At 42.6% G+C, this 144,179-nt stretch overlaps 2 protein-coding genes across 3 annotated transcripts in view; one reads left to right on the top strand and one right to left on the bottom strand.

The window, feature by feature from the left end:
* Positions 1 to 2,978, top strand: part of LOC140736308 (short transient receptor potential channel 4-associated protein-like) — a 155,689-nt gene extending 152,711 nt beyond the window's left edge. For both annotated transcript variants that reach the window (XM_073062299.1, XM_073062300.1), the window contains 2 exons: positions 899 to 1,105; positions 1,428 to 2,978. In XM_073062299.1, the coding sequence (XP_072918400.1) occupies positions 899 to 1,105; positions 1,428 to 1,565 (345 nt within the window). In that variant the 3' untranslated portion in view covers positions 1,566 to 2,978. The remainder of the gene's footprint in view (positions 1 to 898; positions 1,106 to 1,427) is intronic.
* Positions 2,979 to 28,951: 25,973 nt separating this feature from the next.
* On the bottom strand, positions 28,952 to 138,064 carry LOC140736306 (myosin-7-like). The gene is made up of 42 exons (XM_073062297.1): positions 137,908 to 138,064; positions 136,921 to 137,024; positions 134,478 to 134,621; positions 133,311 to 133,467; positions 130,463 to 130,490; positions 128,083 to 128,179; positions 127,761 to 127,784; positions 126,141 to 126,233; positions 125,973 to 126,036; positions 123,715 to 123,813; positions 120,259 to 120,362; positions 112,566 to 112,704; positions 107,794 to 107,912; positions 106,114 to 106,263; positions 104,994 to 105,164; positions 99,466 to 99,645; positions 97,982 to 98,114; positions 95,161 to 95,240; positions 89,804 to 89,891; positions 86,894 to 87,011; positions 85,115 to 85,238; positions 83,667 to 83,803; positions 82,185 to 82,440; positions 79,207 to 79,449; positions 77,906 to 78,082; positions 74,857 to 75,002; positions 74,537 to 74,627; positions 72,753 to 73,142; positions 70,762 to 70,888; positions 69,253 to 69,371; positions 59,762 to 59,958; positions 57,094 to 57,443; positions 52,945 to 53,069; positions 51,985 to 52,100; positions 47,145 to 47,337; positions 46,784 to 46,987; positions 45,110 to 45,235; positions 42,618 to 42,788; positions 35,329 to 35,433; positions 31,223 to 31,318; positions 31,012 to 31,140; positions 28,952 to 29,072 (listed from the first exon to the last, which is right to left on the bottom strand). Exons 1-42 carry the CDS (start codon positions 137,996 to 137,998, stop codon positions 29,061 to 29,063), a joined length of 5,817 nt encoding a protein of 1,938 aa, XP_072918398.1. The 5' UTR covers positions 137,999 to 138,064; the 3' UTR covers positions 28,952 to 29,060.
* Positions 138,065 to 144,179: the final 6,115 nt, after the last annotated feature.

Raw genomic sequence — 144,179 nt, 5'->3', positions numbered from 1 at the left:
TTATTAAGGATCTCCAGCACACAGTGTATGCCCTTTTCTCACTGTTACCGTCAGGTAGGTACAGAAGCCTTAAAGGCACACAGTCAGCGATTCAGGAACAGCTTCTTCCCCTCTGCCATCCGATTCCTAAATGTTCATTGAACCCATTAACACTATCTCACTTTTTTAATATATTTTCTGGTTTTTGCACAATTTTTAATCTATTCAGAATGCTTATAGAGCCATAGAACATTACAGCACAAAAACAGGCCTTTTGGCCCTTCTTAGTTGTGCCGAACCATTTTTCTGCCTAGTCCCACTGACCTGCACCTGGACCTTATCCCTCCTTACAGTGCTTTTTGAGCACACTGTTTAAAAACCGTTCACTCTAAGCACAGTGTAGTAATCTGATGGCTACACAAGTGCACTTGACTGATCTGATGCTGGTTGGTAATAGTCTCCTGCATAGCGTTCCAAAAAAACAAAGGGAATCCTGGTTATTTTCTCAATTTTTGTTCTTTAGAAGTTGGTCCAAGTAAGCTGCTGTCCCGATTAATGGATGGCCCAGTTAACCAGAATTTGCTGTATTTCTTACCCCAAATTGACTTCCCAAAATGCAAAACCTTGCACCTGTGACTAAATTCCATTTGCCAACACTATGCACAGTTTTCCAATTTATCCTTGTCCAGCTGTAGTCATAAACAGCTTTCCTCGCTATCCACAGCACCAATTTTTATGTCATTCACACATCTACTGATCATACCTCCTATATCCAATTAATCATACCTTCATTCAGGTTTAGTAGTTTATTGTTCAACATTAATAAATGTTTTTTAAGCTTCACCATTATTTGCCTCTTGGTTACTCCTAAGATGTGATCTAGGGGAAGCATCTTACTGGTAATGTTTCTTTTACTCAGGAAAATGTCAGCTGTCTAAACACCAGCCTGGTGATCCTGATGCTAGCAAGGCGCAAGGGCAAACTGCCATTTTACCTGAACGCCCTGCGAGAAAAAGAGCTTTCTGAGAAATATCCAGGATTCCTTCTCAACAATTTCCATAGCCTGCTCCGCTTTTGGCAAGAACATTACCTCAACAAAGATAAGGACAGTACCTGTCTGGAAAATGTAAGTCTGGCCTCAGCTGAGGCACGCAACTCCTTATCAATCACCTTAAGTAAAATTATTGCTGAAGTATTTACTCATACATTGTTTATTTTTTTGGAATTTGAAGCTGTGATAGTCTTCAAAGAGCTAACATGCTCTCTCTGTTGTTCAGTTGATTGAGGTGCTGGATGATCTCCTGAACCCTGGACAATACCCAGAAGTAGAAAGCTGCTCTTTGGACTAAGAGAATAAAATAGGGAGGGCTTTTAATGTTCAGTTTCTGTTAATGTGTCTTAATGATTTATTATTTTTGATAGAATTTTGATCTTTGTTTTCCCCACAGAGTTCCTGCATTAATTTCAGTTACTGGAAAGAGACAGTATCACTACTGCTTTGCCCAGATCAGACAGCCCCTTGTGCAATCATTAGCTACATCGATGAAGCGTACATGAGCATCGATAAAGACTTCAGTGAAGACTAATGTTCACCCTTTAGACCAACTGGACTATTGCTTTGTACAACTGCAGATCCGGCTCAAAACCATGGAATTCAGGTCGTGGTGACTGGTGTCTGTCCACAGCCAGACTGGGAGTTGAGCAAGAGCTGATTGGTGATTAGTGCAAATGCTTTTATTTTAACCATGGACAAATGCCTTTTGTCTTTGATTACTATCCTCCGGCTTCTGAACCCATATATTACTGGCCGGGGGTTTGTGGGAGGGTGAGAAATGGATACAAGTCAAAGTTGCCTGCAGACGGTACTGCCTGGGGTCAACATATAAAGGAGGAAGCATTTTTATCATCATTTTTTAAACGTCACATGTTGATTTGGTATTTTTAAACCCCTATGTGTTTGTCACTTGGCATCTTCCTGGTTGTGTTATGATGCAGGTGGCCAACAGAACAATGTTCAGTGTGAGAGTTCATTCACAGTAATATTTTAACTAATTTGTTAAAAGTGAGTGGCTGTTAGTAGAATTTGAATGATTTGTTTCTCCTCAAGTGTTTGAATCTGCTTGAATCTTACATGTGCAGCTTATTGAATCCTCATAGTTTATAATATATATACAGTGTACTCATTCCACCTGCATTTTGGCATAGTCTATTGAATGCCCTTGTAAAGGAGCTAGTTTAATTTCCTAAAAGCCACATGCACAAAACCTTTATAATTTTAATATCATCTTTTTTTTTGTCTCTTAAAAAGGTGGTGATTCCTTACTGGCTTCAGTTGCAGGGGTGCTGGTCACCCTTCAGTACGTTGCCTGTACTTGAAATTTCAAAATGAATTTCAGCAGTTAATTGAATTTTTCAGAAGTGGACCTGAAAGTCCAACCAAATTCTGTTATTGAATTTATAGCTAGAAGCACTGAGTACTGTTCAGGACTCTAGCCCCTTCTCTTCCTACCCAGAGTGCTAAGGCAACTCTGGCTGTAATCAGCTGACTGGTATTAATGCAGCTGGGTATTCCCAGTGTGTGGTTCAGCAAATCACAGGTAAACTTCCTGAATAACAGGATGGTCGTCCATTGGGTTTTAATGGAATGCTGATTGTGCAAACATGCTATGTAAACCCACTAGATCATTGAGCTGTCTGTATGTTTAAAATAATGATTAATGGGCCTGAGTTACTGCAGTTTATAAACCGGAGAAATTACTGGGTTGAAAAGTTGACCTGTGACATTGAACAAAAAAATTCATTGTCACAATGATTTCAGTCAAGTGTATAAAGGTGCAAATTGTTTATTCTTTATTCATGCACTTTGGAAGAATAGATCTTTTTCCAAATGTCTTGGGTCCGAGGGATCTTTACAAAAAGTAAATTCTGGTGATTGCAGATCTGTCAATGGTGATAGAGCTGTTTGAGTTGATAAATAAAGAGGACGCACAATGCTTGTGTACTGGCTTGTCTGATTATCGCTTTTGCATTGATATCAATGCACCCAGTAAATCTGATTTAAAGGCTTTTAGTTGCTCTAGGTAGTCTCATCTTTTTCCTAGGCTAAGCTTTTCTGAAATGTTCTGCCAGTTAAGAAGCCGACATGTCCATTCTGGTGAGCCTCGTGCCTCGTTGTGTACACTCAGACCCCGCCTAACACCACCCCACATAGAGCTGATTCATTACAACAAGGTATTTCAATTCTTTATTGAAATATTTTTAAATGACAAAAATTCAATCTAAACAACACATCTGAAGAGCAGCCACCATTACAGTAAACATTCAATCAGCTTATGAGAGTGCCAGAGTGAATCGGAAGAAGAAATAATCGGGCAGATTATTATTTAGATGGGGAGAAAGTTCAAAAATCAGAATTGCAAAGAGACTTGGGGATCCTCGTGTGGGATACCCTAAAGGTTAGCCACCAGGTTGGATCGGCAGTTAGAAAAGCGAATGCTATGTTGGCATTCATTTCAAGAGGAATAGTTTATAAGAGTAAGGTGGTGTTAATGAGGCTCTATGGGGCACTGGTGAGACCCCATTTGGAATACTGTGTGCAGTTTTAGGCCCCCTATCTTAGAAAGGATGTGCTGATGTTGGAGAGAAGTACAGAGAAGATTCACAAGGATGATTCGTGGAATGCAGGGACTACCATATGAGGAGCGTTTATCGGCTCTTGGATTGTATTCATTAGAGTATAGAAGAATGAGAGGGGTTCTCATAGAAACATTTCGAATGTTGAAAGGGTTGGATAGAGTAGATGTGGAAAGGCTGTTTCTCTTGGTGGGTGAGTCCAGGACAAGAGGTCACTGTCTTAGAATTAGAGGGTACCCATTTAAAACAGAAATGAGGAGAAAGTTTTTTAGCCAGAGGGTCATGGATTTATGGAATTCGTTGCCACATACAGCTGTGGAGGCCCAATCATTGAAGGTTTTTAAGGAGGAGATTGACAGGTGTATGTGTATCTGAGGAAACTTTTGTTATCCTCTTTAATGTTATTGGCTAGCTTACTTTAGTATTCCATCTTTACACTTTGCATGACTTCTTTAGTTGCCTTCTGTTGGTTTTTAAAAGCTTCCCAATCTTCTAACTTCCCACTAATCTTTGCTCTACTACATGCCCTCTCCTTGTCATGTATGTTGGCTTTGACTTCTCTTTTAAGCCATGGTTGTGTCATCTTTCCTTTGGAATACTTCTTCCTGTTTGGGATGTATATATCCTGAGCCTTTGGAATTGCTTCCAGAAAATCCAGTCATTTTTGCTCTGCTGTCATTCCTGCCAGTGTTCTTTACCAATCAATTCTGGCCAACTCCTCTCATGTGCCTCTCTAATTCCCTTTACTCCACTTTAATATAATACATCTGACCTTAGCTTCTCTTTCTCAAATTTCAGGGTGAAATCACTACTCCAAAGGGTTCTTTCACCTTAAGCTGTCTTAATCAATTCTGGTTCATTGCACAACACGCAATCCAGAATAGCTGATCCTCTAGTGGGCTCAACCATGAGCTGCTCTAAAAAGCCATTTCATAGGCACTCTAGAGTTTCCACCTCCCGTAATCCAGCACCAACCTGATTTTCCCAATCCACCAGCTTATTGAAATCCCACATGACTATTGTAACATTGCCCTTGTGGCATGCATTTTCTAGTTTCCATTGTAATTTGTATGCCATATCATTACCACTGTTTCAGGGTCTGTATACAACTCCCATCAGCATCTTTTTAACCTTGCAGTTCCTTAGCTCTACCCACAAAGATTCAACATGTTCCGATCCTATTTCTAGGATAGAAATCTTTCTAATGATTTAATGTCAGTTTTTATCAATAGGGTAGTGCCATCTCCTGTGTATTCCTGCCTTCCTTTCGATACAATGTGTATTCTATGTGCTCCCAGCTATAATCTTTCAGACACAATTCAGAGATGCCTACAACATCATACCTGTCAATCTGCAACTGTGCTGCAAGTTGATCTACCTCATTCTGTATACTGCGCACATCCAGATACAACACCTTTAGTCCTGTACTCACCCTTTTCAATTTTGTCGCACCATGCTCAACCTTTTCATCCCTGACTTTGCGGTCTTACAGACATCTCCCTCCACAACCTCTTCACTAACTGTTCTGGCATTCTGGTTCCCATCCCCCTGCACCTCCAGTTTAAACCCAGCCATGCAGCATTAACAAACCTTCCAGCTAGGATATTAGTCTCTCTCCTACTCAGATGCAAACATTCCCTTCTGTACAGGTCCCACCTTTCCTGGAAGAGAAACTAATGATCTAAAAATCTTATATGCCCTCCCTCCTACACCAACTCCTTAGCCATGTATTAAACTGTGTAATCTTCCTAGTTCTAGCCTTACTAGCACATGACATGGGTAGCAATCCTGACATCACAACCCTGGAGATCCTGCCCTTTAACTTACCACCTAAGTCCCTGAACTCCCTATGCAGAACCTCATCACTCATCCTACCCTCGTCATTGGTGTGGTAAACTATGTATACCTGTCTGGACACGCCCCTCTGCTGACTGCTCCTGTGGCTCCTCCCACAGACCCCTGTATGAAGGCGATTGGGGCACTGCTTCTCCCTCAGTCTCCGAGATGTCATGCTCCCTTTTTGCTGTTAATAAAATTGATGCACCATCAATTACTCTCGGAGACTGAAAGTGAACGATAGGCGTTTATTAACAGCAAAAGGTTCCTTAACCCCTTTCCCCTTCTTGCCTGTCACCCAGTTTCCTGTGTCCTGTACCTTGGATGTAACTACTTCTCGAAATGTCCCCTCATCACTCCTTCAGCCTCCCAAGTGATCTGGAGTTCATCCAGTTCCAGTTTCAACTCCTTAATGCAGTTTGTTAGAAGCTGCAACTGGCTTTCTGAGGCTTTGGGTATCTTGAGATCTTGATAGTTTGGAGGGACTCGGTTGAACCCGCTCCTCCACCTTTGAGAGTGTCATTTTAACTTGGGGTTCTTCATAATTATGTTGATTAAAGGCATCTGTGTTCAATTTTATACCATTGACAGTCACACAGTCCAGGTAAGAGGGCAGCTGGATCTGTAAGATTTCCTGGGTGGTTTAAGGTTCCTCAGAGTACAGCAGGAAAGACTTCTGTACACAATCCAGGACCAGGTTGTTAGTTGCTTTTAACAGAATGTCTTGAACACAGTGGCGATAGGCTGGTACCAGGTTGGGAAAGATTGATGCGTGTGCAGTTAATAGACAGGCTGCAGTACTGTAGGGTGTTGGCAATGACCAACTCGGCTTCACTGAGATTACAATCCCTTAACTAGAAAGTCCTGGTTTCACAATCAATTTATTATTAACTGCAAAACAAATAACATTACTGCATGGGAGTCAACTTATCTTTGAGCTGCTTTAAGCAGTTACGTAACGTAACGTCTGCTGCCCTGTAAACACTTACCATTACTTTAGGTTCACAATATGAAAGTTCTGTTTGAATTTATTTCTTCATCAATCATAAGGAGGTCAATATCTTCCCACTTGAATTCACTAATGAAGGATTATTCTCTATCACATTGAGTCCCTATAATAAATGGTGTAGTGAATAAACAAGAATTTTTGGTGAGGTAATGTCACATCAGTTTTCTATTTTGTTTCAAACTGATTGTGAAAAGGAACCAGGTCTTGGCTTTTCTGCACTTAGCATTGGAGAGAGTTTGATTACAGCCAATTAAATGTTACAGGCTGGTGAAATTCACTTGAACAATATTCTCTGCAGTGGCAGCACTGAGGTGGTACTTGCTGGTACTATAGCACCAGCAGAAATTACAATAGCACCACCACAGCACCGCCAAGAAATTAACTGAAATTTGACATACAAGTTGCAGCTGCTTTCTCTGTATAGTTTTGAATATAGCTTGTTTCTCCAGTTGATCTGGTGAAACAGCGCCCCCAATTACCATAGCACCCACGCAGCAATAAAGTTATAAACTCTGTGCTAGTCTAAGGTCAGATCCACTCTACACTTCTGCTTATTCTTTCGTTGTCAATGTCTCGCCATTGCTGTCCTCACTCAGATCAGTTAAGCTGATCTAAGATCACTTAAGGTGGTGATGTCACTCACTCTCACTCACGTGAGAGATTGATAGTATACATACATTGTGCAGGATCCAGGCACAGATCCATGGTCTCGTGAGACTAACAGATGCCACACACACACATTGTGCTTTTACAAGCTAGCATGGGCCTGGCACGTGCATTATTTTGGCCGGTGTGAAAAATGGATCGAATTTTAGTGAGAAAACAAGCTCATCCAGAGGAATCAGTGATGTCTCAGCCTGAGCCTGTCTTAATTGAAAGTGACATGCAGAAAGAAGTAAGTGAGGATGAGGACGACAGCAGTTCATCGAAGGAGGGCGAAGTAGAGGAACAAGAAATGAAGCGGGATTTGGAAGAGCATGTAGATGAAGCTGCTCTTAGTGCTAGTGGGAATACTGTTAGCGATGTTACAGCAGCCTGAGGACGGACCCAGTCGACCAGCATTGAAAAAGTACCCTTCGCAACAGTTTGGCAATCAGCAAAGGAGTTTTATTCGTGGCTGGTTTGACCTGTACTCCTGGCTGGAATATCCAATCACGAAAGCCACTATGTTCTGCTTCGCATGCAGACATATCCTGTGTGGAGGACACGGGTTCCATTCTGAGTCTACCTTCACTGTCACCGGTTACCACAACTGGCGGAAAGCTACAACAGCTTTCAATACCCACCATGTAAGTACAGCTCATAAGTTTGCTATGGAGGCATGGGCCGAATTCAGACTGAGAAAACAAGATGGTTCAAGATTGGGAAATACGCTTGATAAAGGACATGCAAAGATTGTCCAAGAAAATCATTACTATATGATTTTTTTTTAAATTTGGGCCTAGACTAATGCTGTTTATATTCTTATTTTATGGTGGACACCCCATAGTCCTTATGTTTCCAAAAATATTACATTTACTGCTATTAAGCCTACTGGTTTTGCTTAGACTTCCAAGCAGTGATTCTGTTGATTTTTGTTTTAAATTCTTCAATTATGTGAAGAACAAAAGGATGACAGGAGTTGAAGGTAGGACCGATTAGAGATAAAAGTGGGAAGATGTGCCTGGAGGCTGTGGAAGTGAGCGAGGTCCTCAATGAATACTTCTCTTTGGTATTCACCAATGAGAGGGAACGATGACAGTGAGGACAATATGAGTGAGGTTGAAGTTCTGGAGCATGTTGATATTAAGGGAGAGGAGGTGTTGGACTTGTGAAAATACATTAGGATGGATGTCCCCGGGGCCTGATGGAATATTCCCCAGGCTGCTCCATGAGGCGAGGGAAGAGATTGCTGAGCCTCTGGGTAGGATCTTTATGTCCTCGTTGTCCACAGGAATGGTACCGGAGGATTGGACGGAGGCGAATGTTGTCCCCTTGTTCAAAAAAGGTAGTAGGAATAGTCCGGGTAATTATAGACCAGTGAGCCTTACGTCTGTGGTGGGAAAGCTGTTGGAAAAGATTCTTAGAGGTAGGATCTATGGGCATTTAGAGAATCATGGTCTGATCAGGGACAGTCAGCATGGCTTTGTGAAGGGCAGATCGTGTCTAACAAGCCTGATAGAGTTCTTTGAGGAGGTGACCAGGCATATAGATGAAGGTAATGCAGTGGATGTGATCTACATGGATTTTAGTAAGACATTTGACAAGGTTCCACACGGTAGGCTTATTCAGAAAGTCAGAAGGCATGGGATCCAGGGAAGTTTGGCCAGGTGGATTCAGAATTGGCTTGCCTGCAGAAGGCAGAGGGTCATGGTGGAGGGAGTACATTCAGATTGGAGGGTTGTGACTAGTGGTGTCCCACAAGGATCTGTTCTGGGACCTCTACTTTTTGTGATTTTTATTAATGACCTGGATGTGGGGGTAGAAGGGTGGGTTGGCAAGTTTGCAGACGACACAAAGGTTGATGGTGTTGTGGATAGTGTAGAGGATTGTTGAAGATTGCAGAGAGACATTGATAGGATGCAGAAGTGGGCTGAGAAGTGGCAGATGGAGTTCAACCTGGAGAAGTGTGAAGTGGTACACTTTGGAAGGACAAACTCCAAGGCAGAGTACAAAGTAAATGGCAGGATACTTGGTAGTGTGGAGGAGTAGAGGGATCTGGGGGTACATGTCCACAGATCCCTGAAAGTTGCCTCACAGGTAGATAGGGTAGTTAAGAAAGCTTATAGAAACATAGAAAATAGGTGCAGGAGTAGGCCTTTCGGCCCTTCGGGCCTGCACCACCATTCAGTATGATCATGGCTGATCATCCAACTCAGAACCCTGTACCTGCTTTCTCTCCATACCCCCTGATCCCTTTAGCCACAAGAGCCATATCTAACTCCCTCTTAAATATAGCCAATGAACTGGCCTCAACTGTTTCCTGTGACAGAGAATTCCACAGATTCACCACTCTGTGTGAAGAAGTTTTTCCTCATCTCGGTCCTAAAAGGCTTCCCCTTTATCCTTAAACTGTGACCTCTCGTTCTGGACTCCCCCAACATCGGAAACAACCTTCCTGCATCTAGCCTGTTCAATCCCTTTAGAATTTTATACGTTTCAATAAGATCCCCCCCTCAATCTTCTAAATTCCAGCGAGTATAAGCCTAGTCGATCCAGTCTTTCTTCATATGAAAGCCTTGCCATCCCAGGAATCAATTTGCTGAACCTTCTTTGTACTCCCTCGATGGCAAGAATGTCTTTCCTCCGATTAGGGGACCAAAACTACACACAGTACTCCAGCTGTGGTCTCACCAAGGCCTTGTACAACTGCAGTAGAACCTCCCTACTCCTGTAATCGAATCCTCTTGCTATGAATGCCAACATACCATTTGCCTTTTTCACTGCATGCCCACTTTCAATGACTGGTGTACAATGACACCCACGTTTTGTTGCACCTCCCCTTTTCCTAATCGGCCACCATTCAGATAATAATCTGTTTTCCTGTTCTTGCAACCAAAGTGGATAACCTCACATTTATCCACATTAAATTGCATCTGCCATGAATTTGCCCACTCATCTAACCTGTCCAAGTCACCCTGCATCCTCTTAGCATCCTCCTCACAGCTAACACCGCCTCCCAGCTTCGTGTCATCTGCAAAGTTGGAGATGCTGCATTTAATTCCCTTGTCTAAATCATTAATATATATTGTAAACAACTGAGGTCCCAGCACTGAGCCTTGCGGTACCCCACTAGTCTCCACCTGCCAATCTGAAAAGGTCCCGTTTATTCCCACTCTTTGCTTCCTATCTGCCAACCAATTCTCTATCCACATCAATACCATACCCCCAATACCATGTGGTGTTTGCTTTCATAAGTCGAGGGATAGAGTTTAAGAGACGCGATGTAATGATGCAGCTCTATAAAACTCTGGTTGGGCCACACTTGAAGTACTGTGTCCGGTTCTGGTCGCCTCACTATAGGAAGGATGTGGAAGCATTAGAAAGGGTACAGAGGAGATTTACCAGGATGCTGCCTGGTTTAGAGAGTATGGATTATGATCAGAGATTAAGGGAGCTAGGGCTTTACTCTTTGGAGAGGAGAATGAGAGGAGACATGATAGAGGTGTACAAGATATTAAGAGGAATAGATAGTGGACAGCCAACACCTCTTCCCCAGGGCACCACTGCTCAGTACAAGAGGAAACGGCTTTAAGGTAAGGGGAGGGAAATTCAAGGGGGATATTAGAGGAAGGTTTTTCACTCAGAGAGTGGTTGGTGCGTGGAATGCACTGCCTGTGTCAGTGGTGGAGGCAGATACACTAGTGATGTTTAAGAGACTACTAGACAGGTATATAGAGGAATTTAAGGTGGGAGGCTTATATGGGAGGCAGGGTTTGAGGGTCGGCACAACATTGTGGGCCGAAGGGCTTGTAATGTGCTGTACTGTTCTATGTTCTAAATTTAGTAGCTGAATTAATTGAGGTATTGCATGGTCAGCACGATTTGTCCAACTCCTGGTAAAGCCTTGCATCTGTTGTTTGCCTTATTTGACTTTAATAATAGTGTATCTTTTGGCATTGTCTGTCTATGTAATACAAATAGTGGACATTGTGGGATAGTGTGTTTTTCAGTTGAAAAGCACGCATTTGACGCTGATTCCAGGATTCGTACGTGATCCATGTTGTGCGCTGTGGGTCGGATGCTCTGTCGGTTTGTTTCTTTATGCTCTGTGTAGCCCAGGTTGTCTCCGATGCTGTTGACACTGTCACAGTTCACTTCTATATTAGATCTATCAATTGCTGTTGCTTGTGAATCAACAGAGGCATTTATAGTAGGCACATAATGCTTGAAACTGACTTTTGAACTCCACGCGTCTGGCCTTGCGAATACATATTACCATACAGTACATCCCTCAGCACCATCACTGAATAATTCAGCCCCACTGTAGCACCAGCAAGGAAAAGTCTGGCGCCGCCAGTGATTCTCTGCCTTTCAGGGGCAGTCATTTAGATGGTAATGTGAATGAGTTGAGCAGAGCTGGTGAAACTGTTGCTTCACAGTGCCAATGAGTGTTTAAATCCTGAACTCCAGTGCTGTCTGTGTGGATGGAGTTTGTATCTTCTCCCTGTGACCTCCCACAACCCAAAATGTGTGGGTTGGTAGGTTCATTGGAGCTATAATTGCTCCTTGCTATCCAGGTGAATGGTGGAATGTGTAGGGAGTTGATGGAAATGTGGGTGGAATAATAATGGGATTAGTATAGAATTTGTGTGATCAGTGCTGTCCCAGTGGCTACAAGAGTGTTTCCAGAAATGAAAGAATGATTCTTAATTTTGTCTTGAATGTTGTAAGATTTTGCCTTTTTATTTAAAGTTTTTCCATCACTGGGTAAAATTTCTGCCCTTTCAGTTTCCTGCAAAACACATTCCAATTGCCTTATGATCACCTATTAGAGGACCTGAACTAAACCAAGTGAAATACAAATATGTTTACAATGAGTTGAGTTGCATTCAGTAGATCCCCTTATTGCAGGATACTGTGGAAATCTTTGGGCTTGGTTTGAATATAATTTAGATCTCTAAAATATGGTTCAATAAAAATACAGTAAAAGATTGATACCTAAGGATGTACTTATTCCCTGAATGTGAAGTTGGATGGTCAGAAGCCAATTATTTTCTGATTTATTGTTATGAAGCTAGTTTCACTTGTGCATTAATATATTGAATGACACACGTTTGCTTTGTTCTATTTCAATGGTTTAGTGAAGTGCATTTAGAAACATAAAACATAGAAAACCTACAGCACAATACAGGCCCTTTGGCCCACAAAGCTGTGCCAAACATATCCTTACCTGAGAAATTTCCTAGGGTTACAAATAGACCTCTATTTTTCTGAGCTCTATATACCTGTCCAGGAGTCTCTTAAAAGTTCTGTTGTATCTGCCTTCACCACTATCAACGGCAGCCTGTTCCACTGTTACAAACCCTGTAACTGGGTCACTTACCAGCAAAAAGGGAGAGGTCCATTGCAGTCTGATGATACTATTTTTAACAGTATTTATTGGTGAAAATACACAAAAATAATATCAATGCAAATATACAGATAATATATGTCATCAATACTAAATCTAAAAGTGCGGGTATTATAATAATCAATAAGAAATAAGCTCTATCGTTGTCTAGGGGATAATGTATTGTCCGATGGAAATATAAAAGTCACTCAGTTCATGCAGGCTGCAGCCTTTGTTGGAGAGAGAGAGATTTTTACAAACTTGCCGGCTTTCCTTTTTTATGATTTCGATCTGTCAGAAGTCCCGTTGGTGTGGCTGTTCACTTGTGGCCTCTCCTTTAGCTAAGCCGTTCTTCCGTGATGAGCCCACTACCCTGGCAAGGGAGGACGCACACAGGCCCTCACCGGCGTTCGCTATAAAACGCTGTCACTGGCTTTCCAGCGTTTCTCCTGGTGCGTCTAAAGGGGTTGTTCCCCAGACCCTCTTTTATCCTTACTCACGGGGTCTCAGATGTCAATCAGGTTGGGATGATGCAATCCCTCAACCAGCCCACTCTGGTCGTCCCCTGAGGGCTTCAATGAATAGTACAGTACTCAATACACAATTCCGTCTCCAAGAGACAATAGCCGTTATCAGGGGTTTTTGTTTCGTTGAGGCCAGGACACATTCCAGACCTTGAGGATTCTGCGTGTCTCTCTCTCTCATTTCCTGGGTCCCAGACCCGAATTAATAGCGATTTTGCGATTCTCAAAAAGGAGGGGGCGACTTTGTACCCTTCGGCCCCTCAGAGTTGTGGCACATTCGTAACACCCCCTTCCTTCAAAGATTTTTACCATTGGTAAAAATGAATTAATACAGAGTCTTACAGGATTTTTCAGAATCTAACACAATACAAAAGAGTTTTTTCACTACAGAGTAATACAGTTATACATTCAATTCAGCATCTAAACAGTTAACGATTACATTGTCACTTCCTTTAATATCTTAACATCTTGTACCTTAATAAAATTCTTGTAGCATCAGACTCCAATTTAATAACTACCTATTTTTATTCCTTTTCTTCAGCAAACAAAAACTAAAGAGTTGTGATCTTAGCTTACGTGTATACTACAAAAGTTCATGCAAATACTACTCTTTATGTTACTTTCAAACTTAACAGTCAATCTTCCATGGGGGTTGTCTTTATTATTCACATGCTTTGTCGAAATCCCTTAAAACCGGATCCTGTTATTTAAAATGGCATCCCGTCAACCCTCGCCCCTTTTCCAGTTAACTCTCACGTGGTTAACTTGTATACTAGTGTGGAATAAGCTTTTGCATGCTCCTTTCATAGGAGTTATTTTATCAACAATGTGTTCCAAACTTAGACCATTTTCTGAATTTCCACACAATTCTTTAATTTTAAGCAAGTTGCTAGTTTTCTCTTCAGGACCCTTCATGCTATTAGTTTTCAGTTTAAACTCTTGGTCCAAACAGCATTTCAAATTCTGCCTCTTCACAGCACTCTCTTGAATAACAATAGCGTGTGGGGCACCTTTACATTCTAAATCAAACTGTAATTGATTCGCAGGTACCGTGTTACCAAGCCACTGTCTCTGCAGCCTGGTTGCTGCTTCTGACATCAATCCAGACTTTAAATTTTCTTCATTCAATTTAGGAACTACACTTTTCCCTTTTCCTTCAATAATAATATTCACTTCACCACCTTTTATCTCCTCACTAACTTTTAACAGACCTTCTAACACAAACAACTGGCAATTCTCACTTCCCACTATTACCAAGGTTAACTCTTTCTTCACTGAACCAAGTCCATCTGACCCACAAGGACTGCATTCCTTTTCAACTAAATCAGATACCTCAGACTTTTCCTGAGTTTCATTACTAGGTTCAGTACCACGTGCATCCACATCTTGAACACACTCAAACGGGACATCTGCCTCTTCCAGGCTTTCAATACCCGTACCCTTTTCAAATTCTAAATTCCCCTGATCCTCCCAGTTACTCTCTGGGCAACTCCCTTCCGGAGTAAACTCAACCCCACGGGCTGAGACCACCTCATCTGCCAACCCAGCAGACTTCTTCAAGGTAATGGCATCCTTTTCATCTAGGACTGCCCTCATTTCATTATCTGGAACACCTTTAGAATTTTCAACTTCTTCAAACAGTTCTGCCAAACCAGACAGATCATCCATGTCCAACCCTGGACCTTTTAACAGCCTTATCTGTTTCTCGTCTTTACTTCGTGCCTCTATAAATTTCCTCCTGGCTAAGGGCAGGTCTACCTCCTCTCCCTTACTCTCTTTCACTTTCCTATTCTCCGTTTTTCCACCCTCTAACTCCTCTTGGTACAGGGTCGGTAAAAACGTCTCAGCCAAATCGATACTGGCCGGATTTAAACTGGTCTCGTCCTCAGCTGCCTTTCTCGACATGCTGCGAGTGATCGCGCATGCGGGATAGATCTTGGAATCTAGGGGCGGGACCTCAACACTTACAGGCTGGCTCATCAGCTCCATGGCCGACCAAACGTCACCCCCAGCTAAATTGTTACCCAGAAGGATGTCTACGTCAGTTCTCTGGAATTCTGATCGCACCCCTATTTCAACTGGTCCAGATACCAGCTCACAATTTATAATGATCCTATGCAAAGGCACCGCTTCTGTCCCTTTTCCTATGCCTCTCAAAGCCACCTCTCCAGTCTTGCGACCAAAATCCAGTACCTTACTGCTAATCAATGACAGCTTCACTCCCGTGTCTCTCCAGATCCGCATTGGAACTGGTGTGTCTCCCTCTCTCACAGACACAGTTCCTTCTGAAATACATTTCTCAGACCCTTCTCGTACTCTGTCTACCTGGGGCTCTCTCGTTGATTTACTGATCACCACGGCACATCCTATAGGGACTGCTGCTTTCCATTTTCCTGTCTCCTTCCTCGGAGCAAGGCACTTAGATACAATATGACCCAACTTTCCACAATTAAAACAGGTCAAGCCAGGACCTCTCCTGCCGTCTTGCCTTTCCTCCTTAATTTTACCACTAGCTCCCGGCTGAATCTCTGCCTCAGCCGGCAGGCTTTCTCTACTGTTCCCACAGTCTCTCTGGTAACTTTTATTCAAGGAAAACTTTGTCTTGTGGGTTAGGGCATATTCATCTGCGAACCTAGCAAATTCGGAGATGGACTTATTTGGCCTCTCATTCAAATACATCCGGATATCATCCGAAACACAACCTTTAAATTCCTCAATCAGAATTAACTCCCTGAGACGCCAAAAATCTTCTTCCACTATTTCTGCTGCACACCAACGATCCAAGAGCACACCCTTCTCATAGGCAAACTCGGTATATGTCTGATTCCACCCTTTCTTTAAATTTCGGAACTTTTGTCTATAGGCCTCAGGTACCAATTCGTAGGTCCGAAGAATGGCCTCCTTTACTTTCTCATAATTCTCCGACTCTTCCTCCTCCATGGACAACGCCGCATATGCCCGTTGTGCCTTCCCTTTTAACACACTTTGTAACAACGCCACCCATTGCTCTTTGAGCCACTTCTGACTCACTGCCATCTTTTCAAAATGCAAGAAATAACTATCAACATCCGTCTCCTCGAACGGAGGTACTAACCTAAACTCTCGACTAACATTAAACCGCTCCTCTCGGTCTGACCCTTGAGCTCTTCGCTCTTGCCTTAACTTCTCCATGTCCAAGTCATGTTGCCTCTGTTTCTCTTTCTCCTCATACTCTCTCTCCTTCTCGGCTGTCTCCCTCTCCTTCTCGGCTCTTTCTTTTTCCTTTTCGGCCCTTTCCTTCTCTTTTTCAGCTGCTTCCAGCTGTTTTAACTGAATTTCATGCTCCCTTTGTTTCTCAGCTCTTTCCTGCTCTTTTTCCTTTTCGGCTGCTTCCAGCTGTTTCAACTTAATTTCATGTTCCAACCTTAATTTCTCCAACTCTAACTGAGCCGTCCCACTAGCTGGTACCCTTTCAGGGATATTTTCCAATACCTCAGCTGGAAACACATTCTTCACAATATAATACTGAGTTATGGCCCTCCTCACCTCCCGCTTTTTCATCGACAACCTCACCTCTGTGAGGTTTAGTCCTTTCGCAATATTTATCAAGTCCGACTTAGTGGCAGCCTCTAGCGCCTCCAGAGTCGGGTTTTCTATAAATTCATCCACGTCCATCTTTGCTGGTTTCCCATCTAGTTACCCGCGCAACCAGATCCAAGTTTGGACTTAAAAACCCGATTCACTGGCCCTCCAATTTGGTATCAAATCCCGGACGAGTCCCCACTTTGTTACGAACCCTGTAATTGGGTCATTTACCAGCAAAAAGGGAGAGGTCCGTTGTAGTCTGATGATACTATTTTTAACAGTATTGGTGAAAATACACAAAAATAATATCAATGCAAATATACAGATAATATACATCGTCAATACTAAATCTAAAAGTGCGGGTATAATAATAATCAATAAGAAATAAGCTCTATCTTTGTCTAGGGGATAATGTATTGTCTGATGGAACTATAAAAGTCACTCAGTTCATGCAGGCTGCAGCCTTTGTTGGAGAGAGAGAGAGATTTTTAGAAACTTGCCGGCTTTCCTTTTTATGATTTCGATCCGTCGGAGTCTCGTTGGTGTGGCCGTTCACTTGTGGCCTCTCCTTTAGCTAAGCCGTTCTTCCGTGATGAGCCCGCTACCCTGGCAAGGGAGGACGCACACGGGCCCTCACCGGCGTTAGCTATAAAACGCTGTCACTGGCTTTCCAGCGTTTCTCCTGGTGCGTCTAAAGGGGTTGTTCCCCAGACCCTCTTTTATCCTTACTCACGGGGTCTCAGATGTCAATCAGGTTAGGATGATGCAATCCCTCAACCAGCCCACTCTGGTCGTCCCCTGAGGGCTTCAATGAATAGTACAGTACTCAATACACAATTCTGTCTCTAAAAGATAATAGCCATTATCAGGGGTTTTTGTTTCACTGAGGCCAGGCCACATTCCAAACCTTGAGGATTCTGAGTGTCTCTCTCTCATTTCCTGGGTCCCAGACCCGAATTAATAGCGATCTTGCGATTCTCAAAAAGGAGGGGGCGACTTTGTACCCTTCGGCCCCTCAGAGTTGTGGCACATTCGTAACACCACACACTCAACACTGCATAAAAAAAACTTAACCCTGATATTTCTGTGAAGCTTATTTTAAGAACAAGTCTTGCAAAGTTTGTTAGATGAAACCAGCCACTTGAAGTTCCTCATGAAAATTACACTCCTATAATCTATCATGCTCTCTTCAGAGAACCCTTGACCTGATTCTTCACCCAGAATATTTTTACTGTTCTGTGCTATTTTCTCCCATAAAGTACTTCTCCCCAGTTTACAAATTTTGTTTTTAATATTGTTCATTTAATCTATTCAGAAATGGCAATAAATATGCTACTGATTACCGCATACTGGTGTTGTATTTGGATATACAGTGGATTCTGATTCATTGGGACACATCCAGATCAGTACATTTTGGCCCAATTAAGCAGCTGCCCCAATTAGCCGAAGTTTCATGAAAGTAGTTAAAAAGGTATATATAAAAGACAAACTACCATTTAACTGAGTAAGAACTTGTGTATTTAAATGAAATTAACTGTACCAATACTACAGGTGGCTGTCTGTCATATCCGACAATGACAGAAAACCTGTGTGGGAGAGATTTTAAAGTGATGAACCAGTTGCACTTTTGACTTTGGAAGTCTGGGTCCAGTGCTACAAATAGTCGTCACAACTGGGACCTTCTTTGGTTGCAGTGGATGACCATGACTTCAATGCCTGGTCATGCTCTTCGCTCTTCACGGAGCCTTGCAGAGCTGCCTTTCTGGCCACTGGGCCTCAACGTAGATCTCATGTGTCCAGTCTTTGCATGCTAGGACAGGTATGAGACCTGCTGGGTGCCTTCACCTGCTCAAACAGTGTACCAGGGTGTGGCTGCAGACAACTACTTGGAGCTACAAGTGAGAGCTGAGTGCCTGGTGGGGACCAAAGGTGACATTTAAGATAATTGTTGATACCTTCAAATTCTTCGTAGTTCCTAACTTGATGAAGTAGTGAAATTGTTTCATTTTCATACATGGCAGTTTCTGGCATCTTCAAATCTGAATGCTTGAAACCAAACTGAGCAAAACAGTTCTAAATAGTCCTGATGCTAATTTCTCACCAACTAACAATGACAAAAAACACTTTTCTGAACACAAATACAGGCAACTAACGCTATTTAAATACTGTTTACTCTAAGCTTTTTCTCCTTGGAGCAACGGAGGATGAGAGGTGACCTGATAGAGGGGTACAAGATGATGAGAGGCATTGATCATGTTGATAGTCAGAGGCTTTTTCCCAGGGCTGAAATGGTTGCCAAAAGAGGACACAGGTTTCAGGTGCTGGGGAGTAGGTACAGGGGAGATGTCAGGGGTAAGTTTTTTACTCAGAGAGTGGTGAGTGCATGGAATGGGTTGCCGGCAATGGTGGTGGAGGTGGATACAATAGGGTTTTTTAAGAGACTTTTGGATAGGTACGTGGAGCTTAGAAAAATAGAGGGCAATGGGGAAGTCTAGTAATTTCTAAGGTAGGGACATGTTCGGCACAACTTTGTGGGCCGAAGGGCCTGTATTGTGCTGTAGGTTTTCTATGTTTCTAACCGTGGTGTACAAAGAATGTTGTAAATCTAGTCAAGAAGAAAAGAAGAGCTTATGAAAGGTTCAAAACACTAGATAATGATAGAGATCCAGAAGATCATAAGGTTAGCACGAAGGAGCTTAAGAATGAAATTAGGAGAGCCAGAAGGGGCCATGAGAAGGCCTTGGTGAGCAGGATTAAGGAAAACCCCAAGTCATTCTACAAGTATGTGAAGAGCAAGAGGATAAGACATAAGAGAATAGGACCGATCAAGTGTGACAGTGAAAAAGTGTGTATGGAACCGGAGGAGATAGCAGAACTACTTAATGAATACTTTGCTTCAGTATTCACTACAGAAAAGGATCTTGGTGATTGTAGGGATGACTTACAGTGGACTGAAAAGCTTGAGCATGTAGATATTAAGGAAGAGGATGTAATGGAGCTTTTGGAAAGCATCAAGTTGGATAAGTCTCCGGGACCAGATGAGATGTATCCCAGGCTAGTGTGGGAGTCAAGGGTGGAGATTGTAGAGCCTCGGGAAATGATCTTTGCATCATCAATGGGGACGGGAGCAGTTCCAGAGGATTGGAGGGTTGCAGATGTTGTTCCCTTATTCAAGAAAGGGAGGAGAGATAGCCCAGGAAATTAAAGATCAGTGAGTCTGACTTCAGTGGTTGGTATGTTGATGGAGAAGATCCTGAGAGGCAGGATTTATGAACATTTGGAGAAGCATAATATGATTAGGAATAGTCAGCATGGCTTTGTCAAAGGCAGGTTATGCCTTATGAACCTGCTTGAATTTTTTGAGGATGTGACTAAACTCATTGATGAAGGTAGAGCAGCCGATGTAGTGTATATGGATTTCAGCAAGGCATTTAATAAGGTACCCCATGCAAGGCTTATTGAGAAAGTAAGGAGGCATGGGATCCAAGGGGACATTGCTTTGTGGATCCAGAATTGGCTTGCTCACAGAAGGGAGAGTGCTTGTAGGTGGGTCATATTCTACGTGGAGGTCAGTGACCAGTGGAGTGCCTCAGGGGTTTGTTCTGGGAACTCTTCTCTTCGTGATATTTATAAATGACCTGGATGAGCCAGTGGAGGATTTGTTAGTAAATTTGCTGATGACACAAAGGTTAGGTGTGTTGTGGATAGCATGGAGGGCTGTCAGACGTTACAGCAGGACATTGATAGGATGCAAAACTGGGCTGAGAAGTTCAACCCAGATAAGTGTGAGGTGTTCAGTTTGGTAGGTCAAATATGGCAAAATATAGTATTAATGGTCAGACTCTTGGCAGTGTGGAGGATCAGAGGGATCTTGTGGTCCAAGTCCATAGGACACACAAAGCTGCTACACAGGTTGACTCTGTGGTTAAGAAGGCATATGGTGCAATGGCCTTCGTCAACCATGGGATCGAGTTTAAGAGCCGAGAGGCAATGTTACAGCTTTATAGGACCCTGGTTGTACTCCACTTGGAGTACTGTGCTCCGTTCTGGTGACCCCACTGCAGGAAGGATGTGGGATCTATAGAAAGGGTGCAGAGGAAAGTTACAAGGATGTTGCCTTAATTGGGGAGCATGCCTTATGAGAGAATAGGTTGAGTGAACTCGGCCTTTTCTCCTTGGAGCGGCAAAGGATGAGAGGTGACCCGATAAAGGTGTATAAGATGATGAGAGTATTGTCCGTGTGGATAATCAGAGGCCGAAATGGCTAACATGTTTGGACACAGTTTTAAGGTACTGGGAAGTAGGTACAGAGGAGATGTCAGGGGTAAGTTTATTTTACGCAGAGAGTGGTGAGTGCATGGAATGGGCTGCCTCCGACGGTGGTGGAGGTGGATATGATAGGGTCTTTTAAGAGGCTTCTCGATAGGTACATGGAGCTTAGGAAAATAGAGGGCTATGAGTTACCCTAGGTGATTTCTAAAGTAGGTACATGTTTGGCACAGCATTGTGGGCTGAAGGACCTGTATTGTGCTGTAGGTTTTCTGTGTTTCTATATTCTAGTCCTCTCGAAATGAATGTTAAGATTGCATTTGCCTTCCTCACCACAGACTCAACCTGCAAATTAACCTTCATGGAATCCTGTACAATGACCTAAACCCCTTTGCACAACAGATTTTTAAACTTTCTCTCCATTTAAAAAAAAATAGTCTACACTTATTTCCTCTACCAAAGTGCATGACCATACACTTCCTGTCACTGTATTCCACCTGTCATTTCTTTGCCCATTCTATTCTATCCTCCTGTAGTCTCTCTACTTCCTCAAAGCTACCGGCCCCTCCACCTATCTTCATATCGTCTGCAAACTTTGCAACAAAGTCATCAATTCAGTCATCCAAATCATTGACAGAAAACGTAAAAAGAATCTGTCCTAACACAGACCCCTGTGGAAATGTGCTAATCACCAGCAGCCAACCACAAAAGGCTTCCTTTATTTCCACTCTTTGCCTCCAGCCTATCAGCCACTAGTTATCCATGTTCGTCTCATTCCTGTAATACCATGGGCTGCCTTGTGTGTGGCATTTTGTCAAAAGCCTTCTGAAAACCGAGTACAGTACACTATATCAACCAATTCCACTTCATCTATCCTGCTTGTTACTTCTTCGAAGAATTCCAATAGATTTGTCAGGCAAGGTTTTCCTTTGAGGAAACCATGCTGAATATGTCCTATTTTATAATGTGCCTCCAAGTACTCTGAGACCTCATCCTTACCAATTGACTCCAACATCTTCCCAACCACTGAGGTCAGGCTAACTGGCCTATAGTTTCCTTTCTTCTGTTTCTCTCCCTTCTTGAAGAGTAGCGTGATATTTGTAATTTTCCAGTCCTCTGCAACCATTCCAGAATCTAGTGGTCCTTGAAAGGTCATTACTAATGCCTCCACAATCTCTTCAGCCACCTCTTTCAAAACCCTAGGGAGTAGATCATCTGGTACAGGTGACTTATCTACCTTCAGACCTTTCAGTTTCCCAAGAACTTTGTCCCTAGTAGTAGCAACTCCACACCCTTCCAACCCCTGCCACTCTCGAACTTCCACCATACTGCCAGTGTTGTCTATTGTGAAGACTGATGTAAACCTATCGAATGTTGAAAGGACTAGATAGGGTGGATGTGAAGAGGATGTTTTCTCTGGTGGGGGTATGCAGAACTAGAAGGCACAGTCTCAAAATTGAGGGGTGACCTTTTAGAACACAGTTAAGGAGGATTTTTTTTAGCCAAAGGGTAGTGAATCTGTGGAATGCTCTGCCACAGACTGCAGTGGAGGCCAAGTCCATGGGTATATTTAAGGCAGAAGTTGATAGTTTCCTGATCAGTCAGGGCATCAAAGGTCATGGCGAGAAGGCAGGTGTATGGAGTTGAGTGGGATCTGAGATCAGTCATTATGGAATGACAGAGCAGACTCGATGAGCTGAATGGCCTAATTCAGCTCCTTTGTCTTATGGTCTAAAATACTTGTTCAGTTTGTCTGCCATTTCCTTGCACTCTATTATTACAGCTCCAGCATCTACTCAAAACTCTCTTTTACACTTTATGTATCTGAAGAAACTTCTGGTATCCTCTTTAATATTATTGGATAGCTTAGCTTATTGGGGCACGACTGTGCAAGCGTGTGGATGTCAGCCAGGTAGAACAGTGAGAAGAGTTTAAAAGGAGACAGCTTTATAGAGCGGGCATTGTAGTAGAGTGAGGCAGAGTAGGAAGGCTTCGGCGATAAAGGGTCGAGGTGAAGTGCATTACTTGTGTAGAATACAGACAGAAAGTATGTGTGTGAGGCTGGTGTTCTGTGCTCAGTGTCAGATGTGGGAAGTCCTGGAGACTCCTGGCCAGCCACATCTGTGCCAGGTGCGTCGAGCAGCAACTACTTAGGGACCGCGTTAGGGAATGGGAGATGCAGCTCGATGACTTTCGTCTGGTCAGGAAATTATAGACCAATGAGTCTTACTTCAGTGGTTGGTAAGTTGATGGAGAAGATCCTGAGAGGCAGGATTTATGAACATTTGGAGAGGCATAATATGATTAGGAATAGTCAGCATGGCTTTATCAAAGACAGGTCGAGCCTTATGAGCCTGATCAAATTTTTTGTGGATGTGACTAAACATATTGATGAAGGTAGAGCAGTAGATGTAGTGTATATGGATTTCAGCAAGGCATTTGATAAGGTACCCCATCCAAGACATTGAGAAAGTAAGGAGGCATGGGATCCAAGAGGACATTGCTTTGTGGATCCAGAAATGACTTGCCACAGAAGGCAAAGAGTGGTTGTAGATGGGTCATCTTCTGCATGGAGGTCGGTCACCAGTGGTGTGCCTCAGGGATCTGTTCTGGGACCCATACTCTTCGTGATTTTTATAAATGACTTGGATGAGGAAGTGGAGGGATGGGTTAGTAAATTTGCTGATGACACAAAGGTTGGGGGTGTTGTGGATAGTGTGGAGGGCTGTCAGAGGTTACAGTGGGATGGACATTGATAGGATGCAAAACTGGGCTGAGAAGTGGCAGATGGAGTTCAAGTCAAGTCAAGTCACTTTTATTGTCATTTTGACCATAACTGCTGGTACAGTACATAGTAAAAATGAAACAATGTTTTTCAGGACCATGGTGTTTACATGACACAGTACAAAGTGTTTTTACACTGAGTGGTGACTATGTGGAATGGGCTGCCGGTGACAGTAGTGGAGGCTGATACGATAGGGTTTTTTAAGAGATTCCTGGATAGGTACATGGAGCTTAGAAAAATAAAGGGCTGTGGGTAACCCTGGGTAATTTCTAAGGTAAGGACATGTTCGGCACAGTTTTGTGTGCCGAAGGGCCCGTATTGTGCTTTAGGTTTTCTGTTTCTACCTTCATATCCATCTTTTCCTTCTTTATGACTCTTTTAGTTGCCTTCTGTTGGTTTTTAAAAGCTTCCCAATCCTCTAACTTCCCACTAATTTTTGCACTATTATTTAACCTCTCTTTGGCTTTTATGTTGGCTTTGACTTCTTGTCAGCCACAGTTGTGACATCTTGCCTTTAGAATACTTCGTCCTCTTTATGGTGTACATGTCCTGTGCCTTCAGAATTGGTCCCAGAAATTTCAGCCATTGCCACTCTGCTGTCATCCCTGCCTGTATTCTTATCCAGTCAGTGTTGGCCAACCCCTCTCTCATGTTTCTGTAATTCTGTTTACTCTGCTGTAACACTAATGCTTCTGACTTTAGCTTCTTCTCAAATTGCAGGGTGAATTCTATCATATTGTGATCGCTGGGCCTTAAGGGTTCCTTTACCTTAAGCTCTAAAGAGTTCCAGTTCATTGCACAATACCCAATCCAGAATAGCTGATCCCTGAAGGGCTCAAACACAAGCTCCTCTAAAAAGCCATTGTATCGGTATTCTAGAAGTTCATCCTCATGGGATCCAGCACCAAAATGATTTTCCCAATCTACCTGCATACTGAAATCCCCCATGACTACTGTAGCATTGCCCTTTTGACATGCATTTTCTATCTCCCTTTGTAACATGCAGACTAATCTTTACTGCTGTTTGGGGGGGGGGGTCTCTAAATAATTCCCACCAGGGTCATTTTCCCTATGCAGTTCCTTAACTCTACCCACAATGATTCTACACTTACTGACCCTGTGTCAATGATTTCTAATGATTTGATTTCATTTTTTATGAACACAGCCATGCCACCCCTCTGCCCACCTGCCTATCCTTTCAATACAATGTGTATCCTTGGACATTAAGCTCCCAGCTATAATCTTCTATCAGCCATGATTTAGTAATGCCTACAACATCATACATGCCAATCTGTAACTGTTCATCAACCTTATTGAATTGAATTGATTTTATTTCTTATATCCTTCACGTACATGGGGTAAAAATCTTTACATTATGTGCAATGTACAATTTATAGTCATTTGTAATAAATATGTAAAGTAAGATATACAACAGAACAATCAATATACCTTAGAAAGACAATTGTGTCAGCGTGAATTAATCAGTCCGATGGCCTGGTGGAAGAAGCTGTCCTGGAGCCTGTTGGTCCTGGCTTTTATGCTGCGGTTCCATTTCCCAGATGGTAGAAGCTGGAACAGTTTGTGATTGGGGTGACTTGGGTCCCCAATGATCCTTCGTGCCCTTTTAACACATCTGTCTTTGTAAATGTCCTGAATAGTGGGAAGTTCAACATCCATAGATGTGCTGGGCTGTCTGGACCACTCTGCAGAGTCCTGAAAAGTACAGTTCCCATACCAGGCAGTGATGCAACCAGTCAGGATGCTCTCAATTGTGCCCCTGTAGAAAGTTCTTAGGATTTGGGGGCCCACACCAAACTTACTCAACCTTCTGAGGTGTAAGAGGCGTTGTTGTGCCTTTTTCACCACACAGTCAGTATGTACAGACCAAGTGAGGTCCTCAGTGATGTGGATGCTGAGGAACTTAAAGCTGTTCATCCTCTCAACCCCAGATCCATTGATGTCAATAGGGGTTAGCCTGTCTCTATTCCTCCTGTAGTCCACAACCAGCTGCTTTGTTTTGGCGACATTGAGGGAGAGGTTGTTTTCTTGACACCACTGTATCAGGGTGATGACTTCTTCTCTGTAGGTTGCCTTGTTATTATTTGAGATAAGGCCAATCAATGCAGTATCATCTGCAAATTTAATTAGCAGATTGGAGCTGTGGATAGCAACAGAATCAGTGGTGTAGAGAGAATGAAGGAGGAGGCGTAGGACACAGCCCAGAGGGGCTCCTGTGTTGAGGATCAGAGGGTCAGAGGTGAGGGAGCCCACTCTTACCACCTGTCGGCGATCTGACAAGAAGTCCAGGATCCAGCTGCACAAGGCAGGGTGAAGCCCGAGGTTTCTGAGCTTCTTGTCGATCCTGGAGGGAATTATGGTGTTGAATGGATAGGTATATGGATAGGAAAGGAATGGAGGGTTATGGGCTGAGTGCGGGTCAGTGGGACTAGGTGAGAGTAAGCGTTCGGCACGGACTAGAAGGGCCGAGATGGCCTGTTTCCGTGCTGTAATTGTTATATGGTTATATGAATGCTGAACTGTAGTGCAAGAACAGCATTCTCACATAAGCATCCCCCCTGTTCAGGTGTGTAGAGCCGTGGCTATTGCATCAGCTATTGATTGGTTGTGTTGGTAGGTGAATTGTAGGGGATCCTTATTCTGTATACTGTGCGCATTCAAATATAACATCTTCAGTCCTCTATTCACCCTTTTTGACTTTGTCTGCCTTTTACATTACAACTCATGCTGTTGACTGCAATTTTGCCCTATCATCAGCCCCTTCTTGTTAGCAGTCTCACGGCACAATGCCTCTGTTTGAAACCCAAACGCCACTCTGGTTCCCATCTCCCTGCCAAATTAGTATAAATCCTCCCAAACAGCCCTTATCCCTCTGCATCTATGTTTTTAGTACCAATGTGCACTACTCTAGCAATTCCCTCACCCCTCTCCTTTCAAAATGTTCCATTCTTAATCTGAGTCATCCCTAAGCCTTCCACCTGTAAGCCAAGTCCAGGCTGGGATTTTATTTTGACAGAAGTGCCTCTTCGTTTCTCTCAAAGAATCCCCCTGCATTACTACTCCCCTCCGCCCCACCCTTGCCACCTTCAGTTGTGTTGTTTGGATACTGATTAGACATGCGAGCTAATGATAAACTACCTTGATGTTGCTTAAAATGTCCATTCCACTGGTCAATGTGAAGGGGCTTTGAAACTTGCTGAGTACATGTTTCTGTGACCTCTGCCATAATCCATCTGTACCGTGGCTTCAGAGGATCAGTTTCAGACACTTGGCAAGCCCAGATGTATTTGCTTTGTAGACAGTGAAAGGGGATGCGATGAACGCTCTTGCCAGTGAGTCACTGACTGATGGGATCTGTGCATTTTATGTATGATAGACAATAGGTGCAGGAGTAGGCCATTCGGCCCTTCTAGCCAGCACCGCCATTCACTGTGATCATGGCTGATCATACACAATCAGTACCTCGTTCCTGCCCTCTCCCCATATCCCTTGACCCCGCTATCTATAAGAGCTCTATCTAACTCTCTCTTGAATGCATCCAGAGACTTGGCCTCCACTGCCTTCTGGGGCAGAGCATTCCACATATCCACCACTCTCTGAGTGAAAAAGTTTTTCCGCATCTCAGTTCTAAATGGCCTACCCCTTATTCTTAAACTGTGGGTCTGTGAGGGGTGAGTTTCAGGGGCTGCTTTAGATTTAGTCCTTTTCCCCAGTCCCAAGTCCTGCACACTGAAAGGGCATCGCCCCTCTCCCAGTCGGTGGGAATGATTCTAGATCTCAATCCCTTCAGCCCAGATCAGTGTGGCTTCACTCTGGGACCTCTTAAGAAAGGCAAGACAAGGATTATGCAGCCTCAGTTCATGCTGTGCATAGAATTGTATAGCATTGAGATAGCCCAACTGACCACCTTTCTGTAATAATTTCCTCACCCAGCACACAGTCCTTTAGTTCTAAACGATTCAAGTGCTCATCTAGAAATTAAATACTGTCAGTAAGCTAGCTTCAACCACTCTCTCTAGCAGTACATTCCAAATACTTCACTCTCTCTCAGTGAAAGTCCATCTCATATCCCCTTTAAATGTCTTCCCATTATCCTAATTTATGTCCTCTCGTTTTATCTATGTCTATGGGAAAAATTTCTTCCAGTCTACCCACCTGTACCCCTCATCACTTTATATCTCTCAATCATGTTCTTTCTTAAAAACCTCCACTCCAGGAGATTGAGAGAACACATTTAAACTCTTAAAAGCTTCTGCTTATTACTGATGTCAAGGCAAATCTGCTCTGAACCCTGTCCATCACGATCACATCCTTCCTATTATTTTAGTGACCAGAAATGCATACAGTATTCCAGCTGATATCTGACTGATGTTTTCTAAAGCAGGAACAAGACCTCAACTCTGTGGTCGTTGTCCTGATTAAGGAAGGTCTGGATCCCATTTACCTTCCTAAACAAGTTTTCCATCTGTGCTACCTCCTTCCAGGATCTATGGACCTGTTTTCCAATGTCCCCTTGCTCCTCCATACTCCCCAAATCATTTCTGGTCTATGTGCAAGTCTCTAGTGCTCCCAAAATGCAACATCTCATGTTGATCTGAATTAAATTCCATCTGTTGCTTTTCAGCCCATCTCAGCAACACATAAATCTCTCTCAGCACCCTCAGACTACTTTCCACTATCTACAACTCTACCAACCAGTGAATTTACTGATCACCCACATACGGTATATTGTAAACAGCAGGAGATGAAGAGCATCTGTGAGAAGAAACAAATTGTTGATGTTTCTGATCCAGAAATGTCAACCACTCCTTTCCTCTTATAGATTGTCTGATAATGCTCTGCCTTTCCAAGTGATTATTAATCCTCTTCCTCAGAATAATTCTCCAGCATCTTGTGCTCAAAGGTCCATAGTTGCCAGGCTTCTCTTTTAAAAGAGTGCCATGTTTGCCATCATCCCGTCATCTGATTTCTACCATCTGCAAAATCTCTTATGATTGTATTTGATACCTCATCTGTTTCCAGTGAAGATTTAAGATTCTCAGCCAGAGCCCCAGCAATCTCTCCCTTGCCTTCCTTGGCAGCCTGGGATATATCCCATCTGGTCAAAGAATTTATCCACCTTGAGTACCACTAAGGCATTAATTACCTCTGTTATTAATGAAGAAAGTCTCCAGCCTCTTCACCAGCTTGCCGTGCTGGTATTTCAGTTTTGACCTGAAGGTTAGTACTTAAATCTAACCAGTCAAGAGGTGTACCACAGTTTGTATACAAAGGTCTACCATTCAAAAAGATCAGTCCCAAGGTAGAGCTGTATCATCATTTGCTTTATTCACACAGGATTTGCTGCACTAAAACTACACAGAAACAGAAAGCAGAAGGGCACTGTGTCAGATAATCCTTGCAGTCTGTACTTCATTCTTCATGCTGAATGGGGCAGGGGTGGATGAAGAGAGAAAAACACATTATTAGAGAACACTAGATCTGATGGGATCAGTGGCCTCCCCTCAGAGCTGTGGGGATCAGACAGGTGTGGTGATGGTGTTGTTGCAGTTCCTATAATGCATTATTGACTGACTTCAGAACAATAGAGTTCTAATGCTCCAAACATTCCTATTTTTCTGACCTCTGGACTTTAAATCAAGGCAGCCAGTAGGTGACAACTTAAAAGTTTGTATATGGAGTTGTTGATTAATGTCAGTGGGGCTTTGATCCTTTACCATACTGTACTTTGAGTACAGCCAGGGCTCAGGAAAGAAGTACAGTTGGCCCTCCTTATCCGCGGGGATTGGTTCCGGGACCCCCCACGGATACCAAAAATCGCGGATGCTCAAATCCCTTATTTAACCTGTGTCATTGCGGTGGTCTTTAGGACCTAGCGGAACCCCGGACTTTATTTAACCTGTCTCAGAGCACTGGTCTTTAGGACCCGGTGCAGCTCTGAATCCACAATGTTTCTGTTCACGAAAATAATCACAATCACGATTGAAAATAAGGTGGAATTAATAAAGCGATCAGAAAGAGATGAAATGCCATTGGAAAAGCATTAGGCTACAGCCAGTCAACGATTTGACCAGTTTTAATGGAGCATGTGCAAGGCCCTGCCCCAATGAAAGCTACAAGTATTACTAAGCAACGCAGTGGTTCAATTATTGAAAAACGTATGTTTCTTAAGTTTTATATGCAAAGAAAGGTAAAATATATACTATATACTAAGAAAAACGTTTGACTAACTGACGCTAAATAATACCGGATGTACCTGTTCCAACTTCAAATCTGACTTAAAGACAGACTCAGGAACGGAACTCCTTCATAACTCGGGGACTGCCTGTACTTTTAAATCATCTCTAGATTACTTATAGTACCTAATACAATGTAAATTCTATGTAAATAGTTGTTATACTGTATTGTTTACTGAATTGTTTAGGGAATGCTCAAACAACGAGTGCTGGAGAAAGAACTTCCAGGTTTTCCTGATCCGCAGTTGGTTGAATCCGTGGATAAGGAGGGCCAACTGTAGTGACACAATTCAACACAACTGTTGTCCACGTATGCAGTATTGCACTCATAGTTATCCTCTTACTCTTGATGTATGTATAGATTTTCTTTAACTGGACTTGTGAAGGACGTTTCCTGGCCCCTCCTGTCTCTCCTAATTCATGCCCTTTCTCCTCTTCCCTTTTCACCATCCAGGGACTGGAGATTGGCAAAAGTCTTCCCTCTTTTCAAGCGAGACAGCAGAGAAAATCCTGATAACTACAAAGCCGTGAACCTAACAACGGTGGTAGGGAAGAGGATGTGTAATCATTGGAAAGACAGGAACTGACCAGAGACACTAAATAGTTTGTCAAGAATAGATCCTGTCTGACCAAGTTGTCTGAATTCTTTGACGAGAACCAAAATGTAACAATGAGAACAGGGTGGTAGATCTAATTTATGTGATTTTAGTAAAGGTTTAGTCAAGATCCACACAAGAGACTGGGTCATGAGGGTAAAGGGATACAGGACAAGGCCATAAACTGGATCAAAGATTGGCTTGGCACAATAAGAGACAGCGCGTGATGGTAGAAGACTATTTTTATGATTGGAAGTCTGTGATTAGTGTTATCCCATGAGCATTGGTGCTGGAACCCTTATTCTTAGTAATATTTTTGAGTGATTAAGAGAAGATCTGTATGTTTGTGATAAGATCATAAGACAAAGGAGCAAAATTAGGCCATTTGTCTCATCGTGTCTGCTCCACCATTGTGACTGATTTATTTTCCCTCTCAACTCCATTCTCCTGCCTTCTCCCCATAACCTTTGATGCCCTGACTAACTGGACTTTTAGCATAATTCTGGTAAAGCTGCCGGTTTCCTTTCATACCTTGATGTCCCTGGATTTAGCTCTGAGCTTGTTGACCTGGGACTCTGCTATCTCGGCACGTTCCTCAGCATCATCCAGTTCACGCTGCAGAGTCCTGAACTTAGCAAAGTTGGTGCTGGCACTTCCCTCCTGTAATAAGATCATAGTGCTGTTATCCAGCTGATTGAACAGTGCATAAATGTGGTAAACTTGCAATGTACAGGCAACTCACAGCTTCTTCAGCTTGACGCTTGTAGCTCTTCACTTTCAGCTGCAGTTTGTCAATGAGGTCTTGCATACAAACAATGTTCTTCTTGTCCTCTTCGCCCTGAGCAAAAATTGTCAGGTTAAAACCAAATCAAGTTTCATGGATGAATGTTTAAAACTTTCCATCCAATGCTGGAAATAGTATGGACTATGGACTAAAGTGCAATTGCTGATAAACTGCATAACCTGCAGTGACTGATGGAGTGATTCTGTTTTCCTGAATAGAGCTGTTACACGTTGCAGGTTTGAGAGGCCAGAAAAATATGACAGTATAAAACCGTGCAGATGCTAGAATTCCAAAATGAAAAATGGAAAATGTTGGAAACCTTCATAAAGCCAACAATGATTGACCGACAGACAGACCTATTTTATTAATCCCGAGGGAAATTGGGTTTTGTTACAGTTGCACCAACCAAGAATAGTGTAGAAATATAGCAATATAAAACCATAAATAATTAAATAAGTAAATTATGCCAAGTGGAAATAAGTCCAGGACCAGCCTATTGGCTCAGGGTGTCTGACACTCCGAGGGAGGAGTTGTAAAGTTTGATGGCCACAGGCAGGAATGACTTCCTATGACGCTCGGTGTTACATCTCGGTGGAATGAGTCTCTGGATGAATGCACTCCTGTGCCTAACCAGTACATTATGGAGTGGATGGGAGACATTGTCCAAGATGGCATGCAACTTGGACAGCATCCTCTTTTCAGTCACCACCGTCAGAGAGTCCAGTTCCATCCCCACAACATCACTGGCCTTACGAATGAGTTTGTTGATTCTGTTGGTGTCTGCTGCCCCAGCACACAACAACAAACATGATAGCACTGGCCACCACAGACTCGTTATTTCAGGTTCCAGATAAACAGCCTTTCACCCAGACTCACAGAACTGATAACCTGAAAAATGTCAGACTGCTAAATGCCAGAGCAGTGATGAGATTTCTGATCTTCAAACCAGACCTATTATTCCTTTTGGTTTATCAAACTCTACCAGAACTCAACCTTGGGTTACTAAGGAATAATTATATTAACCAGAGTTGAGGTAATTATGGAAGGGGGAGCATATTTCCCCTAGAAGGACGTCATGGCAGATGTTTTAACAGCCAGTGTTAGAGGCTCCAGGAGGACTACATGTGTTCATGTCTTAAGTGAACACTCAAAACCCTATTCCAAAAGATATATTTCAACAACCATCTCTTCCGCCCCACCACCCGGTCTCTATACGCATTCTAACCACACTCTATATGCAGTCAGGACACATTCTAACCACACTCTCTCTATATACAGTCAGGAAGTAGACAGGTCAAAAAACCTCTCTGGGAAGAGTAAAGGAGGAGGGGTATGCTTCACTGTCAACCACGCTTGGTGCGACCCCCAGAATGTGCATGCTCTCAAATCATTTTGTTCCCCAGACCTGGAATACCTGGTACTGCTGTGCAGACCCTACTGGCTACCTAGGGAGATCACGGCTGTTATCATCACAGCAGTGTACATTCCGCCTCTGGCTGATACTGACCTGTCTCTCAAGGAACTGCACACCCAGAGGCTGCCTTCGTCATCGCTGGTGACTTTAATTGAGCGTCAATGACGCAAGTCTCTCCGAAATTTTGTCAGCACATCCAGATGAGCACTCGTGGAGATAACACACTTGACCACTGTTACACTCCCTTCTGCAATGCTCACAAAGCTCTCCTTCGCCCAGCTTTTGGAAAATCAGATCACTCTGCGATCCTGATTTTGCAGAAGCTGAAACAAGAGGTGGCCATATTTAAAACCGCCCACTGCTGGTCTGAGCAATCAGCCTCCATGCTGCAGGACTGCTTCAATGATGTCGACTGGGATGTTTTCCAAAATGAGGATGTCTCCGAGTTCACTGATGGAGTCACGTGCTTCATCCAGAAGTGCATCAACGATGTTGTCCCCTAGAAGTTGGTCAGGGTCTTCCTGAACTAGAAACCCTGGATCAATAGTTCCATGTGAGCAGCACTTACCGTGCGACACAGACCTTACGCTGCCAGCAATCAGCAGGAACTCAAGAAAAGCAGCTACGATCTGTGCAAAGCTATTGAGGCTGCGAAACAACAACACGGGCAAGATTGAGTCAAGATTCATGACGAATAGCACACGTGACTTATAGCGAGGGTTGCATACCATCGCAGACTTCGAAGCCAACTGTAGTGGTGCTGCTAACGTCGCAGCCTCTCTCCCAGATGAACTCAATCACTTTTACGCTCAGTTCAATGTTGCTAACTCTGAGCCTCTGAGGGAAGCCACTGCTACAACCTGGTCATCTGAGGCTGACGTACACAGATGAGTGGACAGTCGCATCCCAGGGAGAATACTGTACTGAGGATGTGCGCAGCACTACTGCCAGGTGTGCTTACTGACATTTTTAATCTCTCCCTCTCCCAGTATAGAATGCCCTCTTGCTTCAAAACATCCACCATTGTCCCTGTACCAAAAAAAGACCCAGATAACATGCCTGAATGACTGTTGTCCTGTCGCACTCACCTCAATAATAAGCAAATGCTTTGAGAGGCTGGTCAAGGATTACATCTGCTACCACCCAAACTGGACCCCCTACAATTCATTTACCAACACAACCAATCAACAAATGACGCAATAGCCACTGCTTACACATCTGGAGAAGAAGGATGCTTATGTGAGAATGCTGTTCTTGGACTTCAGTTCAGCAATCAACACCATAGTTCCATCCAGGCTTGACAAGAAGCTCAGAGACCTTGGCCTTGACCCTGCCTTGTGCAGCTGGATCCTGGACTTCCTGTCAGACCGCCAGAGGTGGTAAGAATGGGCTCCCTCACCTCCACCCCTCTGACTCTCAATACAGGAGCCCCTCAGGGCTGTGTACTGAGCTCCCTCCTTTACTCCCTGTATACCCATGACTGTATTGCCACCCACAGCTCCAATCTGCTAATTAAATTTGCCAACGACTTTACATTGATTGGTCTAATCTCAGACAATAACAAGGTGGCCTACAGGGAAGTCATCACCCTGACACAGTGGTGTCAAGAAAACAATCTCTCCCTCAATGTTGCAAAAACAAAGGAGCTGGTTGTGGACTACAGGAGGAATGGAGACAGGGAAACCCCCATTGATAATTATGGATCTGCAGTTGAGAGGGTGAACAGCTGTAAGTTCCCCGGCATCCACATCACTGAGGACCTCACGTGGTCTGTACACACCAGCTGTGTGGTGAAAAAGGCACAATAACGCCTCTTTCACCTCAGACGGTTGAAGAAGTTTGGTATGGGTCCCCCAAATCCTAAGAACTTTCTATAGGGGCACAATTGAGAGTATCCTGACTGGCTGCATCACTGCCTGGTATGGGAATTGCAGTATTCTGCAGAGAGTGGTGCAGACAGCCCAGCGCATCTGTAGTTGTGAACTTCCCATGATTCAGGACTTTTACAAAGACAGGTGTGGAAAAACGGCCCAAAGGATCATTGGGGACTCGAGTCACCCCAAACACTAACAGTTCCAGCTGCTACCATCCAGGAAACGGTACCGCAGCATAAAAGCCAGGACCAACAGGCTTCGGGACAGCTTCTTCCACCAGGCCGTCAGACTGATGAACTCACGCTGATTTGAGTGTACTCTATATTACATTGACTGTTCTATTCATTGTAAATTACTATGATTGCACATTGCATATTTAGACAAAGACGTAATATAAAGATTTTTTACTCATGTATGTGAAGGATGTAAGAAATAAAGTCAATTCAATTCAATTCTAACCACCCCCTCTCTCTATATATATATATGCAGCCAGGAAGCATTGGAAACACCCTCTCTCTATGTCAAAATTTGAAACATGTCTTCAAACAGCAGATGATGTAAGATCAGTTGATAATTGAGAGGTAGATTATGATCAGAGGTACACTGGGAAAAGATAGTATGTACTTGGGCCATAGATCACTGAAAGGCAGAATAAGTTTGTGCTAATTAGCCAGTCTAGTTCTTCTGTGAGGCAGGAACTACGGCAAAAAGTGGGAGAGGTTAGTGAATGTTTGGCATTATACAGCAGCATGTCACCAGCAACTCTGCTACTGTACCTGGTAGGTCAGTTCTTTGATCCGTCTCTCGTACTTCCGCAGGCCTTTCAATGACTCTGCATTCTTCCTCTGCTCGGACTCCAGCTCAGATTCCAGCTCCCTCACCTGGTAAATAAAGGAAATGAGGAATATGTCACTGACACGGCTGGACTCAGTTTTAATCATCTTTCCAGCGAGCTCAGACATCAGGGAAACCAGCTTCTGTCTACATTTGTTGCCTCAGTAAAGCAGCCAGCATCATCAAAGACCCCCACCCACCCAGACATTCTCTCCTCTCCCCTCTCCCACTGGGCAGCAGATACAACAGCTCAAAAGCATGTCCCACCAGGCTCACGGACAGCTACTATCCTGCTGTTAATGACTGAATGGTTCACTAGTATGATAAGATGGACTTATCTATTCTATTCTATTCTAGCTATTCTAGCTCGTTACAGTTTGCACCTTACTCTCTGCCTGCACTGCATTTTCTCCATAACATTTTATTCTGCATTGTTATTGCTTTACCTTGCACTATCTTAGTGCAAGTGATGATGAAATGATGTGTACAGATGCATATAAAGCAGTTTCACTGTACCTCAGTACATGTGACAATAATAAACACATTAACCAACTTAACATTTATCAAAACAAGCTGTATTCTTCTTTTCTAATATAAAAGGCACTGAGCCGAGGAATGAGTAATTCAAATTTTCTTCAATTTGGACAAGTATGTGGATGGGAGGACTATGGAGGGCTATAGTCCATGTGCAGGTTGATTGGACTAGGCAGAAAAACAGTTTGGCACAGACTGGATGGGCCAAAGGGCCTTTTTCTGTGCTCTAGTGTTCTACAACTCTACAAAAAAATGGAACAATCAATTTTGTGTAAGTAATTGGAAAATAATTATTTACATTTGTGTTTGGAAAAACAGGGAGCAACGAAGAGACTTGGCCTTCATTATCCAGAGTTAAAGAGAATCTTTGGTTTGCAGGACTCAGCAGAAATCCTTCCTCTCAGAGAGTTTACAACAAGTAGGAAAAATTTCTTCATGCAGAGATGATGGAGCCTTAGCAACAGGAGAGGTACCAGAGGATTGGAGGATTGTTCCACTGTTTAAGAAAGGCTCTAAACATAGGAAATTGTAGCCGGTGAGTCTGACATCAGTTGTGAGAAAGTTATCGGAAGGCATTCTAAGGGATCGGATAAATTTGCATAGACATGGACTGATTAGGGATCTTCAGCATAGCCTTGTGTGTGGTAGGTCATGTCTAAACAATCTTATAGTTTTTCAAAGGAAGTTACCAGGAAAGTGGATGAAGGCATAGCAATGGATGTTTTCTTAATGGACTTTAGCAAGGAATTTGATAAGGTCCCACATGAAAGGTTAGTTAAGAAAGTTTATTTGCTCAGCTTTCAAGATGATGTAGTAAATTGGATTAGACATTAGCTTTCTGGGAGAAGCGAGAGAGTGGTAGTAGATGGTTGCCTCTGTGACGGGAGGCCTATGACTAGTGGAGTGACGCAGGTATCAGTGTTCATCTTCTATATCAATGATCTGAATGATAATGTGGTTAACCAGATCAGCAAATTTGTGGATGACACCAAGATTAGGGGTATAGTGGACAGTGAGGAAGACTATTATGGCTTGCACAAGGATTTGGACCAACTGAAAAGATGGGCTGAAAAATAGCAGATGGAATTTACTGCAGGCAAGTGTAGGGTGTTGCAATTTGCTAGGACCAGCCAGAGTGGGTCTAACACAGTGAATGGTAGTGCACTGAGGAGTGTGGTGTTACAAGGAGATCTGGGAATACAGGTCCACAGTCATCGAAAGTGGCATCACAGGATAGGGTCGTAAAGAAAGCTGTTGGCTCATTGGCCTTCATAAATCAGAGCATTGAATACAGGAAATAGGATGTTATGTTGAAGTTATATAGATATTGGTGAGGTGTAATTTTAAGTAGTGTGTGCAGTTTTGGTTATCTACCCACAGGAAAGATGTAAATAAGACCATAAGACAATAAGATAAAGCAGCAGAATCAGGCCTTTTGGCCCATTGTGACTTCTCTGGCTTTTCTCTCAGCCCCAATATCCTGTCTTCACCCCGTTTCCCTTCGTGCACTGGACAATCAAGAATCGATCAGCCTCTGCCTTAAATATACATGGCCTCTACAGCTGCTTGTGGCAAAGAGTTCCACAAATTCACCACTCGCAGGCTAAAGAAATTCTTCCTCATCTCCATTCTAAAATTCTGAGGCTGTTCTCTGGTCTTGGACTCTCCCACCATAGGAAACACCCTCTCCACATCCACTCTATCAAGGCCTTTAACCATTCAATAGGTTTCAATGAGCTCCCCACCTTTCTTCTGAATTCCAGTGGATACTGGCCCAGAGCCACCAAACACCAACAAGCCATTCAATCTTGGAATCACTTTCATGAACCTTCTCCAGTTTCAGCACATCCTTTCTAAGATAAGGGGCCCAAACCTCTTCACAATACTCCAAAGAAGGCTTCACCAGTGCATTATAAAGTCTCAACGTTACATCCTTGCTTTTATATTCCATCCTCTTGAAATGAATGCTAACATTGCACTTGCTTCCTCACAACAGGCTCAACTTGCAAATTAACCTTTAACACAGAACATATAGAATAGTACAGCACAGTACAGGCCTTTTTGCCCACAATGTTGTGCTGACCCTTCAATCCTGCCTCCCATATAACCCCCCACCTTAAATTCCTCCATATACCTATCTAGTAGTCTCTTAAATTTCACTAGTGTATCTGCCTCTACCACTGACGTTTCCATGCACCAACCACTCTCTGAGTGAAAAACCTTCCTCTAATATCCCACTTGAACTTCCCTCCCCTTACCTTAAAGCCATGTCCTCTTGTACTGAGCAGTGGTGCCCCGGGGAAGAGGCACTGGCTGTCCACTCTGTCTATTCCTCTTAATATCTTGTACACCTCTATCATGACTCCTCTCATCCTCCTTCTCTCCAAAGAGTAAAGCCCTAACTCCCTTAATCTCTGATCATAATCCATACTCTCTAAACCAGGCAGCATCCTGGTAAATCTCCTCTGTAACCTTTCCAATGCTTCCACATCCTTCTGATAGTGAGGTGACCAGAACTGGACACAGTACTCCAAGTGTGGCCTAACCAGAGCTTTATAGAGCTGCATCATTACCTCGCGACTCTTAAACTCTATCCCTCGACTTATGAAAGCTAACACCCCATAAGCTTTCTTAACTACCCTATCTACCTGTGAGGCAACTTTCAGGGATCTGTGGACGTGTACCCCCAGATCCTTCTGCCCTTCCACACTACCAAGTATCCTGCCATTTACTTTATACTCTGCCTTGGAGTTTGTCCTTCCAAAGTGTATCACCTCACACTTCTCCGGGTTGAACTCCATCTGCCACTTCTCAGTCCATTTCTGCATCCTATCAATGTGTCTCTGCAATCTTCAACAATCCTCTACACTATCCACAACACCACCAACCTTTGTGTCATCTGCAAACTTGCCAACCCACCCTTCTACCCCCACATTCAGGTCGTTAATAAAAATCACGAAAAGTAGAGGTCCCAGAACCAATCCTTGTGGGACACCACTAGTCACAACCCTCCAATCCAAATGTACTCTCTCCACCACGACCCTCTGCTTTCTGCAGGCAAGCCAATTCTGAATCCACCTGGCCAAACTTCCCTAGATCCCATGGCTTCTGACTTTCTGAATAAGCCTACAGTGTGGAACCAAGACCCTTTGCAGCCTCAGTTTTTTGTATTTTCTCTCCATTTAGAAAATAGGTGACCCTTTTATTTCTTCTACCAAAGTGCATGACCAAACACCTCTCAACACAATATTCCATTTGTCATTTCTTTGCCCATACTCCTAATCTGTCTAAACCCTTCCACAGCCTCTCTACGTCCTCAAAACTGCCTACCCCTCCACCTATCTTTGTATCATCTGCAAACTTTGCAACAAAGCCATCAATTCCATCATCCAAATCACTGATACTTAACATAAAAATAATCAGTCCCAACACAGACCCCTGTGGAACAACACTAGTCACTGGCAGCTAGTCAGAAAAGGCTCCCTTTGTCCCGACTCTTTGCCTCCTGCCAATCAACCACTGCTTCATCCATGCGAGAATCTTTCCTGTGATATCATAGGCTCATAGCTTGTTAAGCAGTCTTATGTGTGGCACCTTATCAAAGGCCTTCTAAAAATCCAAGTACACAACATCAGCTGATTCTCCTTTGTCTATGTTGCTTGTTATTTCTTCAAAGAATTCCAACAAATTTTTCAAGCAAGATTTTCCCCTGAGGAAACCATGCTGACTATGGTCTATCTTATCATATGCCTTCAACTACATGGAGACCTCATCTTTAATAATCGACTCCAACATCTTCCCAACCACTAAGTTCAGACTAACAAAACTGCTGAAGCATTTTGGCCCGAAGCATTGACTGTACTCTTTTCCATAGGCACTGCATAGCCTGCTGAGCTCCTCCAGCATTGCGTGTGTTCCTATGAAGAGCACATGTCCTTTGGACCACAATGGGAGGGATATTACATCTGAGCAAATCTAATTGAATCACCAACAGAGTATCTGCATTGGCTAATAACAAGCTCTCAGATATACTTCTGCTACTGCCTTTAAGGCAAATTCCTTCTGTTTGCTAACTCATTGCTAGGTTACTGGTAGGTGAACGGATACCAAGTAAATCACTGGTTTCAGAAAATCCCTAGCGTTGTTCCGTGTTAGACCATAAGACATAGGAGCCGAATTAGGCCATTCAGCCCATTATGTTTGCTCTTGGATCCTACTCAACCCCATACACCTGCCTTCTTGCCATATCCTTTGAAGCCCTGACCAATCAGGAAACTATCAATTTCCACTTCAAATATATACACGGACTTGGCCTCCTCTGCAATCTATGGGAGAGCGATTCACAGATTCTAGGTCAAAAAAAATCCTCATTACCTCTGTTCTAAAGGGTCACCCATCAATTTTGAGGTTGTGAGATGGAGGCCTCTGGTTCTGGATACCCCCACCATAGGAAACAACCTCTCCACATCCACCATATCTAGTCCTTTCAACATTCAGTAGGCTTCAATGAGATCCCCCCTGCATTCATTCTTAGATATGGTTCCGAACTGTTGACAATACTCCAAGTGTGGCCTGACTAGTGTCTTATAAAGCCTCAGCATTGTCTCCTTGCTTTTATATGAAATCGGACTGGTCCAGAGAAAGGTTGCTGAAGAGATAACAGATGCATTGGTCTTGAAACAATTACTTGATTCTGGCATGGTCCCGGAGGACTGGAAGATTGCAAACGTCACTCCACTCTTTACAAAGGGAGGAAGGCAAAAGAAAGGAAATTATAGGCCAGTTAGCCTAACCTCTGTGGTTGGGGAAGTGTTGGAGTCTGTTATTACGGATGAGTTTTCAGCCTACTTGGAGACTAATGATAAAATAAGTCAAAGTCAGCATGGTTTCTATAAAGGAAAAATCTTGCCTGATAAATCTGTTAAGAGTTCTTTGAGGAAGTAACCAGCAGGGGTGGACAAAGGAGAGGCAGCAGATGTCATTTACTTGGATTTTCAAAATGCTTTTGATAAGGTGCCACACGAGGCTGCTTAACAAAATGAAATCCTATAGTGTTACAGGAAAGATACTGGCATGGATAGAGGAATGACTGACAGACAGGAGGCAGCGAGTGGGAATAAAGGGGGCCTTTTCTGGCTGGCTGCCAGTGGCTAGTGGTGTTCTCAGGGGTCAGTATTAGGACCACTACTTTTCACATTGTCTATGATTTGGATAATGGAATTGATGGCTTTGTGGCAAAGTTTGTGGATGATAGGTGGAGGGGTAGGTAGTGCTGAGGAATCAATGCGATTGCAGCAGGACTTAGACAATTGAGAGAATGGGCAAAAAAGTGGCAGATGGAATACAGTGTTGGGAAATGTACGATAATGCATTTTGGCAAAAGGAACAATAGTGCAGACTGTTATCTAAATGAGGAGAAGGTTCAAACATCAGAGGTACAGAGGGTCTTGGGAGTCCTCGTGAAAGACTCCCAGAAGGTTAATTTACAGGTTGAGTCTGTGGTGAAGAAGGGAAATGCAATGTTGGCATTTATTTCAAGGGGAATCGCATATAAAAGCAAGGAGATAATGCTGATGCTTTATAAGACACTAGTCATGCTGCACTTGGAGTATTGTCAACAGTTTTGGGTCCCATATCTCAGAAAGGATGTGTTGTCATTGGAGAGAGTCCAGAGAGGCTTTACGGGGTTAATTCTGGGAACAAAGGGATTAACAGATGAGGAGTGTTTGGCAGCTTTGGATCTGTACTGACTGGAATTTAAAAGAATACCAGGGGATCTTATTGAAACCTACCGAATGTTGAAAGGACTAGGTAGGGCAGATGTGGAAAGGAAGTTGCCTATGGCAGGTGTATCCATAACTAGAAAGCACAGCCTCAAAATTGAGGGGCAGCCCTTTAGAACAGAGGTAAGGAGGAATTTTTTTAGGCAAACAGTAGTAAGTTTATGGAATGCTCTGCCACAGACTGCAGTGGAGGCTAAGACCGTATGTATATTTAAGGCAGAAGTTGATAGTTTCCTGATTGGTCAGGACACCAAAGGGTATTGCAAAAAGGCAGGTGTATGGGGTTGTGTGGTATCCAGGATCAGCCATGATGGAACAACAAAGCAGGCTCGATAAGCTAAATGGCCTAATTCTGCTCCGATATCTTTTGGTCTTATCAGGGCATACATTCAGCTAGATGGCTCTTCTCAAAGGGCCCAAAGGATCATCAGGGATCCGAATCACCCCAACCACAAACTGTTCCAGTTGCTACCTCAGCAAAACAGCCAGGACCAACAAGCTCTGGGACAGCTTCTTCCACCAGGCTGTCAGACTGATTAATTCATAGAAATTGTATTTCTATGTTATATTGATTGTCCCATTGTACATACTATTTATTACAAATTACTATAAATTTCACATTGCACATTTAGACAGACATAATTTAAAGGTTTTTACTCCTCATGTATGTGAAGGATGTAAGTAACAAAGTTGACTCAATTCAAAGTTGGGGGCATGGAACACACTGCCAGGTGTAATGGTAGAGGCAGATACATTAGGGATATTTAAGAAATTATTAGATAGGATGAAATGGATGAAAGAAATATGGAGGGTTCTGTGAGAGAGGAAAGTCAGAGTGGGTTAAAAGGTTGGAACACTATTGTGTAGAAGGGCCTGTACTGTGCTCTAATATTTGATGTTCTAGTGTCACTTACCCTGGTTTCAAGTTTTTGTATGTGTTTCTTGCCTCCTTTCAGTGCAATCTGTTCAGCTTCATTCAGCCGTAGCTGCAAATCCTTGGTTGTCTGCTCCATGTTCTTTTTCATCCTTTCCAGATGTGCACTTGTGTCCTGCTCTTTCTTCAGTTCCTCAGCCATCATCGCAGCCTGCAAACCATGACAACTGATCAATTGTAATCCTCAAACCTGCTCGTAAGCAAAATGCTGTAGTTCTGACACCCTGGTTGTTATGGAGGTTGTGTCTGTACCATGTGTACATACACTTGAATTGCTGTTAATACCATGCGTATACATTAGTAAACAGAACCGTTGAGATGCAGATATTGTAAGTCAGCTCATATAATCCAAGTTCTACTGAACAATTTGGTGATTTGAACTGATCTGTAAATAGGCGGCTGGCTTTGTCTCTGCTCTATGGATCCCGTTTTCAAAATTCAAATTGCACTCATCATCATTTGAAAAACAGTTCCTCGAACTATAAGGACACAGAAGGTGGTCATCAATCCCATTTGCTCCATTCCTATGTGTTTTGCCTGTAGCCCTGTTCTCTATTCAACTCCTTTTTTAAGGTATTAATTCTGCTCACTAACTAAAATAAAGATGATTCTTCACAGCCGACTTCCATTCAGTGTCCTTTTGGAGGAACTCTGCAGGTTGAGCAGTGTCCGTGGGTAAAAGAATTGTCAATGTTTCTGGTTGAAACCCTGCATCAGGTCTGAGGGTGGAGTGGGGAGGAAGCCAGGATAGAAGAGAGGGTGAGTGGTCAGATGGGCCAGTGGCAAGGGGAACCAAGGAGGGGCTAGGGATGTCAGACTGTTTTAGCCAGGTAGAGGATGGGAAGGGGTGTAGTAGGAAGGCAAGGAAAGTGGATGGTAGATTGAGGCAGACTATGAAGTTAATAGATGATCAGGAGGGGTGCAGGGGGTAAAGACAGGATGCTGAGCAGGAATACAAAGGTTTCCAATGTAATAAGCACCAAGGCAGTTGCAACCAGAGCCAGAGGAGAGTGGAGGGTCCAGTGGATGAAACGTGTGGGTAGTAGGCAGATGGAACCAGGAGAGGAAGTGGGAAAGGGATATGAAAAATGAGGTATTTGCAAGGTGCAGTTGACCTGGTGAAACTGGGGCCAAATAGCGAAAACTCTCCAGGGACTATAATCTTACTGTGCACAAAAGTAGTTAAACACCATTCATTCCAGTTCCGGAACATCACTGCAGGAGCATTCTGGGATGGTTCTGGAACATCACTCCAGGAGCGTTCTGGATAGTACTGGAACATCACTCCAGGAGCCTCCTGAGATAGTACCGGAAAATCACTGCAGGAACATGCTGGGATAGTTCCTACATACAACTGTCTTCAACTACTATCGACCTTCCTTTTATCAAAGTGGGATAGTTACAGATGATTGCACAGGACCTGAATTAATTTCCTGTTTGGTCTGATTGGTGGCAAGAAACCTTAATGCCACAAAAGTGCCAGGCAGTTAATGTCCCGAAGCTCTGCTTGGTAATAAATGGCATTACCATTGTATCCCCATCTTCAAATACTGGCATCTACCACTGCCCGTAAATTCAAATGGACCCACTACCAATGTATTCCTGTAAATTCCAACTGCCATAGGCAATCTAGGATAAGGTGACTGAGGAATCAGAGCTAGTATTTATAGTATGCTGCTTTACCAATTTTCATGCCACCCCTCATCTCTCTCTGCTGGGATTTTGGCAGCATCTTTTTTGGTAAAGATCAATACAATTGAGTGCATCTGCTGTGCAGATTGCTGACTTTATATCAATCTGGTAATACCCTTCACACACAACCTGTATTCTAGTACATGCTCACAGTATTTGAATCCTTTTAGGTAATTGCCATCTGCTTCTCATCCTTCCTCTGCCCGGTTCATTTTCCTTTTAACATCTCCTGTCTGTTTATTATACTCAGCCTGCTTCTCACTACCATGCAATATTTTCTTCTATTTTCCAACTCATTGGTCGTCCAAGGGCCTCTGGTTTTTGAGTAAACGATCACTGATGTAAGTAGGTATAAGAACATATTTACTCCACCATGCGACTGACTTTATTGGTCTTCACATTCCAAACATATTGCCATATCAACTAAATCACTTGGTTCCAAAATTTTTGCATCTCAGCTTTGAATATTCTTGATGACGGAGCATCAAGCGCTGCCTAGGGCAGAGAATTTTAGAGATTTACAGCCCAGAACATTAAAAAAATTCTCCTTCCTGTCAGGGCAAATCAACCAATTCCATGATCCTGAGACCATAGTTCTTCTCTAGACCTTTCAGTTCAGCCTGTCAAATGTTTGAGTATATCTCAGTGAATTCAGCTCCTGATACGCTAAACTCCAATGAGTGATGGGCAGAGGATCAGACTGCTATTACTATTCAAACATTCTAACATTATTGTACCGATCACTACTAACAACCTGAGCCACTGAGCCTCACTACTTACATCGGTTATTGCCTTCTTAGCTTTCTCTTCTGCATTCCGGCATTCTTGTACTGCTTCTTCCACCTCAGTGCTCAGGTAGTTAATGTCGTTCTCCAGCTTCTTCTTCTGATTTATCAGACTTGTGTTCTGCATACACACACACACACAAAGGGAAAACTTGTTATCTATTCATTCTCTTGCAGCCCATTTACCACCCTCACTTTTTAAATGCACAACTGCACAAGACAGGAGCAGAATGAGGCCATTCAGCCCATCATTTGCCCTGCCATTTCATAAGGCTATAATATATACGGCAAGAATTAGGCCATTTTGTTCATTGAGTCTGCTCTGCCATTTCATCATGGCTAATCGATTTTTCTTCAGCCCCAGTCTCCAGCCTTCCCCCCCATATCCCTTCATGCCCTGACCAATCAACAATCTAACAACTCTGCCATAAGTATACATAAAGATTGGTCTCCAAAGCTGCCTGTGGCAATGAATTCCACAGATTCACCCCACACTCTGGCTAAAGAAGTTCCTCCTCATCTCTGTTCTAAAATAACTCCCCTCTATTCTGAGGCTGTGTCCCCTGATCTTAGACTCTCCCACCACAGGAAACATCCTCTTTCACATCCACTCCATCGAGGCCTTTCACCATTTGATAGGTTTCAATGAGGTCACCCCTCATTCTTCTGAATTCTAGTGAGTACAGGCCCAGGGCCATCAAACGCTCTTCATATGATAACCCATTTAATTCTGGAATCATTTTCGTGAACCTTCTTTGAACTCTCTGCAGTTTCATCATATCCTTTCTAAGTTAAGGGGCTCAAAACTGCTCACAATGCTCTAAGTGAGGCCTCACCAGAGCTTTATAAAGTCTCAACATTACATCTTTGTTTTTATATTCTAGTCCTCTTGACATGAACGGTAACACTGCATTTGCCTTCCTCACCACAGACTCAACCTGGAAATTAACCTTTAGGGAATAAATCATAAAACTATAAGCTATAGGAGCAGAATTAGGCTATTTGGCACATTGAATCTGCTGTGCTCTTTCATCATGGCTGATCAGCTCCAATCTCCTGCCTTCTCCCTGTATCCCTTCATGCCCTGACCAATCAAGAACCTAGCAACCTCTGCTTTAAATATACTTGGTCTCCAAAGCTGTCCATGGCAAAGAATTCCACAGATTCACCACCCTCTAGCTAAGGAAATTCCTCTTCATCTTGGTTCTAAATGGAGATCCCTCAATTCTGAGGCTGTACCCTCTGGTTCTAGACTCATCCAGTATAGGAACATCCTCTCCATCTCGGCCTAGGTTTTAATGTGATGTCCCATTATTTTTCAAAGCTCCAGCAGTACAGGCCCTGAGCCTTCAAACACTCCTCAAAAGTTAACCCTTTCATTCATGGAATCATTCTCGTGAACCACCTCTGGACCCTCTCCAATGCCAGCACATCCTGATATGAGGCACCCAAAACTGCACTTGCTACTCCAAAAGCTCTATAAAGCCTCAGCATTATGTCATGCTTTTATATTCTAGTCCTCTTGAGACGAATAATATCGAATTTGCTTTTCTTACCACCGCCTCAGTCTGCAAGTTATTGAATCCTGCACTAGACCTCTTAAGTCCCTTTGCATACCTGATCTCTGAATTTGCTCCCTGCTTAGGAGCAGTCTATCCATCACAATTACCTGTGAATGCAGCAGGTTCACACGTTCCGTTGCCTCCAATAGCTCCTGCTCTGCTAGTTTCCTACTTCTGTCGGACTGTTCAAGAGCTGAACGTAGCTCCCCAACCTCTGACACCAACAGGTTACTGTGACGTTCAGCGGCTGCAATCTGTTCTTTATAATCATCGTTCTGTCGAATTGTTTCATCCAGTTCCAGTTGCACATCCTGTAGGAATCATATATTTCAGTTAACTTCCACTGATGACAGTTCTGCGTCAAGCATCCTCATTAAGTGAACCGACGGACAATAAATGAAACTTCCTCCTGTCTGATGGCTAGCAAAAACTTGCCACCTTACACTTTCTCCATTGCCTTTAGCTTACCTTGATCTGAGACTGGACACTTCGCAGCATTTTCAGGGATTCAGCTGCCTGCCTGTTGGCATGGCTCAGCTGGATTTCCATCTCATTCAGATCTCCTTCCATTTTCTTCTTCAGCCTAATGGCTTCATTTCTAGCCTTGGCCTCAGAATCTAAAGCTGACTGCATCGATTCCATGGCTCGTTGATGGTTACGTCTGAAATAAACATCACGGGTTCAAAATACACCCCAATTATGTCATCCTTCACTTGTGTTCCAAGAGGAAAGCAGAACTTGTGTGTATGCACAAGCAGAAATTCCTGACAAATGGGAAAATTGGAAACTTGGTGGAGACACAGAATGAAATTACCACTGTTCTTTTTGAAACAGCCACCCTCACATCTTGGTTACAAATATTTCTACTCACCTTCACACTCTGAGACTGGGCCTCAGAATCGGACTTAATATCACCAGTATATGTCGTGATATGTGTCTAGTGATTCTTGAAAGATCATTACTAATACCACCTCTTTCAGAACTCTGGGTGTACACCATCTGGTCCAAGAGATTTATTTACCTTCAGACCTTTCAATTTCCCAAGAACCTCCCCTCTTGTAATTGTAACTTCACACCCTTCATGCCCCCTGATACCTGGAGCTTTCACCATTCCACTAGTGTCTTTCACAGTGAAGACCGATGCACTGTTTGCCATTTCATTGTCCACCAGTGCTACCTCTTCAGCAGTCCAATATCAATTCTTGCCTCTCTTTTACACTTTATGTATCTGAAAAAACTTTTGATATCCTCTTTAATATTATTGGCTAGCTTACTTTCGTATTCCATCTTTACCTTAATTACTTTTTTTTACAAACGTTTGTAGTTTTAGAATGTCTTATGAGGAAAGGTTGAGTGAGCTAGGACTTCTCTCTTTGGACTGAACGAGAGTGAGATGTGACTTACAGAGACATACAAAATGATAAGATGCATAGATCGAGTGGACAGCCAGAGACTGGGGCAGAAATTGCTAATATGAGAGGGCATAATTTAAGGTGATTGGAGGAAAGTATAGAGGGAATGTCCAAAGTAGGTTTTTTTTACACTGAGTGATGGGTGCATGGAATGTGCTGCCAGGGCAAGGTATAGGCAAAGTCATTATTGGCATTTAAGAAACCCTTAGACCCTTTCTTCTGTCCAATTGATCGTTTCTTCCCAGACATAGTTTGGTATTCAGCATGCAAACAATGTAGTGTGGCTGATGTTGGCAACTGAGTGGAACGATGTACATGTCTGGGGGAGGAGACTGATATTGCTTTGCATGTCCTGGAGAATTTGCAGGATTTTGTGGATACTGTACAGTTGATGCTTGTTACAGACTGTCCAGGTCTCAAAGCCACAGAGTACGACAGGCATCGCTGCTATGTTTAAAACTGCGAGCTTTGTACTGGGTCAACAGTCCTGAACTCCAAGTACCCTGTTCCTGTTGAATGGTTAATTGCAAAGACACAAGAGACTGCAGACACTGTAACTTGGGGCACAAAAACTAACCACTGGAGGAAGTGAGTTGAAATGGTAGCATCTACGCAGGCAAAGGAATGCGTGATACTGCAGGTCCCGGCCATGTGTCAGGACTGATCGTGTGGAAGAGAGAAAGCCAGTAGAAAGATGTGATGGAATGGGGAGGTAATGTGGGCAGGTGATAGATAGGTGTGACCAGACAGGAACGGGCATGATCAGCAGATGATGCCAGGTATGGAAAGGGAGAGGTGTTTTGGGAGAAAAAGATAGGAAAGGAAAGAGTACAAAGTGACATATTAAGTTGGTGAGGTAGGAAGGTGGAAGTGGAGACTGCAAGATGGTAAACCAATATATGGAAAGTTGCAGATGGTGAAATTTGATAAGTGAGGAAGGAGATTACAGAGTGCAGATAAGCAACTGTTGATGGGCAATAGAACAGTTTGGGGAAAGGGTTAAGAGACCCAGTAGCTACAGTATGGGGTGACTGGGAGAAGGAAACCATCAATACTACCCTTTTTTGTCAATATTATCATGTATTGCACTGTACTGCAATGTTAACATTGGGTGCAAATGGATTTGGGAGTTAATCTCAAAGGTTAATCTCCAGGTTGAGTCTGTAGTGAGGAAAGGAAATGCAAAGTTAGCATTCATTTCAAAAGGAATATAATATAAAAGTAAAAATGTAATGTTGAAACTTTATAAAGCACTGTTGAGGCCCCACAGAATATTCTGAGCAAGTTTGGGCCCTTTATCTTAGAAAGAATGTGGAGAGGGTTCAAAGGAATTCACAAAAATTATTCCAGGATTGAATGGTTTGTCATATGAAGAGCGTATGATGGCACTGGGCCTGGATTTGCTGGAACTCAGAAGAATGAGGGAGGACCCCATTGAAACTGATCGAATGGTGAAAGATCTTGATAGAGTAGATGTGGAGAGGATGTTAACCATGGTGGGAGAGTCTAACACTAGACGACACAGCCTCGAAATAAAGGGGTGTCCTTTTAGAATGGAGGTGAGGAGGTATTTCTTTGGCCAGAGAGTGGTGAGTCTATGGAATTCTTTGTCACATACAGATGTGGTGGCTAAGTCTTTATGTATATTTGAGGCAGAGGTTGATAGATTCTTGATTGGTCAGGGCATGAAGAAATACAGGGATAAGGCAGGAGATTGAGGCTGTCTGGTTAAAGGAAGTCCTCCTCATCTCCGTTCGAAAAAATTGCACATCTATTCTGAGACTCTTCCACCAGAGGAAGCATCCTCTCCACATCCACTCTATCAAGGCCTTTCAGCATTTGATAGGTTTCAATGAGGTCACCTTTCATTCTTCTGAATTCCAATGAATACAGGCCAGAGCCATCAAATGCTCTTCATATGACAAGTCTTGGAATCATTTTTGTGAACCTTCTTTGAACACTCTTCAGTTTCAGCATATTCTTTCTAAGATAGGAGACCCAAAACTGCTCACATTACTCCAAGTTGCCTCACCATTGCTTTATAAAGTCTCAACATTACATCCTTGCTTTTATATTCTTGAATGCTAACACCGTGAAACACTCTGGTTCTATCGACTGCATAAATCTAGGGAAGACAGTCTCTGGCCCCGCCAAACGTGGGAGATGAAGTGCAAGCCCTCCCAAAACCCCCTGTTTGTGTGGATGCTGCGTGATTTATCTGTTACAAATAACAGACTCTACACCGCATACAATTAAACAATTTAGCTTTATAATTCTTAATTTGACTAAATGGTTACTAAAGAAAAAGCAAAAATAGAAAAGGGCTCGTTTTAACGAAACTGCACAAATTGGAGCTCACACTTTACCCTTCGCTGATCCTCCTTCAATCTCCCCGGGCTTCGTCAAATAACAGCCCCACTCCAGGTCGGCTCCACGACATCTTCTGTCTTCTCCCCTCACAAAAGCCCCAAGCCCAATCTTAGTGTCCTTCACTGAAGAAGCCTCCCCTAAATGCCAGAATCAAGTGATTCTTGAAAGATCATCACCAATGGATCTGTTATCTCTCCAGCAACCTCTCTCAGGACTCTAGGAGACTCAGGTGACTTGTCCACCTTAAGATCTTTCAGTTTTTCTTGCTATTCTTCCTTTGTAAGAGAAATGGCACTCACTCCTGCTTCCTGACACTCACGGACCTCTGGCACACTGCTAGTGTCTTCCACAGTGAAGACTGATGCAAAGTACCCATTAAGCTCACCTGCCATTTCTTTGTCCACCCCCCCCCCCCCATTACTGCCTCACCAGCATCATTTTCCAGTGGTTCAATATCAACTCTCACCTCTCTTTTACTCTTTATATAACAGAAAAGACTTTCAGTATCCTGCCTTATATTATTGACTAGTTTGCCTTTATATTTCATCTTTTCCCTTCTTATAGCCTTTTTTCAGTTGCCTTTTCTTGGATTTTAGAAACTTCCCAATCATCCAACTTCCCACTTACTTTTGCTACCCTATATGCCCTTCCTTGGCTTTTATGCAGACCTTAACTTCCCTTGTCAGCTATGGTTGCCTACACCTGCCATCCAAGAACTACTTCTTCTGTGGGACATGTCTAACCTGTGTCTACTGAACTATTGCCAGAAACTTCTGCTACCTGTGTTCTGCCATCATCCTCGCCAGTATTCGCTTCCAATCCACCTGGGCAAGCGACTCTCTCATGCCTCTGTAGTTCCCTTTATTCTACTGCGATACAGATACATGTATCTTAAGCTTCTCCCTCTCAAATTGCAGTATGAATTCCATCATATTATGATCACTGTGTCCTGAGGGTTCCTTTACGTTAAGCTCCCAAATTAAGATCTGGGTTGTTACACAACACCCAATCTAAGATAGCATTTCCCTGGGTAGGCTGAAGCACAAGCTACTCTAAAAAGCAATCTCATAACATTCAACAAATTCCCTCTCTTGTGATCTGACACCAACCTGATTTTCCCAATCCCCTCGCATTTTGATGTGCCCCCATTACAATTGTGTCATTACCCTTATTGTGTGGCTTTTCCAGCTCCCTTGGAAATCTCGACCCCACATCCTGGCCACTATCTGGTTGCCTATATATGATTTCCATAATGTTTTTTTCACCCTCACTCCTCCCTCAAAGATGCAACATTCTCTGACCCTCTGTCACCTCTATCTAAAGATGTAATCTATCTCTTACCAATGTCAAAGGTTACAGGGAGATGGAAGGAGAATTGCCTAGGAAGCAATTGTGTAAAGCATGAAGGGTAATGAGTGGTACACTGTGAAGGAACTCATGCCCAGTAAAATTCGAGATTTTGGCAGCTTAACCAAGATGCTTTAACACACTAATTGATAATATGGCAATGAAAACATCCTGCTCACCGCAGATTTTCAAGTTCTTCATCCTTTTCTGACAGTTTTCGCTCAATTTCAGCTTTGGTCTGTGACAATTCGAGTTGGATCCTCAAAGTTTTACTTTCCTCATGTTCAAGGGCACCCTAATGCAAATAAAATCAGATATTCATGATTGATATTTGCTGGTGGCTCCCTAAGTTCTCATTCTCCTGGCATGTTTCAGTGTGGTCCCAGGCCAGACCCTCAAACGCAGTCATGATGTGGTGTCACTTTGATTACATATTTAAAAATGGTTTATTGAGTTTTTAATATTTGACTGAATGTATATTAAATTTTGATCATTAAAGGGTTCCTTGCCAGTTGAAGTTTGTGCTGTTTGGAATTCCCCTAAACTTGTACACATTTTGGGAGAGGCCCGCACATTTCACTGTAATGAATTCACACCAGAGCAGGCAATGCCCATGATTCCTCTCCCAGCTTATAGACATATACCACTGCTGCCAGCTCTCAGTCCTGCAGTTTCCAATCCAACTGTGCTGTGGGATACCTTTACTAGAATCGCAGTAGCAATTCTCAAAGGCAGCTCACCACCTTGTCAGGGGCAGCTCTGAATAATCAATAAATACCTTGCCCAATAATGTCAACATCCTGAAAACAGAAGAGTCTGTGACGCAGGATGGGTAACTGTCATCCTCGGTCTCCAGAACAGCACTGCTTTAAGGAAGGATCTTTCAAATTGTCTTCAGGCAATGTTGTGTAGTATATGCTCAACTAGATCTAGTTTCTTACAACTGGCCATGCATTTATCATATACAGGGGTTCCCAAAATTTTTAATGGATTGGACTGACATCATTAAGCAAAGGGTCAGTGGACCCCAGGTTGAAAACCCCTGCTCCCAGTGTTGACATGCCAGGGAGCAAGAGTGAGATAAGATGGCCTCCAATCTTTGCCATCTACCTGCCCTTGCTTTGAGCTTTGTCACGTACCTCGGCCTCAGCCAGTGCTCCCTGGACCTCGCTCTTCTCCTGGTCCAGAGCCTTCTTCACCTTCTCCAGTTCGTGTATAGTCTTGCTGCCTTCACTTATCTGGTCTGTCAGATCTGCGATCTCATCTGTTATCACAAGAAGTAGTATCTGTTTTCCAGTAAACATCCATCTGAGCTCCAAGCGAGCAACAGTATCTTTGTAAGTTTGAGCCCCCTCAACAATGTTATCAAAGCTGACTACAATAGGGGAGTGCTGCTCTGTTAGCTGTCAGGTGGAATATTAAGAGTTTTGCATTTTTGTGAGACTTTTCAAAATTCTAATTAAACATTAGAAAAAATTGACACTGTTGAAATCTGGGAAACATAACAGACTATTTGTACACAGCAAGTGATAACAATCGGAAGTGGATAATTTATTTTAATAGTGTCAGCTGAGGGATAAATTTTCCTGGATACCAGTGATAACTCCCCCTATTCTTCTTCAAAATAGTACTTCTTGCATCCATCTGAGGACTATTTGGGCCTCAATTTAAAGCCTCTTGCCAATGACTGCTCTTCTGACACTGCAGCAGTCTGCTGGGTCTGCATTGAAGTGTAAACCAAGCTTCGTTTGCTTGCAAAGACAGAAATGTGATGCTCCAGATCTTGTGACACTATTTTAGTGAGGAATTATTCCAAATTCTCACCTACATTTCCGTCTCAGCAACATCTTTGAACAACGATTACTTGCTCTTTCATTGCTCTCTGTGTGATGTTGGTGCTTGCAAAACTGGGATTAGTGAAGAACGGTATCACGTTCTGACATGAACAAGGTGAGCCATAAAGGCCTATTTCTGTACTGTATAATTCTGTGATCTATGAGACTATGTCATTCATAAATTATAGGAATGAGCTTACACTGATCCCTCTCAAATATTGTGTCCTGTCATTCAGTTATTTAACAACAGTAAATCAGTATTCAACTTTTTTTAAAAAAAATTAGAAGCATTTTCCATTTTTCTTTTTAGATCATTACTTCTTTCATATTGTCACATTTTGTGTAATTTTCCCATTATAAATTTCTGTATATAATTCTCATATTATAAATTTCTGTATATAATTCTCATATTATAAATTTCTGTATATACACTGCCTATAAAAAGTATTCACCCCTCCTTGGAAGTTTTCATGTTTTATTCTTTTAAAACATTAAATCTCAGTGGATGTAATGTGGCTTTTTTGACACTGATCAACAGAAAAAGACACTTGTGTCAAAGTGATCTAAATTAATTACAGATATTCAGCTTGTTTGGGAAAATGAAGCAGTGATAGACAGGACTACAGGGAGGTAGTCACCCCAAGGCTACAGCAGGCAGATAAATGGGTGATTGTCAGGAGAGGGAAGGGAGAACATCAAAGAGTGAAGAGCACCCCTGTGGCCGTCCCCCTCAACAATAAGTACTCCATTTTGAGTACTGTTGGGGGGGGGGGGTGGAATGATCTACCTGGGGGAAGCAACAGTGACTGTGCTTCTGGCACTGAGTCTGGCCCTGTGGCTCAGAATGTTAAGGAACTGAAGAGGATGGCAGCAGTAATGGGGGACTCTATAGTCAGGGGGACAGATAGGTGATTGTGTGGACGTGAAAAGGAAACATGGATGATAGTTTGCCTCCCAGATACCAGGGTGTGAGATGTTTATGGATGTGTCCACAATGTCCTGAAAAGGGAGGGTGAGCAGCCAGAAGTCGTGGTACATATTGGTACCAACAACGTAGGAAGAAAAAAGGAAGAGGTCCTGAATAAAGAATACAGGGAGTTGGGAAGGAAGCTGAGAAGTAGGACTTCAATGGTAGTAATCTCGGGATTGCTGCCTGTTCCATGCGACAGTGCGGATAGGAATAGAATGAGGTGGCAGGTAAATGTGTGGCTGAAGAATTGGAGCATGGGGCAGCGATTAGATGGCTGGATAATTGGGACCTCTTCTTGGGCAGGTGTGACCTGTACAAAAGGGACAAGGTGCACTTGAATCCAAGGGGAACCAATATTCTTGCAGGCAGATTTATTAGAGCTGTTGGGAGTGGTTTAAGCTAATGTGGCAAGGGGATGGGAACAGGATGATAGAGCTGAGGATGACAAGCCAATGATTGGGTACAAATGCAGACAGAGCAAAGAGTTAAATCGTACCACAGAGGCAAAGTTCAAAAGGGCAAAGAATTCAGGGCTGAAGGTGCTGTATTTAAATGCACATAGCATTCGAAATAAGGTGGATGAACTTGTTGTGCAATTAGAGATTGGTCAGTATGTGGCCATAGTTGGGAGCTTAACAACAAAGGATATATTTTGTATCGAAAGGACAGGAAGGAAGGCATAGGCAGTGTTTGGCCCTGTTGGTAAGAGATTAGAATTACATCTTTAGAAAGAGGTGATTTAGGGTCAGAGAATGTCGAATCTTTGTGAGTGGAGTTAAGAAATTGCAAGGGTAAAAAAACCATTATGGGAATCATATATAGGCCTCCAAATAGTAGCCAAGATGTGGGAATGAAATTGCAAAGGAACTGGAAAAGGCATGTAATAAGGGTAATGGCACAATTGTAATGGGGGACTTTAATATGCAAGGGGAATGGGAAAATCAGGTTGGTGTCAGATTGCAAGAGAAAGAATTTGTTGAATGCTAAGAGATGGCTTTTTAGAGCAGCTTGTGCTTCAGCCTACTCAGGGAAAGGCTATCTTAGATTGGGTGTTGAGTAACAACCCAGATCTTATGAGGGAGCTAAACATAAAGGATCGAATTCATACAGCAATTTGAGAGGGAGAAGCACAAGTCACGTATATCAGTATTGCAATGGAATAAAGGGGATTACAGAGGTATGAAAGAGGAGCTTGCCCAGGTGGATTGGAGAAGGATACTGGCAGGGATGGCTGAAGTTTCTGGGAATAGTTCACAAGGTGTAGGATAGATAAGTCACACAGAGGAAGAAGTTCTCAAATAGCAGGGGTAGGCAACTGTGGCTGATAATGGAAGTTAAGGAATGCATAAAAGACAAAGAAAGGGCATACAAGTAGCAAAAGTGAGTGGGAAGTTGGATGATTGTGAAGCTTTTAAAATGAAAAAAAGCAACTAAAAAAGCTGTAATGGAAAAGATAAAATATGAGGGGAGACTAGCCAATAATAAAAAGCGGGATATCAATGGCCATCAGACTGAACTCCATGTTTGGCATAAGCCAAACACCACACCGCACCAAAAACACACCATCCCTTCCGTGAAGCATGGTGGTGGCTTTATCGTGCTATGTGGGACGCTTCACTGCAGCAGGCCCTGGAAGGCTTGTGAAGGTGGAGGGTAACATGAATGCAGCAAAATACAGGGAAATCCTGGAGGAAAACCCGATGCAGTCTGCAAGAGAACTGCGACTTGGGAGAAGATTTGTTTTCCAGCAAGACCATGACCCCAAGCATAAAGCCAAAGCTACACAGAAATGGCTTAAAAACAACAAAATTAAGTCCTGGAGCAGCCAAGTCAGAGTCCAGACCTCAATTCAACTGAGAATTTGTGGCTGGACTTGATAAGGGCTATTCACTAACATTCCCCATGCAATCTGACAGAGCTTGAGCAGTTTTGTAAAGAAGAATGGGGAAAAATTGCAGTGTCCAGATGTGCAAAGCTGATAGAGACCTATCCGCACAGAGGCTCAAGGCTGTAATTACTGCCAAAGAAGCATCTGCTAAATACTGACTTGATGGGGTGAATAATAATGCAATTAATTAATCTGTGTTTAATAAATGTAATAAATTTAGACCAATTTGTAGAAATTTGTTTTCACTGACACGAAACAGACCTTTCTGTTGATCAGTGTCAAAAAATCCTAATTAAATCCACTATGATTCAAATTTGTAAAAACAACAAAACATGAAAACTTCCAAGGGGGCAGTGAATACTTTTTATAGATACTGTGACTCTCCAATTGTAAATTTCTGTATATAACTCTCCCATTATAACATTCTCTGCATTCAGACTGGAAACCCTTACCTACACTTACAACCTCATTCTACTAGCTCAAACCAGCTTCTCCCACTCCTCATCCAAAATCCAGAGTTTTGGAAATATAATAATATTGTTCACCCAAGTCACAGGAGCTGCATCCCAGGTTAGAACCTGTAGCTTTACATTACCTTGGAGGTTCTTGTTCTCCCTTTTGAGGGTCTCCAAATGATCCAGAGATTCCTCGTAGGCATTCTTGAGTTTAAAGAGCTCAGTACTCAGACTACGAGACTCCTTTTGTGACATCTCTAGCTCTGCCTGAGCCTCCTCAAACTTCTGCTTCCAGTCAGCAATCATTTTATCAAAGTTGCGTTGCTTTTTGTCAAAAGCAATGGCTGCTGAATTTGCCCTCTCCAAATCAATTGTCAAGTCCTCCATTTCTGTCTGCAGACGATGCTTGGTCTTATCTAGTGAGGAGCACTTGGCATTTGCTGCTTCCACTGCCTCCTCAGCTTCTTGTAGTCGGATGGCCAACTTCTTCCTGTGATCAGCAGGGAGATTAAACCCATCACAGAGAGTTATACAGCATGGAAATAAGCCATTTGGCCTGACTCATCCACACTGACTATGGTGCCCATCTAACCCAATCTCATTTTTCTGCATCTGACCTCTATCCCTCTACTCTCTTCCTATCCAGGTGCCAGTCCTAATGCTTTTTAAGTAGTATTATTATAGCTGCCTTTACCACTTCCTTTGGTACCTCACTCCATTTACCCACAACCCCCCACCCCCGGTCTGCATTTCCATCTAACTGCAGTAAACCTTTGTTCTTTCTGATGTTTGATTCACACCAAACACTGTGGAACTAGACAATATCCTGGCTGCAGTACTGAAGACCTGTGCCCCATAATTAACTGTGCATTTGGCCAAAGCCTGAACTAATACTTATCCAGTGGAAAGTTGCCCTTGCATGTCCCATTCAAAAAGGTCTGGCAAATTACTTTCCAAGCAGTCTACTCTCCACTGACAAGGTAATAGAAAGTGTCATCCAGGCTGCCTTCAAGTAGCACTTAAATCTATTGGCTAACCAATCCCCAATTTAGCTTTCATCAAGCCTGGCTAACCCTGAACCAAGTATTGTGAGCAGTTTTGGGCCCTTATCTAAGAAAAGAAGTGCTGGTATTGGAGAAGGTTCAGAGGAGCTTCACGAGAATGATCCCATGAATAAAAGGGTTAACATGTGAAGAGTGTTTGATGACTCTAGGTATGTACTCGCCAGAGTTTAGAAGAATGAGGGGGGATCTCATTGAAACTTATTGAATGTTGAAAGGCCCAGGTAGAGTGAATGTGGAGAGGATGCTTCCTATAGTGGGGGAGTCTAGGACCAAAGAGCACAGTCTCAGAATCCCTTTAGAACAGAGATGAGGAGGGATTGCTTTAGTCAGAGAGGGTTGAATCTGTGTTATTCATTGCTACAGATGACTGTGGAGGCCAAGTCATTGTGTATACTTAGAGTGGAGTTTGACTGGTTCTTGGGGAGAAGGCAAGAGAATGGAGTTGAACAGGATAATAAATCAGCCATGAGGAAGTGATGGAGCAGACTCAGTGGGCCACATGGCCTGTGGCTGCATCTGTGTCTCACGGTCTTAAACAGCTAAATTGCAGAGCTGAGTTGAGAGCGACAGCCCTTGACATCAAAGCAACATTTAACTGAGTTTGGTATCAAGAAGTCCTAGTAAAACTGACAGAGAGAATAGATTCCAATGACTAGAGTTACATGTTGCACAATAAAGGCGGCCATCATCGGCAGAGGTCAACCCTCGGGCAATGGTTTCCAGCTTCCTCTGGGGACAGCGAGTTTGTGGTTTTGTTTTCAACTCAAACATTGTGGCTCTAACAGTACTGGAATAAAATCATATGAAAAACTGTATTATGAAATGTAAGGTTGTCCTTAAGTATTTAATCTTACACCCTTAACCCATGACCTCTGGTTGTAGTTTCACCAAACCTCCGTGGAAAAAGCTTGCTTGCATTTACCCTATCTATATCCCTCATAATTTTGTACATCTCTATCAAATCTCCCCTCATTCTCCTAACTCTCCAGGGAATAAATTCCTAACTCACTCAACCTATCCCTATAACTCAGGTCCTTAAATCCTTCTCTTGAATATTGGAATTAAACCTGCAACCTTCACTTCTGCTCACATTCCACACTTGTACCACTCTCTGAGTGAAGAGGCGTCCCCTTAGGTTCACTTTAAATACTTCACCTTTCATCCTTAACATAAGACCTCTGGTTGCAGTCTTACCCAACCTGCTTGTATTTACCCTGTCTGTACCCCTCATAATTTTGTATACCTCTATCAAATCTCCCTTCATTCTCCTGCACTCTAGTGGAAAAGTCCAATCCTATAGAATCTCTGCCTATAAATCAGGACCTAAAGTCCCACTGACATCCTTGTAAACTTTCTCTGGACTCTTCCAATCTTATTGATATCTTTCCTGTAGGTAGGTGACAAATCTCAAAATTAGGCCTCAATACAACTTCAACATAGCATCCCAACTCCTGTACTAAATACATTGAGTTATGAAAGCCAATGTGCTAAAAGTTCTCTTTATGACCCTATCTACTTACGACACATTTCAATTAATTAAGGATTGTATTCCTAAATCCTTTGGTTCTACCACACTCCTCAGTGCCCTATCATCCACTGTTTGTGGTTAAGATTGAACTGGTTCACTAAAGCTATGTGGTGGCAGCACTAACTGTAACTGCCTTCGGAGACATGGAGATCAGAGAAATAACTCAGTGAAAACAAAGCAGATTGCCACCAGTGGAAATGTGAAGCCCGTACGTACTTTGCTTCCTCCAGCTCCTCTGTTCTCTGGATCGCATCGGTTTCATACTTGTTTCTCCACTGAGCCACCTCGGTGTTGGCCTTGGACATTGCTCGCTGGAGTTCAGCCTTAGCTTCCTGCTCCTCCTCATACTGCTCTCTCAGCAGGTCACAGTCATGTCGGGAAGCGTGCAGGGCATGAGCCAGGGCGTTCTTGCTCTTTAATGAAAGCACAAACAGAAATCTTGTGGGGCCTGCTGGCAATTACATTTAACCATTAGATCATGACTATCCTACATTAAAGCCTAGTGAGGGGATGGTCATCAGCAATTAGCCTTCTAGACAGCTTGAGTCTAAAGACATTGCCCAGTATTTTACTGAATTGTACAGATTGGGTCCAGATACAGTGTTTTTGATGTTGGGCAGCTACACCAGCAGTGAACCACATGGAGAGGAATAATTGACGGAAGCTCCTGATCCTACCACATCCCAATATTTCCCAGATGATGTGAGGTTGTGAGCTTGACTGGTGACAGAATGGGGCTCTGACACTTGAAACTGATCATTTCTAATTCCACATTCAGCATTGTCAGTGATGACCAGATTTCTAGTTGGTCTCTGAACTTCAGTTCAAAATTACCAGTTGCTCACCTGTTCACCAGGATATTCAGCTTCTTTCACATTTCCTCCCTCTAAAGCCCATATATTCTGACCGTTCCTCAACATTTCCTAACCATTATTTGCTTAAATATATGTGCTGCAGGTTAGATTTAACACTAGATTATTAGGGTTATACAGCGGAGAAATAGGCCCTTTGGCTAACTCATCTATGCTGACCAAGGGACCTAACTTCCCCATTTGATTGCATTTGGCTCATATCCTCTAAACCTTTCCAAACCATTAACCTGTCTTTTCAATGTCATAATTGTACCTACCTCTAGCACTTCATCTGGCAGCTTTCTCCATATTCCAACATTCTGTACAGCTGTTACGTGACATCACAATTCTTGTACACAACATCCTGTCCAATGAAGACAAGGTTGCCAAAGGTCTTCGTCACCACTGGGGCCACGTTCAGGGAATAATGTACATGCCCCAGGGTCTCTACACGTAACTACCACACAGAGTTTGATTGAGACAGTATATTGTTTTGTCTTGTCCTGGGATAACTTCCTAAAATGCATGACTTTGTACTTCTCTGCTTTTAGGAAGTTAAAAGCCATTCCTTTGCCCATATTCCCAGTTGATCCAGATATGGTCCTAACCTCCTTCACTATCCATCAGTTGCCAGTGATTCTCCTCTGCATTCCAATGGGTAACAACCACAACTGGACACATTATAAAACCATGGTCAAATCACAGCTGGAGCTATTGTTTCCAGCATTTGTTGTTTAATTTCAGATCTGTAGAGTCTGTAGTATTTGATTTATTCCCTTCCCACTCCTACAATGTTATCTTGAGTGATCACTAGAATTTATTCTTGGTATCTTCATCTCATCTAACTGCTGCCGTTCCCAACACCAGCTCAAAGTACTATACCTACATCGCTGATACTGCACTTTTACTGCAACACCAAATCTTCCAATCCCTTCCCTTTGCACGACATTCCATCCTAGACAAGCAATAAATTCTTCCAATTAACTGGTTCCTACATCTCTTGCCACTAAATACATTCCTGTTCTTCTCCATAGTAACTGTCTGATGAGAAACCAGAACAGTCACCTGTGTTTCAGAATCAAGTTTATTATCACCAACATGTGTTGTGAAATTTGATAACTTAGCAGCAGCAGTTCAATGAAATACATAACATAGGAGAATAAATAAACTATTTACAGTATACATATATTGGAGATTAAAAATCATGCAAAAAACAGAAATAATATATATTGAAAACGTGAGGTAGTGTTCACGGGTTCAATGTCCATTTAGGAATGGGATGGCAGAGGGGAAGAAGCTGTTCCTGAATCACTGTGTATGTGCCTTTAGGCTTCTGTACTTCCTACCTGATGGTAACAGTGAGAAAAAGGCATGCTAGAGGTCCTTAATAATGGTTGCTGCCTTTCTGAGACACCACTCCCTAAAGATGTCTTGGGTACTTTGTAGGCTAGTGCCCAAGATGGAGCTGACTAGATTTACAACCTTCTGCAGCTTCTTTTGGTCCTCTGCAATAGCTCCCCCCTCCATACCAGACAGTGATGCAGCCTGTCAGAATGCTCTCCATGGTACATCTATAGAAGTTTTTGAGAGTTTTTGTTGACATACCAAGTCTTTTCAAACTCCTAATGAAATATAGACACTGTCTTGCCTTCTTTATAACTGCATTGATATGTTGGGACCAGGTTAGGTTCTCAAGAGATCTTGGGATGAGCTTCAGAACTCCTATCAGCACCATCATGTTGGATTCTCTGTGAGGTTGTCTGATTCTGTTCTGCTTCATCTCATCAGCAACTGCAATCCTCATGCCTGGCTTTGTTAACTTGTGAGTTAACAAGTTAGTACAACTATACTATTCCTGATTACGAATAGTCAGCATGGATTTGTGCACGGAAGGTCATGTTTGACAAATCTTATTGAATTTTTTGAAGAGATTACTAGGAAAGTTGACGAGGGTAAAGCAGTGGATGTTGTCTATATGGACTTCAGTAACGCCTTTGACAAGGTTCCGCACGGAAGGTTAGTTAGGAAGGTTCAATCGTTAGGTGTTAATATTGAAGTAGTAAAATGGATTCAACAGTGGCTAGATGGGAGATGCCAGAGAGTAGAGGTGGATAACTGTTTGTTCAGTTGGAGGCCAGTGACTAGTGGTGTGCCTCAGGGATCTGTATTGGGTCCAATGTTGTTTGTCATATACATTAATGACCTGGATGATGGGGTGGTAAATTGGATTAGTAAGTATGCAGATGATACTAAGGGAGGAGGCATTGTGGATAATGAAGTAGGTTTTCCAAGCTTGCAGAGAGATTTAGGCCGGTTAGAAGAGTGGGCTGAACGATGGCAGATGGAGTTTAATGCTGATAAGTGTGAGGTGCTACATTTTGGTAGGAATAATCCAAATAGGACATACATGGTAAATGGTAGGGCATTGAAGAATGCAGTAGAACAGAGTGATCTAGGAATAATGGTGCATAGCTCCCTGAAGGTGGAATCTCATGTGGATAGGGTGGTGAAGAAAGCTTTTGGTATGCTGGCCTTTATAAATCAGAGCATTGAGTATAGGAGTTGGGATGTAATGTTAAAATTGTACAAGGCATCGGTAAGGTCGAATTTGGAGTATTGTGTACAGTTCTGGTCACCGAATTATAGGAAAGATATCAACAAAATAGAGAGAGTACAGAGAAGATTTACCAGAATGTTACCTGGGTTTCAGCACCTAAGTTACAGGGAAAGGTTGAACAAGTTAGGTCTTTATTCTTTGGAGCGTAGAAGGTTGAGGGGGGACTTGATAGAGGTATTTAAAATAATGAGGGGGATAGATCGAGTTGACGTGGATAGGCTTTTTCCATTGACAGCAAGGGAGATTCAAACAAGAGGACATGATTTGAGAGTTAGAGGGCAAAAGTTTAAGGGTAATATGAGGGGGAATTTCTTTACTCAGAGAGTGGTAGCTGTGTGGAATGAGCTTCCAGTAGAAGTGGTAGAGGCAGGTTCTGTATTGTCATTTAAAGTAAAATTGGATAGGTATATGGACAGGAAAGGAATGGAGGGTTATGGGCTGAGTGCGGGCCAGTGGGACTAGGTGAGTGTAAGTGTCAGCACGGACTAGAAGGGCCGAGATAGCCTGTTTCCGTGCTGTAATTGTTATATGGTTAACAAACTTCCAACACTTCATGACTGGTTTCTCTTGCACTGTAGGCTATAAAACTCCTACTCCAAACTGTCTCTGGATACTGTTCACCCTTCTGATTAGCATTTACTTTGGTCTAACAATCCATTTTTAAATACTCAAATGGCAAAATAGTACAACCATGGCTGACAAGGGATGTCAAAGCTAATGTAGAAGCAAAGAGACGGCATACAACAAAGAAAAAATTAGTGGGAAGACAGAGGATTGGGAAGCCTTTAAAACCCTACAGAGAGCAACTAGAAGAATCGTTAGGAAGGAAAAGATGAAATATGAAAGCAAGCTGGCAAACAATATCAAAGTGGATTGTAAAAGCTTTTTCAAATACATTAAAAAATAAAAGCTGAGAGTGGACAGAGGACTGCTAGAAAATGAAGCTGGAGAAATAATAACAGGGGCCAAGGAGATGGGAGATGAACTAAAGGAGTATTTTACATCAGTCTTCACTGTGGAAGACACTAGCAGTGTGCCAGGTGTTGAAGGTGTAAAGGAAGAGAAGTGAATGCAGTTACTGTTACAAGGGAGAAGATGTTCAGAAAACTGAAAGACTTAAGGGTACTTAAGTCACTTGGACCAGATGAACTGCACCCCAGGGTTTTGAAAGAGGCAGTGGTAGAGATTGTGAAGGCATTAGTAAAGATTTTTTTTTTAACTAAGTTTACAAATCTGGCATAGTGCCAGAGGACTGGAAAATTGCAAATGTCACTCCACTCTTTAAGAGAGTTTAAACTAGGATTGTTGGAGGATGGGAACTGAACTGAAGAGACTGGGGAAGAGGTGGTTGGCTCACAAATAGAGAAATCTTGTAGACAGTGTGTGAGGGAGGATAGGCTGGTGATAGAGAAGGGACACGCTCAGTCCGAAGTTTTGTGATGTATCTATTTTAACGCAAGGAGTATTGTGAACAAAGCGGATGAGTTTAGAGCGTGGATCAGTACTTGGAGATATGATGTGGTGGCCATTACAGAGACTTGGATGCCTCAGGGATAGGACTGGTTACTTCAAGTGCCAGGTTTTAGATGTTTCAGAAAGGACAGGGAGGGAGGCAAAAGAGGTGGGGGCATGGCACTGTTGATCAGAGATAGTGTCACGGCTGCAGAAAAGGTGGACGCCACGGAGGGATTGTCTACGGAGTCTCTGTGGGTAGAGGTTAGGAACAGGAAGGAGTCAGTAATTTTACTGGGTGTTTTTTATAGGCCGCCCAATAGTAACAGGGATATTGAGGAGCAGATAGGGAAACTGATCCTGGAAAGGTGTAATAATTACTGAGTTGTCAAGATGGGAGATTTTAATTTCCCAGATATCGATTGGCATCTCCCTAGAGCAAGGGGTTTAGATGTGTGGAGTTTGTTAGATGTGTTCAGGAAGGTTTCTTGACACAATATGTAGATAAGCCTACAAGAGGAGAGGCTGTACTTGATTTGATATATGGAAATGAACCTGGTCAGGTGTCAGATCTATCAGTGGGAGAGCATTTTGGGGATAGGGATCATAATTCTATCTCCTTTACAATAGCATTGGAGAGAGATAGGAACAGACAAGTTAGAAAAGCGTTTAATTAGACTAAGGGGAATTATGAGGCTATCAGGCAGGAAATTGGAAGCTTAAATTGGAAATAGATGTTCTCAAGGAAAAGTACGGAAGAAATATGGCAAATGTTCAGGCAAATCTGTGTGGAGTTCTGCATAGGTATGTTCCAATGAGACAGGGAAGTTATGATGGGGTACAGGAACTGTGGTGTACAAAAGCTGTAATAAATCTAGTCAAGAAGAAAAGAAAAGCTTACAAAAGGTTCAGAGAGCTAGGAAATGATAGAGATCTAGAAGATTATAAGGCTAACAGGAAGGTGCTTAAGAAGGAAATTAGGAGAGCCAGAAGGGGCCATGAGAAGGCCTTGGCGAGCAGGATTAAAGAAAACCCAAAGGCATTCTACAAGTATGTGAACAGCAAGAGGATAAGACGTGAAAGAATAGGACCGATCAAATGTGAGAGTGGAAAAGTGTGTATGGAACGGGAGGAAATAGCAGAGGTACTTAATGAATACTTTATTTTAGTATTCACTATGGAAAAGGATCTTGGTGATTGTAGTGATGACTTGCAGCAGACTGAAAGTCATTTGAGAGTTAGGGGGCAAAAGTTTAAGGGAAACACGAGGGGGTATTTCTTTACTCAGAGAGTGATAGCTGTGTGGAATGAGCTTCCTGTAGAAGTAGTAGAGGCCAGTTCAGTTGTGTCATTTAAGGTAAAATTGGATAGGTATATGGACAGGAAAGGAGTGGAGGGTTATGGGCTGAGTGCGGGTAGGTGGGACTAGGTGAGATTAAGAGTTCGGCATGGACTAGGAGGGCCAGAATGGCCTGTTTCCGTGCTGTGATTGTTATATGGTTATATGGAAAAGCTTTAGCTTGTAGATATTAAGAAAGAGGATGTGCTGGAGCTTTTGGAAAGCATCAAGTTGGATAAGTCACTGGGACCGGATGAGACGTACCCCAGGCTACTGCGGGATGCAAGGGAGGAGATTTCTGAGCCTCTGGCGATGATCTTTGCATTATCAATGGGGATGGGAGAGGTTCTGGAGGATTGGAGGGTTGGAGATGTTGTTCCTTTTTTCAAGAAGGGAAGTAGAGATAGCCCAGGAAATTATAGACCAGTGATTCTTACCTCAGTGGTTGGTAAGTTGAAGGAGAAGATCCTGAGAAGCACGATTTATGAACATTTAGAGAGGTATAATATGATTAGGAATAGTCAGCATGGCTTTGTCAAGGGCAGGTCATGCTTACGAGCCTGATTGAATTTTTTGAGGATGTGACTAAACACATTGATGAAGGAAGAACAGTAGATGTAGCGTACATGGATTTCAGCAAGGCATTTAATAAGGTACCTCATGCAAGTCTTATTGAGAAAGTAAGGAGGCATGGGATCCAAAGGGACACGGCTTTGTGGATCCAGAACTGGCTTGCCCACAGAAAGCAAAGAGTGGTTGTAGACAGGTCATATTCTGCTTGGAGGTCAGTGACCAGTGGTGTGCCTCAGGGATCTGTTCTGGGACCCTTACTCTTCATGATTTTTATAAATGACCTGGATTAGGAAGTGGAGGGATGGGTTAGTAAGCTTGCTGATGACACAAAGGTTGGAGCTGTTGTGGATAGTGTGGAGGGCTGTCAGAGGTTACAGCAGGTCATTGATTGGATGCAAAACTGGGCTGAGAAGTGGCAGATGGAGTTCAACCCAGATAAGTGTGAAGTGGTTCATTTTGGTAGGTCAAATATGATGGCAGAATATAGTATTAATGGTAATACTCTTGGCAGTGTGGAGGATCAGTGGGATCTTGGGGTCCGAGTCCATATGACACCCAAAGCAGCTGCGCAGGTTGACTCTGTGGTTAAGAAGGCGAATGGTGTATTGGCCTTCATCAATCGTGGAATTGAATTTAGGAGCCGAGAGGTAATGTTGAGCTATAAAGGAACCTGGTTAGACCCCACGTGGAGTACTGTGCTCAGTTCTAGTCGCCTCACTACAGGAAGGATGTGGAAATCACAGAAAGGGTGCAGAGGACATTTTACAAGGATGTTGCCTGGATTGGGGAGCATGCCTTATGAGAATAGGTTGAGTGAACTTGGTCTTTTCTACTTGGAGTGACGGAGAATGAGAGGTGACCTGATAGAGGTGTAGAAGATGATGAGAGGCATTGGTTATGTGGATAGTCACAGGCTTTTTCCCAGGGCTGAAATGGTTGCCACAACAGGACATAGGTTTGAGATGCTGGGGAGTAGGTACAGAGGAGATGTCAGGGGTAATTTTTTTACTCAGAGAGTGGCGAGTGCATGGAATGGGCTGCCGGCAATGGTGATGGAGGCGGATACGATAGGGTCTTTTAAGAGTCTTTTGGATAGGTACATGGAGCTTAGAAAAATAGAGGGCTATGGGTAGTCCTAGTAATTTCTAAGATAGGGACATGTTCAGCACAACTTTGTGGGCCGAAGGGCTTGTATTGTCCTGTAGGTTTTCTGTGTTTCTAAAAGAGGAAGGCAGTAGAAAGGAAATTATAGACAAGTTAGCCTGACCTCAGTAGTTGGGAAGATCTTGGTGTCAATTGTTAAGGATGAGATTATGGAGTACTTGGCGACACAGGACAAGATAGGACAAATTCAGCATGGTTTCCTGAAGATAAAATCTCGTCTGACGAACCTGTTGGATTTATTTGAGGAAGATTTCACGTGAAATAAAAGGGATGCTATGGATGTTGTATATTTGGACGTTCAGAAGGCTTTTGACAAGGTGGCACACATGAGGCTGCTTATCAATTTATATGCCCAAGGTATTACAGGAAAATTATTGGCATGGTTAGAACATTGGCTGATTGGTAGGAGGCTGTGAGTGGGAATAAAAGGATCCTTTTCTGGTTGGCTGCCAGTGACTAGTGGTGTTCTGTAGTGGTCGGTTGTTGGGACTGCTTTTTTTTATGTTGTATATCAGTGATTTAGCTGATGGAATAGATGGCTTAGTTGCCAAATTTGCAGATGATACAAAGACTGGTGGAGGGGCAGGTAGTGTTGAGGAAACAGGCAGGCTGCAGAAGGACTTAGATGGATTAGAAGAATGGGCAAGAAAGTGGCAAATGAAATACAGTGTTGGAAAATGCATTGTCGTACATTTTGGTAGTCAAAATAAATGTGTGGAGAGTTTTCCAAACGGGGAGAAAATCCAGGAATCTGATACGCAAAGGGACTTGGGAGTCCTTGTGCAGAACACCCTGAAGGTTAACTTGCAGGTTGAATCGGTGGTGAGGAAGGCAAATGTAATGTTAGCATTCATTTCAAGAGGTCTAGATTACAAGAGCAGAGATGTGATGCTGAGGTTTTATAAGGCAATGGTGAGGCCTCACCTGGAATATTGGGCTCCATTGGAGGGGGTCCAGAGAAGGTTCACAATGATGATTTCGGGAATGAAAAGGTTATCATATGAGGAATATTTGATAGCTCTGGGTTTGTACTCGCTGGAACTTAAAAGGTAGGGATCTCATTGAAACCTGTTGAATATTGAAAGGCCTCGAGTAGATGTGGAAAGGATGTTTCCCATGGTGGGAGAGTCTAGGACAAGAGGGCACAGCCTCAGGATAGAGGGGCTATTAAAACAGATGTGGAGAAACTTCCTCAGCCAGAGGGTGGTGAATTTGCATGTTATTACCACAGGCAGCTGTGGAGGCCAGGTCGTTGGGGGTAATTAAGGCTGAGCTTGATAGGTTCTTGATTGGACACAGCATCAAAGGTTATGGGGAGAAAGCTGGGGAGTGGAGCTGAGGGGGGGGGGGGGGAAGGATCAGCCATGATTGAATGGCAAAACAGACTTGATAGATCAAATGGCCTGATTCTGCTCCTATGTCTTATGGTCTTTATACTCTTTTTCTTGGGTTCTACCCATTCCATGGTTTTTACATCTTCTGTTTTAATAGCTCTCAGAAACTGAACAGTTGTGCAGCCCCAGTCCTTTGACCATCAATTCATCACCAGGATTTAAGCTATCGAATTCCTACTCTAAACCTCTCTTTCCTTCTTTAACCACTTTAAATCTAAGTGTTTGATCAAACACTGGATATTGTGCCCTGATGTATGGCACAGCATTTGGTAACAACCCTATGCAGGGGTGTTTATTTATTCATTTTGTGAACCTACTTTGTTCTCCTCTTCCAGCTGCCTTTTCAGCTCTTCGATACTTTGTGTGAACGACAATTTCCCCCGGCTTAGTTGGCTAATCAAAGCCTCCTTTTCTTCCATTTGTCTGCTGAACTCTCCTAATGATGACAATCAAAGAACACATTTACAAGTTCATGAATGAACATAAATAAATTCCACACCGTGGCCCCCCTGACCCCGAACACTTCTTGCTGCATTGTCACGTTGCTACTCCAATTTCCAGTGTCACCAGTGTTTATCAAGTAGTTATCCTTCATGTTCATTCTTGTTGAATTACAGTGCTCATTTACATGGAATCACAGATCCCTGCCTAACCAATCCCACCCCAATACTGTCAGGCCGAGATAGAGTGGATGTGTAGAGGATGTTTCCTATAGTGGGTAAGTCCAGACCAGAGGGCACTGCCTCAAAGTACAGGGACATCAATTCACAACAGAGATGAGAAGGAATTTCTTTAGCCAGGGGGTGAGAAATCTGTGGAATTCATTGCCACAGATGGCTGTGGAGGCTATCATAAAGCTGAGATTGATAGGTTCATGATTAATAAGGGTGTCAAAGGTAGGAAAATGGGGTTGAGAAGGACAATAGAACTGCCATGATGGAACGACAGAGCAGACTCAATGCACCAGGTAGCATAATTTTGCTCCTATTTCTTGTGGTCTTCTGGTCACCCATATGTATTAGCACTTGCTGTGTCTGAATCAGGCACTTAGGCAGTTAAAACTGCTGACAGTGCTCTCTCCTTGGCTCAAGTGCAAAAGGAGCCACAAAGGGCACATCGTCTTGATTGTTGTTCCCTGGTTCATTGTGGCCAGAACTGGCTGTCTGAATTAAAATCAGAACAGAAACACAAAGTGATGGAAACATTCAGTAAACTAAGGAATGGCTGCGGAAAGGGAAACAGGGTCAACATATCAGGTGAATTGTTGTGGTCACCACCCATCTGTGAAAACCAACATAACTGCAGATGCTAGGAAACTGAAATAGAATACAAATGCTGGAAGTGTTCAGCAGATCGGACCCTATCTGTAGGAAGCACAACAGTGCTAATGTTTCAGATTGAAGACCCTTAATCAGATCTGGGAAGGAGACACAAATAAAAACTTGAAAGCTGCAGGGAGAGCTGGGGAAGGAGTAACAGGGTAAAACCAGGGAAGGTGTGAATAACAGCATTTAGAGAGTGAGAATAGAGAGAAAAGAAAACCTACATATCAGAGAGCAGACCATCCAAGATTTTTATAGAGTAAGGTCCCTGCCCCCATCCCTGTGATTTTATGTTTCCACTAACTGCAGTTTTTGATTTTCATAGTTATCTTTAAAGTTTGCTCTTCTATTCTTCTAGATTTCCTCTAGCCCTCCATCTTCTCCCAAATATTCTTCCTGCTGCTTCCACAGGGGAGGTACTTGGGCAGGTATATCCAAGGGGAGATAATGATCTGTTCCTCCTACCCTGTCCATTCCCCCATACATTATTTTGCAGTTTCTTACCGTTTTGACTCTCTAGCTTGGCCTTGTGCGAAGCAAGATCAGACACCTGCCGCTGCAGTTCTCCTACTTTATTATTTGCCTCGTTCAATTGATCCTCATACGTTCTGCATAGCTTCTCGGCATTGGCCTAAAATACCCAAAGTGAGGGAATATATTTGTTACACATCCATCAAAACACTGATGACACCCTTGTATTCCCCTGCCCCAGTTATGTCAGCAAGTGAAGAGCCAGTGAGGGTTCCAAACGGCATGCTGCTACGGAAAGTCTGATCGATTGAGATCCAGGAAGAGCTGGCTAATTGGAACACAACTGGCTTGAATGTATGAAGCAAAGGTTGATGATGGGAGGTTATTTCTTGGGCTTGAGCGTGGGAGAATGAGGGTGTATAGAGCTGTGTAAAATCAATGTAGAGTCAATCACAGGGTGCAATGGGGTGTGATTGGGTGGGGTGGGGTGCAGAGTGCTGAAGAGGGGGTTGGTGGATTGAGCTGAGATGGGGTGTCTTGGGGTGGAGAGGGGTTTGGTGGGGTGTGTTGGGGTGGAGAGGGGTTTGTTGGGGTGGAGAAGGGTTTGTTGGGGTGGGGTGTGTTGGGGTGGAGAGGGGTTTGGTGGGGTTTGGTGTGTTGGAGTGGAGAGGGGTTTGGTGGGGTGTGTTGGAGTGGGCTGGGGTATGGTGGGATGGGATGTGTTGGGGCGGAGAGGGGTTTGGTGGGTTGTGTTGGGGTGGAGAGGGTTGTGTTGGGGTGCGGTGGAGAGGGGTATGATGGGGTGGGGTTTGGTGGGGTGAGGTATGGTGGGGTGGAGAGGGTTTTGTTGAGGTGGAGAGAGGTTTGGTGCGGTGTGTTGGGGTGGAGAGGGGTATGGTGGGGTGGGGATTGAAACATAGAAAACCTACAGCACAATACAGGCCCTTCAGCCCACAATGCTGTACCGAACATGCACTTAATTTAGAAATTACCTAGGATTACCCATAACCCTCTATATTTCTAAACTCCATGTACCTATCCAGGAGTCTCTTAAAAGGTCCTATCATATCCACCTTCACCACTGTCCCTGGCAACCCATTCCATGCACTCACTACTCTCTGTGTAAATAAACTTACCCCTGACAAGGAGAAAGCTTCACGGGAACTTGGTTATAACCGGCGCATCAATCGTGAGTTGGAGAACTTCGAGAGAGGAGGCGGCGCCCAGGTCCAGGAGCGAAGTTTAAAAGGGGAAAGCTCTGCGGGAACTTGGCTATAACTGGCACACTAATCACGAGTTGGAGAGCTCCAAGACAGGTTCAGGTACAGAAGGGAGACACTGCCTAGTGGAGCAGTCATCAAAGGAGTGGTCATTCAGGCTTCGGCGAGGTAGGTGGGTAGGTGGACTTAGTTTTTTTCCCTTGCATTTTTGTTCAGAGGAATAGGGAGCATGTCTGTAGGGTAAGTATTTTGCTCTGGGTGTCAGATGTGGGAATCCTGGGAATCTTCCAGTCTCCCAGATGGCCACGTCTGCACCAGGTGCACGGAGATGCAGCTCCTGAGAGACTGTGTTAGGGATCTGGAGCTGTGACTTGATGACCTACAGCTTATTAGGGAAAGTGAGCGGGAGATAGACAGGAGCTACTGGGAGTTAGTCACCCGGAGGCTGCAGAAGTTAGACAAGTGGGTGACTGTCAGGAAAGGGAAGGAATGAGCTCAGATAGTAGAGAGCATCCCGTGATCATCCCCCTCAGTAATCGTTATCTCGTTTTGGATGCTGTTGAGGGGGGTGACCTGATAGAGGACAACCATGGCGAGTAGGTCTCTGGCACTGAGCCTGGTTCTGTGGACAACGGACAAGGGAGAGCCAGTGGATGTAGTGTACCTGGACTTGAATAAATACTTAAAAGAAACCCAATATAATCTTTCACAAAATTAAATGTATTGCTGTTCCATTACTGAGTGCAAATAATAATATCTCATGTAACTAGCCAATATTAGCCCAGGTTCATCCAAAGTGCTTACCTTAGCTTTTGTGACATGTTCAATGTTGGAAACTAGATCATCTGTCTCCATTTTCAGTTCACTCTTCTCTTTCTCCAACTTCTGTTTAACCCTTTGTAGATTATCTATCTGCTCACTCAGTTCTGCCACTGTATCAGAGTGCTTCTTTCGAAGGGCAGAGCTAGTTGCCTCATGATGCAATGTTGCCTCCTCCAGATCCCGCCGCAGTTTCAGAAATGCAGCTTCACGTTTTTTGTTCATCTCCACCTGTGCTGCAGTCGCACCTCCTGCTTCTTCCAGCCTTTCACTCAACTCTTCCAGCTCGCGGGACACATCAGATCTCTGTTTCTCCACCTTGGCCCTTGAAGCTCGCTCTGCCTCCAACTCCTCCTCCAGTTCTTCAATCCGAGCCTAGTTCAAGAAGTAAGAAAATGAGAACTGGGCTGACGTACTGAGAATTCCTCAATAAATTGGGTCTGGTTTAGAGCTCATACAAAAGACCTGCTATTTACAAAAGAGATTCTGCAGATTGAATTGACTTTATTACTGACATCCTTCACATACATGAGAAGTAAAAATCTTTATGTTACATCTCCGTCTAAATGTGCAGTTTATAGTAATTTATAATAAATAGTATGTACAACAAGTCAATAGAAATACGGTTGTTTCAGCGTGAATTAATCAGTCTGACAGCCCGGTGGAAGAAGCTGTTCCGGAGCCTGTTGGTCCTGGTTTTTATCCTGCGGTACCGTTTCCCAGATGGCAGAGCTGGCAGTTTGTGGTTGGAGTGACTCGGGTCCCCAATGATACTATGGGCCCTTTTTACACGCTTGTCTTTGTAAATGTCCTGAATAGTGGGATGTTCACATCTACAGATGCGCTGGGCTGTCCGCACCACTCTCTGCAGTATCCTACGATTGAGGGAAGTACAGTTCCCATACCAGGCAGTGATGCAGCCAGTCAGGATGCTCTCAATTGTGCCCCTGTAGAAAGTTCTTAGGATTTGGGGGCCCATACCAAACTTCTTCAACCATCTGAGGTGAAAGAGGCGCTGTTGTGCTTTTTTTACCACACAGCCGGTATGTACAGACCACGTGAGATCCTCAGTGAGTTTTATACCAAGAGACTTAAAGCTGTTCACCCTCTCATCCCCAGATCTATTGATGTCAATAGGGGTTAGCCTGTCTCCATTCCTCCTATAGTCACAACCAGCGACTTTGTTTTTGTGATATTGAATGAGAAGTTGTTTTCTTGACACCACTGTGTCAGGGTGATGCCTTCTCTGTAGGCTGCCTCATTATTATTTGAGATTAGACCAATCAATGTAGTGTCATCAGCAGGTACTGGAAAACAGTTGACATTTCAGGCTAAGACCCTTCATCAGCCTGAAACGTTGACTGTTTATTCCTTTTCAGAGATACTGTCTGACCTGCTAAGTTCCTCCACCGTTTTGTATGTGTTACACTGTTAAAGGTTCCATGTTAGGAATCAGTTTCATTCTCAACGCTATTTGAGTTATAAAGGAAATCTCTCTTCACTCTAATGCATGGGATAATGTTCACAAAGGTAGATAGAAAGAATTCAAACTACCTTTTACAGAAGTCTTGAAATACTCCAAGATGGAGGACTCAATGCACAATAGGCAGGATGGCAATGGATGCACAGTGAGCCATGTGAGTTAAAAGGGAACTTCTGTCAACCTTGGACATGCACAGTTACTGGTTTCACATCGCTGTTCCAGGTTTCTTGGGGCATCACCAAGCTTTTGACCCTGTTCATTTTAACTTCATCAGTTTCCCATTTACCTGCAGTTCTTTAATTTTCTTTTGGAGTTGCACAACAAGAGCTCCTTCATCTTCGATCTTTGAGTTCAGCTGATTTATTTCAAAATCCTTCCTGTGAAGCACAAACAAACATGTTCAATTAAAATAAATATATATCCAATATCACAGACAGTTGTGCTCCCAGATAGTGTGTAGGATCTGGCTAATTGTTACTGATTAGGGAACAAGGAACCCCTGATAGTCTTGCCCTTGATAAAAGAATATCTGTGCCTAAAATGCGAGGGAGCTGGAAGTGACAGTGGTCTTCATTGGGAAGAACACAGTCACAGCATCACACTCACTTCTTCAGCCGTTCCTCAAGCTGCTGTTTATCATTCTCCAAATCCATGACAGACTCGTGTGTTAGTTTCAGGTCTCCCTCTAGCTTCCGTTTTGCTCTTTCAAGGTCCATCCTGACTTTTTTCTCTTGCTCTAATGATCCTTCAAGCTGGAGAGAAATTAAATATTGTCAGAGGTTTATAAACAGCCAACAACTGGATCATCAAGAGGGTGAACCAGCAGAGAATAGGATGTACAACCTACCAAACCCATGTCAAACATCGAGCATAGCCAACACTAACATTACCCTAAACTCGTCCGTCCTTCAGCCCCACAGACACTACTTGACCTGCTGAGTTCCTCCAGCATTTTGTTGTGTCTCTTTTTACCCTGCCCACATTTCCCTCAATTCCATCATGCCAAGAGTCTACCATTCACATTCTAATAATAATAATAAGTACTTTATTGATCTCAAGTGGGAAATTATTTTGGTACAGCAGCAACATTTAAAAACACACTTAGCAATAATATTAGCTAATAATAAAGTACAGAATAATAATATACACAACAATATTTTACCAGTGTGCATCACTGTGCAATAATAATGTATTAAATAATAAAATAGAGCCTATTGTCTCTGTGTGTTCCCCTGTCACACAGAGATGAACTGTTATATTTGTGTATTGCACTTGGTAGGAAAGATCATCTGTAACAAACCTTGCAACAGCAGAGCTGAATGAGTCTGTTCGAATGGGTGCTCCGCTGCTTTTTCAGTAGTTCGTGGAGAGGGTGTGCCTGATTGTCCATGATGGATAACTGTTTAGTGACCTCGTCTCCACCATTAACTCAAAAAGTCTGCGTTGTAGCCAAGGATGGATCCAGCCTTTTTGATGAGTTTATTTAGCCTTTTGCATCACCAGCACTGATGCTTCTTCCCCCAACATAAAAGCCCAACATTCAACAAGGGAGATGAGGAAGGTTCTGGAAACTTTAGGCTGGTGAGGATCAAGTCAATGATAAGGAAGTTACTGGAGAGGATTCTTAGGGTTAGGACTTATGAGAAATTGGGAAAACCATGGCCTAATTAGAGACAGTCAGTATGGCTATGGGCCAGGCAATTCATGTTTTACAATTTGATTGAGTTTTTCAAGGAGTTGACAAAGGGTGATAGATGTAGGTAGAGCTGTGGATATTGTCTACATCAATTTTAGTAAGGCAGCTGGCAATGTCCCTCATGATAGGTTTATCCAGAAGAATAAGATGCAAAAAATTCATGGTGAATTGGCAATTTTGATTCAGAATTGACTTGTCCATCCATAGCAGACAGAGGGCAGTGGTCAATGGTACTTATTCTGGCTGGAGGTCTGTGACCACTGGTGTTCCACAGGGATCCATACCAGGACCTCTGCTGTGTTTGACATTCAGTATGTAAATGATCTGAATGAAAACATAGATGGGGGGGTTTGTAAGCTAGCAGATAATACAAAAATTGGTAGTGTTGTAGATAGCATTGAAGACTGGCAAAGGATTAACGCTTTGTGGCCAAGTTTATGTTCGATACAAAGATAGGTGGAGAGGCAGTAGTGTTGAGGAAGCTGGGGTTCTGCGGAGGACTTAGACAGGTTAGGAGAAATATTAGGATAATTTATTAGACTGCGTAACACCCAAAAATGTGAATTAAAAGTGTGTTGGTCTCTTCATTGGAATAAAATCTAATTATCTAAAAAGTCTGCAAGACCACCAAAATCCCAAAATAGTGCAAAAGGAAAGGGGGAAAAATACAGAGATAGTTTTCATGGGTGGGTTCTTTGTCCATTCAGAAATCTGATGGTGGAGAGCAAGAAGCTGTTCCTGAAATGTTGAGTGTGTGTCTTCAGGCTCCTGTACCTCCTCCCAGATAGTAGCAATGAGAAGAGGGCATTTCTTGGGTGATGGGAGTCCCTAATGATGGATGCTACATTTTCTGGGAAGGCCAGTACCCATGATGGAGCCAAATTATTAGAGTTTTACTGTAACCAGTACTAATTTATAAAATTATAATTTCAATGTGGCATCATCAGACTGATGCTAAATCAAATCAAATTTTTATCTAGTTTTATTGTCATCTCTGAATTTTCAGCTGTGGTCCTTAATCATTCAAGAGAAACTTTAGGAAACTACATCTAACTATAATACGGTGAAGTTTAATTAAATGAGTAGTGGGCTGCCATTTTAACTGCATTGTTTCGCGATACAAAATGATCGTGGCAGAGGCAATTGGGATTACAATTTTGCTCAGAAGTTGGCCTCCAGTGTTATTGTTTGCACCCAGATGCAAGTTTAACCCCAGGACGTTTGGCTAGTAGTGCCAAAATATCACAATGGTAACCAGCAGAATATAATTTAAATTTAATTTTAAACTATTTAGAATCTATTGCCACAGAGGATGGCTGCACCTAGGAGGTTAAGCCTCCCTGTTTCTGTCTCTCAGACAGCACAAGGGAATGGACAAAAACTGGAACAATCTGGGTTTCAAGCATTAGCAAGGAGCAAGGGGGATGAATGAACACAACTCAAGAAGCCCTCCTTCTGACTAAAAGTAATGGGAGTCTTGCAACTGACTCTGGTCACAAAACACATTCCTGACCATCCAATGCCACCACAATTGTATTATGACAGACTTCTCAGGCTCTACAGCCTTCCGGCTCCACAACAACAGTCAACTGTCCATTTCTAAAAGTTTTGTCCAAAATTTCCAGTCTACATTAAATATTGGAGATTTTGCATAAAAAATTAGGAACACAAATTGAAAAGGAGCAAGCAAAAGAGACCTATTGGACGAACTTTGAAAACTAACTCTGCACTCTCACTATTATCATCTTATGACCAAACTTAGTATCACTATTTTCCTAGGAAGTGTCTCAGAAAAGTAACAAAGTATTTCAGATTCACTCTAATTGATAGTGAGGGTGCAGAGATAGTGTCCAAAGTTCAAGTCTAATACAAGGTCTCTTCTGTTGCACCAGTTTTGTGAATGGGTCAATATTCAACTAGATTTGTAAGAATGATAATTAATTAACCAATTTGACTTACATCATCAACTTGCTGCTCAAGTTTTGACTTGAGTTTAGTCAGGGTGTTGACTTTATCCTCCTCAGCCTGCAGGTCCTCCAGGGTTTGCTGGTGAGCCTCCTGAAGAGCCTTCTTCTCCTTTGTCAGTTTAACAATAGTTTCATCCAGAGTGGCCATTTCTTCTGTAAGATTCTTAACCTATAAATTTCATCATCATGATGAGAATTATAAATTATCAATTATTTGTGTGCTCAATGAATGGAAGACATTATGTTATTATATCATTCAGATTTTTCCAAAAACACATTCAATTTACATTAAAAACTTCAGTACTGACAGGGACAGGTCTATTCTTATTGTACTGAAGTACAGTACTGGTGTGGACAAATCTGGCCCTGTATAACAATACTGGTTAGGACAGGGTTTTGCTGCATGTTAGTGGGGATCAATACTAGTGGATACAATACTGGCATCTGTTTGGACTGATCAGTCCCTATACAATTGCGGTTTATTCATCCTCATATAACAACAATGTAATGCACCACTGGTGGGGAAAGGGCTGTCTCTGCATGGCACTGAGGTGCAATACTGTTAGCGAGATCTCTCCCTGTACAACACGAATTGTGGGGACAGGTTTACAACAGTACCCATGAGTATAGGTCTGTCACTATATAGCACTGGAATACATAATGCAAGTGTCTGTCCATCACAATGGGTATATACTGCATCATTACAGTAGAATGCAATGGTGATACATGATTAGCAGTCACAAGTCTGTCACTGTATGAATACACTGGTAGTGACAGTTGTGAAATATATAACACACAGATACAGGTCTGTATAAAAACCTGGAGATTCAGTATTGATGGGCTGAGGGTGAGGCTGGGTATTGTATTTCTGAGTTACAACACTGTCATTGTTCAACAGCAAGGGAACGGGGAGAGAATGAAGCTTCTGAAGGAAAATATGGAGTGGTGCATGGGAGCAGGAAAGGTTAGAGGGAGGAAAATGGAAGATAAAGAACTGAAAATTGAGAGGAGGGTATCTGCATTTGAAAACCAGTGAATAGAAGTGGAAATTGATACAGAGTGAGAGAGGGGAGGTAGTGAGGATAGAAGAGGAGCCAGGTAGGGGTAGTGGAGTGGGAGAGAGGGATGTCGAGGTGTTGGGGAGGTGGCATGAATAGATGTAGAATACTTTCCCCCTAAGTAATTGACAGGTGCACTATTTCACTTTCACTGGGCAATCTCTAGTTTCATCCTCAAAATGTTAAAACTAAATGAGAGGAGAGAGTGCTGAGTGGTAATTTACTAAAACCATACCTTGTTTTCAGTTGCATGTTTCTCCTTTTCAACCTTGGCCAGGGTGATTTCGAGATCATCAATATCTTTCTTTAATTCTGCACATTCATCCTCTAATTTCCGTTTCTTTGCAGTAATCTCTGCATTCATCTCCTCTTCATCGTCCAGTCTTTCAGTCAGCTCCTTCACTTTAGCTTCCAACTGGATTTTCGCTTTGATCAGCAGATCACATCGTTCTGCTGCATCTGCAAGGGTATCTTGTTCCTGGAGAGATAAATCACATACTTGCTCACATCCCTGCTCTCCAAATCACCACAACTGGAGAGAAGGTTCTTAGGAAACTGAAAGGTCTGAAGGTAGATAAGTCACCTGGACCAGATGGTGTACACCTCAGAGTTCTGAAAGAGGTGGCTGAAGAGATTGTGGGGAAATCAGTAATGACCTTTCAAGAATGGTTCTGGAAGACTGGGAAATTGCAAATGTCACTCCACTCTTCAAGAAGTGAGGGAGGCAGAAGAAAGGAAATTATAGGCCAGTTAGTCTGACCTCAGTGGTTGGGAAGATGTTGGAGTTGATTGTTAAGGATGTGGTTTCAGGGTACTTAGTGGCATATGATAAAATAGGCTGTAGTCAGCTTGGTTTCAAAGGAAAATCTTGCCTGATAAATCTGTTGGAATTCTTTGAAGAAATTACAAGGAGGAAAGATAAAGGAGAATCAGTGGATGTTATGTACTAGGATTTTCAGAAGGCCTTTAACAAGGTGCCATCCATAAGACCATATGAAATAGGAGCAGAATTAGGTCATTCAGCCCATCAAGTCTGTTCCGGCATTTCATTATGCTTGATCCCACATCCCACTCAACCCCATATATGCCTTCTCGCCATATCTTTTGATGCCCTGAACGATCCGGAAACAACATCGGCCTTAAATATACCCACAGACCAGACCTCCACCGTGCCCATGGTATTACAGAAAGATTCTAGTATGGATAAAGCAGTGGCTGATTGGCAGCAGGCAAAGAGTGGAAATAAAGGGAGTCTTTTCTCATTGGCTGCTGGTGACTACTGTTCACATGGGTCTATGTTGGCACCACTTCTTTTTACATTGTATATCCATGATTTGGATGACGCAATTGATAGTTTAGTTGCCAAGTTTGTGGACGATACAAAGATAGGCGGAGGGACAGGTAGTATTGAGAAAACAGGGAGGCTGTAGAAGGGCTCGAACAGATTGGGAGAATGAGCAAGGAAGTGGCAGATGGAATACAGTGTCAGGAAGTTTATGGTCATGTACTTTGGTAGAAGGAATAAAATCAGATTATTTTCTATTTATTATCAAGGAATATAAAAGTAAGGATGTAATGTAGAGATTTTATAAAGGACATTTGAAGTCTCACAGAGGGTTGTGAGCTGTTTTGGGCCCTTTATCTTAGAAAGGATGTGCTGAAACTGGAGAGGGTTGAAAGGAGATTCACCAAAATGATTCCAGGATTGAATGGCTTATCATATGAAGAGTGTCTGATGGCTCTGGGCCTGTATTTGCTGGATATCAGAAGAATGAAGGGTGACCTATGGTCTTGATAGAGTGGATGTGAAGAAGATGTTTCCTATGGTGGAGGAGTCTAAGACCACAGGACACAGCCTCAGAATAGAGGGGAGTCTTTTTGGAACGGAGATGAGGAGGAACTTCTTTAGCCAAAGAGTAGTGAATCTGTGAAATTCATGGTCAGTTTCATTATCTTGGATACTGGTACATAATGACAAATCAGCTGACGGCATTTTCTAATCAATGAAGGCTGAAGGCCTATGTAATTCACCATTGGTCTGCATCTTATGACTAAAGTTAAAATGGATTCTATTTACATCAGTAAACCAGAGCGAAGTGTCACCACTATCAAAGAGTCAAGTCTCCTGATGATGGGACCATAGTCGAATCATTTCCGGTAATGGGAACTAGAAGCTCTGCTGTACAGGATGATGGGACAAAGTCTATGGGAACAATACTAAGCAATGACTCAATAGCAGAACAAACCGGCTCCGAGCAGGACTCCAGGATAGCATGTCGCCCCCTAGTGCCAGGGTCAAGAATGTCTTTAAGCTGGTGCAGAACATTCAGAAAAGGGACTGTGAGCAATCAGAGATTATCCATATTGTACTAACGATGAAGAGAGGTCCTGCAAATGGAATTGAATGAGTTAGGCAAAAAGGTAAAAGGCAGGACCTCCGGGATTGAAAATCAGGATTGCTCCCTGTGCCACATGCCAGTGAGTAGACGAACAGGAGAATAGAATGTGAATGTCACTGCAGGTGGGCGGACTTCGGGTATTCGGATCATTGCCTTGCCTCTAAACCACATGGTTAATATCCTTGCAGGGAGCTTCACTCATTCTTTTCAGGTAAATTAAAGAATGAGAGAAGGATGACCCAGAATAACACTACAGCAGGTAGGGAGACAAAAATCATACACATTAAATAGAAGAGGTAGTTCCAGTGGGCAGAACCTATGGAGAGAGGTGGGGAAAACCAAGATGGCCAGTTGGTGGCAGATGAAAGAGCCGTGTCCACTACAGTGCAGACAGTGTTGGACACACTCTGAGCTGTGTCCACTACAGTGGAGACAGTGTTGGACACACTCTGAGCCGTGTCCACTACAGTGAAGACAGTGTTGGACACACTCTGAGCCGTGTCCACTACAGTGGAGACAGTGTTGGACACACTCTAAGCCGTGTCCACTACAGTGGGGCCAGGAGTGGGCACACAGGAAGGAGATGTGTCCACTACAGTGGAGACAGTGTTGGACACACTCTGAGCCGTGTCCACTACTGTGGGGCCAGGAGTGGGCACACAGGAAGGAGATGTGTCCACTACAGTGGAGACAGTGTTGGACACACTCTAGGCTGTGCCTGCTGTGGTGGGACAAGGGGTTGGGTGCATGGTAAGATGCTATAGTGGGGCCAGGGGACGGGCACAGCAGGTGATAGGCACTCTCTTAGCCATACCGCCTGTAGTTGAAGCGCCAGGTCATTCTTTTCCTGTATCAAGGAAACTTGTTTTTCTTCCAGCTCCTTGCGTTTAGCCTCCGACTTCACCAGTGCCTCCTTCAGTTTCAGGAATTCATCCTTTAGTGTTGCCATTTCCTTCTCAGTCTCAGCACTCTTCAGCAGAGGTTTGATCTTGAAGAAGAGTTTCATCCAGGACCAATTCTTGACAGCATTGAAAGCACGGATGTTCCACTGGATGACCAGCAATGCATCTCTAGGGAAAAATGTCATTTTAGATACAATTTAATGTTTTGCGAGCTTGAGATTACTCTATGGACCTTTAATCCAGGACATGGCCCATCTTTAAGACACTTGAATACAAGTACTGCTTGCAAAGCTGATGGCTTGATACATGACAAGCAATGATGGTGAATTTATAGGATAGAAGAGAGATAGAGTCACAGTCACAGAGCATTAGAGCACAGAAACAGACCCTTTGGCCCATCCAGTCCACGCCAGACTATTACTCTGTCTAGTCCCACCACCCACACCGGGACCTTACCCTCCATACCCCTCCCATCCATGTACTAACTAAACTTCTCTTAAATATTGAAACCAAACCTGCATCCATCACTTCTGCTGGCAGCTCGTTCCACATTCTCACTACCCTCTGAGTGAAGATGTTTTCACTCATGTTCCCCTTAAACATTTCACCTTTCACCCTTAACCTGTGATCTCTACTTTTAGTCTCACCCAACCTCAATAGAAAAAGCCTATCCTTCATAAAAAGTCTATCTATATCCTCATAATTTTGTATGCCTCTTATTAAATCTCCCCTCATTCTCTTACATTCTAGAGAATAAAATCCTAACCTATTCAGCCTTTCCCTGTAACTTGGGTTCTCAAGTCCCAGCAACATCCTTCTAAATTTCCTCTGCACGCTTTCAACCTTATGTACATCTTCAACATAACATCCCATCTCCTGTACTCAATACGTTGATTTATAAAGGCCAAAGTACCAAAAGCTTTTTTTACAACCCTATCTAACTGTGACACCACTTCAAAGAATTATGGATCTATATTCCCACATCTCAAAAACCCAATAGTTTTTCATGATAATCCAACAGCTTTCTGGTCATTTTGAAAACAACATTTATTCTCAAATGCTATGTGATGGGAATGAACATAAAATCCTAGCTTCAGGACTATTAACACATTTACATAGTCACAACATGACCATATATCCCTAATAACTAAAGGGGCCAGTAAACAGCAATCGGTTAAGGTCTCAAGAATAATGATAGAGGAACATGGAGGTTGCCAAGGAGAATCGGTTATAAGCTTTGGCAACAGGGTGAGGTGAAGGTCCAGTAATCCACTGCCTTTTTTGTGATGTGGGCAATCTGCAGTTTCAACCAATTGCTTGAAGCTTGAGACAGTTAGAAAGTATCATGAATTAATAGTATGGCTGTTTCATTCTCATTGCAAGATGATATTTACCGCCTCTCAATGATCTTCTGATATTCAATCCTCATCAGTCTGCCACGGCTCCGCGCCTGGATCATGGTCAGGATCTTTGCCAGTCGCTCATCTCGCATTTCCTCTAAATGACCCAGCAAGCCAGCCTTGAAGAACACCTTGTGCACAAAAGAAGGATCACATTAACCAGACCACTAAACCACTGCTGCTTATTTCTTATTCCGGATTGTGCTCAAAAGTATTAATCCATTCATCATGCAGGCTTCTCCCACAGCTCTGTTTTGGGTCAATTTATATTGCTCTGTTAAATTGTGGGAGATGAGCAGGGGCACGGATCAGGGGAAAGGAGACGAGCAGGGGCACGGATCAGGGGAAAGGAGACGAGCAGGGGCACGGATCAGGGGAAAGGAGACGAGCAGGGGCACGGATCAGGGGAAAGGAGACGAGCAGGGGCACGGATCAGGGGAAAGGAGACGAGCAGGGGCACGGATCAGGGGAAAGGAGACGAGCAGGGGCACGGATCAGGGGAAAGGAGACGAGCAGGGGCACGGATCAGGGGAAAGGAGATGAGCAGGGGCACGGATCAGGGGAAAGGAGACGAGCAGGGGCACAGACCAGGGGAAGGGAGACGAGCAGGGGCACGGATCAGGGGAAAGGAGACGAGCAGGGGCACGGATCAGGGGAAAGGAGACGAGCAGGGGCACGGACCAGGGGAAGGGAGACGAGCAGGGGCACGGATCAGGGGAAAGGAGACGAGCAGGGGCACGGATCAGGGGAAAGGAGACGAGCAGGGGCACGGATCAGGGGAAAGGAGACGAGCAGGGGCACGGATCAGGGGAAAGGAGACGAGCAGGGGCACGGATCAGGGGAAAGGAGACGAGCAGGGGCACAGACCAGGGGAAGGGAGACGAGCAGGGGCACGGATCAGGGGAAAGGAGACGAGCAGGGGCACGGATCAGGGGAAAGGAGACGAGCAGGGGCACGGATCAGGGGAAGGGATTGAATGTGGTAGGGTGAGGTGGATGACAGAGGTAAAAGGGTGCTGGAATGTTCAATGAGAGCAAAGGGATTCGTTGTGAGAAGTGGCAAGTGTGAGAAGGAAGGGAAAGAAGTTTGGGGTAAGTAGATGAGAGAGGAGAACTGCATTCAAATGAAGTGGGGAAGTGGGTTTTAATAACTCCTTGGATAGGCAACAAAGCAGCAAACAGCAGAAGGCAGAGGAGGAAATCGGGGAAATTACTTCATTTGAAATAAACTAGAATAAAATTAAAATTAGAAAAATTTAAGAGAACAGGAGAGAGACCAATAATCATAAATAATTAACTAACTAGTTAAGAATTAATATTCCAGTAATGAAGCTGTATGTAATTCCTGAGCCAATAATTTAAGTGGAGGAAATGGGAATATTCTAAGCCAGTGCTAGGTCAGCCGGCAGCAGTTGCTTCTGTTCTTAAAGTCTCTGTCCTTACCTTTGTGTGGCCAAACTTATACTGACTATGATCAATATCAAGGGAGCCCAACAATTTCTCTGTTGCTTTTCTGCTGTCGACAAACTTGTCTTCAGGAACAGCACTTGGGTTGAGTATACGGTAGCTGCAATTCGACAAAAGCAAAGTGAGATTGTTGTTGATGGTATCAAGTGAGGGAAGTCCCCTCCCCTATCAGCAATTCAACCCTTTAAGTTTTACTGAGTAAGAGCTCAAAAGAGCCATCCAAGAAATCTGATCTTAAACATTTGTAATGCTTTTGGTTGATTCTAGCAGTTAATGAATAAAATTCGTAGGATTTTGAAGCACATAACAGGTTCATAAGCACATAAGTTGGGCTCGGTGGCCCAACTTGTCCAGGTCAGGACAACGAGGTCAGAGAATGTTTTGAAGTACCATCCTTTTGGTGATAGCCCGCAACGTCTCAAGGATACATACCTTGGACCCGCCAGGTCTGTATTTTTTTATCCTTTTCTACAATGTGGGTTTAATCGCCATTCCTTAATTGTCCTCGAGGTGGTGGTTTTGAGCTGCCGCCGTGAAGCACTGGAATTATTCTATTGAAAGTACTCCCTCAATGCTGTGGTAAGCAGTTCCATGACATGCGTCTGTTGAGAACGCGAAGTCAGTGATATCTTTTTAAATCAAGGTGGTGTCAGACTTGGAGAACAACTTGTGGGTGCTCACGTTTTCAAGCACTTGATGCAATTTTTCCTGACTGCATTAGTCATGAATTTGGGAAGTGCTTCAAGAAAGTACTTTGGCCCAACTGGTCCATGCCGACTAAAATGCCCATCTTAGCTAGTCCCATGTGCCACCATCAGGGTTGCCACCCTGGGGTCCATGGCATAAAAAAGATTGGGAACCCCTGGATCATTCCAATCCATGTACCTGACAAACTGTCTTTTGATGGCTATTATTGCTCCTGCCTCAACCACTTCCTCTGACAGCTCATTTCACATATTTGGAGTAGACTGAAGTAGGTAGGCAGGTAGGCCTCTGTTAGTCTCGATAGACCATGGATTTGCACCTTGGAAAGTTTCCAGGGTGCAAGTCTGGGCAAGGTTTTTTTTAAAATGGAAGATAGGCAGTTGCCGAAGCTGCAAGTCTCCCCTCTCCACGCCACCAATGTTGTCCACGGGAAGGGCATTAGGATCCATACAGCTTGGCACCGGTGTCGTCGCAGAGCAATGTGTGGTTAAGTGCCTTGCTCAAGGACACACACACAAGCCTCAACCAAGGCTCGAACTAGTGACCTTCAGATAACTAGACGAACACCTTAACCACTTGGCCAGGCTGAAGTATAGTCAGGAGAATGGCGAGTGAGTGGGTGCAAGTAACAAGAATGTGTCAATACAATCTGGGCCATGATCTCCTAGGTTTTGCTAAAGTTCTCAATGACAATTGAGGTCCCAGTAGGATGGGGGTATCAGGTGAGTGATAAGAGTTCTTCAATAATGTACTCCCCAAAGTCAAATAACGTCTCACAGAATATCTCTATGGTGACCTAACGTTTATATGAGAAGGGGAAATAGCTAACTTTCAGGCAGCTTACCATCTTCATTATGATTACAAAGTAAAAGGTGAGAAGGTGCTGATGTAACATTGATAAGGTGTCTTCAGTCAGGACTGAAGAGTTTGCTCCAGGTAATACTCATGTCAATGGGAACAGTGACAAAGACATCAGTTGGCCTACATTTTGTCATTCCTGAAGCGGTCAAAACTGAAGACAACATGCTATTAATTGGCGCCAGTCCTTACCGCTGCTTGAAGTCGGCGTATAGAACTCTGTTTGGAAACCCTTTGCGACAAATGCGGATTCCTTCGAGCACACCATTACAACGCAGCTGGTGTAGGACCAAGAATGGGTCCATTGCACCTGCAAAATGGACAACAGCCAGTTAACAGCAGCGAGTATTAGTCAACTGTCAAAATGGAAATGCCCTCTTTCAGAGGAGTCTCATTTAGCATCCTTTAAGTTAGGCCTTTTTGAAGAGTCACGTGTAATTAGAGGCTTGCTGTCAGCTAAAGGCATCCCAGACACAGTGAATCTTTAGATCTGGCTACCCAAGAATGTGGTGGAGGCTCAGTCACTGAATATACTTGAGGTCAACATATTTTGATTACTTGATTTTAAGGAAATCATGGGATATGGAGTTTGTGCAGGACAGTGATACTGAGATCAAAGATCAGCTGTGATCCTAAAGTATCACTCACACAGATCCTAACAAAGTTCTCATCCTTGCCCTTAAAGGTTTCTGTTGAGAGCCATCAGTGGTATCAAAGATCAGGACTGGGACCTCTGTTGTTTGTTATAAGTATGGGTTGGCTAAATAGTAAATCTGCAGGTGACACAAAAAGTGCCAGAGTTATGATATTGAGGAAGATCCAGCAAGATATATAAAGATCAGTTGCAAAAAAATGGCAGATAAAGTTTCATCTGTACAAATGTGAGGTCTTGCACTTTGGCAAGTAAAATGCAAGAGAGAGTCTACGGTTAGGACTTTATTCCTTTGAACTTAGAAGATTGAGGAGAGATTTGATCGAAGTATACAAAATTATAAGGGTATAAATAGGGTAAATGCAAGCAGGGTTTTTCCCCCCACTGAGGTTGGGTGGAACTACAACCAAAGGTCATGGGTTAAGGGTGAAAGTTGAACATTTTAAGGGGAACATGAGAAGAAACTTCTTCACTCAAAGGGTCATGAGAGTGTGGATTGAGCTACTGGCACAGATAGTGCATGCAAGCACAATTTCAATGTTTAAGCAAAGTTTGGATAGATACATGAATGGTAGGGGTATGGATTGTGATCGGTGCAGGTCGATGAGGGTAGGCAGTTTAAATAGTTTGTCATGGACTAGATGGGTGGAAGGGCCCATTTCTGTGCTGCACTCTTCTATGACTCTATTACACTAAGCTGGCAGGCAAACTTTACTTCAAATCTTCATTCAGGACTTGCACAGTGAAAGACAGGGCCTATGGAGTGTTGCAGAACCAAGATAGCTTAGACCTTAGAAAATGGCTGCATAGATAGGCAACACAGTGAAGAAGACATATGTTTGCTTGCCTTCATCAGATGAGACCATGAGTTGGGACATCACGTTGAAGTGGGTTAGGGAATCGGTCAGACTGAAACTGGAGTACTGTGTGCAGTTCTGCTCACTGCACCGTTGAAAGAGTCAGAAAAATCATTACAAAGGCATTTCCGGGACACAAGGGATTAAATTATGGGGTGAGACTTGATAGGCTGGGAATGTCTTCCTTGAGTTAAGGAGGCTGAGGGGTGATCTTACAGAGGGTTATAGTAAGATGGATCATAACAGTCTTTTTCCCCCAGGATATGACACTTTAAAATTAGATCTCCCCTAACAAAACCATGCAGACAATCTTTGACTATCCTTTCCCTTTCCAAGTGCAGATTAATTCTGTCTCTCAAATTCTTGTATAGTTATATTAAGTTCACAGGCCTGTAAATATTGGCTTATCCGCAGCGACCCTTTTCAATTTTTGTTGTTCTCCAATCATCTGGCACCTCCCCTGTGGCCAACAAAGATGTAACAACCTGTCAAGGCCCCATTAATGTCTTCCCTTGCCTCCCATAGCAGCCTGGGATACATCTCTTCAAGACCTGTTGAGTTACCCACTTTCAAGATGACTAAAACATCCAATTATAACACAGCATATAATGAACAAATGAAAATAGCCAATATTTCCTTTTATTCATTTAAGACTCAATACTTTTCAAAGACCACCTTTCCCTCTGTTCCCTATGCCTCCTATAAACTTTCTTTTACCCTTTATCCAGCCCTTGATATCCATTTACATCCACAGTTTCTTGTCCTTACCTTTCACCATGAACTCTCATCAATTTAGCATGTCTCCCGCTGTTGGATGCAATGGTCCCTGTCTAGTTTTGCCAGCTGCTGTCGTATGATACTGAAATCAGTCTGCTCCCAGTTCATGACCTAAATTCTGACTATCCTTATCCCTTTTAAAAACTACCTTAGATAGGATTGTGTGTGTGTGTGTGTGTGTGTGTGCGTGCGTCTGCATGCGTCTGCATGCGTGTGTGCGTCTGTGCGTGCGTGCGTGTCTGTCTGTGTGCGTGCATGTGTGTGTGTGTGCGTCTGTGTTTGCATCTGTGTGTGTGTGTGTGTGTGTGTGTGTGTGTCTCTGTGTGTGTGTGTCTCTGTGTGTGTGTGTGTGTGTGTGTCTCTGTGTGTGTGTGTGTGTGTGTGTGTGTGTCTGTGTGTGTGTGTGTGTGTGTGTTTGTGTGAGAGAGAGAGAGAGAACTTGGCCAAGTGAAATGGGGAACAATAAAAATACAGAGAGCAGGGAGAAGACAGATGGAAGTAAGGAAACACAAGAGATTCTGCAGATGCTGGAAATCCAGAGCAACACACAAAATGTTGAAGAAACTCAGCAAATCAGGCAGAATCTGTGGAAGGCAATAAACAGTTCACATTTTGGGCTGACACCCTTGATCAGGAGCCCTGTTGCAATAAGAGTTTTGGCCTGTAACCCCCTTCTATAGACACACATTCACCAATATATTTGGAAGATAGTTGGAGAGTAATTTCACTAACGTGGGCCTCGATTAGGTTTTGATATTATACATCAACAGCATCAAGCTTGGAATGCAACAGTGGTGCTGGAAACATGTTGCCTACCCGGTGTCTTGGTTTCATTGGGAATAATACAGCGCACAAAATGAGGCTGTGTTGATCGCAAGTTAGTCATCAGCTTGTTGAGGTTCTCCTGAGACAATAAAAAAATAACCTTATTAATCCAATCTGTTCTACATTAGTAGATATTGGCTGATTCCATTTCCAATAATCAGCCTTTCTCACAAGAAATTCAAGTAGTGCTTCCCCAAACTTACTCACATGCTGACCCCGACGTTGACATTAAATCATGCTAGTGCTGTGGCGTATCTAGTACGAGTACTGGACATACTTCCCTCTGGTTACCAGGGGAATTCTAACAGTTGTATTCATCTTTCATATCCTCAGATATTGTGAACAAAGAAGTTTGGCCATTTCAGGATCGAGTCCACTGGTGGGTCTAGAGTCACATATAAACTAGACAAAAAAAGGACACCAGAGTTCCTCCCCATTTACGAACAAGCTGGATTTTCCTTTTAATCTGGTATTTTGTTCCTCATCACATCCAGACTAATTATTTTTTTATTACAAATTAGTAACAGAATTGAAATTTCACATCAGCAATGATGGGATTTGAAGTGAATCCCCTGGATTGTTAGTCCCAGTGGCTGGTTACCGCTCTGTTAAATTAATCACTGCGTTACCACCACACCCTCTGGTTGAACACCTATTCTCTTCAGTTATGTGGGACATCACTCTGGTTACTGCCAGTCAGTCTGGTTATTATAGACTTACATCTGGTTAAAGGTGATTCCCTCTGTTTAACAGGAGATAAATGAAGATTGCTGAGGGAATAAAGCTCTGTTTGATCAGCACCCTCTGGGTGTTTGGGGAAGTCAGATCAGGGATGAGACTCATGATTTTCCTCAATAGCTCTTTCCATACTTACCACATTCTACTCTTCAGCAGATTGTGAGTAGAAAGATAGCACAGACTTAAAGTGATGTTCATTCATCAATCAGCTAAACATCACTGCAAGTCTTAACCACCTTGATCTCGACAGCTCAGAAAGAAATCGCGTGATCAGTTGAGACATTGGAAGCTATTGGGCCATTTCATCTCAGCCATCCAGAAACCTGACGTCCCCAATATTCTCATATTCCCTCTCAACCCTAGAAGCCTAAACAAGAGGGTGGTGTTGGTCCCAATTAGTAAAATGCTTAACCCATCTTCTCTCTCTTGGAATTGTCAGTATGGTTCCAAGGTGATTATATGCTGACTAAGATAGGGTTTGGGGCTCTGAATTCAGAAATAGCCCACCGGCAGCTGTCTGTAGATACAAACAATGTGATAACTCTAGCATCTGAAGAATTGTTCTTTAATTGTACAGAGACCAATTTACAATAAAGGAATCATTGATAGAAACTCGCCATTTCTATTCTTTTAGGGATACTGTAATCTAAATTCAGACTTAATATTGTGAAGATCCCCTGGTCTTGCATTGCAGTAATGGTTACACTTTAAACCAGGGGGTCTGTGGCATAAAAAAGGTTGGGAATCCCTGCTTTAAACAAACTTCAGTGGCTGTAAAGTTCTGAGGTCATAACAGGTGTGCAGTTATCAGTTCTTTCTTTCTTTCTCAGTCCAGTGAGTGGATGGAAATAATAAAGAGATCTGAGCCAACCCCAAACCAGTATTTGATGACTTGAATATAGAATTGAGAGCAACTATAGCTAAACAAAATTTACATGAAATCTCACTTGGAGAACAATGGTGTGGGTAAAGGAACAAATGATTCCAGTGTAGTGGGGCGTGATAGCCATTAGGTGGGGGGGGGGGGGGATATGAACCATTATGTAGTAAGTTTAAAGGAGTTTACTTTATATCTAACTATAGTGACTGACAATGTTTGACATGTGACGATTGACTTTGCTTGATGTAAACTAAAATTTGATCAAAAGTAAGTCTTCATATATGGAAAGCAGAATGTCAAACCTAGATCTCATTTCAGACTCATCAGGAAAAACCTGAATTCTGTGCCCTTTACTATTTTGCAAATAGGGACCAGCTGTAAGATCAGGGTTCAATTCCTGCCGCAGTTTGTACGTTCTCCCCGTGACCTCCCACGTACAGGTTAGAATTAGTAAGTCGTAGGCATGCCATGTTGCTGCCGGAAGTGTAGTGACACTTCAGGCTGCCAAGCACATCCTTGATGCAAACAACACATTTCACTGTATGTTTCGTATGATAAATAAAGCTAATCTATTATCTCTTGCTTTGTCTAGATGTCTCCATAATATATCTACATTTGTTAAGAAATACATATTAAACAGAAACCCTGACAGACTCCTCAAGAATCAGAGTTGTCAGTTTCCGATTCACCCTCAAACGTTAATAAATTTAGAGAATTTGAGAAGCTTTTTGATAATGTCAATTCAATAATTCAACAATCTAACAAAGCAAATACCATAATGACCTGGGAACCCAAAACAAAGAACTGAGGCAAAAATTTCTGTCATATGGTGCAAGTGAAAGGATGTTCTAAAAACCCAACTATATTACTTTATCCACAAGTATTGCACTTCCAGACCATTGGTATTGTTCCTTGATATATGTGTGCATGGACGACACAGGGCATACACAGTGAAATCAAAATTTGACTCACATCACCTAAGCAAAATTTTACACAGTATATGCAGCTTAGAAATGTGTGGGCTTCAAACACTAAAACAGCAGGTCTGAAACCTGATCAGGTATTAGGTAAAGGCCTGCACCAACATAGGCTGCAACAGGGTATTCAAGCATCCATCTCACACCACAATGTCTATTAATTATCAGTACAGTTGATTAATTCTCTATCCCACCCCACCGATGTCCTCATATTTAATTGCATCTCTTTCTACATGAGTTTCTTGGCATCTCTCCTTCCATCTACCTGACCTCCCTAATAATCTCCACAGGCTTTTTAAATTATAGGAAAGATACTAGTATGAATAGAGCATTGAGAGAGTGGGTATAAAGGGATCCTTTTCAGATTGGCTGCTGGTGACTTGTGGTGTGCCGCAGGAGTCTGTGTTGGGATTGCTTCTTTTTACGTTATATGTCAATGATCTGGATGATAAAATCGATGGCTTTGTGGCCAGGTTTATGGATGATATGAAGATAGGTGGAGGGGCTGGTAGTATTGATGAAGTAGAGAGGCTGCAGAAGGACTTAGACAGATTAGGAGAATAGGCAAAGAGGTGCAGACGGAATACAGTGTCAGGAAGTATGTCATCGTGCACTCTGGTAGAAGGAATAAAAGCATAGACTGTTTTCTAAATGGGGAGAAAATTCAAAAATCCAGAGTGCGAAGAGATTTGGGAGTCCCTGTGCAGAATTCCCTATAGGTTAATCTGGAGGTAGAATCACTGGTGAGGAAGGCAAATGTGATGTTAGGTTCATTTTAGGAGGACTAGAATATAAGAGCAAAGATATATTATTGAGGCTGTATAAGGCATGGGTGAGGCCTCACTTGGAGTATAGTGAGCAGTTTCGAACCCCTTATTTAAAGAAAGAATGTGCTGACATTGGAGAGGGTTCAGAGGAGATTCACAAAACTGGTTCTGGGAACGAAAGGGTTAAAGTATGAGTAGTAATTGAAGGCTCTGAGCCTGTGTTTTCTGGAATTTAGAAGAATGAGGGGGATCTCACCGAGACCTATCAAATGTTGAAAGGCCTAGATAGAGTGGATGTTTACTTTGGTGGATGAGTCTCGACATAGCCTCAAAATAGAGTGAGATGAGGAAGAATTTGCCACAGGTAGCTGGGTGTATTTAAGGTGGAGGTTGATATGTTCTTGATTAGTCATGGTGTGAAAGATTATAAAACAGGAGAATAGGGTTGAGAGAGAAATGGATCAGCCATGATGAAATGGCTGAGCAGGTTCAATGGCCTAATTCTGCACCTATGTCTTATGGTCTAAATGATCTTCCTAGCAGCTCCCTCACTGAACATTCCCCACATTCCACCCAGACCTTCCTTTTCCTCTTTCCCTTGGGATCCCCTATGCTATCTCTCCACCAATTCTCCAACCCCATCCTTATTCGGCTCCCAGTGCACTTCCCCACTCTGAAGGATAAACCAGTTTGCTTGTATAGACGAGGAAATCTGCAGATGCTGGAAATTCAAGCAACACACACAAAATGCTGGTGGAACACAGCAGGCCAGGCAGCGTCTATAGGAAGAAACAATGTCGACATTTTGGGCCGAGACCCTTCGTCAGGACTAACTGAAAGAAAAGATAGTAAGAGATTTGAAAGTAGGAGGGGGAGGGGGAGATCCAAAATGATAGGAGAAGACTGGTGGGGGTAGGGTGAAGCCAAGAGCTGGAAAGGTGATTGGCAAAAGAGATACAGAGCTGGAGAAGGGAAAGATGAAGCCACACTCAGGTTGGAGGAACAACACCTTATATACCGGCTGGGTAGCCTCCAACCTGATGGCATGAACATTGACTTCTCTCATTTCTGTTAATGCCCCTCCTCCCCCATCCCTGATTTATTTATTCCCCCCCTTTTCTGTCTCTCTCTCTCTCTCTGACCATCACTCTTTGCCTGTTCTCCATCTCCCTCTGGTGTTCCCCTCCCCTGTTCTTTCTCCCTAGGCCTCCTGTCCCATGATCCTTTCCCTTCTCCAGCTCTATATCCCTTTTGCCAATACCTTTCCAGCTCTTGGCTTCACCCCACCCCTGCCGGTCTTCTCTTATCATTTTGGATTTCCCCCTCCCCCTCCTACTTTCAAATCTCTTATTATCTTTTCTTCCAGTTAGTCCTGACAAAGGGTCTTGGCCCAAAACGTCAACATTGTTTCTTCCTATAGATGCTGCCTGGCCTGCTGCATTCCACCATTTTGTGTGTGTCGCTTGCTTGTATAGAACGTGTTCTGTCAATTAATGCTTTGGACATAATGCTCAGTAGCATATTGAAGTTTATAACTTCACAAAAGTGCTTTCAATCTTGTTTTACATGTTGAGGAATTTACAACTTATGAAATGTCGAATTGTTAGATGTAAGAGACTTTATATTGAGAAGCTGTACAAAATAAACACTCAAAGTGCTAACTGTTTTTAGGCAATCTGCATCTTTCTATGTGAACAGTGAGGGTGCTTCACAATTTCAGTCAATTAGATACGGAAATTTAATTTGACTTTGTCACTGTGTCTGTGTCACTGATGGCTGGATCATTCTCAGTTTAAAATCTAAAGTGGCATATAATCAAGCACTTGCAAATTGTTCATATTATCAAAGGAATGTGTTGACACACTCTGGGAAGAGGTCTACATGCTAGCAGTGGCATAAGAGATTACAACTGACCACATTTGAGGAGAATAGCATGTTTTCAAAAGGCCACTTTGAAACCGGATAGTAGGTAGAGATGAATCTTACCTTATGTAACTGGGAGACAGTCTGGAAAGAGGCAGCCTTCTTCCGCTTTTCTTTTGCTCCTGACTTGCTCTGCTCCTGGGCTGGAATAAAAAGAGAAACTCTAAAATATCCAGCAGATGAAAATCAGAAAGCACCATTCATATTCCAGAATCAATTGTGGTCACAGAGGAATTTGCTGATGTGATCAAAAGGTGTAGCTCGTAGCTCAAGAGTGAAATTGACACACCGACACAGTGACTATTGTGCAGTGTAATCAAAGAAACTGAGCACAGAAATGGATGCACCTTCTTGTCCCATCTCACCAATGCTGACCTGGATTCTCATGTTAATTGCAGTTGCCTGTATTTTCCTACCCAAGCACCTGTACCAATGCTCTTGAGATGTTGTAATTTTATTTGTCCAGATATTCACCACAGTATTTCCTAAAGATTAACTTGCAGCTTGAGTTGGTGGTCATAATTCTCTGAAACTTCCACCATCTCCAATGGGATCCCACCACCAAGCACATCTCCCCCCACCCCACCCCCCCCCACCTTCTGCTTTCCACAGGGATTGCTTCCTATGCAACTCCCTTGTCCATTCATCCCTCCCTACTGATCTCCCTCCTGGCACTTATCCTTACAAGCAAAACAAGTGCTACACCTGCCCCTACGCCTCCTCCCTCACTACCATTCAGGGCCCCAAACAGTCCTTCCAAGTGATGAGACACTTCACCTTTGAGTCTATTGGGGTCATTTACTGTGTCCCGTGCTCCAAGTGTGGCCTCTTGTGTATTGGTAAGACCCGATGTAGATTGGGAGACCGCTTTGCCGAGCACCCAAGCTCCGTCCACTAGAACAAGTGGGATCTTCCAGTGGCCACCCATTTTAATTCCACTTCCCATTCCCATTCCAATATGTCAATCCATGGCTTCCCTCTACTGTTGTGATGAAGCCACACTCAGGTTGGAGAATCAACACCTAATATTCCGTCTGGGTAGCCTCCAACCTGATGGCATGAACATTGTTTCCTCAAACTTTCAGTAATGGCCCATTCCTCTCTCCTTCACCATTCCCCATCCCCTCAATAGGTTTCAATACGTACATTTAACATCCATTTCCCTCTCTCACCTCCTCTCCTTGCCTGCCATTTGCCTCCCTCTGGTGCTCCTCCCAACTTTTCTTTCTTTCTTAGCCTTGTTTCCTCCTATCAGACTCCCCCTTCTCCAGCCCTGTATCTCTTTCAGCAAACAACTTCCCAGCTCTCTACTTCACCCCTCCCCCTTCTTTTAAATCTACTCATCTTTTTTCCTCCAGTCCTACCAAAGCATCTCAGCCTGAAATGTCCACTGTACTTTTTTTCCATAGATGTTGCCTGGCCTGCTGAATTCCTCCAGCATTTTGTGTGTTACCACCATCTTCAAAATCTGCTTTTGAAGTGTAATGAAATACTTCCCACTCATTGGAAAACTGGGGCTTCAACACGTTTCAGAAATTCAATGCCATTCCTGACATAGCATATAGGAGTAGGATTAGTCCATTTGATCAAGCCTGCTCCCTTTTCAACCTATTATGGCCATTTATTCTGTTCATCCTGCCCCCTCCCCAAAGCAGTCTACTTTACTGGCACTTAATCCACTATCGGAAACACTCACCTCCCTCCAGCATTTCCACATTGTGGCTATATTTCATACTATCCATGAAATACACTGCAGTTATTTGTCAAAGATAGATAGATAGATAGATACTTTATTCATCCCCATGGGGAAATTCAACTTTTTTTTCCAATGTCCCATACACTTGTTGTAGCAAAACTAATTACATACAATACTTAACTCAGTAAAAAATATGATATGCATCTAAATCACTATCTCAAAAAGCATTAATAATAGCTTTTAAAAAGTTCTTAAGTCCTGGCGGTTGAATTGTAAAGCCTAATGGCATTGGGGAGTATTGACCTCTTCATCCTGTCTGAGGAGCATTGCATCGATAGTAACCTGTCGCTGAAACTGCTTCTCTGTCTCTGGATGGTGCTATGTAGAGGATGTTCAGAGTTTTCCATAATTGACCGTAGCCTACTCAGCGCCCTTCGCTCAGCTACCGATGTTAAACTCTCCAGTACTTTGCCCACGACAGAGCCCGCCTTCCTTACCAGCTTATTAAGACGTGAGGCGTCCCTCTTCTTAATGCTTCCTCCCCAACACGCCACCACAAAGAAGAGGGCACTCTCCACAACTGACCTATAGAACATCTTCAGCATCTCACTACAGACATTGAATGACGCCAACCTTCTAAGGAAGTACAGTCGACTCTTGTGGTGAACTAGATATACCTGTCTGACTGCTCCTGTGGCTCCTCCCACAGACCCTGCTGACTGCTCCTGTGGCTCCTCCCACAGACCCCTGTATAAAGGCGACTGTGGTCTGCTGCTCTCCCTCATTTTCCCAAGATGTAGTGTTGTTCTTCAGTCAATAAAAGCCGATATCTCACTTCCTAAGTCTCAGCGTGAGTTATTGATGGTGCATCAACTCTGTGCCTTCCTGCACAAGGCATCTGTGTTGGCAGATGTGTGCTTACAACCTCTCCCTAATTCACAATCACTACAACCAAAGAAGGAAGGATAAGGAAATACTACACCAGTAAATTCTACCTGACTTTGAAATCAGGATTGAGGGCAAGGACTGAAATTTGGGATGGGTGTCAGGTACGTGGTAGGAGTAATTTTATAGAAAAGACAAGAATTTGAAGCCAGGATTCTATTGCGAGAACAAAGTATTGAAAAGTTTCCTGAAATGGGCAGTACAAACATCAATTTAGATAACAGCAAGTTGAGAATAATTTACCTGCATCAGCACCGACGTAGTTTTCATACAATGCTGCTAACAGCTTGTTGGAGGATTTCTGAAACACTGCCACCACAGTTTCATTCAATGGGTCCTTGTTTTTATTAAGCCACCCGATAATGTTGTAGGGAACCTACAGGAAATCCAAATTAGTTGTTGCCTTTAACACCCATGGAGAGAGATGTACATCAGCAATGAAGATTAGCATAGCAGAGGAAGAAGCTTAAAGTAACAGGCATAGCATCTCATTTTACTATGCTTAACAGCTAGTTGGGCAGGCAGAGAAATTTACGGACCTAATGCAGGCAAGTAGGTTTAGTGTGGATGACCCAAAAAAATTAGCACCACGGTAGCATAGAGGTTAATGTGAGGCTATTATAGCTTAGGATGTCTGAAGGTGGAATTCAATTCCAATGTCACCTGTGAGGAGTTTGTACATTCTCCCCGTGGAATGCATGGGTCTTCTCCAGGTGCTCTGGTTTCCTCCCACAGTCCAAAGATGTACAGTTTAGTAGGTTAGTTGTTCATTGAGAGTTGTCCTGTGATTAGGCTAGAGTTAAGTTGGGGATTGTTGGGTGGTGCAGCTCGAATGGCCTGTTCTGTGTTGTTCCTCCAAATAGATAAATTTTATGTAGATATAAATATATATATAAAAGGCTGGCATGATGTGTTGGGCTGAAGGGCCTATTTCTGTGCTGCACAACTCTATTGCCTTTTTAAATTTGCAATTTGCAAACTTGCTTTGGATTCGTATGCTCTAACATTTTGTTTCGGTCTCCCATGTAGCCTTGTCAAGACCTTACTGAAGTCCATGTCAGCTACACCAATACACCTTGTTACATCTCCAAACAACGTGTTCAAACAGGATCTCCCTCTAACAGTACCATGATGACTACATTTGATTAATCCCTTCCCCTCCATCTGTCAGATTGGCTAAATTTCTTCCCTCAGGCTGTGAGACTAATAAATACCCTGCTAACACTGAGGTCTCATCTCAAGGACAGCAAGCTGTTTACTGTTTATCCATGCTGCACACTTCACATGCATTTGAATTAAATTTTATTAACTTATTTGTGATAATATTTTATTTTATGTGCTGTATGTGATATATGTTTTGTGGATCCACTGCGGTCCAGAGGAACATTGTTTCATTTGGTTGAATATATGTACAGTCAGATGACAATAAACTTGAACTGTAGATTAATTCTGACCCTTTTGGCCAAAACCTTGGATCAGTTTATATCATTATAATATTCTATACTCTACACCTGAGATATGCTTCCATTATCTTTATCCAACCCTCAATGTCCATTGACATTCCAGGTTTCTTGCTCATTTAACCTTCCATATTTAAAGAAACGTGTGGCCCTGAACCTTCTTGACCTCACTCATTTCCTCTCAGATACTGTTACATCAGTGTAATGCATGGCAGTATAATTTTTTCACATCTATAATCATGCTTTTGTACAAAATGACTAACTTACCACACCGGCATAATGAACCAGCTCGAAGTGAGCCTCATATTTGCGTTTTTTGTCTGGCCGTGGTTTCTGCAGATTGGGAGATTTGCCAAGGTGATTGTCATATAGCTTGGCTTTGAACGACATGTCTGTGGCTTTTGGGAACATGCATTCCTCTTCCAGGATTGACAGGATACCTAGAGGCTGGATCAAACACGACAATACTTAGTTAGAAATGAGTGTTTTTGGTACTAGATCTAGTCTGTAGTATGAGCACTAGAAACACAAAGACTACAAGCTCTAATTTCCAAATCCCTTGGTAATTATTCCAAGATTTATATTTAAATGTTAATTCCAAGAATTTCAAAGTTAATTATAATCTGTATAATCATTAATGTAACCTAATTATATAGCATAAACAGAATACTTAATCAAAATATGGTACTCAAGGTGTTGTATCCAAATGCACATAGTATAAGAAATAAGGTGGATAATCTTGTTACAATATTGCAGATTGCCAGGTATGATGTTGTGACTATCATCGAATCATGGCTGAAGGATGGTTGTAGTTGGGAGCTGAATGTCCAAGGTTACACATTGTATCGGAGGGATAGGAAGGTAGGCAGAGGGGGTGGTGTGGCTCTACTGGTAAAGAATGGCATCAAATGAGGAGAAAGATGTGACATAGGATCAGAAGATATTGAATCCTTGTGGGTTGAGTTAAGAAACTGCAAGGGTAAAAGGACGTTGATGGCAGTTATATACAGGCCTCCCAACAGTGGCTGGGAGGTGGACCACAGGTTACAACAGGCAAGTCAAAAGGGCAATGTTATGGTAGCCATGGGAGATTTTAACATGCAGGTCGATTGGGAAAATCAGGTTGGTAATGGATCTCAAGAGAGTAAGTTTGTTGACTGCCTAAGAGATGGCTTTTTAGAGCAGTTTGTCATTGAGCCTACTAGGGGATCAACTATACTGGATTGGGTGTAATGAACTGGAGACAATTAGGGAGCTGACCAGTTAGCCTGACCTCAGTGGTTGGGAAGAAGTTAGAGTCAATTGTTAAGGATGAGGTGATGGAGTACTTGGTGACACAGGGCAAGACAGTACAAAGTTAGTGTAGTTTCCTTAAGGAAAAATCCTGCCTGACGAACCTGTAGAAATACTTTGAGGAGATTACAAGTAGGATAGATAAAGGGGATGTAGTGGATATTGTATATTTAGACTTTCAGAAGGCCTTTGACAAGGTGCCACACATGAGGCTGCTTACCAAGTTAAGAGCCCATGGTTTTACAGGAAAGTTACTCTGAATCTTTTATATTGCAATGTATAAAGTCCTAACCTATTCAGTCTTTCCTTATAACTCAGGTCCTCCAGGCCCAATAATTTCCTTGTAAATTTTCTCTGTACTCTTTCAACCTTTTTTAAATCTATCCTGTATGTTGGTGGCCAAAACTCCAAATTAGGCCTCACAATTGTCTTATACAATTTAGACATAATATCCCATCTCCTGTATTCAGTATTCATATCTTGTATTCCTGTATTCATTTTCGCATTTCCCCCTCCCCCCACTACTTTCAAATCTCTTGGCATTATTCCTTTCAGTTAGTCCTGACGAAGGGTCTCGGCCCGAAACGTCAACAGTGCTTCTCTTTATAGATGCTGCCTGGCCTGCTGTGTTCCACCAGCATTTTGTGTGTGTTGTCCTGTATTCAATACTTTAATTTATGAAGGCCTACCTGTTCTTCTGATGTGTATTCTTTGACATTAAGCTCTTAACTATGATTTTCTTTCAGCCACTATTCAGTGATGCTCACAATGTCATACTTGCCAATCTCTAGCTGAGCTACAAGTTTATCTACCTTATTCTGTATATTGCAACCATTCAATTATAACACCTTAGAGTCATCATTAGAACATTAGTATCATTACAGGACAACAAATAAAATTGACAATGAACAGATGGATGGGCTGAGAATCACACATTGATGAGCTGTGAATTATAGGGAAGTGGGTTGTGAATCAGACATTGCTGAGTTATGAATTACGGATGGATGGGCTGTGAATCAGTCGTTGCTGAGTTGTGAATTATGGATAGATGGGTTGTGAATCAGACATTGCTGAGTTGTGAATTATAGGGAGATGGCTTCTAAATCAGACATTACTGAGCTGAGAATTATAGGGAGATAGGTTGTAAGTCAAACTTGCTGAGTTGCGAATTACAGAGAGATGGGCTGTGAATCAGACATTCCTGAGTTGTGAATTATACAGAGATGGGCTATGAATTGCACATTGATCAGCTGTGACTCACAGGTATATAGGCTGTGAGCTATGGCCACTTTATATGTGGAATGAGGGAACTAGGTATCATTGAAATAATAGTCATGGGATAGAATGGACCTGTCTTAAACATATGAGTGGAAGAATAGGATGTATCAAATAGTCACCTCTCCACTGAAAGGAACTATTCATACCCTATTTGTCAATCTTCGTTTGCTTCTGACTGTAAAATTATCAAAATACTCAAAACCTCAATGAAACGCTTATCAGAGTTGTCACTAAAACTTTATAGTTAGATCATAAGGCACAGGAACAGAAAAAGGCCATTCAGCCCATTATCTCTTCTCTGTATTCATTGAATGAAAGCTCTTTGCATCTACAAATGTCATTTTTTAAAATCATTGCTTCCTTGACAACCTTGATCTGCCCCAATTATGGGTGTCCCCTCTACACACTCCATCCCACACTCTCTCAACAAGTTTCCATTTCTGAAGAAGGTTCCTTGACCCCAAACATTGATTGATTATTCCGTAAGAAATAGGAGCAGGAGTCGGCCATCTGGCTCCTCGAGCCTGCTCCATCATTCAATAGGATCATGGCAGATCTGGTCATAGACTTATCTTCACCTACCTGCCTTTTCCCATAACCCTTAATTCCCCTACTATGCAAAAATCTATTCAACCTTGTCTTAAATATATTTACGGAGGTAGCCTCCACTACTTTATTGGGCAGAGAATTCCACAGATTTACCACTCTGTGAGATGAGGCAGTTCCTCCTCATCTCCGTCCTAAATCTATTCCCCTGAACACTGAGGTTATGTCCCCTAGTTCTAGTTTCACCTACCCTTTCATAATTTTATATGTTTTTATAAAATCTCCTCTCATTCTTTTGAATTCCAGTGAGTACATTCCCAGGCAACTCAATCTCTCCTCATAGTCCAACCCCCTCATCTCTGGAAATAACCTGGTGAACTTCCTCCGCACCATCTCCAAAGTCAGTATTATCCTTCCTCAAGGAAGGAGACCAGAACTGCATGCAATACTCCAGGTGTGACCTCACCAGTACCCTGTACAGTTGCAGCATGACCTCTCTGCTCTTAAATTCAATCCCTCTAGCAATGAAGGCCAACATTCCATTTGCCTTCTTGACAGCCTGCTGCACCTGCAAACCAACCTTTTGTAATTCATACACAAGCACTCCCAAGTCCCTCTGCACAGGCGCATGCTGCAATATTTTACCATTTAAATAATCATCTGCCCTTTGATTTTTCCTTCTAAAGTGGATGACCTCACATTTACCAAAATCATACTCCATCTGCCAGACCCTTGTCCACTCACTTAACCTATCTATATCTCTCTGCAGACTCTCCATATCTTCTGCACAATTTGCTTTTCCATTCAATTTAGTATCATCAACAAACCTGGAGACACTACACTTGGCTCCCTCTTCCAGATCATTAATATATATCATGAACAGTTGCGGGCCCAGCAGCCCACCACTCATCATTAATTGACAACCAGAGTAACAGCCATGTATCCCAACTCTCTGCTTTCCATTAGTTAACCAATCCTCTATCCATGCTAATACATCTCCCCCAACTCTATGCATGCTTATCTTATGGCTAAAGTCTTTTATGTGGCACCTTATCAAACGCCATAACGTCCATCTTTTCCCCTCGATCCACTGTGCTTATTATATCCGCAAAGAACTCCAATGAGTTGGTTAAACAGGACCTGCCTTTGCTGAATCCATGCTGTGTCTGCCTGATGGATCCATTTCTTTCCAGATGCCTCACTACTTATTCTTTAATGATAGCTTCAAGCATTTTCCCAACCTTAGCTGTTAAACTAACTGACCTGCCTTTTACCTAGATCCTTTTTTGAACAGTGGTGTGACATTCGCCATCTTCCAATCTGCCAGGACCTGCCCAGTGTCCAGAGAATTTTGGTAAATCATCACCAAAGCCTCAACTATAACTTCTACTGTTTTTTTCTGTACACTGGGATACATTCCATCAGGACCAGGGGACTTGTCTATCTTCAGGTCCACAAGTTTGCTCAGCACTACCTCATTAGTGATAATTATTGTATTGAGGTCCTCACCTCCCATCACATCCACAACATCTCTGTTTGGCATATTAGATGTGTCCTTCACCATGACAACCGACACAAAATAGTCATTCAAAGCCTCTGCCATTTCCTCACTACCCAATATCAATTCCCCCTTCTCATTCCCCAAGAGACATATGTTCACTTTTGCACCGCTTTATATAATTATAAAAACTTTTACTATCCGTGTTTATATTTTGTTCAAGTTTATTTTCATAATCTATCTTCCCTTTCTTTTTTGCTTACTTTGTGGTTCTTTGCTGCTTTTTAAGGTTTTCCCAATCTTCCAGTTTCCCACTACTCAGTGACTTTGTACATATAAGCTTTTAGTTTAAAGTCTTCTTTTATTTCCTTTGTTATCCAAGGCTGGTTCTCTCACCCTTACTGTCCTTGCTTTTAACTGGAATATACTTTTGTTGAGAACCGTGAAAAATCTCTTTGAAAGTCTGTTCTTCAACAGTCCCACCACATAACCTGTATTCCCAGTCTACACTAGCCAAATCCTCCCTCATCCATTGTAGTCTCCCTTGTTTAGGCATAATACACTGGTTTTCAATCGAACTATTGCACCCTCCATTTGTATGAGAAACTCAATCATACTGTGAGCACTCTTTCCAAAAGGATCCTTAACTACAAAATCACTAATTTTACCTGTCTCATTGCACAGGACCAGATCTAAGACAGCACATTCCCTTGTACTTCACTGATGTTACTTGACCAGCTAATTATTTATACATTTTTTTGTTATTCTTACAGTATTGAATTAATCTTTACTCATTAAACAATATGCAATCCTCAAGTCAATCTGCTGAACCTTTGTTGCACTCCCTCTATCATTAGCACTTCTACCATTATGTATGGAGAACAGACATGTGCCAATAATCCTAATGAGGTCCCACAAGGGCTCCCTATAATTGCAACAAGATGTCTGTATTCTTCCACTCAAATCCTATTGTAGACAGCTGTAGATTTCAGAGAGAAGATGGGCCACAACCTTGGAGGTTGCCCCTAATAAAGTTTAGTATAGGTTAGGGTGCAAGGATGAAGTAGATTAGAACATATTGTCAAAACATTACAAAGATCGGAATGTCTAATTATCTGTTCCCTAAGATCAAGTACGTATTTTAGAATTAAAAGAAATATAGTTTATGCAATGATTTTACCTTTTCAATCAGATCAATACAAGCCTGCAGATCCAGACCAAAGTCAATGAAGACCCATTCGATGCCTTCCTTCTTATACTCCTCTTGCTCCAGCACAAACATATGATGATTGAAAAACTGTTGCAGCTTTTCATTAGTGAAGTTGATGCAGAGTTGCTCGAAGCTGTTATACTGGAGTCCAAAGAAGGAGGGAGGAGGATGAAAAAGACAGAAAAAAAACAGATGAAGAAAGAGAGAGGGAAATGGGATATGGAGAGACAAATACAAAGAATAAGGAAGAAGGGAAGAATTAGCAGGTGAAGGAGAGAAAATAGATTGGAGGAGGGGTGAGGGATTTAGAGAGAAAAAGGGAGGGAAATCCAGAAGAGAGTGGGGAGGGGAGAGGCAGGAAGAGGAAAGGAAAGGGGAAGAGGGAAAAGACAGAGGAGATAGAAGGGATAGAGATGAAAAAATAGACAGTTGGAAAGGAGAGGAGCACGGACAAAGGGGAGAGCAGGTGAGGAGGACAGACAGCAAGAAAAAAGAAACAAAGAGAGTAAGAGAGGAAGGGAAGGTGGGTAAAGAGAGAACATTATAATTAATTAAGAATGTGGTTTGTATGATTGATGAACCAGTACAGTAATTATGAGTGTTATTTCCTGATGCAAATATCATTCTGCAATTTACAGCACACTTAGATTCTGCGTCTTGCAGAGTGGGTGCATTCTCAGTGTGAGAACTCCAACCCCTCCTTAATCCAGGTTATCAGGGGAAGGAGGTCAATGAAGGCCATTGTTCCTCTCCTGGGCATCCCCTCCCCCTATCCATATCTGATACATTCAGCACCAGGTTCCCTTGTGATTCATTCCTTCAAGATGTTTCTTTCCCACCCTACCGGCAACCAATTACCACCTGGTCTGCGACATTGTTATCTCTCCAGTATAGTATCTGTGCTGATAATCTTCTAGGTACCACGCTCAAGAGCAGCTTCAGCAAGGTTATTCAAGCACTTTCTTCAGCCTACGAACTACACTTGCAGTGAACCAGATCGCTATAGATTACAATCTGTGGTCTCTGTGCCTGGTGCTCTGAGACTTTCTATCAGGTTAGTTTTGAAGTGGTTGTATGCTGAAAATCTTACATCAAATATTTCAAAGCCTGCAATGTCCAGGACTCCAATGAAGAACTGTCTCGCAAGCTTTGTATCCAAAGTTTTATTGATGCGTAGAACTAGCCACTTAAACATACGATCATAAGTGGCCTTTGCCAGTGCCCCTACGGCATAGATGACCTGGAAGAGATAAAATAGCGTTTTACATTTGCTGAATGATTTTCTACAGGAGATCAATAATAACCATTGATGTGTCCAATTACTGCCTCTTTGACAACAAATAACTTTTATGCAATTTAGAACAACATTCTAAGAGCATCATCAAATGAAAAACAGTGAGCACCAAGAGTAAACACGAGGAAATCTGCAGATGCTGGAAATTCAAACAACACACACAAAATGCTGGTCAGGACGAAGAGTCTCAGCCCGAAACGTCGACAGCGCTTCTCCTTATAGATGGTTCCTGGCCTGCTGTGTTCCACCAGCACTTTGTGTGTGTTGTTTGAGCACCAAGAGTTGCTGATCTCTGTCCCTCCAGAGCAACACACACAAAATGCTGGAGGAACTCAGCAGAGGAGACAATCTCCCTCCAGTCTCACTCACTTTGTCTCTAATAGCTTTTGAAGTATTCGGAGATTTTGTCCCAGATCTATTTGCTGTACAAGTTGGTCAGGAATCAAAATTTGGAGTGTAATCTGTGTTAGGATCCAGAAACTAACAAACCTTACTGTGTTGTGGAAGCATTTGTATCAAGCAATGCAAGGATTTCAGGGAAAAGTCCTTGACCAATTAGTTTGGTAAAACATTCAGCATGGACATGGTGGACTAAAAAGCCAGCCCATTTGTGTGCTGTTCCAAACTCAAGAAGGTTTGAGATGGACAGTTAATCTAAATGATTCTCACATGCAAAGAAATAAGAAAATGAAAAGATGGCGCCTGAACTGAGTGAACAGGAGGCAGGGAAATTTCCCATGTTACAAGTTTTTATCTTGGTCTGTCTTCTGCCAAATCTCTAGTATGATTATCAGTTTGAGGGGCTTGACAGTTGCTCTCTTGCTGAGTCCTGACCAACAGCTCACAAACATTTTTCATTATCATGTGAAGGGGAATCTTGCCCTCCCGTCGTGTTCAAAACCTCAGCAATTCAAGACCTCTGCCAGATACTCCAAGCTCACAGCCAGGTGCCCAGTCATCCGTGGAGTCTGGTTCAGAGACCAGAGAGATGCCAGGAAGTGCTTAAGCAGCGTTAGGGCTCATGAAAGAGTACTTAATTGGTACAAATTGTTAGATCTGATATTCAGGCCGAGTACAGGTCTGTAACAGTCCAGATGGAGAAACAGGGATGGAGAATTCAGGCTGAAGTGATCACATTGTGGTGTGGTCAATATTAAAAATGCATGCAGCAAGTATAGAGTCCAGGCTTTGGAAGACCATGGGCTAAACACCTATATTCTAAGTGCCGGGCCATACAAATGGCAGCTCCTCACCGTGAGATTTTCTTACAGTTATTTGGTTGATCATAAATATTGTTGAGCCAAAGACATGGATCAGATTGGCCTTCAATCAGTTGTTAATACACACGATAGGAAATTGACGTGACAGAAGTCTTCAGGTTCACATCTCCATTATTCAAACCACATATTCCACACACTTCACCAACGCGAGGATCCCCACCAGTAATATTGAACCCAATGCATCCTGCTGTAGTACCTGAGCAACAGTCTGTCCCTTGGTCACGTATTCATTTCCTACTTTGACCCGTGGGTGGACGAGAGCTTTCAGCAGGTCAGCAGAACTGATGCCCATCAGGTATGCAGCTTTGTCTGCATCTACAATATGAAGAACCAAGATTGAGCAAACCCTGAGACTGACACCAAAATGTTTATTATACGTTTATAGGGTCTAAAGATTCCCAGCAACAGCAAACTGAGGAGCAGATGAGCAGGCAGATTTTGGAAAGGTGCAAAAATAATGGTGACTTCAACTTCCCTAATATTTATTTGCAACTTCTTAGTGAAGTAGAGTTTGTTAGGAAAGATTCCTGATGCAGAGATTGAGCAAGCTAAGGCTTTTCTCTTTAGAGTAAAGGAGGTGAGAGGCAACTTGACAGAGGTGTACAAGATGATAACAGTTCGAATGGACAGCCAGAGCAGAAATGACATATTTTAAGGTGATTAGAGGAAAGTATAGGGGTGATGTCAGATGTAGTTTTTCCCCCACATAGAGAAGATAAAACTTCTATTTTTTACATTATCAGTGTTTGTCTTCCATAATGAAAGTGATTAGCAAAGATAATTGTCCCTTGGAATGCAAATGAGTATTGTGCGGGAATGATAAAATGCTATGTGTGCCAGCAGTCTGTGTTCTAAATTGATTCTGTTGGGCAACACATTGCGAAAGGGTATACAACTGCATTCGGACAGGTACAAATTGATTCTGTTGGAGCTGTGCCGAACATGTCCTTACCTTGGAAATTACCTAGGGTTACCCATAGCCCTCCATTTTTCTAAGCTCCATGTACCTGTCCAGAAGTCTCTTAAAAGACCCTATTGTATCCACCTCCACCACCGTTGCTGGTAGCCCATTCCACGCACTCACCATTCTCTGCGTAAAAAACTTATCCTTGACATCTCCTCTGTACCTACTTCCAAGCACCTTAAAAATGTGCCCTCTCATGCTAGCAATTTCATCCCTGGGAAAAAGCCTCTAACTATCCACACGATCAATGCCTCTCATCATCTTGTACACCTCTATCAGGTCACCTCTCATCCTCTGTCGCTCCAAGGAGAAAAGGCAGCATTCACTCAGCCTATTCTCATAATAGGTTCTGAATCGTTTGATCCTGGCTTCAAAAGCTTTACATACTGTTCCTTTATCTTCTTGACTAAATTCATCACCTCTCTGAACATCCAAGGTTCTCATCTTTCATCCCCGTCCTTCCTTCCAACAGGAACATACCTTTCCTGTACCCTGTGCAATTGATCTTTAAATACTCTCCACATGTCTGATGTGGATTTCCCAGAGAAGAGGCATTCCCAGTAAACACTTGTTAGTTCCTGCCTAATGCCCTTGTAATGTCCCCTACTCCAATTTACCTATCCTTACCTATAGCTATCCTGAAACATAGGGAGTTGTAATCACTGTTCCCTAATTTAGACCATAAGATATAGGAGCAGAAGCAGGCCATTTGGCCCATTGAGTCTGCTCCACCATTCAATGATGTGCTGATCCAATTCTTCCAGTCATCCCCACTCACCTGCCTTCTTCCCATACCTTTTGATGCCCTGGCTAATCAAAAACCTATCTATCCCTGTCTTAAATGCACCCAATGACTTGGCTTCCACAGTCGCTCGTGGCAACAAATTCCACAGATTTACCTCCCTCTGACTAAAGTAATTCCTCCACATCTCTGTTCTAAAAGGACATCCTTCAATCCTGAAGCCAGGCCCTCTTGTCCTAGACTCCCCTACCATGGGAAATAACTTTGCCATATCCAATCTGTTCAAGCCTTTTAACATTCATAATGTTTCTATGAGATGCCCCCCTCATTCTCCTGAACTCTAGGGAATACAGCCCAACAACTGCCAGACGTTCTTCATACAGTAACCCTTTCATTCCTGGAATTATTTTCATGAATCTTCTCTGAACCCTTTCTAATGTCAGTATATCCTTTCTAAAATAAGTTCAAAACTGCACACAATACTCCAAGTGTGGTCTCAACATCACATCCCTGCTTTTATATTCTATACCTCTAGAAATGAATGCCAACATTGCATTCGCCTTCTTCACCACCGACTCAACCTGGAGGTTAACCTTTAGGATATCCTGCACAAGGACTCCCAAGTCCCTCTGCACCTCTACATTTTGCATTCTCTCCCCCTCTAAATAATAGTCTGCCCGTTTATTTCTTCCACCAAAGTGCATGATCATACACTTTCCAAAATAGTATATCATTTGCCACTTCTTTGCCCATTCCCCTAAACTACCTGTCTCTCTGTTCAATTGGCCAGGCTCATTACCCAACACCAGATATAGTATGGTCTCCTCTCGTCCACATATTGATTTTAGAAACTTTCCTGGATACGCTTAACAAATTCAGCCCCATCTAAACCTCTTACACTAAGAAGGTCATGGATAGTCAACATGGCTTTGTGAAGGGAAGATCATGCCTCACGAGCCTGATTGAGTATTTTGAAGAGGCAACAAAAGAAATTGATGAGGGTAGGGCAGTGGATGTGGTCTACATGGACTTTAGCAAGGCATTTGACAAGGTCCCTCACAGGAGACGCATCCAGAAAGTCATGAGGCATGAGATAAGTGGATCCTTGGCAGTTTGGATAAAAAATTGGCTTAAAAGAAGAAAGCAGAGGGTAGTTGTGGAAGGAAAGTATTCTGCCTGGAGGTTGGTGACTAGTGGAGTGCCGCAGGGATCTGTCCTGGGACCCTTACTATTTATGATTTTTATAAATTACCTAGATGTAGAGGCAGAAGGATGGGTGAGTAAGTTTGCAGATGACACGAAGATTGAAGGAGTTGTGGATGGAGCTGTAGGTTGTCGAAGGTTAGAAGAGGATATAGACAGGCTGCAGAGCTGGGCAGAAAAATGGCAGAAGGAGTTCAATCCAGACAAGTGTGAGGTGATGCATTTTGGAAGAACAAATCAGAAGACTGAGTACAGGATTAATGGTCAGTTACTTAAAAGTGTGGATGAACAAAGGGACCTTGGGATTCAAATCCATACATCCCTCAAGGTTGCTGCACAGGTTGATAGGGTAGTTAAGAAGGCCTATGGGATGCCAGGCTTCATTAACAGGGGGATTGAGTTCAAGAGTAGAGAGGTCATGTTGCAACTCTACAAATCTCTAGTGAGACCGCACTTAGAGTATTGTGTTCAATTCTGGTCACCTCATTATAGGAAGGATGTGGAAGCTATGGAGAGGGTGCAGAGGAGATTTACCAGAATGTTGCCTGGTTTGGAGAATAAGTCGTATGAAGCAAGGTTAGCGGAGCTGGGACTTTTCTCTTTGGAACGTAGAAGAATGAGAGGGGACTTGATAGAAGTCTACAAGATTATGAGAGGCATAGATAGGGTGGATAGTCAGTACCTGTTTCCCAGGGCACCAATAGCAAACACCAAAGGGCATAGGTAAAAAATTAAGGGAGGGAAGTTTAGGGGAGACATCAGGGGTAAGTTTTTTTTACACAGAGGGTTGTGAGTACCTGGAATGACTTGCCAGGGATGGTGGTGGAGACTAAAACATTAGGGGTATTTAAGAGCCTCTCGGACAGGCACATGGATGAAAGAAAAATAAAGGGTTATGGGGTAGTGTGGGTTTAGTACTTTAAGGATTATATGGGTCAGCACAACATTGAGGGCTGAAGGGCCTGTACTGTGCTGTAATGTTCTATAGTTCTAAGGTCCCTGTTTATATTAGAGAAGTTGAAATCCCCAATAATAATAACCCTATTATTTTTACACATTTCCTTAATCTGATTACATACCTGGTTTTCAATTTCTGGTGGCTATTAGGGAGTCTGTAGTACCATCCCATCACGCAAGGGTGTGATCGTGCCCTTCCTATTCCTGAGTTTCACCCAAATGGACTGAGTGTCCGGCTCCTCAGAGTTCAGCAGTGATATTGTCCCTGATAAGAAGTGCAACTCCATCCCCTCTTTTACTTCCTTCTCTATCTTTTCTAAAACTTTGAAAACTTGGTACATTAATTACCTATCCCTGCCCCTCTCTCAAACAAGCTTCAGTAATGGCCACAACCTACAACTTTGAAGTTCCATGCTCTAAGTGTATCTGAGGAGCAAACCCTTCGGGTACTCAGTGAGGCATTGCAACCTCTTGCATTCTACGTACATATGGCACACAGAATCATTTAGGGTCCAGGAATGATGGTCAGCTTGCAATTCCATGAACCAGCCTAAAATATGTTGCACAAGATTGCTCTAAACAATACCCTCCACCCCAGGACTGCAATGTATAATGGTAGTTTGCTTAGCATTTAGGATTAGGATCCCAGGAGCAAGATTCCTAATTCAATCTGAGTTAAAGGAGCCATTATGCACATAATGATGTATTACTGACAATGCTGTTGTGCTGGAAAACTGGCATTAACACATGCTGCTGCACTCTGCTGGGCAAGCAACCTCGGAGTCAGCAACAAGATGTGAATCACTGCCTTCCCCATCAGCATCCCTGCAGCCCATGGATTCTCACAGCTTGGTGTGGAAACTGCCTGTGAGATGGGTAGATTGGTGTTGGCTAGTGTAGGGCGATATCCTGACCGACACAGCAAATACTTGGCACATACTTACCGTGTTGGCAGGCTACACCACCCAACTAAAACTCTCATCCTGACCCTCATCCAACCAAGAACAATTCATTTCTACAGAAGCACCAGCAGAGTATGAGTTTGTGATAGATACTTGAGGGAAAGTTACTCTGTACCTATGAGCCAAGCCATTGACCTTACTTTCAGTTCCATCTGGTTCTGCTTGCTCCTCTCGTTGTTTCTGTTTGAACTTCAAATTTCCGAAGTGCATGATTGCTCCCACTATCTTGTAGCAGCCATACTTCTCATCTGTGTTGAAGCCCAATATGTCCATGGCATGCTATTCAAAAAAAAACAAATATAAATAATTCTCCATGTTTATACCTATTTCCATGTCAGTTTCTGACAATGCATTATTGTTCTCTAGACCATGAATTGACTATCTCTAGACCCTGCAGAATTACTTCTACCAGCATTAGGGATGCATCCTAAGATAGTACCCTATGCCCAACCACAACCAGGGTGGATGTGGAGAGGATGTTTTCTATGGTGGGGATATCCAGAACTAAAGGACATAGCCTCAAAATTAAGGAGTGGGCATTTAGAACAGAGGTAGAGAGGAATTTTTTTGGCCAGTAAGTAGTGTCTCTGTAGAATGCTCTGCCACAGACTGCAGTGGAGGCCAAATCTGTGAGTATATTCAACGCAGAATTTAATAGTTTCCTGAGTAGTCAGAGCATCAAAAGATATGGTGAGAAGGCAGGTGTTTGGGGTTGAGTGGGATCCAGGATCAGCCATGATGGAATGACGGGGCAGACTCAATGGGCTGAATGACCTAATTCTGCTCCTGTCTCTCATGGTCTCGTGGTTTTATGGCATAATTTGTATTACTCCACATCAATCAACTCATGTAGTGCTATGGGAGGAGAGTGAGACGAGGGAGACAACCAAATTTCACTTTCAAAGAGCAGATGTAGGACATTTAGTCCCGGCTGCCAACCGAATTTAAACCATGCCCAACAGTTCCAACAAATCAGAAAGAGGATGATATTGGTCTATGAATAGAAATGCTCCCCAACCTGTGGAATGTCCAAGAACTATCACTCTTGAATAATCTCCTCTCTTCCTGTACAACTGAGCTACAGATGATGGCTATATGGCTGTGGCTACATTTCTCAGAGAAGTCCCCTCTACTCTGCCAAAATACTCTTGGGGATCTGCTGAACTACCTTTCTGCTCTAGTTTGTGTGCCTGGCAGTTATGTGGTCCATCTGTCTCCAAGGACCTGAGTTATAGGGAAAGGTTGAATAGGTTAGGACTTTAGAAAAATGAGGGGAAATCTTATATATACAAAATTATGGGCATAGGTAGGATAAATACATCTATCCTCCCCCCCCCCCCCCCCAACCCTCCAAGGATATGTGAGACTGGAACTAGACATCATAGGTTGAAGGTTAAAGGTGATATATTTAAAGGGAACCTGAGGGGGAATTTCTTCACTCAGAGGATGGTGTAAGTGTGGAACGAGCTGCCAGCAGAGGTGCTGGATAAGAGTTCATCTGCAATATTTAAGAGAAGTTTCGATAGGTACCGTTCATAGATAAACAGAGTGTGGAGGGCTATATTCCTAGTGCAGGTAGACGGGACTAGGCAGAGAAACAGATAGGCATGTACCAGATGGGCTGTAGGATCTGTGCCTGTGCTGCAGTGCTCTATGACTATATGACTGCTTTGGAACTGGATCCACATTCTTTTCAGCTACCTCTTTTAGAAGCCTGGGTGTTGTCCATCCAGTCCAGATAACTTATCCACCTTCAGACCTTTCTGTTTCCTAAGCACCTTCACATTAGCCTTGCTGTAATTTTCATTAAAGAATTTCAATACTGAAGTTGGAAGAGAAGCCTGAATGGAGAAATTTTAACATGGAATTCTGAGGAAGGTTTGAGAGTGGCTGCACAATCAGACTTTTGAGGTAAATGGGAGATTGGAGATGGAAGACGTCATAAAGAATTTATTGTGACAGATGGTAATCGTGGCTAAACATTGCAACAAACATGTGCAAGAAAATAGTAGTAGGAACAGGCAAGTTGCCTCTCAAGTTTGTCCTGCTGTAGAATATGTTCATGGATGATCTGCTTCAGGACTCTACTCCTCTGTTGTACTAGTTCCATCTTGCCCTCAGTTCCTTGATCTTTCAAACATTTATCTAACTCTTCCTCAAATTCCTCTAGTCATACAGTTTCAACAACCCTCCAAAGTTGAGAACTCAAGAGATTTACCATCTTCTATGTCAAGAAATTCCAAGGAACCTCTTTCAACAGACCACCCTCATATCTTGAAACAATATTTTGAAACAAGACATATCTTGTTCAAGACTGTCTTAGTAATGAAAACGTCTCAACATCTTCCCTGCAATGCCCCTTTGAGATCTTGTATGTTTCAATAAGTTACCACCTCATTCTTCTAAATTTAATTTTTTTTTTAGCTTGCTGTTAAAGGACAATTCTGCTATCATTGGGATGATACATAAATCATTTCTGGATTTCTTCCATGGCTAGTCTATCTTTTCTAAGATAAAGGGATTCAGGTTGTCCAAAGAATTTCAGGTGCAGCCTCACCAACACCCTGCAGAATTGTGCAATGCCTCTATTACTGAACTCTAAACCCCTTTACTGTAATATTGTCATAAGAGGGGCACTGAGAACGGACCCAAATGCAAGACACAGACACTGAAATACTAGGAACTGGACTGGACTAGAGTTAGGGACGGGATTGGACACAGACTAGGAGCTGGGATAGGAACACAGACTTAGGCTAGGACTTTGGCTAGGAAAGCAGGACCAGGACAAGGAACTGGGAACTAGGAGTCTGGGCTTGGACTCCGAGCCAGAGACTGGACAAGGACCCAGAACCTGGGTCTTGAATCAGACTCAGACCCCAGAACTAGGCGAGGACATGACGTGACTACAGAACTGCACACGGCATGGCTACAGGACTAGACGAGGCTTGGGTTCTTCAAGGCTTGGCTGCAGGACCAGACATGGAACTCCTGCACAGGACGAGGCACATGGACAGGACAAGAACCCGAAGCCTTGACTCGATCTTGGGACACCTGAACACAGAGCCTAGGTCTTGAGAGAGACAGGAACACGGAGCCTTGGTCTTGAGAGAGACAGGAACACAGAGCCTAGATCTTGAGAGAACAGGAACACAGAGCCTTGGTCTTGAGAGAGACAGGAACACAGAGCCTAGGTCTTGAGAGAGAACAGGAACACAGAGCCTAGGTCTTGAGAGAGACAGGAACACAGAGCCTAGGTCATGAGAGAGACAGGAACACAGAGCCTTGGTCTTGAGAGAGACAGGAACACAGAGCCTTGGTCTTGAGAGAGACAGGAACACAGAGCCTTGGTCTTGAGAGAGACAGGAACACGGAGCCTTGGTCTTGAGAGAGACAGGAACACGGAGCCTAGGTCTTGGGAGAGACAGGAACACGGAGCCCAGGTCTTGAGAGAGACAGGAACACAGAGCCTAGGTCTTGAGAGAGACAGGAACACAGAGCCTAGGTCTTGAGAGAGACAGGAACACAGAGCCTTGGTCTTGAGAGAGACAGGAACACAGAGCCTTGGTCTTGAGAGAGACAGGAACACGGAGCCTTGGTCTTGAGAGAGACAGGAACACGGAGCCTTGGTCTTGAGAGAGACAGGAACACGGAGCCTTGGTCTTGAGAGAGACAGGAACACGGAGCCTTGGTCTTGAGAGAGACAGGAACACGGAGCCTTGGTCTTGAGAGAGACAGGAACACAGAGCCTAGATCTTGAGAGAACAGGAACACAGAGCCTAGATCTTGAGAGAACAGGAAGACAGAGCCTAGTTCTTGAGAGAGACAGGAAGACAGAGCCTAGGTCTTGAGAGAACAGGAACACAGCCTAGATCTTGAGAGAACAGGAACACAGAGCCTAGGTCTTGAGAGAACAGGGACACAGAGCCTAGATCTTGAGAGAACAGGGACACAGAGCCTAGTTCTTGAGAGACAGGAAGACAGAGCCTAGGTCTTGAGAGAGACAGGAACACAGAGCCTAGATCTTGAGAGAACAGGAACACGGAGCCTTGGTCTTGAGAGAGAACAGGAACACAGAGCCTAGATCTTGAGAGAACAGGAACACAGAGCCTTGGTCTTGAAAGAGACAGGAAAACAGAGCCTAGTTCTTGAGAGAACAGGAACACAGCCTAGGTCTTGAGAGAACAGGGACACAGCCCTGGTCTTGAGAGAGACAGGAACACAGGGATTTGGAACACAGAGCCGGGACCCCTCCTTAGGAACAGAACTTGGGGCCGGGGTTCTACACAGAGTCAGGACCTCTCCTAGGGAGCAGGACATAGGGCTGGGACTCATACACAGAACACAGAGAGACAGTTCCCAACACAAGGTAGTGGCAAACGGCTAGACCTACCTAGCAAAGGCGTGGACACAGAAATGGCTTCCAACACAAGATAGCAGCAAACAGCCAGACCTACCTAGCAAAAGCATGGACACAGAGACAGTTCCAAGCAATGATAGACAGTTCCTTATCCAGACACAGCAAGGCTCCGGTCTTGCTCCGGCGGTAGAACTTGACAGCGATACAGGCAAGATTGCAAGCAAGGCTTCAAAAGGAAGATGAAAGGAAGGGAAGAGTCCAGCCCAAAATGAGAATCAGGTGCCTCAATTAGAGCACCCAACAGAACAAGGGAAAACCAGAAAACCTGGAATAAGGAACGATGGACCAGACCGTGAACTGGAATGCGGACTTCACCGACCGGACCATGACAAATATAATACCCGAGGGCATACTTTTAAGGTGATTGGACAAAAGTATGGGGGGGGGGAATGTCAGAGGTAGTTTTATTTTACACAGAGAGTGGTGGCTGCATTGAACATGCTGCAAGGGGTGGTGGTAGAGGCAGATACATTGGGAGCACTTAAGAAACTTATAGACAGGCACATGGATAATAGAAAAATAGAGGGTTAAGTAGGAGGGAAGGGTTAGATTGATCTTAGATTAAGATGATAAAAACCATAAGATATGAAGCAGAATTAAGCCTTTTGGCCCAAGGAGTTTGCTCCGCCATTTTGTCATAGCTGATCCATTTTTCTCTCAGCCCCAATCTCCTGCCTTCCCCCACCCTCGTATTGCTTCATGCCCTGACCATTGAAAATTTCTGCATTAAATATACGTACAGACTTGGCCTCTACAGCTGCCCAGGGCAATGAATTCCATAGATTCACTACTCTCTGGCTAAAGAAATTCCCCCTCATCTCCGTTCTAAAAGGACATCCTTTATTCTGAGGCCATGTTCACCGGTCTTGCACTCTCCACCAGAGGAGACATCCTCTCCACATCCACTCTATCAAGGCCTTTCACCATTTGATAGGCTTTAATTAGGTCACCCCTCATTCTTCTGAATTCCAGTGAATACAGGCCTAGAGTCACCAAATGCCTTTCATATTTCAAGCCGTTCAATCCTAGAATAATTTTCGTGAATTTTCTTTGAACTCTCTCCAGTTTCAGTACATTGTTTCTAAGATAAGGCGCCAAAATTGCTTTCTATACTCCAAGTGAGGCCTCACCAGTGCTTTATAAAGTTTCAACTTTACATCCTTGCTTTTATATTCTAGTCCTCTTGCAATGAATGCTAACATTGTATTTGCCTTCCTCACCACAGACTCAACCTGCAAATTAACCTTTAGGGAATCCTGCACAAGGACTCTCAAGTCTGTTCGCACCTCAGTTTTTGTATTTTCTCTCCATTTAGAAAATAGTCAACCCTTTCATTTCTTCTACCAAAGTGCATGACCATACACTTCCTGACACTGTATTCCATCTGCCACTTCTTTGCCCATTCTCTTAATCTATCTCAGTCCTTCTGTAGCCTCACCACCTATCTTCCTATTGTCTGCAAAATTTGCAACAAAGCCATCAATTCCATCATCCAAATCATTGATATATAATGTAAAAAGGATCAGTCCCAACACTGACCCCTATGGAACACCACTAGTCACTGGCAGCAAAGCAGTAAGGGCTTCCTTTATTCCCACTCTTTGCCTCCTGCCAATCTGCCATTGCTTTATCCATGCTAGAATCTTTCCTGTAGTACCATGGGCTTGTAACTTGTTAAGCAGCCTTATGTGTGGCACGTTGTCAAAGACCTTCTAAAAATCTCAGTGCACAACATCAACCAATTCTCCTTTGTCTATCCTGCTTGTTATATCTTCAAAGAATTTCAATAGATTTGTCAGACAAGAATTTCCCTTGAGGAACCCATGCTGACTACAGCCTATTTTATCATGTGCCTCCAAATACCTTGAAACTACATCCTTCCCAATATCTTCCCAATCACTGAGGTTTGACTAACTGGCCTATAGTTTCCTTTCTTCTGCCTCTCTCCCTTTTTGAAGGAGTGACAATTGCAGTTTTCCAGTCTTCTGAAACCATTCCAGTATCTAGTGATTCTTGAAGGATCAGTACTAATGCCTCCACAATCTCTTCAGCCATCTCTTTCAGAACCCTGGAGTGTACACCATCTGGTTCAAGTGACTGATCTACCTTCAGACCTTTCAGTTTCCCCAAGAACCTTCTCCCCATTAACGGTAACTTCACAGATTTCATAACCCCTGACACCTGTAATTTTCATGATACAGTACTAGAATAGGTTATAAGGTCGGCACATTATTGTGGGTCAAAGGGCCTGTACTGTGTTGTAGTTTTCTATGTTCTCATACAGGCCAATAAGCCATTAGCTGCTCTAGTAATGTGCTGCACCTGCATGGTAACATTTAGTGTTTCATGTAGGTTCCTCTGCATTCCACTCATTCACATTACCTCTCCACTTAAACAACCTGTTTTTGATTTCTTCTGACAAAGTGGATGAGCTCACATATTCCTACATCAAACTCCACTGGCCAAGGTTTTCCTCTACCCACTCAACCTATCTATTGCCCGTTGCAAAGTCCAAATGTTATCACTTCATCATGCCCTCCCACCTACTGTTGTGTCAGACACTCTGCCCCATCCTCTAAGACAATAAATAATTGAGGGTGAAGAACTGATTGATTCTTTAACACCCCACTAGTTACATCCTAAGAACGAGAACACACACACACACACACACACACACACACACACACACACACACACACACACACACACACACACACACACACACACACACACACACACACACACACACACACACACACCCGCCCCCCCCCCCCCCCGGGGGAACTCAGCAGGTCAAGCAGTATCTATGGAAATCAAAAAAACAGTTGATGTTTCAGGCCAAGACCCTTCTTCAGGAGTGAAATGGAAGGGGGAAGACACCAGAATAAAAAAGGTGAGGAGAGGGGAAGGAGGCTAACTATAAGGTGATAGGTGAAGCCAAGTGGGTGGGAAAGTTAAAGGGTTGTATAAGGAGGAATCTGATAGGAAAGGAGGGTGGACCATAGTAGAAAGGGCAGGAGGAGAAGACCGAGGGGTAAGCTATAGAATTGCAGCAGAGATCACAGAGGGGAAAGAGGGTTGCTCCACTGCAAAGTCTCTATGTGGAACGCCTAACCTGAAGAAGTTTAAACCTTCTCTTCGATGGGAGTTCAGTGAAACTTTCTCTCACTTCTCCCTCACTGAAATTTTTGCTGTCTGCCTATCACTTCCCCCTGGGTTGCCTCCTCCTTCCCTTTCCCCTATACTCTAGTCTCCTCTCCTATCAGATTCCTTCTTATCTAGCCCTTTACTTTTTCCACCCACTTGGCTTCACCTATCACGTTCCAGCTAGCCTTCTTTTACACAGCAACATATATCAAACACCACTGCTGTTTTCCCTTTCCCCTCACGACCAATTAATATCATGAAACACTTACATCTGTTGCCATGAGCTCTTCCCCATCATCCAGGTTATCCACTAAAACAACTCCTTGAGAGCAGAAGTGGTAATCAAAGGGATTGTTGCTTACCAGTAACATATCTGGAAAAGAGAAACATCATCAGTGTCACAGGGGACATTCTAAAACTGAGAAGAGGGCATTTCCCCAACCCAATCCTTTCAGGATTAAGCAGTCATAGAACACAGCAGCACATACTATTTATTTGCCTAATCCCATCAACCTGCACCCAAACCATAGATCTCCATATCCTTCTCATCCATGTACCTATCCAAATTTCCCTCAAAAGTTGAAAATCGAACCCGCATCCACCACCTCCCCTGGCAGCTCATTCCACACTCATGCCACCCACTGAGTGAAGAAATTCTCCCTCATCTTCCCTTTGAATGTTTCACCTTTCACCCTTAGCCCATAACCTCTATTTTTAGTCTCGCACAACCTCAGTGGGAAAACCTGCTTACATTTACCCTATCTATACCCCTCATAATTTTGTATACCTTTGTCAAATCTCCCCTCATTCTCCTATGCTCCAGGGAATAAAGTCAAGTCAAGTGTACAATTTATTGGAAAACTGCAGTGAAATGAGCTTCCTACAGAAAGAGACATTTGCCTAAACAATAATGGATAAGGAATGTTGGTAAACCTGAGGTGATATTATTCAAGATAGATTACAAATGGCAGCCCCTCCTTTCCACAGTTTCCTGTTGGCAGTATGAGGTAAAGAATGAGAAATTGCCTCTTTGGTAATTTCCTGATCATGAACAAGGCAGCAATCCCAAGGAAAGAGAAGAGAGGTGCATTATCTATACTGTGCTAGAGTTGTAGGATCGTGCTGATCTCCCACCTGCATTATTTTGATTCTGAATGTACAGAGTTTTTAAGATGAATCCAGATGTGTTCATCTCAAGGCTCTGATGGGTGCATCATCCTCCTTTGGACCAATCTGATTTGCCATGTATTTTTTTCTTACAATTTTCTTTGAAAACAGAAATATACCAAAATGCCTGGAGTGATTTGTTTTTATGATTAGGATGGGCCTTTACAAGGACACTTGGTACAAACTCTTCTGAGCAAGAGGAGCCACCTAAGAATGAGTCTACTTAGACAAAGCCTATGGAGAAGCAAATAAATTGACAATACTGAAATAGAAGCAGAATATGAAGAGACAATCAGCATGTCACTAATACCTGTGGAACAAGAAACAAATCTAATGTTTGGCAAAGCTAACTTATTTCTCTTTCCACAGACACAGCGTTACTTTCCTGCATTTTCTGTTCCAGCTTCTGCTGATTTTTTTTATTTACACTAGTTACTAGCTGTATAATATTCTCTGTGTACAGTTGCAGCAGAGCTAGATCGAAATTGCAAGCACTGTAATACTGGAGATCGATGTTTCTTTTCGTCACCAGGAAATAATGTGGATGTGGAAATCCTCCCTCTTCTAAAAATTAAATGTTCTTCAATTTCCTTCATTTTGCTGCCAGAGTTCACTAAGTATCTGAATGAGGTTTGCCATCAGCAATGGGCAAATTGACCAACATCATTCAGCAAGGAAGAGGTATCAGTGAATAATCACATGATTATCTTCATGATAAATTGTGCTGCTTTTACCCATCACAGTTTTCCAAAATATTAATTGTCAATTAAACCCTGTAGAAACAATTCTAAGAATTACTATCACAAGGATCACCATAACAAATTAACTGACTTCAATGTCTCTCCAGCTCAGTGGGAAACCCCAGTCCTTCAGCAGGCTACTTGCATCAGGAGACCTTTTAAGATATCTGATCGTGTTTCCCTCTATCCTTATTTTTCTTCTTTCCTCTTTAATTTCCTGTCTGGATTCAAATGATTCTAGTTTCCTCTCCTCTCCAGCCTTTCCACTGCTCATTTCCCAATGCCTTCAGACAATTGGTTTAGGCCAGGGGTTCCCAACCTGGGGTGCAAGATGGAATTTCAGGGGGTGCGACAATGAGTGGCTTGTGTGCTTGAGTGACAAGTCACGAGTCATCACTCAGCCAGCTGCCAGTGTACCTTAAGAAGTGGTAATAATGTTTGCCCCAAGCACACTCCAGTCTCCCGCTGCCCGAGTTGAGAGACATAAACTCACTCCAGTCTCCCACTGCCCGAGTCAGCGTTGAGGATTCTCATCAGTGTTACCTGGGAGTTACACCTCAGAGTTGATGAGTCTCATCAATTTACTGTTTACAATTTTTTCTGAATAAATTAGAATCTAATTGCTCAATTTATATTTGCATTTTATGCACTGAGTTAAAAGCTTATTTTTTTAAGTTCAATTTGTTCATCCACAGTATTGTATATGGTTCAATAATAAGAAATTAGCCTTCTTCATCTTCAAATGTGATATTACTTTTGTAGGGGGTGCGAACATTAATCAAACATTTCCTAGGGGTGTGGGGCATAGAAAAGGTTGGGAACCACTGGTTTAGGCCATACTGTTGATTCCATTGTTCTGATGTGCCGCTGTCTTTGTTCAAACATCCTCAGTGCACTCCTAGACAAGAACATGTAATAACTTAAATGTTTAATTGTAAGTTTAAATAACTTACATATTTCTACAGATATATGGAGAAGAAGATTCTGATTGGTTGCATCACAGCCTGGTGGGGAGGCTCCAATGTAGAGGGTTGGAAACATTTGCATAAGGTTGCTCAGCTAGCTCCAGCACAGGCACAATCCTCCCCATTACTGAGGACATCTTCAGGAAACTGTCCCTCAAGAAGGTGAGATTCATCATCAAGGACCCTCACCCACCTGGGACATGCCCTCTTCTCATTACTATCATTGAGGAGGTACAGAGGCCTGAGACCCACACTCAACAATTTAGGAAAAGTTTCTTCCCCACCACCATCATATTTCTTAACAACTTATGAACTCATGAACAATAACTCATTATTCATCAGTTATTTCTGCACTATTTATTTATTTCTGTAATTTATAGTAAATTTTATGCCTTTTGCACAGTACAGTTGCAGAAAAAAAACACATTTCACATCATATAAATCACTGATAATAACCCTGATTCTAATTCTGAAAGGATTTGGCTCAGTCCTCCATTTCAGCCAAATCAGGCCCACAGATTTTGCAGTGTAGCTGCTTGAAGTTCAGTAATAGGGCAAACATCTTCACCAAGTGGCCATTTCCCAACATGAGGCTGAACAATGATATTTTACCCAGCCTAATCTAGATCCTTGATGTTCATGCAGACAGGGTCCACTGGATCTTGAATAGGACAATAAAATTGTTTGGCATTATTCTGTGATACCGTAAGCAGCTGTGTTTGTTTGGACTACTTCTACTATCCTCATCAGCATATATACCTCAAGAATGCTTTAAACTCATAGAGGTTGGTTACGTTGTCAAGTTATTAGACTGGAGAGCATTTTACCATTTGGGAGTGAAGCTTGCACTCACCGAAAAGCTCTGGTTTTATGCCGGAGAATATCTGGTAATAAATGTGGTAACTCCTTTCACCAGGCTGCTGGAATATCACTCTTGATTTTTCAAGAAGATCTAAAAGTCAAAGGTTAGATATTATGACAGTTCCACAAATGTTTCCCTCGTTATCAAACAGAATGGTGCAGCACAACTAAACTGACTATGAAGAAACAATATCATAGGACCTATGAATCCCCTAAGATTCCTTCTTCACCTCTCCTGCCTATCCCCTCCTTGCTTCCCCTCCCCCACCCCTTGATCTTTCCTCTGATTGGTTTTTCACCTGGCACATTCCACCCTCCCCCCACCTTCTTTATAGGGCCCCTGCCCCCTCCTTCTTCAGTCCTGACAAAGGGTCTCGGCCCGAAACATTGACTGCTCCTTTCAACGGATGCCGCCCGACCTGCTGACTTCATCCAGCTTATTTGTACGTGTTATCTGACCACAGCATCTGCAGTATACTTTGTGTTCATAGGACCTAAAGTTACTTCTGACACTGGGCCCTGTCTGGAAGTGGGAGACAAGGCTTCACTAAATAACCATGAGTTACAATACAGCTCTTCAAGTCCTTCATAATTGTTGGAAATTATGTTTTATCCTCCTTGCTCTGTCTTCTTCACAATTTGAAATAATTTGTCAGTATCTACTCTGTCAGACCCTTCCATAAGGAGGATAATTTGCAGAGGAGGGTTCTAATTCTCATATATAGAGTTGGAATAGATAGGTCCTTTCCAGGCCAAAGGGATGAAGCTAGTGAGGTCTCCAAGGGTCAACTCTTGGCTCTTAATTATTTTACTATTTACATTAATGACCTGGAGGATAGGTTTTCAAGTTTGCTGATGAGATGAAAATAGGTGGAAGGGTATGATGTGATAAGGATATTAAGATTCTACAATGGTACATCAATAGATTGAATGGAAACCTAGACACACAATTTAATATGGGAAAGTGTGAGGTAAAACACTTCATTGCTGTTTGTTCTTCATTTCACACGTTGGGTGTTTGATGCTTTCTTTGAACAAACTGCATGATAGTTCTTTGTTTGGTAGCTACCCGCAGGAAGATGAATCTCAGGGTTGTACAATTTACTGTGTACATATTTTGGTAATAAATGTACTTTGAATCTTTGAGAAACTGCAAATCCATAAATTTCAGAGGGATCTGGTTGTTCCAGCCTATAAAAGTTAGCAAGCAAGTTCAACAAGTAGCAGAAAACAGATTGCTGGAAGAACTCAGTGGGTCAAGCAGTATTTGTGAAGGCAAAAGGTGTGTGTTGATATTTGGGGTCAACACCTTTCATTAAGGCCAAGAAAGAGGAAAGATTGTCATTATATAGAGATATGAGGGTCAGATGGAACAGAGGGTGGCAGGTGAAAGGTGGAGCCAGATGAAACCAGGTAGGGAAGGGGAACGGATGGGAAAGATACACAAAAAGAAAAGAAACCTATGTGGACAGGTGGGAAGAGAATACCAGGGGTGCGGCTTCCCTGATACTCTGCAAAGTGGTTGCCTAGTCTATGCTTACTTTTGCCAGTGTAGATGAATACTACATTGTGATTACCAATTGCAGAAGACCAGATTGAAAAGGGGTATAGGTAAACAGAGGTAAATGAAGGACTGTTTAGGTAATGAGGGAGGAGGTGAAGAGACAGTGCTACATGGCCTACAGTCGTAGAGAAAATGTCAAGAACAGGAAGCTGTGGGCAGGAAGGGATGAGCAGACCGGGGCATCATGAAGAGAACAACAACACACACAAAATGCTGGTGGAACACAGCAGGCCAGGCAGCATCTATAGGGAGAAGCGCTGTCGACGTTTCGGGCCGAGACCCTTTGTCAGGACTTCTCCCTATAGATGCTGCCTGGCCTGCTGTGTTCCACCAGCATTTTGTGTGTGTTGTTGTTTGAATTTCCAGCATCTGCAGATTTCCTCGTGTTTGCATCATGAAGAGAATACTTTTCCCCAATGCAGATCCAGATACAGCCCAATTGATCAAGTAAGCTCTCTCCATTGCCCAACCCAATGTATCTTAGCCCTAACCCAGGCAATTGCCCCATTTACTGAATATTTTGCCTCTATGTCTTACTTCTTTGCGTCTTTTTTAAGTAACAGGGTTCATGCAGAATTTGGGTGCCCAGCGTGGGTAACATTTGCTAGGGAACATTTTGCTGTAGTAACTGGCCACAGTACTCAGTCCCTGTCTGAACTTGGCGGCAAAGTGTCCTCGGCACTTACAGATATCGATATCAGCTGAAGCGAGCTTTCCTGTGGGACCGAAGTGGATCCGGATAAATTTCCCCTGTACAACAAAAAGATTCATCATTGAATTATTATTTACGGCTTGATCTATTTGTTGTATTACAAGTGAGGGTGGGCGACTCTTGCCCGACCAAATATACTCACAAAACGGGAGGAGTTGTCGTTCCTCAGCGTCTTGGCATTACCGAACGCTTCCATGGCAGGGTTTGCTTCAATAATCTGGTCTTCTAGAGTCCCCTAGGGTGTGAAGGAGGCCGGTGTCAGGCCCAATGGCTGGCGTGTAGCCGCGGGAAACCATGCATTCTCAGCCTCCCTTCCCCCTCCCGCCAACTGTCCCTTTCCTCCCAAACACTTCGATCTCCCGTTTCCTGACAGAAACTCGTAATCAGAGGGTAGAACTGATTCATCGTTCCGCCAGCTTCATTCGGAAGGAGGTCGGGTTCCGAGCAACCATGGAGATGAGGGAGGGAAGGGTGGACCCTGAGCTGCTTTACCTTCGCCACCAGCGATGGTTACCCGCGGCTGCAAAGTGGCCACTTAACTACCTCAACCATCCCGAAGAAAGCCACGCTCTGACTACCTACACCCCTCATGACTTCATAAACCTCCACAAGATCACCCTTCATCCTCCTTCACTCCACCAAGAACAACCCGAACGCGTGGGAAACCCTCCATGAGGTAGGTTAAACGCTTAAGTTTAGGAATCGGGGTCAGTGGAATCTTTAACAAGAATTGGTTGAGTGAATGAGTAATGTTTAAAACACTAGTGGGTCTAGGCAGGTGCTGAAGTCTGCCTCTTTTTCTTGGGAAGTCTCCTCCCTTGACTGAGGGTGTGAGGGGTGGCGGTGTCTGGCCCTCACGGTGCATTATGCAGTGCTTCCCTCAGCTCCAGTTAGAGTTCCATCATGACAAGTCTTTTTCAACGGGACTGCTTCATGGAGGAATGAGGTAGGAGCAGAGAACGCAGAAGAATTCAGCAGGACATTGCCTGGGATGTGCTGGGCTAAGGGGGGGGGGGGGGTGGATCTGTAGTCATGAGGATCGATTGAATAGATTGGGTTTATTTTCAGTGGAACTGAGGGGACTAGATAGGTAGAAACCTGGATAAGGATTAATAAAACTGGAGGGCATAGGCTTAACGTGAGAAGAAAAAAATAAAGATGATATTTGAGGTAAGTTTTCACATTGAGTGTTAGTTACATGAAACAAGCCTCCTTAGGATGTAGTGAAGGCACATAATGTAAACGTGTAAAAGGTATCTGGTTAGAAAAGGCCTAATGCAGGCAGATGGGATTGGCCTAGATGGGTATCATGGCTGGCATGAGTGAGGTGAGCCAAAGGTGTCTGTTCCTCTGATTCTTCTAATATATTACAAATTGTGTTCAAATTGAAAATATTTCTGAGTGGTAATTGGGGAAGGTGTTTGACTTTTGGTTAGCAAAATGTCTTCAGTTTATTAATACGACTAGACTTCAATTCAGAGATTTCTGGGATTATTGAGAGTGCAGAGTTGAATAAAATCTCAGTTCAATTAAATGGGAATTGATAATAGAGGAAAGAATATGACAGACAGACATAGCAAGAATAGTGGGCTGGAAACCCTTTCCTCTCTCACCCCTCCCAACTCAAATATGTAAACAAAACATTTGCAATATTAACAGAGCAGATCAAATGTGATGGCCCAATGCTGAAGGAGAATTAGTTCACTGCTTTGTAGAGATAACAAAAATGACAAGACTACTGTAGCTGCCGAGGCAATCTTACCCCAGTCTTGGTGGCTGGTTGGGACTTGAAGAAAACAGAAAAAGAGAGAAATAAATAAGAGGCACAAGAGAGATAATTAAATTGATTAAAACTTTAAACAATTTTTTTACTGAAAACCGCTTTGAAAAATGACAAAAGCTATTATTTAAAAAGTTTTGTTTTAAAGACATAAAAGAAGAAAAAGAAACTTTAGGGCAAAAATATTAACTGTAAAGTATAAATTACTGCACATTAAAGCAAATTGGAGACAAAAATTGCTTTTAAAGAAAAAGGCAAAAATGGAGCATGAAAAAGTGAAAAGGTTTGAAAGAATTGATCTTACGCCCTTCTTTCCACTTCCATCGCCCAAGGCAGCAACAATAGCAAAGTACTGAATAACACGTTTAGTGTTGACAGTTTTCCCAGCTCCAGACTCCCCGCTGGGCACCACCATAACCCAGAAAGGAAAAAAGTGAAAAAGTTAAACCCCCAAAAAAATCAAAAGTGTGCATTAAAATATTCATATAATCAATAAAAATGTCAAATACAAAAAAAAGATCCAGTTGGAAAGAAGTTTCATTTTCAGAAATTTGTGTCATTGCACAGAATATAAGAACGTAAGAAATAGGAGCAGGAGTAGGCCATCTGGCCCATCGAGCCTGCTCCGTCATTCAATAAGATCATGGCTGATCTGGCTGTGGACTCATCTCCACCTTCCTGCCTTTTCCCCATAACCCTTAATTCCCCTACTATGCAAAAATTTATCTAGCTTGGTCTTAAATATACTTTCTGAGGTAGCCTTCAGTGCTTCATTAGGCAGAGAATTCCACAGATTCACCACTCTGGGATAAGTTGGGTATTTACAGTTTACATGCTGTTGTAATGGTATATATTCATAATTTTGTGTGTAAGTAGTTGACTGAAGATTGGACAGTATCTGTTTTTCTGACTGTCTCATTCTCTGTTGTTTTGTGTCAGTCCTTCTTTCTCTGTCTTGAGGGATGTTTTCAAAAAGGGAATCTGTACTGTGGTGTTTGAGAATCACTGCCGTTCTTTTTCATTATATTGGACTTGGGAGAATCACGTTAATATGGCTGGCTCCACTTTCATTTGGCAAGTACATCTGAGCTGGTTTGTTGGAGATTTGTTTAAAGACCATGTAGATCTGAGGTTATGATTGGAAGCAGCTTAGTACTGACTGCTCAGAAGAGACCCTCACTTTATACCAACCTTGGGCTGTCTTTCTGACCCCAGAATATATACTTTAATGGATATTGGGTTTCATCTCATCAATAGCTAACATTAAACCTGTGGATAATTTGCAGTAAGAAAGGCAAACTTATTAGAAATATATAGTGGTTGGTGTTTTGAGACACTTGTATCAGAATCAATATTGAATGCAGTTTTCCTTTGAAAAGGGGGAAGAGAGCTATGTCCAATTCAATTCAAATTTGATCAGTTTTTATATATAATGTATTTTTAAACACAAGAGATTCTGCAGATGCTGGAAATATGTACTCCTTCCCCCGTCCCACACCTAATTATTCTCGCTTCCCCCCCCCCCCTTCCTTTCCAGTCCTGATGAAAGGTCTCAACCCAAAACTGTAAAATCCTTTCCGTAGAAACTGCCTGACTTGCTGAGTTCCTCCAGCATTTTATGTTTGTGATTTTTTTCTTGTTCCTTATAGATATATGGTTAGGGAGTTGCAGTACACCAGGTGCACTGCCTACTCTAATAGTGGCATGTAATTACATAATGAGAGGTTTAGGTCTTTTTTCTCCGGTCCTGCTGAAGGATCTCGGCCCAAACGTCGACTGTACTCTTTTCCCTAGATACTGCCCAGCCTGCTGAATTCCTCCAGCTTTTTGTGTGTGTTGCTTGGATTTCCATCAGCTGCAGATTTTTTTCTTGTTTGGTTTTAAGTTGAAGTTTTCACATTCTGAATGTGGACAGAATTTTATAAAGCAAAATATTGCAAAATATAATATAATAATGGGAAATCAAGTTGCACAACCAGATAGTCTGCACAGATGTAAGAATTTCCACATCAGGGCATGAAGACATATGGAGAGGTAGCAGAAGACTAGGGCTGAGAAGGAACATGGATCAGCCATGATGAAATGATGGAGCAGACTTGATGGGCCAAATGGCCTAATTTTATAGTAAAATTATACAAGAGTATTATTCACAGTGACACATTCTTTATTATATAAATATATACAGGATAATTACACCAAGTAATTCATGGTGTGTAAATATTTAATATGTTGGGACTATGTGCCCAAGAACACAGTGTACAATTATACAATATATACAGTCACAACTCATAATACACAATGTGGTCTTAATGCAATTTATGCAGTGTTAAACTCTATAATAGAATATATTATTTTCTGATTCACATAGTGTTACATCCACAATCAGTGATGCATGGGATTAACATGGGAGTGTAACACCCACTGATATTGACACATGCGTTATACGCTGATGTTAAATATTGCGTAGACATGCATTCTGAAACAGCAACGGTATTACATAGTGAGGTTTAGCCTAGCAGCCCAGGTGTTAAACTATGGGACCACAAACCAATCAGTGACTGGGTGAGCCTTAATTAAAGTTAATATTTGACAAAGTATGAAGAGTTATTGCTCATACTTAGATCAGATTATTGTTGAATTGATACAATAAGCAGTGGAATCAACAAATAAATTTAAGGACTCACGTAATCAACATTGATTGGTTCTCTCGATCTGAAAAATTAATCAGAATTTATTAACTCTCCTACTTTGAGTCTCCCTCTCAGTCCATAATATACATTTCGCTTGATACAGGATAAAGTGCAATTCATTGCATGCTCTTTCAGTCCATGTGGATACCACTGGAAAGGCCGATGTTTATTATCCATACCTAACTAACTTGGAAATGAATGACTTTCTTGGCCATTTGGAGGACAAATAAAAATCAATCAGATTGATTAGTGTGGAGTTACATGTAGGCCAAACCAGTTAAAAATGATAGAGACAGTGGGGAGCCTTGGGGGGGAGGGGATGTTGCCTGGTTTATATGCACTTTATTGCAAAGAGCCTCACAATTAAAATGGATGAGCTGAGGAGTGTGGATCAGCACATGAAATTATAATATTGTTGCAAGCACAGAGATGTGGTTGAAGGAGAAGCAGGACTATAAACTCAATGTTCTGGAAGTCGGCATAACAAAGGAGGATTAAAAATGGGAAGCGTTGTCTGAAGATTAAAAGTTAGCTCTATTTGTCACATGACATCAAAATGTCAAAACATAGAGTGAAATGTGTCATTTGTGTCACCAACCAACAGAGCCCCAGGATGTGCTAGGAGCAGCCCACAAGTGTCACCTTATCTTTGGAATGTGGGAAGAAACCAGAGCACCCAGAGGAAATCCACATGGTCACGGGGAGTATGTACAAGCTCTTTACAGACTGTGGCAGGAAGTGACCCGTGATTTCTGGCACTGTAAAGCATTATGCTAACTGCCTACATTACCATGCCACCCTTTCACCGTTGATCAGGGAGAACATTGCAGCAGTTCCCAAGGAGGGCATCCCAGGGGGTTTGGCCAATTAGACTACTATATGGATAGAACATAGACATTTGATGCTTTTATACTACAGACCTCAGAGTCGTAGGAAGTTGAAGAGCAGATATGTAGGCAGATTGTAGTAAGGTGAGATAATAATAACTTCCCCAGTATTGACAGGGATTGCCTCAGTGTAAGGTTTTTAAGGTAAGGGGACCGAAACGAAACAGTATTCCAGGTAAGGCTTCAACAATACCTTGTACTCTATAAAAGCTTCTCTGTTCTTATATACAAACTCTTTACAATAATACTCAATATTTTATTTTCCTTTTTAATTACTTGATGGACCTGCCTGCTAACTTGAGATTCATGCACTAGAATAGCTAGACCACTGAACTTCACTCATTTACAGTCACTCCATTTAAATAATCATCTTTTGATTTCATTTATTAAAGTGCATGAACGAACACTTCCCCGCATTCAACTCCATTTGCCAAATTTTCACACAGTCGTTCAGTCTATCTAGTTCCATTGCAGAATTACAATATTTTTATTACAACCTGCCCTAGCCTCATTAGCAAACTTGGAAACCTTATTTTTTATTCCCTCCACTGGGTTGTTAATATAAATAGTAAACAGATCTGAGGATACTGCATCAATTATGGAGTCATAGGGTTCTAGAGCACAGAAAATGGATCTTCAACCTACTGTGTCGTGGCTGACCATCACATTTGTCTTTACTGGTCCCACTTGCCTGCACATTGCTCTATGTGCTACTCATTCAAGTACCTATCCAGGTGCCTCTTATTGTTACTGTTCCTGCCTCCACCATTGTACCTGGCAGCTCATCCCAGTGCCAACTAGACCCAGAGTGAACAATGTACCCTTTTAAACCTTCTTTCTCTCACCTTAAAACTTGGTCCTCTAGTTTTAGACAGTATTGCCATGTGCACAGACTATGCCTGTCAGAATTTCATATATCTCTATCATGACACCTCCCAGTCTCCTCTTCCAGGGCAAACTGGCCCACCCTTTGCAAACTCTTATAACTCAAGCTGTCTAACCCAAGACACATCCTTGTAAGTCTTTTCTGCTCCCTCTCCACCTTAGTCATACCCTTCCAGTATTATCTCCCTCCTTCCACCCATTTATTCTACACTTAATGATAGCAAGGTTTTAATGCTTGCTAATACACTTCCACAAATACCAAGGCTCTTAATTTATTCACCAGCATAAATGTGGCATCTTGTCAGATGTCTTGGAAATCTAAATAGTCAACACTACAGGTTCTCCTCAATCAACGCTCCCTGTGACATCTTCAAAGAATTAGAGAAAATGTGTTAAAACTGATCTGCCTTTCACAAACCATGTTGATTAGATTTGATTATATTCACTTTTCCTAAATGATAAATTAGTTCCTCTTTGATTATTGATTCTATCATCCTGCCGACAATAGATTTTAAAATAACTGGCCTACAGCTCCCCACATTTTTGAACAAGTGAATCACGTTGGCTGTTGTCCAATTTTCTGATACATGTATTTAGAGCATTTTCTGAATGTTTTCAATAAAACAGGTCCACCATCTCTGCAACCACTTCATTTAAAATCCTTTGATACAGGTCATTGGCCCCATTGATATAGGTCACCTACATCCCTGTGAGTTTCTCCAATACTTTATGTAGATTGATTAAGATTTTTTTAGGGTCCTCCCGATTATTTGAAATGAGCCAGTCTGTTGTTTTGGGATACTTACAGTGTCCTCCTCAGTGAAGATTGATGCAAAAAGTTGATTTAACAGAATTGCCATCTCTTTGTTCCCTTAGTGATACTAATGATGATATTGAGTTCAAATATACTTAATTTAACTGTCACAGCAGCCATTGTAATACAAACTTATATCTCTAGATCAAAGACCAGCTGCTAAATCCCATTCGGGTAACTTGGCCATTAATATTCCATGCCCCTAATAGTATAGTGGGGCATAATTCCACACATTTTGTAGCTTGGATCTACTTACTCCGGACCATGTCATTGTAGGCATTGTCTGCAATCGAGTAGATGTGAGGTGGAGCCTCAGAGCGTCTCTTGCCCTTGTAGGCAGCAACCACAGGAGCACTGTACACTGGAAGCCATTTGTATGGATTCACAGTTACACAGAACAGCCCAGAGTAGGTCTGCCAAGAGGAAAAGGTAGAATTAGACAACAGTCCAAATCCAGGTTATCTGTAAGATGTGGGCATCATGCAGGCTGATTTATTTCTCAGTTCAGGGACCCACATTCCAATTCTGACCAAATAGTCCATGTTGATCAGTGAAATCTGAGATACCAGGGAGAACTGGCACCTTGAAAAATTCATGGGCCGTTCACAGCCGAATTGGCTCCCTCATAATGACCATAACTGGGAATGAAGCAATAAGGCAAAGAGAAGTGTTCTCAACCTGATTTCCTGCTACTGAGAACTGATTCATGTGAGGAAACTTTAAAAAAAAGGCAGTCAAACCTCAACACCTACTTGAAGAAGAACTCAAAAGTTAGACCACAGCCTGGTCCCTCCCCTAAGATGTAACCTCCACCCTAATGCTTCCCTCCACTGATGCACTGATTTTCTTTAATCAGTCGCTGCCTTTCCAGGTGTAAATAAATCTTCTCCCTTAGAATTTTTCCAGTAATTTCCCTGCCATTCATGTAAGGTGCGTTGGCCTGTCTTATCCCTACTTCCCTTCTTAATTAATGATTCAACCACAACTTAATATTTATATGGTTAGTCCACGTTTCTCAAAGAAGGTAGTCCTCTCACCCACCTCACTCACTTAGTTTGATTAATGACTCCTTTCCAATTCATTTGATGGTTAATTTCACCTCATAATTTTTATGGGCAGTGATAGCTGGCCTAGCCAAGGGTGCTCACATTCCAGGATTAAGTTTTAAAAAAGTCAGGTTTTCTTTTATTCAGATACTTTGTCACTTTCCTCTTTTACCTTGGAGCTTTACCCTGTGTTCACCTGCTCACTGGAAGGTCAAAGACGGAGATGACTCTTTGACCTTGGCTGTCATTACTGAGGGGCTTTTCATCTGCTTAGTTCTACGTGGCTCTGAGAGCCAGCCAAGAAATTCTGACCATGAGATTGGTACTCATCGTACAAATTATTGAATTGCTGCCATTCGGTATGTGGGCTTCCTTACATAGATCATCCAGTTACTGTAGCGTCGACGCAGATTCTGCAAGACAGATGCCTCATTCAAGTTTGTCAGCATGGCCATGTCTTCAATCATGTCAAACTTTGGTGGGTTCATCTGCTGAATATCATCCTCTTTTAAGGACAATGTCTGAAAGAAGAACCAGAGAAATACAAGGTTAAATGTTTGTCAGAGATACTGCAAATTAAGCTGGTTACCCAATAAAAATTTCTCTCTCATTGAAGGCAGGAGCAAGCTGCAAGCATCCCACAGGGCACAAGGGATTTGGAATGCACTGTTGAGAGGCACTTTCCACGTGACCTTTCAGAGGGGATTGGATAAAAACATGAAGGAATATTTGCAATGCTAAGCAGAAGAGGAGCAGAATGAATGGAACTAGTGAGATATTCTAGTGGAGAGCCAGCATGGACATGATGCATTGAATGGCTTCCTCCTGTGCTGTAATATTCATTGAATTTCCATCTTGCTTTCACTTTCACATGATCCATATCTGATTCTTCCCTATCTGTTTGTAATACCCTGATTAAGATTTCTACTGCTATGCTGTGAGGTAGTTCTTATTATCAGTGTCTCATGCTGGAAAGTGGGTTTTGGCTTCTAAGATAAGGACACATGTTGTCCAACTTAAGAATGTGAGTCAGACAATCATGTTTGTGGGTTGTGAGAGTAGGTTCTAGGGCTGTGGCAAAGGGTTTTCTGAAGGAAAGTAGTCTGGTTTCTGGGGCTTTTGGCGGGAATGCTGTTGGAAGGCAAGTCCCCGTTGCACGAACTGCTTTGTGCAAATAAATGGCTCCAAAGAGGAAGGGCCAATACTCCTGAGAGACAGCCTGTTGATTCGATATGGATTTCGAGCGGTTCAGAATGTGGTGTGTGCTCTCGTGCAGACTGTGGGTCCAGCGCATGAGTAACGACAACTCCAGGATGAGTCCAACGTTATGTGCACATTGGATTGGTTTAACTGTAATGGGCCCTTTTAGTTTTTTTCTTTTCTCTTTCCTACTAACTGTTTGATAAAGCCGAAATTTGTAAATATGCTTTCTTTATAATTTAATGCAGTGTACGATCTGTTATTTCTTGCTGACGGACAAATGTGCATGGGCAGTATTTACACAGTGTTCACTCAAATTGAGATTTATTTAATCAGAACATCACAGCGTTCCCATTTAGTTGAACCCCATATCATGCCGACCCTAGACATATATTTGTGAAAGGTGGCCTTCTCACCAACAAGGAGCTCGCTAATGAGCCACGTTTGCATACCAGCCCGGTGAGATGTTGTTGACACTTTTCTCTCCATCTTCCCCTGTCTCCCCACATCAGAAGTTCATTTCATTCTCCTCTGGTTTTGTTGTATCTATCTGATGATGAAACTTTCCACAACAGTCATTCTGAAATATCTTATGTTTATCGTGACTGTGATTTCCCTTCACCCTAGCAGACTGGGCTTTCAGTTGTGTTCCTTCCTAAACCTCAAATCATAAGTCATCAGATTGGCATTCTACCATTTTTCAGATCCATTAATTTCTCCAGTAATTAATAATCAGGTTAATTGATAATCAGGTGAGGCGTGGATCAGTTCATTAATCAGTAGTCGGAAAGAGAGAGTGCACTGTTCAAGGATTACATGGAAAATGTGCAGGCAAGTGGAATTAATTTAGACTGACTTTGCTCTTCTATGAGTAAATTTAATTAAATAATGTATAAAATTTAAAATGAAATTTAATATTAAACCTGATTCTGAGTGTACAGATGGTGTTTGGAAGGATTCAGTTGTTAGGAATTACTGATTGAGGTCAGTGTTGAGGGAATTCAGTGCTGAGTGGGTCTATGAAAAGGCTCATTGATCAGTGCACATGTGAATGAGTTCAGTGTGAGAGTGGGTCAATGATCCATGTATGTGTGGAAGGATTCAGTATGAAAGAATGTTGATAGACCTACATAGGATAATCCTGAGGCAATGGTACCAGCCTGTGGCTATAGGAAAATCTGTCAACAGTAGGGTGGACCCAGAATTGACAGATAATCCTTAAACAGGAAAATGGACAGTAAACCAGACCTGGGAGAGTGGAATAATCCCCAGACAATAGAATATATCAGGAATAGTAGGACAATCCCCAAATGGTTTGTCACTTGTCCCCTGTTGTATATTTAATATTTCAGTAATATTTGAGTAATATTATAAATATATTGTTTAATTAAAGATTCTCTGCTGTTTAAATAATTCATTCCGGGTTATATGTAAAAGTATGTAAATAGCATACGTCGTTATGCTGCCTGGTAATATGCGTGCATCTCGCTAAAAATAAAAACAAACGTACATGAATTATTCCCAGCTCTATTTTCCTTTCAGTTATTCTTGTGTTTTGAAGTTACAAAATATAAGAGCCCTCTGCAAGGAGTACAGTTTACTAAGCAATTTTTCACTTACTTTGCCAGCCTTGGTTTCCACAGTGACTTGAGGACCATTTCTTTCAAGAATCTCAGCTTCCAAATAAGCCTCCTTTTCATCAGGAATCCAGCACCTCTTCTTGCCTAAAGACCAAAGATGAAAAGTTGAATTTGTATGGTATCTTATGTCCTGAAAACCATTAAAATTTTTGCCTAAAGTTTGTCAAGGACTGGAGGGGCCTGACTGTGGGTGACAATAAATTCTTAACCAGACAGGTTGATAACCTGTTTCAAAACATACAAAATCATTGGCTTAGGAGGCAGAGGTTGAGCAGTCAGAGGCAAGGACAATGCTGGAACCTTTGAAATTCACAGGTTTGGTGTCAATCAGACTACTGTGACCATTTCTGGGCAACATACTCTGGAAAGGATGTCAAGACCTTGGTAAGTGTGCAAGGAAAATTTATTCAAATTATTTCCGAGTTGCTACTATCTGGAAAGCACTGCCTGAAGAAGCTGTGGAAACAAATTTAGGAAGGAACTTTCAAAAGAGAACTGAAATGGGAAATCAATAGTGGGGGTGAGAACAAGCCAGTGGAATTCATTGGAAGACTCTTTCCCACTGGGCATAGTGACAGTAGATGTGCTTGTATGCACATTTTTAATGATTCTAGGAGGAAAGGCACAGGAATGGAGCAGAAACTCTCTTTACATTGACAAATGAAGGCCTTGAGCATTTTAGCCCTGCTTTGGCAGTTGGACAAAATATGAACGGCCTTTCATGTTTGGCCAGACTGCTGGCTACTAGCCATGGGAGGAATTGCAGCTACCTCCAAGCAGTAAGACATGGTGATGGTGCTGAAAGTGTAAACTCACCCAACACCAGACCAGCTCACTTTGCCAGGAATTACACCTGGATCCTTCTCCTCCATTCTCTGCCCAGAGGATGACTCATATTATACACATCACAGCACTGTGAAGAAGTGAAGACATTCCTTAAGTAACACAAATGCAGTTGGCAGCTTACCGTCAAAGGCGATGGTTTGAAGAACCATTAATTCCTTTTCACTTTTCCTTAGGAAAGCTGCAGCCTCACCAAATTCTGACATATCCTGCATGGCTGCGTTTGTATGTTAATCAGGCAGCTCAAGAAACAGCCGGGTACAGACGCACAGTGATCAGAACTGTGGATGGAGAAGCAAGAATCAATGAGAGCAATGATGCTTTTGTGTTAATTGGCTGGTCTGGATCTCTGAAGGCCAGTCAGATAGCTTCAGATTTCACATCTCTGTGTCTCTAATTTCCATTTCGTGTTGATTATTCCCACATTTACTCAGTGTGAATAGAGTTCTTATCTGCTCACCCCTCTCAGGAACATCTCATTTTGCAATCTGCCTTTGCATCCATCAAGCAAGTTTAGAAATAATTATATTCAGTACAATCTGATAATGATTAAACAGTACTCTCGGGCTCATCATCAATACAGACACAGTACAATGTTATCATGGCTATCTTTATGGTCTGACATTCAGGTCGGTAGGTGGGTATGAAACACTGTGGGAATCTTGTCTGCCACTCTCACCATGGAGAGGTGATCATTCGCTCCAGCACACTGGGGAGAATTCCCGCCCAAGGACAAATGCTGCTTGAATAAACAGGGTGAAGAATCCTTGGCCGGGACTTGTCCCCTGGATGTAGTCCAAGGAATAGCAGGGATCTGGTCACAGGATCTCCAGGATCTCATTTCAGTCTGCTCTGCAAGGTTTTAACCAGTTGCTGCAACTGAAAGGGCATTGCTTTGAGGCAGATTTTAAGGACTTCTCAAGATCAGCACAGACAAGCTAGGTCAAATAGGCTCACCCCACAATGAAATATTTAATGATTCTACAAAACAAAACAAGCTAGACCTCAGGAGAGTGAGAGGTCAATTCTCCACTCTATGAACTTCTGGAGAATCTCAATGTTTAATAGCACCTTGAAGTCCAATGCAATACAATAAATCAAAAGGATATCTTTTGAAGATTTTCAATGATTAAATCTCAAAAAAAAACAAGAGGGCAAGTTTTTTCAAGCAACGTAATCCTAGTCTTGCTTAGTAGAAAATTAAATAAACTAGCAATAAGCATTATTATACTCTTCTCGTAACTAAAGTGTGTGTGTGTGTATATATAAACACACACACACACACACACACAATATTGGAAAATCATGAATGCTGTTACTAAACACCCTGACAACTGTGTTGTAAACATTTCCATCTTTATCTTTATCCCCGTTGGTCTCCAGTCCTTGAACCTTCCTCACATATCCTTTCTCTTTACTTCCATTGTATCTTCCATTATGTGCATGTCCAGTCTCTTTACCCCAGTACTCAAGTTCTGTGGAAGTCCTGCCCACCATAATCCTTGCTCGGTCAAAAGCCTTGGTTTCTTTTGTCACTATTAATTGACTCAGCCGTGTACACTCCCCGTACTTTGACAAATGAATAATATTGAGTAACCTTTAAGAAATTTTGAAAGGAAAACTACATAAGCAGAAAATAACTTTGCAGAAAAAGCTTGCATAAAATTCCCTTAAAAACAAAATAAAACAAAACACATTTTTTGAGTTTTAAGTTATTCAATATTACAATTTATAATAGGATGGTTGCATTTTTAAATTGCAGTTCCTGGGTTAGTGGGCATAAAAAATGCTCTCAATTAATTTCAGTCAAGTCCAAACTTCAATAACAGTTTCACAGCACATATTAGGCTCAAAATATAATGCATTGACGTAACATAAGTCACTGAGGTTCTCCATCAGAGGCAGCCACAACCTGACTGTGAAAGGAAACGACTTTGCTTTGTCACTGACTACTACTGTTGTGAACTCTCAACACAAAGCTCTGCAGTTTGTCACTTTCTACACTCACAGGAATCACAGAAACTGTCCAGTTCCCAGCTTTACAATACTTCAATAAGATTCTGGGTCACCATGTACATGAGCCACACAAACCACCTGCCCTCTCCTGCCAATCTGTGTACTGATCAAAAGCAATGTCTTTACCCACATTCAATCATCACTGCAAATATTATTTTTATCAAAATATGCAAATAAAAATAATACATCCTTTTCACGATTTGCAGTATTTTCAAATCCATTTGTCCATGCATTCTCGCTCTGTACAGACAGTTAGGTTGTTACTGAATGCTGTGAGGAAACATGCCATACTAACCTCCACTAACCAGCACTGATTGAGGTGAAGAGAATTTCAGCCTCTTTTATTCCCCTCTCAAGGTCAGTTTGACAGCAGAATGTGAGAAATCCCTTGTGTCTCTGGCCCACAAGCCCATTGGATCCGACAGTGTCCCAGCCTTACAGAAAAGGCAATGCCCCTCAACTATCCCCACAGGTTCTATTTTTATTGTCGAATGCCAGCCATCTGAACAAAGATGGATCATCCATTATTTTCACAACAATTTGTTTGCTCCCTTCAATCTACCACACTGAAAACTCACACATTATTCACGGCTGTAAGCTTAGTTTTACATTAGATTTATTCTATTTAGCTGTCACCACAATGAATTCCTGCTTTCATATTTTGAGACAATGCATGTGTTCTTATAATTGTCATCATCCTGGGGGCTGATATTCTAGTCTGTGTGAACTTAGTGGCAGAGTGTTCTGGGAATGTTGGGGTGATTTGAATATTCTTAGAGATCCATATTTCACTAAGCAGAATCCCTCAGAGAGTTTAGTACCAAAGATAGCTTCATTTAAACAGGGTATTGTATTTAGTGAACATAGATTAATTTTCTGTCTGTTTAAAGTGGGGTTGCACTTCACCTACTTTTCATGTGTGGAGCAGACATTGAATAAGACAAGGGAATTTTAAGGCTCCACGGCTGCACCGTTTTCCCTTCACTTCCCAGGCTGGGATCAGCAAAGTCTCATGCATTCTATTTATTATTTCTACATTATGTCAGCATATGAGCATCACTGGCAAGGGCAGCACATATTGCTCAAGAGATGTTGGAGGCAAGCCACCGTTTTGAATCACAGCAAATCATCCAGTGAAGGTTCCTGCAAAGTTACAGAATTTAGACACAAAAATAATGATGGAATCCCAGTGGAACCTCTTACCAAGTGAAATGTTTAGTGGGATCTGCAGGAGATAGTGTTCCATACTCCTGCTACTCTTGACCTAGGATACAGAGGCTTCAGAAGAAACCTTAAGTTGCCAGGATGCTGTTCTGTAGAGGGAAGAAAATGTTGACAGAATTGGATAAGGCTCCAGAAAAGCAGCTACTTTGACCTGGTCAATGTTGAGCTTCTTGAGCATTTCTAGCACTTCTAATTCCATGAACTATGTGCATCTTCATTTCTTAAGAAATACAACTAATTGAAAGCTTTCACCCTGTTGCCCACTTATTTCCATGGCTTCTTGATGTCGTGCTGCTGATGTCAAGAACAGTCACTCTTACCTGATTTTTGGAATCCAATTCTTTATACCAAAGTTGTGATGAGCTGTGGAACCTAAACAGAGAATTGGAAAGCAGGTTGTTGGACGATAGAAACAGGAGCAAGCTTTTCAAGTTTCACAAACTATTCTGCAATTTAGTGATGATCCTGTATCATCAATTGATCCACCAAACTTGCCTTCATTTTCTTTGTGATCACGCTGAGCGAAACTCCATCAATTTAATATTTTATTATGGTGAGGGGTTTGTTTTACATATCCCCCACCCAGTTGTGTACAGGAGTAACTCCAATAGTGATAAAATCCAGGTCATAAATAACTTACAACATCTTAAAAATCTGATCATCTCTCCAGGAGCTATAAACAGCATACATCAGTTTATTTCATGATCAGACAGTCATGCCAGGGCATTGTATGTAGAAACAGGAGCAGGACAAAGGCACCCTTAGGGCTTTCTTGCACCTTTGTTGTTGTTGAGTGCCATTGAGTCATCGTTGTCATGGTGATGCTATGTTAGTGTAGTTGTCCACAGGAATTTTGTGGCAAGATATAGAAGTAGATTGCCAGGCCTTTCTTCTGTGCAGATAGTGTTGCTGCCCAGGTTGGGACCTGGCAGGTTTGAACTCAGGACCAGCACCATCTGCTTCAATGTCCAGTGCTGATGCCACTATACAGCTTTACACCTTTATCAGGGTAAATTGTTTCTTAAACTCTTCCTACTGTTCATTGATTTGTTTCACCAATAAATGATTTGTCCAGTTTGCAAAATTTTACCATCCATCAAAGTTTAGTTCCATTAAAATCTGATACCTTAGGAAATGTTTTAAGCTCCTCCTTTCAAACCTAACTAGATTCTGATGTCTGGTCCTCTTCTTGTTAGATAATTGTCTTAGTTTGCCTCAAGGTTATTAGTGAGCCTGAGCTGTGTCAACAGAGGCAAGGACTGCAAACAGACACGGAAGCATTGTGTCCAATTCTGGCCAACAGATTTTAAGAAGTGTGTGAATAACTCTGAGGAGTGCAAAAGAATGTTTCCTAAACTGATCAATCACAGGGATGAGAAAGCTCAGTTGCACGGGAAATCAGGGATTAGCTTTTCTGGAGGAGAGAAGATTTGATAGAGGTACACAAGATCGGGATGGGTATAGTGAGGGCAATTAGAGGAAAACTGTTCCCAGTACTAAAGGTTTCAAAATCAGAAGCCACATATTTAAAGTGATTAGCAAAATGTTGATGATGAGCATACAAGGTGTATGTTTTGTTTGGTACTCACTGTCTTTCTTTCTGCCATGGCAATATTTGATAGGCCTGTATAGTGATAAGTTATTTTGAATGTAATCTGTGTTGGGAGTGTGTGGTGAGATAGTATAAAGGGAGCTATATTCTGTACAAAATCCATTTTTTGGCATTTTTATTGACTATTGCAAATTGCCACTGTGTAGATGAGGAAAAGAATCTGGGGGAGTTGAGGAAATGAGGAGTTGAGGAACTGGGATTAGTGTAGGTCTGGTGTAAGTGGGCGCTGTGTGGTTGGTGTGGACTGGCAGTTGAGGGGTTTGTTTCTGTGCTGTGTGATTGACATTTTCACCAAAAGCTACTTTATCTAACATGACCTTTCCCTACTCCGTGACAGCAACAATTTACTGTTTAAAAGTGCGGTGGAAGCATTTTCAGCTGTTACTTTCAAAGAGTAAGGAATAATGAATGTAAGGGGTTTTCTGAGCTGTACAGATAAACTGGGAAAATAGAGTTACTGTGCAGCACTACACAGACCTGGCTGGTCTGGATTGTCTCTTTCTGTGCTCTAACAACTTTGTGCTTCTATTCTATAACATTGATCCCACAGGATATTGGAGGTCTTTCTCAATGACATCAGAGGACAAATTGCAGACAAGCAGTATATTTTCTGTTTGATATTTTTGTGGATCTGATGTGAGTTAATCTCAGCTCTGGCAGAACAAACAATGACCTTTGGTAGAACAAAAGAGACAAATGTCCTTGCAGGAATCTTGTGTGCTTATAAATAGCTGAGTGAAGCAGCTGTACAAGCTGCTGTTGGCCTCACTGCAGGTTATGTCCAAAGCTTGTTTCAGTGACCCTGCTAATGCACTTTGTTTCAGAGCCTACAGTAAGAACCCAGCTCTAGCCACAGGAAGCCCAGCAATGCCCAGCAAAGACTAGTTTCTAAGTATTTATCAATCCCCTTTCACATCTGAAATAATATAACATTCCATTCTGTGAACAGAACCCAAGAAACCAATCATTCCTTATTCAGCAATTCACCAACATTTAATTTCCATAAGACCATAAGATGGAGGAGCAGAATTAGACCGTTTGGTCCATCGAGTCTGCTCCACCATTTCATCACGGCTAATCCATTTTTCCTCAACCCCAATCTCCTGCCTTCTCTCTATGTCCATTCATGCCCTGACCAATCAAGAGTATATCAACTTCTGCCTTAAATATACATACTGCTTGTGGCAATGAATTCCACAGATTCACCGCTCTTTGGTTAAAGAAAATCAAGTCAAGTCAAGTCACTTTTATTGTCATTTCGACCATAACTGCTATGTACAGTACATAGTAAAAATGAGAACATTTTTCAGGACCATGCTGTTACATGACACAGTACAAAAACTAGACTGAACTACGTAAAAAACAACATACAGAAAAAAAAACCACACTGGACTACAGACCTACCCAGGACTGCATAAAGTGCACAAAACAGTGCAGGCATTACAATAAATAATAAATAGGACAATAGGGCAGTAAGGTGGCAGTCCAGGCTCTGGGTTTTGAGGAGTCTGATAGCTTGAGGGAAGAAACTGTTATATAGTCTG

Source organism: Hemitrygon akajei, chromosome 11 (assembly GCF_048418815.1).
Source record: "Hemitrygon akajei chromosome 11, sHemAka1.3, whole genome shotgun sequence".
Lineage (NCBI taxonomy): Eukaryota > Metazoa > Chordata > Chondrichthyes > Myliobatiformes > Dasyatidae > Hemitrygon > Hemitrygon akajei.
Note: the sequence above shows the minus strand (reverse complement) of the source record. Positions and strands in the feature narration are given on the sequence as shown.

Coding starts and splice junctions, on each gene's coding strand:
- LOC140736306 (XM_073062297.1), bottom strand. CDS start 137,998: ATGCAGGATATGTCAGAATTTGGTGAGGCTGCAGCTTTCCTAAGGAAA. Junction 107,913..112,565: donor AGAACCAGATGGAACTGAAA/GTAAGGTCAATG, acceptor TTCATATTGTAG/ATGCAGACAAAGCTGCATAC. Junction 70,889..72,752: donor AACATGTCACAAAAGCTAAG/GTAAGCACTTTG, acceptor TGGGTATTTTAG/GCCAATGCCGAGAAGCTATG.